This window comes from Ornithodoros turicata, chromosome 3 (assembly GCF_037126465.1).
Source record: "Ornithodoros turicata isolate Travis chromosome 3, ASM3712646v1, whole genome shotgun sequence".
Taxonomy (NCBI): Eukaryota; Metazoa; Arthropoda; class Arachnida; order Ixodida; family Argasidae; genus Ornithodoros; species Ornithodoros turicata.
The window spans coordinates 40,177,054-40,321,232 of NC_088203.1; the positions used below are offsets into that span (position 1 = coordinate 40,177,054).

Genomic DNA, 144,179 nt, shown 5'->3' on the forward strand with positions numbered 1-144,179 from the left:
TGGAAAGCTCGGAGACGTATGGTCGCAACAAAGGTGTTTCATGGCGGCGTTTACCATGTTGAGGAGGTAGCAGAACGTATTCTGGCGGACGTGATCGTTGTACTTTGGTTAATGTTCGGTAGTCGGTTGTGGTTGCGTATATAACTGCAGTGGTCATCGTTTGTTGTGCGGCCTGTGCCGTCACCTGCAATAATGAAGGTGGTACATCTCTCGATCGTTGGGGCATTCCAGCAACGTGTCTTATACATGTTCGAGCCAGGTACCGTGTCGGTGTCCGCAACTTGTGTGCAAGCGCTTCATCACGGTAGGCAATACAAACAAAAAGGAAATTGGTGCAAGAGCTGCCGTTATTCTGCATCGGACTCTCACATGCATCAATTACTGTTGTGGTGTTATGGTTTGATGTTCTTTGCAGTGTGTCACAAACTTGCAACGCCTAACAGCACCTCTTCGCTTGCTGTGTTTCTAAAGCCGCACGCCTCATATGCAGAAGTACAGAAGTTGCAGAAGCCCAGCAATGTGTCTTACATGTTTACAAGTGTAGTGCAGTGTTCACAATGACTTGCGTGCAACGGCTTTGTCACGATGCGTGAAATAGACAAGACAGAAACAACTTGTTTCAAGACCCTGTCACACGCATACGGTGGTTTGTGGTGGTGAATGTGGTGTTTGTGTGTTGCCGTATGCCATTCTTAATGTGAAGGAAGGCGGTAACCTGAGAAAGTGAGTGCGTGCACTGTGATACGTTGAGACAGCACCCTTGTGCCTTTGTGTGTGAGTGTTTGGTACAAGAGCTGTTGTTGTTATCGTCCCCTGTGGTAGTGTAATAGTGCGTACAGCACATACCTGCATGTCTACACACAATGTACCTGACTTCTTGTAGAAATCATCATGCACTGAATAGGTTGCTCTGTTTAGCTCATGAAGATTCATTTTTTTCACGATGATTGTCTCTTGCAAAGAGTGAACTACTTCACATTAGGGTGTAGTGAGTACAAAACTCACTGCACCCTAATCTGTATACTCCTCACATATCACACTAGATACTCTATACGATATCTCAACATTGCTAAAATAAAAGGCTGCGCTAATGCCCTTGCAATAAATCAGAATCCAGAATGAAACGAATCAGATTAAATAATTTATTCAGACAAGATTAACTTAAATACAAATTAGGTTCTCCTTAACTACAGGCACCAAATATATTGTAAGGCAAGCCTTACATATACTTTCATCAGTAATACTATGCTAGTCGTTCCGACGGATTTCATATTTACGCCTATATGGTGTTATGACCTGTTACAGTGCCAAGTACAGGACTTACACATAGGCATGTAAAATATGGGAAAGATTTATCACAGTACGTTAGAGAGCAATCTCAGTGTAATATTATGTGGCGAATAGGAGCTCTAAGGTGTCTTCGTTGAAGTTTTCTTCTGGGGTACCTTTCTATGAAAATAAAATCTTGAGCTGGAGCACAATAACGCTCAACAAGCAAGACCTAACATACACGAGGTCCGTGCGACCTCGTGCATGTTAGGCCTGAGCTTTGGTGCAACAACACTCAACAACCAGTTCATGTATCTAGATGATGAGTGTTGTGCCGAAGCTCATGCTTTCTTCGTCATGGATCTAGTCTACCAGCCTGCCTACTGGATTTGCTATTTTATCTGTAACCATACCTTTCTTCTTATGTGCAATTTTCATTGTATCATGTGGTCATGGTTATATTTGCTTCTGATATTCTGACTCATTCTCCTGCATACGAAAATTGTTTGGCCTGCATTATATGTAAACAAGTGAACAGAAAATATAAGTGATAAGATGATAAAAAGAACGACTTTCTCAAATCTTTTCTTCAGCGAGACTTAAATGTTGAATGAGTGACTGATTTAGAAGAAAAATAAAATTGAGATTTTGGCAGAACTACTTCAACTAACATTCTATTGTTCAGTGAGTTGTTTATTACCAAAGGTGGGGTAGCTTTTATTTGGTGTAGTTGAAGGAGGCAGTCTTTTTTTTCTGATATTTTGGCCTCTGTTATGTGTAATATTACTGTGGAACATTGTGACATTACCCTCTTTTTTTCCTCTTTCTCAAAGCATGGACCTTTTTGTATTTGTATGCATTGCAAAAAATATGCACAGCTTAAAACATTATCAGATGACACGCACAGATGTTAGAGTTGTTCCGCACGCTTGTCAGGATATATTATTACACAGAATAATATTATGACACTGTACATATGGTGGCTGGCGTGTAATGTCCCTCGATCGTAATTTTTGCTACTTCAATGGTGTTCATTCAGTGTTACAGCTAGCACACATATACAATTATTGACTTAAACCAGCCGCCCTGATGCACACAAGTAGACCCCCACAAGCCGCTAGCTTTTGGTAGCATTTACGAGTCATGCACAGAAATGACCATAAACGTTTCACCAGCTTTGGGAACCCATATGTACTGTCTCCACATTACGCACACAGAATGACTATTTTGCAGAGAACAAAGCATAAGTACAGCTATCTATACACCATACAGGTAAATGAGTAAATGACAGAATCAGTAAAGTACAAGGTAAATGACTGTGCGAGAAAGCAGCAGCATCCCCCATATGACAGCGTCCTCTCAAACAATGTGCCAGGAATAAGACTCTTTCCCATTACATGCAAGTGGGGTGCATTTGCAAGCTGGCATTGTGAACAACTTGGCTTCCATTGTCATTGCACAACTAAATGCTAAACCATCATAATCATCATTACTTTCAACAGCTTGAATAGCCTCGCCTTTAATATTCCTGCTGCAAACAGCACATCATGCATTACAATTCTGTGAAATCACTTCGTCAGGCATGGTGTTTCACCCATTGACATAATTAAGAACAGCAGTGAAAGTACATGTCATTTAGTAAAGAGCATATGACAGAAATAGTGGAACATAGGCTTACAAAAAGTTTCCTTTGGATAGGGGTAGTACTTCTCTGTAAAAAAATATTTCTGATGTAATCTTGCAAGCACTATTGCCCATATCATGGTGACACAAAATTGGTACACAAGGTCACATTCTTATAGCCTTATCTTTGATGACTACCTAGTATACTTAGCCAGGGGCATGGGCATACCGAGAGGGGGGCAAAGGGGTCGTGGCCCTCCCAGAACTCCAAGGTCGCTTGTGCAAATAATGCACTCTTTAGTCATAGGTCATGATGATTATTATCAGGTGTCATGATGGGAACCTCTGAACACCCACACAGTACACAATGTCTGGCTCCAAAACAAGATGTGGTGGGGGTGGGCGTTTGCACACTAGGTATGAGTGTTTATATGTGGATATACACTATTTATTAGCAAATTGTACACATATAGCGGATGTAAATATTAGTTGAATACAACAATAAAGAATGTGGACTACAAATGTTAATACACTTTGTGATTCTAACTATTTCTGATTGTAAGTGTGTCTTACCATTGTACGCATGCCTCAGTATTAGATGCTTGCTCTACAGGCGAAAACAAAACTTCGTATAGCCATCACTGGCTGCTGTGGTGTACTTGAGGTTAAAATTAGGTGAGCTTCACTTTTCACGTTGCAGCCTCAGCGGTAGTATGCAAGAAAGCATACATACACTGATACTGTTAAAGCAGGTCAGTAAATGACATTGACACTATCACCATGATGCACTAATATATATAATGTCAACGTAACTTCTACATCCTCACTGAACGCATGAGCGTAGAAATAAATTATGTGACCACTTGGCAGCTGTCGATTATGTAAAAGACAGACAGGTGACGTTAACATGGGTATATCTCTGTCCTGCTATTGCAGCAGTCTACATCCTCACTGAACACATGAGCGTAGAAATAGATTATGTGGCCATTTGGCAGCTGTCGATTATGTAATAGACAGACAGGTGACGTTAACATGGGTATATCTCTGTCCTGCTATTGCAGCAGTCTACATCAACACTGAACACATGAGCGTAGAAATACATTATGTGACCACTTGGCAGCTGTCGATTATGTAATAGACAGACAGGTGACGTTAACATGGGTATATATAAATCAGACTTAGATGCACAATGCCATGTTTGTAAGTCAGCACAGCTGCTAGCCTTTGACAAGTACCATAAAAATTCCTAAGTGCAGTCGTCGTGGGATACTAGTCTGGCCTTCTCTTTCCAATATCTAGCCTTTTCTTTGGCCACTTCCAGCTCGTACGTGTGTAACAGTTCAAGGTGGCGGGCGATTTTTCTTTCATTCTCCAACTGCTTTTGTAGGATTTCCATTTGTAGGGTATGTTGTTCATAATCATACCGCTGCTGACGTTCCAGTTTTCGTTTGTATGCAGTCCCTGGAGTTGTGGCCGACCCTACATTGTCTCTGCTACGTCTTCTCCTCCTCCTAGCAATATGATCAGTGGTCAAATGAAATTTTGTGTAGTTGCCACACTATACACTGTGTTTGTGTTTCATTCAATGTATGATATCTATTGTGCTGATTTGCTGATATACATATGAATGTGCTCCTCTGGTTCATGTGTGATGTTAGCCAGAGTACCAGCATAACACTGTAATTCTGCTTCATAATGGCAAACCTGAGAGGGACAAAATTTGGATGGAGTAATTAATCCACCAGTCTGCTGTGGCTATGCAATTTTATATGTGCACTCTGCAGTATTGTGCAGTATTGTTTGTTGTTGAGTTTTATCATTAATAATTTTTAGGTGAAACTTTTGTCACATTCAGCAAATGGCTCTTGAGAAACAACTGGGCTGGGGGTAGGAGTGCAGACAAGAGCTGGGTGGGACGACTGCTAAATCATGTACCATATGCCTCACATATGCATGACATGAAAAATTCAGTTTTGTATGTTAACCTTCTTTCAGTTATTCCCCTTACAACATGCTTATGAGGCATTTTTTACTGCAGTAGCTCACAGAAACGGGCACGGCATCATCCAACGCAGTTGATGTACACACCTCAGCCTCATAATAATCTAAGCTTGACTGACTGAGAACTTGAGAGCCACTGAGAACCACTTTACCATGATGCCTACCTGCACTGCTGTGTTCCACGTTGTGATGGTGTCAGGGTACTGTCAATGGCCAATGGTGTAGGGGGCTGGGTCTCGGTGTTGGTGTTCGGTACAGACAGGGTGGGGCTGCTGAATGGAATGGATGTTTATGTTGACGAAGCATGTCATGCATAGTGTCTCTGGCAGAAATTCGAGCTGAATCCTAAGTAGGTCCACTTGAAGACCAAAATTGTTCCATTTTAATTTTCAAGTGGGTCCAGTAAGGATTCCAGCTAAAATTTTTGCCTGGGGTGGTAAAGTAAAAAATAGAAACCTGGGAGCTCCTGGGTTTCCCACTACTACTTCTGAGGTCTGGCTGCACGAAACGGATAATATTATTAGCAAATAAATGTTGCACTTGAATATTATCTTACGGTTCAGGATCTGCCGCAGCGACTGCGTCGTCGTCGAACTCGTTTGTGTCCTTCGAGAATTCCTGCGGTAGAGCCTCCCAAATGGCTTTGTCGATCGCCGACAACTGAAATTCGGGGCCTCCGCCAGTACCGCGGTGTTCTCTCTGGCACTTTCGGACGCTTTCTTTCGCGGCCAGTTTCAGGCGCTTCCACTGTCCTTTTATTGCATCTTGTGATCGCGGCCCGAACGCAGTCATTGCATTGAAACGTTCCGTTATGGCGTGCCATGCTTCCTTTTTTTTTGCTTACAGTCCGTCCGTCCGCAGATTTGTCTTCTACGACGGTAACATACTCTAAAACAAGTTCTGCGACGTAGAGCTTTTCGGAAAAGTCCCAATTCTCTGATCTTACCCGCTTCGCTGCCATTTCGCGCTCACGTGTTCGTCTGCTATAATGTGTCGTCTGCTATCTAACGATCGGGTCACGTAACGAATTATGAAACTGAAAGGCAAAGTATTGAAACGCAACATATGTGAGAGTGTATCCAAAGTATGTGTTCCTATGAAAAATACGGATTTCACTCCAAAAACTTGTATAATGTTGCGCTCACGCAACGCGCGACGCTGTCGTCTGCTAAAAGTGAGGATTCATGCGAGACAATGAACGAACTTCGGGAACTCGATGAAATTCAACAACTCCAGGATTTCGAGCCAAACCCTATGACAAGGTCCATAAGGGACCGCTTAGACCCCTTTAGAACCTGGAGTGATAGGGGTTTTAGGCGCCGGTACCGTTTCTCGAAGGATACTGTACGATTCATCATTGAGGTGGTGCGTCCTGATTTGCAAGCGAGTGAGTTCAACAATGCGATACCACCAGACTTGCAGGTGCTGAGTGCATTGCGATTTTTCGCCAAAGGCTCCTACCAAGACGACGCCTCCGATATTCACGGCTTTAGTCAGCCTACGCAATCGCGGATAGTGCGTAGAATTTCAGTAGCCCTGGCCAGCAGGCGAGCTCAGTTTATCAAGTTTCCCGTGCTCCCAGCTGAGCAAGAAGACGCAAAGACACAGTTCCTGAGGAAGTTTGGCTTCCCGTTCACCGTTGGCGTGATAGATTGCACGCATATTCGCATTAAAAGCCCCGGTGGACAAGCTGCACAAATGTACATAAACAGAAAGGGGTACTACTCCCTGAACGTGCAGGTACGTTACTAAAATGAGTACAATAGAGCGCAGAGATGAGTGTTACCTTAAAATCCCCCCTGCCTGCAATCTTCTCCCTAGAACACACACCACATATGTTGAAGCTGTACATTGTAAATTACTGTTCCAAGAAAATTTGTGAACATTTTGTAGTCACAGGGCGGCGTGGTCATGCCCAGAAAATGTTAGATTTCAGGTAGAATGTTGCAGAGAAATCGACATGTAATTACTCATTATTGGCTGTTATATATCCATTTTACAATGAGCCGACCTTTGGTGATAGCAAATGTGGTCAAAATTTTAATTTTTTTTACTTGAAGAGACAAAGTCCACAAGATGATGTCAACCGTCTCTCTAGTTCTGTTCATCACTTTCAGCTAGTGTGTGATGCAAAAGAAGCTATCACAAACGTCGTTGCGCGGTGGCGAGGAAGCGCTCACGACTCAAGGATATGGCAGGAGTCTGAGCTCCACAGGACATTTTCCTCAGGTGTAAGGCACTTCTTTATTGCTATCTCAGGGAGGTATTTTAGGAAGTGACTGAATGTAAATGTTCTGGCTGTCAACAGGCAATACATGGAGTTCTTCTTGGGGACAACGGTTATGCAACAACAGAGCACCTGCTGACACCACTCCTGAGACCTCGAACTGAACGAGAAGAGCGATTCAACGCCGCACACCGCAAAACTAGGCAGCTGATTGAACGTGTCATCGGGCAACTGAAGAACAAGTTCCGTTGCCTCATAAGAAAACTTGAAGTCAGGCTGGAAACAGCAAAGGGTGTCATAGTCGCTGTGTGTGTTCTCCACAACATTGCAAAAACACACTATGGTTGGTCACGCAAAACATGCATTCACCAGACAGTTTCATCTAAGAGGCACACTTTTTCAGATGAGGAAGACGATACCTCGAGCAGCGATGATGACGGCAGTGACGATGACAGCAGCGGTGAAATCTACTCCCTCGCTGATACATCTGACACTGAAGAATACCAAATTCCTCCCCAAGGAAGCGGATCATCATTCCGTTCCAATTTCATCGCAACCTATTTTACCCACTGAGCACGGTGTGGCAGTGTTTATTTATCTTGAGACGTGCAGTCTGACTGCTAAAGCAGAATCATTAGCATGACATCTGTCGCATGACAGTATAATTTATGTGTGTACAAATGTAAGTGTCCGTACCTCATGCTCTATTCTTTGTTGTATTGCAAAATGTTTGTCTATTATCCTACAACTGACAACAGCATCGTTCACACATACATAGATACAGTGAATGTGTGCGTATACATGTAAGCCTAGTGCTTTAATCTCTTTTGCACATAATCGACAGCTGCCAAATGGCCACATAATTTATTTCTACGCTCATGTGTTCAGTGTTTATGTAGACTGCTGCAATAGCAGGACAGAGATATACCCATGTTAACGTCACCTGTCTGTCTTTTACATAATCGACAGCTGCCAAGTGGTCACATAATTTATTCCTACGCTCATGTGTTCAGTGTGGATGTAGACTGCTGCAATAGCAGGACAGAGATATACCCATGTTAACGTCACCTGTCTGTCTTTTACATAATCGACAGCTGCCAAGTGGTCACATAATTTATTCCTACGCTCATGTGTTCAGTGTGGATGTAGACTGCTGCAATAGCAGGACAGAGATATACCCATGTTAACGTCACCTGTCTGTCTTTTACATAATCGACAGCTGCCAAGTGGTCACATAATTTATTCCTACGCTCATGTGTTCAGTGTGGATGTAGACTGCTGCAATAGCAGGACAGAGATATACCCATGTTAACGTCACCTGTCTGTCTTTTACATAATCGACAGCTGCCAAGTGGTCACATAATTTATTCCTACGCTCATGTGTTCAGTGTGGATGTAGACTGCTGCAATAGCAGGACAGAGATATACCCATGTTAACGTCACCTGTCTGTCTTTTACATAATCGACAGCTGCCAAGTGGTCACATAATTTATTCCTACGCTCATGTGTTCAGTGTGGATGTAGACTGCTGCAATAGCAGGACAGAAATATACCCATGTTAACGTCACCTGTCTGTCTTTTACATAATCGACAGCTGCCAAGTGGTCACATAATTTATTCCTACGCTCATGTGTTCAGTGTGGATGTAGACTGCTGCAATAGCAGGACAGAGATATACCCATGTTAACGTCACCTGTCTGTCTTTTACATAATCGACAGCTGCCAAGTGGTCACATAATTTATTCCTACGCTCATGTGTTCAGTGTGGATGTTGACTGCTGCAATAGCAGGACAGAGATATACCCATGTTAACGTCACCTGTCTGTCTTTTACATAATCGACAGCTGCCAAGTGGTCACATAATTTATTCCTACGCCCATGTGTTCAGTGTGGATGTAGACTGCTGCAATAGCAGGACAGAGATATACCCATGTTAACGTCACCTGTCTGTCTTTTACATAATCGACAGCTGCCAAGTGGTCACATAATTTATTCCTACGCTCATGTGTTCAGTGTGGATGTAGACTGCTGCAATAGCAGGACAGAGATATACCCATGTTAACGTCACCTGTCTGTCTTTTACATAATCGACAGCTGCCAAGTGGTCACATAATTTATTCCTACGCTCATGTGTTCAGTGTGGATGTAGACTGCTGCAATAGCAGGACAGAGATATACCCATGTTAACGTCACCTGTCTGTCTTTTACATAATCGACAGCTGCCAAGTGGTCACATAATTTATTCCTACGCTCATGTGTTCAGTGTGGATGTAGACTGCTGCAATAGCAGGACAGAGATATACCCATGTTAACGTCACCTGTCTGTCTTTTACATAATCGACAGCTGCCAAGTGGTCACATAATTTATTCCTACGCTCATGTGTTCAGTGTGGATGTAGACTGCTGCAATAGCAGGACAGAGATATACCCATGTTAACGTCACCTGTCTGTCTTTTACATAATCGACAGCTGCCAAGTGGTCACATAATTTATTCCTACGCTCATGTGTTCAGTGTGGATGTAGACTGCTGCAATAGCAGGACAGAGATATACCCATGTTAACGTCACCTGTCTGTCTTTTACATAATCGACAGCTGCCAAGTGGTCACATAATTTATTCCTACGCTCATGTGTTCAGTGTGGATGTAGACTGCTGCAATAGCAGGACAGAGATATACCCATGTTAACGTCACCTGTCTGTCTTTTACATAATCGACAGCTGCCAAGTGGTCACATAATTTATTTCTACGCTCATGTGTTCAGTGTGGATATAGACTGCTGCAATAGCAGGACAAACATATGTACAGCTTAGGACAACAGTTTACGCAACACCTTGGTGTCACATTTCTCCATTGGGGTGACACCCTAGCTGTAAACACGAGCCGACACACGTACTATGAGATGGATAGAATAGCTGGGCACCCATTTCTTATTCAATCTCTTCCTAATAGCTAGCATGAGGCTGCTTCAAAGAAGACATCAGCCAGTGCCGTGTTCCGTAAGCCTTTGTCTCAAGAAGTATCCATATTTTATACCACCAGTATATCAGAAGTGCATGCTTGTATGACAGAGGTCATTCTTGCAGAATTGTGCAACAACTTTTATTCACTGGAAGAAAGAGTTCACACAGAAAGTTGTTGTGATGAGATGTGTCCATAAGATAACTGGAAAGCAATAAAATAATTCCAGAATAACTGTGCTTACACAATGCAGGAAAACTGCGTGTATTTCGCATCGGTCTGTCTTAGCAACCGTCGCACCCCGAGGTAATGAATATGTTTCCAGATTCCTTTAGCACAATCAGTGACGTAGTGACTTTTGCAGAAGGATACCTACAAATGAATATAGTTAAGTACCAGATGATGGATATATTGAAATGAATGCAGGGGCCCTATTCTCGTCAGAGTAATCGACCTCAATTGAATATCTCGCCCGTCACACCTTCTTCCCGTATAGACCAATGATAGGCAAAGACACAAGTAATCAAGGTCGACGACTTTGAACAGAACAGGGCCCAGCTGTCTACTTGAATATGTTATAATATCATGGTAGTAAAACACACCTGTAGACGTAGATCATTGGCATTTTCGACCTCTTCTAGTGGGGTGTGCTAAAAACAGTAAAAAGACATATTTCAACCTTGTTAGGCGCTTGCATATATGCTTCCAGAAAAACAGGGACCTCCTGTACTTCTGTTGTGGTATTTCCAATAATATTGGAACATGTAACCTGCTCAGATTTCAGTGTTCCGTGTGACTGCAACGGCATGCATTATCTCCATACTATATGCTATATATCAATATATCAATCTATGTATCAATCTATCAATCAATCTATGTATCAATACTATACACAAAAATACAAAATACTATACACTATCTCCGTCACGGAAGAAGAGGCAGCAACAACTTTATTTTATGATTATAAATGAGGAGCCGAAGAGGAAAATGCGCTTTATGATCGGTTTCATTGCACCGTTAACGCAACTCTGGAAACTATACTGACTGCCGAGAGAACACACCGTGCTGGTTGATATCAATTAATCATTTATAACTGGTTCGTAGGGATAAACTATGATCATAAGCGACGCAGGTTGGTATCCTCCCATATTGCATGAGAGCCCATTTCTCCGCTTTTCCGAATTCCTCCGCTAGCAACGACAATTTAACGTGTTATTGCTCTTGCTGTGCAATGACGGGTGCACTTGCCGTGTGTATTACAGAAAGCGACATTCATAATAAGCGCTGTCATTACCTACTCCGTATTCCAAGGTGCACTATGATGTCGCGCCAACAAAAATATCTCCCTGCCTTGGATTGGTATACGGATTTTATCCAACGGTACATGTCGATGTCATTCCCTTCAACAATGTTTTCTGCACGTTTGAGTTCATAATAACGAGCGCCGCATTTTTCGTGTCGTTCGCCACACGTTATTTCCGTTTACTTTACTCATGATGCAATTACAACGCTAATTTTGCTTCCTTTTACCAGTTCGACTTCAAATCGGTGCAACAACACCGACCGCAACTACTCTACTAGGTTTGCCTCATGCTTTTTCACAACATACGCTCACAGCTGCAACGTAAATAAACCGACGTTAAACTACCCCCTCCCCTAGTTCAAATTCGTCCCATTCAAATGCATGGGACTTAAACCAGCGGTTTTAGGTCGGTCTAAGTTGCATGAGCCGGTCATCGAAATCGAACATTCGAGGCAAACACTGGTCCCATTGTGAAACAATCCACCTACTGATAGTTCCTAATAGCTATATCAATCAAAACTTACCCAGTATTTGATGAAAAATTCTCCATGAACCGGAGATTAGGCCTACCGTCCATCGTCGCTTCTGGCAGACTCTAGTAAAATGCGCATGCGCCGTACATGGAGGTCGCCATGGGCTTCACGACAGCGGCCTTCGGCGCACTGGGCGGTGTGCCAGGATTGGAGAGCGAAGGTCACACGTGATCGATTTAAACCCGACGTCACTAAACCGATGATTTAAGTCGCTTGGTGAATACGGGTACCTGTGTTCAGGGATGCCGCAGTTTCGGCTCATTTGCGTAGTTCGGGGATGGATATTTTAATGCACATGCGTGTTTAAGGAGTTGTTAAACGTGAAATCGCTCGCAACTGGGATAGTTTCTCAATCTGCTATCTCGCTTTTGCCCGAAATCCCCTAATTAAATGAAATCATGAATTCTAGTTAATTAGTTGGGCCTGGCCGTAGAACTCAAGAGCTAAAACGACACCGATGATGTGCTCACCGCTTTATTGATGAAAATTCAGTAAAGGCTAAAAAAGAAGAAGAAGAAAAAAAAACACCCTGTGTAACATACATAATGTAACGTTGATATGCCGAGACAATTATCCCTCTTGTCGGTTCCTAAGGAAGTGAGGCTCCTTTCCTTCACAGATGCCGATAGATCTTGAGATATTGAGTTCTCCTCTGTGTGTCGTGTTTCTTTGCTGGCCAAGCACATGATCTGCTCATCGTGGAGATCTATGGAGGATTACAGGAAGAATTCGAGCACCTATATTTAAGGTTATGATCCCGTATGCCACAGAATCAAACCTCAAGGGCAGCGGTTCCCCTGCCTGAAAAACAACAACGTCTGCGGTTCCTTGCAAACTTCCTGTTTGAACAACACGCCTCTTCCAATGTGTTGCCGACGACGCTTTTCAATGACGGCTCAACTTGCGTGACACAAAAGACGCTGTACCAACAGAAAACCGGCACCTGAGCCTCCCAGTAACGATACATAGACACGCAACACGCTGGTTCGAACTTTCGACGTCCTTGGTAGATCGTATAAAAGGGCTAGGTCAGCGTAATACGACAAACTAGTCAAGACGTATCCGTATTCCTAAGGCGAACTGTAGCATAATGCCATCCTGCGTACTTCTCCTGGCGTTTATCTGTTTCGGAGTTCAGCTTGTCTTCTCGCATGAAAATGAGGCCTTGCTGGAAGAAATATGTGAGTTTTGAGGGATATATATATTATCGATAAGGCTTTTGCCCCTTTTGTTCGTTTTGTTCGGTTTCGAACCCGAGCGAGAACGTCAACTTGCACAAGGACGGTTTGCTGCGCTGGTAAGGTAGGGCTTCCCTAGACAAGCTGTGACGTATGCAAAGATTTTAGTACGCTTAGGGATGTGAGGCAAGATTGTTGTCCATTGATACTTTACTGTGTCATCGCTGGTGACAGCAGTTGTCCCGGGACGCAGACGAAAAACCCTAGAATGTTTGTTCGGCAGGGTTCATTCGCAGTGTGTTAGGGCCTTGACGCATTCCATGTGCCCCGTTAACATATCGTACGTCGCGTTTATGTATATATTTTGTTTTGGCCTTTTGAGACGAGTGTCCCTATACTTTGCTACGAAATCTGCCTTTTAAATGCAACTTCATCCCTCGAACAATTTTACGTCCTCAACCGACAGAAAAAAGAAAAACGCTTCCCGTTCAACAAGATATGGTACTCAAGCGTCATGAGGTCCCAATTACATTGAAAGTCGTCGCTGCGCGTGCGCAGAATGCGATCCGTGTTTTGGGCTCCGGCGATTGAAGCTGTATTTCGAAGAGGGCGTTAATACATAAATTATCCTCAAAGTAAACTTGCGCCCCCCTCGCACGGCTGGAGACGTCGCGAAACCCGCGAAAAAAGAAGTAGAGGGAACGCACATTAGTTCAGATTCAACACAGAAATTCAATCATATTTGAACAAAATTGTATTTTCCGATATTAGATAAATCTCGTATAAATGAGTTATGGATCTGGTACAGAACATCGTTATTACGGTCACCGCTTGGTGGGGCTCGCGCTTGGGTTCCAATGTGGAAGCCCCCATTCTGGACGTCTCCCCCGTTGCGTTAATTTGCATCTGCTGTATGCCCATATTAGGCTCGTTTAAGTTGCTAAGTATAATAAAGCTCCCCAGAGCGCCCTATACTAAAGCTCCGTAATACTACGGTGATCTGCAAAGATCATAACATTCTAGTGCACAATACCGTGTATTCCGATTGTCCAGTGGCTGTTGCTCTTTTTTCAGCTACGGAGTGCATGACGAATGCCAGCCAGAAGACGTCTTTGTCGATGCTAGACAGAAACAATGTAATGTTACTTCTTACGTTATTTCTGTTCATAACTTAAAACTAGAGAAGGATCTTATCGTATTGCTCATATCGTGTCGCTCATATCGTAAGTTGCCATGTTGGGATGACGCCGAAATAAATCATTTAAAAATAAATCGTCGGAAAAACATGTCAAAATCAACTTCAAACCGCGTTTCAAAAATCCACTTGTAGAAATACGCTTCACGAAATCAACTGTTCAAAATACATCCTCTCTGATTGGTGGACGGCCGAAGCTCCCTACGTCCGCCTCGCAAAATAGTACAGCTGTCGTACACGGTGTATGCCTGGTGGGCAGTCGTCTGAGGAGGACACTACTTTGCTGTACCGGGTGTGGTCGCCCACTAGTGAGTTTTAGTATACCGTTGATGAGGTTATCGTGCCTATCGGAACAAATCGCAGTGGTGCGTGACTCAAAATCTTGTCCACTGATTGGTTCCGGTTGATACGGTTCGACGCTAGCCACCCTATGAACGGTCTGCTAAAACTCTGTATTGTCTTCAGCGAGAAGCCACCGGAAGTACGTCTTCGCAGTTAGTATCGCCCACAGCTCAACCCTGCTCAAGGGTCCGTGTGCCGTGGCTGCTTGCTGTTTCTGTATTCATACCCGCGTTGTCTTCCGCACTTTTATGCTGGATATTTCAATTCTTCCAGCTTTTATTAGAAGGTACGTTGATAATAATGGTAGAAATATTCATAAAGAACGGTCGAATAGGTGCGTTTCAGTGAAAACAACGTCGTGTCGAGATTGAGTTAAAGGTGCTGTAAAGCAGTAGACAAGGATGATATGCTGGTGATGTGACTAGAGACTTTGTTGCTTCTAAATACCATATGCGGAACCATACGACCGACAACGCGCTATAAATATTTTTAATTAAGATTAAAAGATGCGGCGTAGTGGAGCGATGCGACGCCTGGTGTCAAACAACCCCCTGTACAGCGGGCAACACTGAAAATTGGTATTACACACTATTACATCGGAACTTCATTATTTCAGTACCCATATTATTAGTTTTTCTGTTTACTTATGCATTCTGCAACCCCTGTTAACAGTTTAACCCGTTAACCCCTGTTTTTGCCAAGTAACCCAGCGCTGACCGCTGTTCGATGGAGGCTCTCCCTACTTCTCTGCTGCGCCTGCGCGCTCCTTCTATTCGCGGCCTCTTTCGAACGAACAAACTCTCTCTCTGAACCTCTGTCAACAAACAAGACCCGACGCTGTCTGGCTTCCTGAACGTCTGACACATTTTTTTCAACGGCTCAGCATTTCATTTCAGTTCGCTTATCCGTTTATCCTCAGATGTGGATCGTTGTGTGGATTGCAGGGGCGGATTTTATGGTGGATTGTGGTGGATTGTTATGTCGGGCCCAGTGTTATACGCATGCAATGTGGTTGCCACCGTATGTGTCAGGAGTACGGATTTATTTCGAATACCTAGTACAGTGTTGCCCGTAATCTTTAATTGTAATTTTCTAATTAATTGCACCGTCGATTGGAATGAAACTTGCGCAGTTTTTGTCCTGGTGGCTTGGACTATCGAATAGCCACACTAAATGACATTTGATCGATGCTGCTTTACAGTACCTTTAATATATGGCACATTCCCTCCCTAAGCCTGCCTCTGACTTATTTTGGCCAGGGGCACATTTCATTTGGATTTGAAAGGGGGCGGGACCGCCCCCTCATACGGCTATGTTCCCTATGTAAAAACCCTATCTCCTGGAAAATGCTGTACCACAAAGCACACAATTTGCTTAAGACCCTCCCCCATGACAGACCCTTAAATCCGCCCCTGAGTTTGGCAGTATATTTTTAGCGATTTATTTCGAAAAGTGGATTTCCACGGATGTACTATTAAGCAGGGATTTGTTAGTGTTTTATTTTTAAGAATTTATTTCGGCGTACACCCGCCATAAGGAACGTGCGACACCTAAAGTGTGTGTGTGGGGGGGGGGGGGCTGCTCTGTCGCGACAGCGCCGTCAGCGGCGGTCTTGGGAGTATTCGCGCGTGACACCATGCCGCCAGTTCTATTGTTTCTCAGTGGAACCGCACGTTTGCGTAACGACCGCTGTAATTAGAGGGGCTGGTTTTAGAAGTGCGAATAATGTGGAAGCTTTCAGGGACGCGAACACAGAGAGAGGGGAGACAAACTGTACAGAAGCAACCACCATATTTTCAGTCAAACCTCGTTTTATGAACCCTCATTTTACGAATTCCCTCGGTTTATGAATGCCACCACAAAGGCACTTTCTTACTAAGAAATATTCATAAAAACCGAAAACGAAGTTTTCCCATGTATTTTCCCCTCGTTTTACGAACCCGCGATATCCGAACTATGAATGGATTATCAGGGAACCGGCCCCAAGTACTAAAGCCTTTCTGACCTCAATTTAAGGACGGGGCCAGCAGAGCCCCCCCGGTCGCATCGCAATCTGTCGACTTCCAGCTCGTCCCAGTTGTGCGGATTATTTGTGAGGGGGAGGTCAACCCCTTTTGTCAAGCTGGGAAAGGATAGAGGAGCTATTCGGCGAGTTGGGTAATGGCTGAAAATGACCTAAATAGAAAAGGGGAGAGAGCGGGCATCTTGCAAGGTGCAGGAATGCCCAATCGCTCCTGCTGTATCATTTACATGGCATGTATCACGGCATGTATCATGTACAGGGCATACGCCCTGTGCGAACACTGTAGGGGCGCTGCGAGCGGTCCCCCTCGCGGGAGACCGGCGCACTTCTCCCGGGGACCTTGAAGCGGGCTGCGTTTACGATGAATGACGATGAAGGACCACGCCATGCTTACTGTCGCGAATTTTGAGATTCCGCACGTTCAATTTAAAACAAACTTCATCCGTGGGAGCAGCTTTATCTTGGCTTGAAGCTTTATCGGAGTGGACATGTGAGTGCTGTGATTGTGCAGTGGAGCGGCACTTGGCATATACGGGGAAAATGCCTCCGCCAGACATCTGTCACAAAGGCGCCTTATGATGTTTCCATTGAAGTAGGTTGAGCTTCGGTAAATACGTATTTCTGAATGATGGCTGTGTGAATCTTTCGAACATTAGACGATCGTGTCATGACACACTTATTTCTAGTTAGAGAGCACGAATTACGTCGTCGAAGTTTCAACGTGTAGCTGCCGCGCGGGGCAGGCAGGAAGATGCAAGCACGTCACGGCGATTGTGCATTACTTGAACAACAAGAAGCCACAGTCGTGCACATCTCACGAGAAAAGATGGGGCAAGCCGTCAGCGAGAAGCATGGGACTGTATAACAAGGGCTGCAGGCTGGAAAACTTCCCAGGAAAGGCAGTAGAAAACGTGGATCTTTATGCAGCGCCGTGCGTTCCGCCGGGGAATGACTTACCAACTCTGACCAAAGAAATGGGGTGCTTACTGCGTGCGGACTGTGCATTGGCCCAGGTAATAAATATCGAACTAACAGCCTCCAAGACGCCAGAAGAGGCACCAGTGCAAGCGCATGAGCAAAGTGTGCATATTGAGCTCCTGCTCATGCGTCATGGTGATTTGTTTTATTACTATATTTCTAAAGTATCAGAGGCGGGTGCCTTAACACTCACAAGATACAACTTTGTGAATAGCTTAGAAGAAGAAGTGAAGTTTTTCTACTTAACAAGCATTCTATGTCTATTCAACGAAGCAGCAGGTGTGTGTAGTCGTTCTAAGGGATGACAGTTTCGTTTCAGAAGCAGTGCCCCACGTTGAACAGTTTTATTTTACATATTTTTTTGCCAGCACTTTGCAAAGCCAGGATGTAACTAGGGAGAGTCGACAATATTGTACATATATCTTCACTATAAAATGCACTTTTTAATGGCTTTGCTGTTTGTTTTATTTTTTCTGTGAAGCGAAGAACAGAAGCGCAGCACAGGACGTGATACATAAGCATGCATGACAGTTTGTGGAACCTCTATAGCGGAATTCTTTTTGTTTTTGATGATAGGCTTTTGTAAGCTGGCGAGCAACGCACACATGTCAATAACCTTTCCTATTTTGGGAAGAATGCCAGCACTGATCTTTTCTGACAAAATTTTATACAGCTTAATCCTCTGTATGCACCGTTCCACATGAATGCGTGCGCTTGATATACAGTAGTTGTCGTCAACCTCTTTGGGTGTGAACGGTTCATTAGGTCTTGCAAATGTTGGCATTTCAAACTGAACACCACGTGCCCTCAGCTCATTTCGTATCTGAGGGAATCCCTTGTCGGCTAGTACAGTGTCCCCTGGGCTAAGCAATTGCAAAATTCCACTGTCAATGGTGATGTACGAGTCTGTAGATCTGCCACCATATGGTTTAGATACAAAGCTTATCAGGCCACTGGGTGTAACCCCGACGAGGAATTTTACAGTGAATCCACTCTTATAAGCAGAATAGAACCCTTTCATGAACAGAAGGAGGAGCTGCACAATACACTTCGGTGCAGTTCAAAATGACACGACAGTCCTTATACATTGGCCGGAAGCAGTCTGGCATTGTCCTTTCAACACTTTCTTTTGTCGGCCATTATATAAGCATCCTTGTCTTGGAGTGGAGTATGTCCAACACTTCCGTTAAATACCTTGAACATGTTGTCCTATGGACGCTGAACAGTACAGCCAATGCTGAATATGACAGGTTGAGCCGAAGCTTCATCAGAAATATAAGCAGCTTGTTTGAATAAAGCATTTCTGCTTCGGAACCTTTGTTAGCACTTGCAAGAAGGATTGCTTGAAACCTGCTGAATGTTGCTACAGACACCCCAGCAATGCTTTTAAGAGTATCTTCTGCTCTATCAGCATCAGATTCCTTTATATTCTTGTAACCATGGAATCCTTCCTAGTTCTCCTGCAGCGTGATGCACACTGGGTCACAAGCAGCATCAGATTTGCCATAAGATGTGCCGCAGCTCCGATCACAATGTGTCCTTGGGAGGCATAGGTTTGCCTGCGAGGGCATACAGACGTGTAGATATTAGCCCTGTGTAATATGAATCACGTGATGGCTGCTGCTACATCACAAATAAATAATAGAATGATGTACTGCAAACGTGACGTTTTGATAATTGCATCAAAAGATGTTCGCAAAACAAGTGCATATTAAACAGAGCATATTAGAGTGCTTCGGATGCCACGAGCCAAATAGTATGGCCCATCTTGTTGGTCTTATTACCCGTCAATTTGTATAATGTAGAAAATGTAAACGAGACATCGGCTATCTGCGTTTCTGTGTTTCCTCCACTTAAAAAGCAGGTGAATATGTTGAAGGAAGGGAGTTGCTTCAGGACAGAAGCCGCCGATATTTCGAACACAGACTGTTCTTCTTCTGGACCCAGAACAAGAGCAGTCTCTGTTCGAAATATCGGCGGCTTCTGTCCTGAGGCAACTCCCTTCCTACATCTCTACCGGTTCGCTGGATTTCTACCCATCTACGTGAATATGTTGAGTTGCTTGATGTGGTGAGCTGATTCTTCTGATTCTTGACTGTCTGTTTGAATAGATATCTGAAAATAAAAGGAAAGTAAAGTATCCTAGCATGTTGATTTTTGGCCGATACACTCAGAAATGCTTGACATTTCTAGATAGGAACACTCCACTCTTTCTCCATTTTTTTGCTCTTACAAAACAAACAAACACTCACAGTGCATGTCTGAGTTTCGCTATTAGGCAAGTCGCTGTCATGCGCACTCTCCTCTTCCATCGCGGCATCTTCGTTTCCATCATCAAGACACCTCATGCCAATGTGACTGTGCGCCCTCTTCAAGAACCTGAGATTCGGATTAATCGAAAGTCAACAAAAATGCCTCCGGAATTTAAAACCGATTTTACAACATTATGTTATCATAAGTCACTGAATTCTTTACACAAACCTTCTGTAGCGTGAGCTTGAAGGAGCAGTGGCGCCTTTGTACACGCAAGGAAAAATTGAGGGGTTGTAGGAGGGACTTCTCGGGTCATTTGACTTGGTGCCGTCCACAAAATGGTGGTTGCAGATTACACTGTGTTGAGAAGGCATCCACGGTGAGCCATCTTTCCTGAAAAAGGAAAAGAAAGAAAGACGGGCGTTTATCTCAAATGCACAAGTTTTCTGCACGCACGAGGCACTTACTGCACACATCTGACCGCAGAAATCCACTTGAGCCTTTTCTCTTTTTCGTGTGGCTTACCTGGGAATGAGTAAAACAACTGTTCCCGGCGGTGCATTTTGATAAGTGAACGTACACCCCACCACACTACAGTTGTTCTTCGACTTCCTTCGGTGCGGCGACATTTCGGACGGATACACGTCCAGCACTGTGCAACACGAGCGGCGTGGATGGCGGGGAGCCCCGCAACAACTTGCCGCGGCTCCCGCATGGGCGCGCGACAGGCGCTCAGCACAAGGCGTATAGCCGGAGAAACAGGGCACAGCACATCTAGCTGGCTATGAAACGATGCAACAATGTATTGGCGTTGTATATGCAGTAAATTACAATATCTATGACGAAACCCGCCGCCTGAGACTGAGAAACGTAGCGAGAACACGCGCAGACATGATCTGAATTACTGTTTAATAAGACAAATTTATCCACAGCAACAGTAACAAACCAAAAAAGCGGTCGTCTCCGTATCAAACTTCTCAGGTGTGTTTCTTGTTTGTGTGAAATATGTTTACGTTTCCTGGTTTTTTCGTACTGCAATCTTGCAACCAGCCCGGATGTTGTCTTACCCATACATTTCTTGATTTAACAATATGTGTGCTGTTTTGCAATTCGATCATTTAGAGTAAGAAAAAATCTATTTCTGTGTGCACATTATTGCGACACCCTTCAGTCGATTCATGTTTAGGTGTTATTTTTTAAATAAGATATTTTATTGCGGCTCCAGCTGTTGTATGCACTTAGAAGCAGTGAGCTATGCATCACTATCGTGAAAGGTCCTATCGCGACGTTGTGGCTAGCTATGAGGATGATTTCAATGTTTCTATATAATCGCTTATTAGCAAATTATAGCGAAAGCGTATTATGGCTTATCAAGGTAATGAAAGCACTCCACGTGAGAGGAACGTAGGTGGTGGCGGTGGTACTGGCGGAACTGCTTGCCGTAGTCGCCCATGATTAGACGGGAAACGATATAACTACCGCAGGGGGATTATGCGTCCTGGGATGACTTCACGGGGAACTGTGCCTACATTTGTCTTAAAGCGTCTGAGAATACCACAGGCTAAACACCCAGACAGCACAGACGGCGACCGTATTCGAATACGGGCCACATCCCAGCCTCGGCGTGAAACGCCATCATCGTATAGGAAGGGCACAACGTCCCACAAACAAGCGAAAAGGCGAATTGCTTGGTCGGTGGCGCGCTACCACCGAGCCATCTGCCTGTCGGTGCCGCGGGAGGCACGTTGCCCTGGGCCAACTTCGTAGGGAACCTTACCAACTGCTGTGGGGAAACCTGAGAAAATACCCAAGGCAGCCGGGTCACATCCCAGTTTCGATGTGGAAGGCGGTAATCCTAGTCACTTAGCCACGGTAACGAGGTAAATTCGGGGAACAGGGAATGGACGTGCCGGACATTCGGCCTGTTGGTACAGCACGTTTCGGGGTCACAGGATTAAGGCTGTTCCCCGGACTTCAATGCATTCGTCGAGTTGGGATTCTGCAGATTGGGACGACACACAGCAGGTCTATCCAGGGGATAGGCTAACGGACGAGAAGATAATGGGAGTGCGTCAACAAAGATTACCAAAGAATGCAGGTCAAACATGCAGTGTCCCGCAGCCACCACATTACAAGAGGACGATTAGTCATTTCCTGGGAAGGATGATTCGGGCTTCGACAGCCGACCGGTTGTCAGTTTGAACCATGTCTCCGAGATAGAAACATCTTGCGGTTCCAGGAGAAAGCGGCCAGCCCTGACAGCCGGTGACAAACGCGATATTTGCCGTTCAAAACAGTCTCACCCCTCGGCGAACATGAACGCCATACTGGATTGGCTCCACCGTGAGAGGGGACTACGGATTACCTAGTGAACGCCGTATGTTATTCACAAATACTCCAACTTGTGGCTTCGAGTTTCTTTAGAGGACAGTTCACCACTGAAGAAAAGGTTGCCGGCACTGGAAGCGCTTAAGCAGCCTTTGATGCTTTGGGTAGAAAGTATGACAGAGCGTAGAGCCGTGATCAGCGACGAGATGCTCATAGAAACGGCACGTCTGCTCGGTTCACTCCAAGGTAAGCCTTCTGTGACTATTTTTTATCGAATGCATCTTTGTTTCTGCAGTCAACCTTGATCTCTGTGCTCATGTAGCTTTTCTGATGATTTAGGCGTGCCTTCTGAGTTACGTTATTCACATGGTTGGCTGATGCGATTTAAAGGTCGTCGTACGACTCCGTTGCGAGACCGGCGGAGTTGAACTACAGTAGCTGAGGGGTGACAAAGGCTTCAGACAATTCTCCAAGAGTACAGTCTTGATGACATCTACAACTTCGACGAAACTGCGTTGTTTCATAAGCTAGGCCCCAGTAGGGCATTAGCTGCCAACCCAGTTTGTGGCACCGAGCGCACCAAAGAGAGGCTACGGTTGGTTTTTGTGCAACGCTTCTTTTTTTTTTTTATTGCGTGTTAGCGCCGCGAAGCAACTGTGGCTATGAGCGGCGTACAGATGTGGACAGATGGAGAGAGGACAGCAGGAAGGAGTGGGGGACATGGGGATTAGTATGCGTCCTGGGATGACTTCAAGGGGAACTGTGCCGACTTTCGTCTGGAAAGTCTTCGGAAAACCCAGGGAAAACCTCAGATAGCACAGCCGGCGGCAGGATTCGAACCCACCACCTCCCAGTCTTCAACACGACCTTGGTTACCACCAACGAGCGGACGCCTTAGCCCACTCGGCCATGCCGATGGTGTGCAACGCTTCCTGGACAGACAAGTGCAATGCTGTGATCATTTGAAAATCGTAGCAGCCACGGGAGTTCGGAAAAAAGTTTTCGCCAGACATAAACTGTCAGTAGCACGCAAACGGAAGAACTTGGATGACGTATGGGATTTTCACGTTACGTCGATTCAACTGCAGACTGAAGCTAGAAAACAGACAGGCGGTACTTCTGATCGACAACGCAGCGTGCCACAAGCTTCACTTTGAGCCGTTCACCAATGTTCGAGCGGAGTACCTTCCAGCCAACACACTATCCCAGATTCAGCCTCTAGATGGCGGCACAATCAGACCAGCAAAGGCTGGTTACCAGACGGAACTAGTGCGACGGTACATAACTCTTGCCGAGGCTGGAGAAGAGCAAACAGTAGGTATATCCGCTGGTGCATAAGGCCTAAGGAGCCAAGCTTGGGCTTCTGTCTCGGAATCGACAACGGTTGACGACGTTGACGTCGCTCTGATCAGCCGCACACTCGAAGCGGTCCGCTCAAGAGGTATAGTGTCGATATCGGCAGCGGCCTTTCCGAAGTCACTGTCGGACTTTCCTCCGTTAACTCTCCAGGATGTGCCCTTGGCCACTGCGGCGATGGAAGGTGAGGCTGCGGCCCTTCCGAAGTCACCGTCAGGCTTTCCTCCGTTAGCCCCCCATGATGAGTCCATGGCCCCTGCCCTGACGGAGGGTGAGGCTTGTGACGGCGAAAAAAGCTGGTCGGTAAACGCTGTCAAGTCTACAGAAGTGGAAGTGGAATCTGCGAGAGTTGTTTTCGAGAATGAAGGGAACTCTGAGGCTTCACTTATTGAGGACCCGCCTTGTCTCTCTCCTCATCCCAGTGGCTCTTCTACATCGGTTTACTCTCCGCCGCGCTCGAGCTCTGATGGAGCGCCTCCTGGAATTGGTTCGGAAAAGCATCCTCGTGGCTCGTCATCTGGTGGTGCTGAAGTACCCCACGGGCAATCGAGGCGCTCTCGGAAAACGGTCCGCGTAGATTCTCCTGCGACATCTCCCAAGGGAACGTCTGATGAAGACTCATGCAGTTAAGTCTCCGTGCTTTTTTTTTTTTTTTTTTTGCTTCATGGCTTATGGCTCTTCACATCATGACCCTCAATGTCCAAGGATTCGGGTCTTCAAGCAAGCAGGTGGCAGTTGTGCAGTTTGCGCGTTCTGTTGGCTGCAATTTGCTTTTTGTTCAAGAAACTCATTTCACACGGTACGCAGATGTGATTGGCTTTACGCAGAGATGCAATGTTCGTGCCTTCGTCAGCTTTGGTACTGTTCGTCAGCGCGTCGTCGGGGTTGTTGTATTCAATAGAGCCCTATTGCCTCACAGTTTCGCGCGGTATGACGCGGAGGGGCGAGCGTTACGCTTCGACCTCTTTGTCGGCCGGAAGAAAATGACATTTGTGACTGTTTATGCCCCGGCTCGCGCTGGTGAGACCAACACTTTCTTCCGTAATCTTCATGCCGGCTTTGTTCCGCATGGTGGTGTCGTGCTGTGTGGCGACTTCAATTTTGTCATATATTCTGACCGAGATGTCCGTGGTCCTGGGCATGGGCGGCCAACGTGGAATGCCCGTGAACTTCTTCGGATATTGGATCAACGCCGTTTAGCCGATACTTGGACACTTTTGCACGGCACATCTTTGGCGGCTACGTGGTCAAGGGATCAGTCTTCGAGTCGTCTGGATCGGTTTTACGTTCCCGATGCTCTTCAACCGCATGTCATTGACTGCAGAATTGTTATTATGGGGCACATCGGGTTCCACGTGAGCGACCATGCCGCTGTTGTCTTGTGCCTGAACGTGTCACAGTTTCAAGGCGATCGTGTTGCCCGGTGGAGGTTGAATATGTCGCCACTCCATGATGATGGGGTTGTTGCTGATATCAAGGAAAAGATTCAAGTGTACCTTTCGGAGCGCTCGCCGTCTGCCGTAGAGTGGGACTCTTTCAAGGACTAGGTGCGGGGGCTATTTGTGTCGTGGGGGCGTCAACGTACTCATGAACGGACGGCCCTTCTGAAGTCGTTAGCCGCGAAGATACGCATTGTGAAAAGAGGTGAGCCATTGACGGCATTCATGCAAGAATACCCGGCGGCGTTACAAGAACGCTACAGACTTCTCCTTCAATGTACTTCGGGAAGGACACGCCGTAACCACATCAGAGCCCAGGAACTGACGGGTCCTGGCGTGGCGCATTATCGTCACTCCGCTCGCAACACCGTTGATCGTCCGCTCAATAGCTTTCGCAGACAGGATGGCAGTCTCACTAAAGAGAATAATGACGTGTTAAATGGCTTTGAGGAGTTCTTCCGTAATTCATATACGCACTAGCCTGGCAGCTCCGAGCCCGCTACCTTTCTAGATGGTCTACCAGTGCTTCCAAAGACTGATCGGGGAATCTTGGAACGCCCTTTCTGTATTGAAGAGCTTGATGGTGCAGTGCGTCGACCATCCTCTGGGAAGAGTGCCCGCCCGGATGGCCTTCCCTCTGAGTTCTACATAACGTTCTGAGCCTCTGTTCGACGGTTTTTTAGTGTCGTCGTTTGCTCCAGCCTGAACGGTGGGCAGTTCCCGGATTCATTTGGGTATGTGCACATTATTTTGCTGCCCAATGGCTCTGGTGACCTGGCCAGTCCCGAAAATTGGAGGCCAATAACCCTCCTGAACTGTGATTATAAGATTGTGACGTCTGCGCTAGCCAGCAGAATGCAAAGTGTGCTGCTGTCGGTGATACACCACTCTCAGACCTGTTCTGTGCCCGGGCGTACGACGTATGGCACATTGTCAGGCCTAAGGGATGTTTTGTACTATGTGAGCCCATCTGCTTCAGATGGCTCCGTGCTCTCGCTGGATCAGAAGAAGGCATTTGACCGCGTTGCCCATTCATATGTTTACTCTGCTTAAGATGTATGGCTTCCCGGAACGGTTCCGCAGTGCTGTTCAAAAGCTGTATCATAATCACCGCAGCAGCTTGTACGTCATGCAACGCTTCTCCCGGCCGTTTCGTGTGACCAGGGGTGTGCGTCAAGGTTGTCCTCTCTCGCCAGCGTTATTTGTTCCAGTCATCGATCCGTTCCTCTGGAATATAGACACTAGTGCTCGTATACGAGGACTCTCCCTTCCTCGTTCCGGTGAATGGAAGGTTGCTGCCTATGCAGATGACGTGACTGTTCTTTTACGTGATGGGAGTTCGGTCGCCGAAGTGCTGCGCGTCTGCGACACTAACGCGGCGTTATCTCGTGGGCAACTAAACTACCAAAAGTCTACGCTCATGCCTCTTGGGAGCTTGGCGCCATACATGGATTTCCCTCTACAATTCACTGCATCACTGAATATCTTAGGTGTACTATTTGACAACCGTGGCCCAACAGCTGAAAACTGGACGAGAGCTCTTGACAAAATGACGACGAAGTGTGACCACGCGAAGTCTTACGATCTTTCGTATCGCGAGCGGGCATATCTTGTCCGTAGTGTCCTGTCAGGTCGCCTGTGGCATCTCAGCCATGTATGCATCGCTCCCCATTCAGTTGTGGCCAGGATACAAACGTGCATTCTGTCCTTCTTCTGGAGGAAGCGGAGGGGTCCTGTTTCCCACTCAGTGTTCGCCTTGCCCGAGTCTCAAGGCGAGGTTAAGCTGCCGGACTTCGGCCTTATGAACCGCGGTAGCGCACTCAGCGCCATGTTGCGGACCCTCCATTGCGAAGAAGACACACCGGCGAAAACTTTATTGCAGTATTGGACAAACCCCGTTGCGAGCCGTCCTACTGTGGCTTCCACGCGCCGGTGGCCAGCAACGCCTCGGTGTTTCCATGCAGCTGTTCACGCGTATCACCGGCGACTGATAGCTCTTGTTCCGGCCTCCACCATCGCATCCTATACGCCTTCTATGATGGCGAAAGTGCTTCTGCAGAGCGCAACGGGTGACAGCTACCGAAGGCGGGTTGATCAAGCTTCGGCCGTCTCGTGGACGACAACTGTAGGTGTCTGGCTACCAGGACCACTCCGTGATGTTCTGTGGCACCCAGCCTACGCGTGAACGCCTCAGATCGTGGGGCATCACCTCTCCTGACTCGTCTCCTTACTGCAGCCAACGTGGGTCTAACCTGCACGTTCTCTTCGGCTGTCACGTTGCGCGTACGTTCTGGCATCTGGTCAGGCGTTCGACAAATATATCTTGCCCAATGCAGTTTCACCAAAGGCGCGCACATTGTCTGAGTGTTTTGCTAACGGCATGTGGGGCGATCGGCCTCTGACGGGCTCGTTGCAGAGCTGTAGCGCGTCGTCAACGCAGCACCCGCATTTTCTATTGGTGAGGACCGTGCGTGTTCTTCTGGCGAGCGAACTCCAACGATAACTTTTCGCTATTGGAGAAGCCTAGTTCTCGCGCAGGTGGCGAAATCATCCTTCCCTTACTGTGAGGCAAGGAGCTGTGAGCATCGTTGGTTTCCCTCCATGAATTTCATTTGTCCCACAACCACCTTCGTCATATTTCTTCATCTTTCTTTCATATGTAAATACTTACGGGAGTGAATGTACGTAATACTGACTGTACACTGTTAACTCAGTACCGTTTATTGTAACTTTTAGCAATGTGTAACCTTTATATAGGCATAGATTTCCAAATATCGTAGAGGTTACACGTCCGATACCTCTATTTAGAGGTTAAACACGATTGTAACGTGACACTGGAGGAGCAATAGAGGTTACTTCAGAGTTCGACCGGAAATATACAGTCGTCGTAACTTTTAAATGTATCCTTTATAGGAACGTTGTGACTTCTAAACGAATTGCGAGTTTGAATTTCCTTCGTTTGTTTTTCTTGTGTCTTTGCAAGGTAACCTGTATAAAAGTACTGCTCAAAAGTCACTGTGTTCTCGTTCAATCATTCAGTACGAGAGTTTCTGATCAGTGTGCATTGCGTTATTGTGTCTCCGCGTCTGTACACAGTAAATCGAAAAGCACCCTTTTGGGTGTAAATGAGTTTACACCCCTTGTCCTATAACTGACTCCCTTTTTTACACCCCAAATTTTCAAATACCCTTTTTCAGAAGGTGTATTCTGCACGAAACACCTTTGCAAAGGGTGCTTTTAGCATAGAAGACCTATGTGAAGAGTGTATTACACGCAAAACACCTTTTTTGACATTCCCTCAAACACCATTTAATGGAGGTGTATTGCAGCTTTTATGCCCTTCAAAAGGGTGTGACAGAATGCTATGAAGCATGTGATGCACCTCCACATTCCAGGTTTACATGCCCTGTACAAGGGGCACATGAGCCTTGGTGTTGTACTCAAAGCACTCTTCCAAAAAGAAGTCACCTGACTTATCATAAGGCTAAAAATTTGACACGGGAATGTAAGCTGTTGGATACAGGAACATGTTTATTTCTTCAAGTTGCTGCTCAAACAACTAAGTTCTTGACATCAGAGCCACAGAGGCTACACAAGGCTTTCTGCCCTAGATTCGAACTCCTTTTTGTAGCGATTAAAAAACTTAACCACGGGGGGCCTGGCATGCGAATCGGAAAGTTTAAGGCAAAGTCTTTCAAGGGCACACAATACATTGCATGACTCTTTGTGGTAAACAATCTGGAAAATCCAGTACGCTGCCATTATTGCTGCGAGCCCCTCCTCTAGGTCAATGACCCGAAAGAGAGAGACCTTATCTACATGGAGGAACAAGTGCTCCGCCTCTTCGACGTTATTCCCTGTGAACACAACTGAGGGCCAGCCCTCCAGAGGCTTGCCCTAAAGGAAGAACGCAAAACGAGAGATTACTTAGAACGACGGGGTCACTGAGTGAATAAGTGGAGAAAAGAAACTGCTGTAAATGATCGTTTTAAATAAAGTCACCAACGTCTGAGATGGCATTAAACATACTTACATCTTTGACAAACAAGTGCGCTGGTGACTTGCGCTGCTTCACACAAGCACTGATGATCTCCAGGGTATGAACAGCTAGCAAATCTGAAATGGAAAAGGAGATCAAGGCACTGAGGCAGTGTTACCGAGAGTGTCTACCAATCTTGAAAACCAGAGCATCAAACCCGAATGAAACCGAAAATAACCGGTATTTCCGCCGGAACCGAACTGAAAAGGCCGCGGCCATCTTGGAACAGAAACCGAACTGAACCAATTTCAAAATTTTGGTTTTTGGTTCAAAACCGGTTTCAAAGCATCGAGTGCAAGACTGATTTTCTTGTTGCTTTCTTTTTCTCGCTCTGCACGATTTTCATGTTTCCCTCCGACTTTAATGTTATATACCTCCATTGAGTAACTTAAATTGACCGACGGATACCACATTTCTTGCGACGAGAGTGTCAAATCTATCTGGACGCCCGCGGTGATGAAGACAATGTCGAGCAGCTGTGTACTAGTTTTATTATTATGTTTTGCTGCGGATGGGCGTTCTTGTCACAGGTTTTCTGCTAACATGTTGGAATGTTGAGAAAACTGTTTTTATTAATGCAGTTCCTTGCCGTCCCTGCTTCACAAATGAGCGTAGCACAGTGCTGGACACAAGTCTACGGAACGTGCAATTCCAGAATTTATTTTTTCCCAGCCACTGCAGCAGCCTGACTTGTTGAACTTGTCACCTAGAACCTTGAACCTAGAGCTTGTCAGTTATAAGGTTCAGTTCACTAAATGTTCACGAAAAGCAGCTGCCGTAGCTAGAAAAAAAGTAGGTGCACAAATCACACATTCCCTAAACTTGTTTCCAGCACTGTACTAGCTTTTGCGGACTTGGACCATATAAGTCTTGGACACACTGTCTCCTCAAAGGGGTCTCTGGCTCTGGTCAGTTGTAATCTGCTGCTGAGCTCGTTAAGCAGTCTCGTTAAGGACCATTTAGCGAAATGACAAGCTTGGTACTAATATAAAATGGCTGGTTAGTTGTACTGCTACCCTACACTGTAAACTGAAAAACACCCTTATGGGTGTAAATCGCTTGTCCTATAATTGACTCCTCTTTTTACACCGTATGGTCTGGAACACCCTTTTTAGAGGGTGTATCCCGTGTAAAACGCCCTTTGGAAGGGTGCCTTTCCTTGAAAGTGCCGTATTTTGCACCCTTTATACACCTTTTTATGAGGGTGTTTAACGATCTTACACCCTCCTAAAAGGGTGTTTAAAGGGTGCAAAAGAGGGCATTTTCAAAGAAAAGCGCCCTTTCCAGGGGTGATTTACACGGAATACACCCTCTAAAAAGGGTGTTCCAGACCATGTACGGTATAAAAAGAGGTGTCAATTATAGGACAAGCCATTTACACCCATAAGGGTGTTTTCCAGGTTACAGTGTACGAACTGCGGATCGTATTCAGAATTGTGAAGAAAGCACAAGGTTGAGGCGATGGAACTTTATCAGGGTATTTCTACGGTATGTTCACTACAAAGTTTACGTAGTTACATTTTTGTTGGACAGTCTAGGAACACTAACCGCACCACAGTCTGTCTCTTCAACACGGTTCAATGGTTCAACACAGTGTGTTCGTGTGTGTGTATGTGTGTGTTACGTCCGTTATTTGCTTAGTCCTTTGTCATCCCTGTATTTTACTTCTGCGTGTCCTTCTGATTAACCATAGCCGCGTCGCTGATATGTCATTCTGACATATCAGAAATGAATATAAATGTTTTCGGCGTACTGGAGAGGAAATTGCAACAGCGTGAGGACTGTAAAGAGTATGCCTCCTTGAAGCTGCATGAATGTCGTTCACCGCAGCTGAAGTGTTGGTATTGTGACGTCCTCGTGCTCTTGCCTCAGCTGTAGTTCCAGGTTTGCCAATTAAATAATACATATCCTCCAGTTGCAATAATTTCTTTCTTTCATTTGTTGTGCATGTGAATCTGTACATGTAGTGATCACTCGGCTTTCGCCACTGGATGCCTTTAGATGAATTACGTATATTACAGCTATATGTTGCGAATGACAGTATGCGTTCTGCACTGATGAGAGCTCATTTTGAGCACCATTTGTTCTGTAGCGTCTGTGAAGAGGCGAGCGTCTTAGAGACAGCCATGCCTGGCGAAACTGACTTTTTAGTCGGTGTGGCGGTTAAGAGACAGTAACATCTATTTCTAGGTGACCTGTGTAACGTTTAATGACGGTACTGCCCATAGGTTACGGGGTAACTTCTTAACTGGAAGGTACCAGATTTAGAGTGTAGATATAACCTGTACATATTGTAACAATTGTCACTGCCTCACCACAAGTTGACTCCCATGTTTTTAGGGTGTGTTGTTGTGTGTAAATATTTTCTGAAACGAATGTACTACATACTATTGTCTTTAGTTGTAACTGCATGCTATATGGTAGTGCTCCTTGTTGCTCCATGTTGTATGGTAGAGCCACCTCAGCGGCGGCCGGCACAGTTTCCTCCTACTGCTTGCGACATACTTGTCTGAAATCGACAGCTCGCGGTCTATCTGGTCTCGAATTTCCAGGTGTTGCGCGATTGTTTCTTCCTTCAAATAGACTCGTATGTTGCTCACCCTCAAATAAAATAATGGTACAGCCGATAGGGGTTGTGGCAAATATTTGGGGATAGCCTATAAGGGGAAAGAAGGGAGAGGGTGCAGGCAAGCTGGTGTAGACTCATGGTAGGGGACCGAGAGACACGGAACAAGAAGGACGGACGACAAATTCTCAGACTCAGCAAAAAGTTTATTACAGATACGTTTTGCTGAGTCTGAGAATCTGTCGTCCGTCCTTCTTGTTCGGTGCCTCTCGGTCCCCTACCATGAGCCTATAAGGGGGTCTGAATAAATCACTGTACCCTGTAATACAGCTATAGTCGACAGGTGAGCCAGATTATACCTTATTTAGTAGTGATAGTGACCGCAGGATACCCTAGAAGCGCTTGTTGACATCAGAGCCGTTTACGGGGAAAGTTTGGCTACTCTGGGATCTTTTGTCGCTCGGAGATGGGGACCAACCGTGACGTTAGAGGAGCTGTCGTTCTACTTGGAGGAATGACAGGAGAACCGCGTCAGCACGAGGAGATTTCAAGATTGCACCTCCGCTCCAAAATGGCGGAATGGGGTATTTCAAGGCGGTAGCTCTGATACAAAATGGTGCCACTGGCCTTTGCGCGGCAGCGCGTGTGACGGGCTCCTCCCGATGGCTGAACTCTCCTAACAAACGGCTCTGATTGACATTATCGCGAAAAGGACATGACGTGTGCATTATCATCATCATGGCTGCTGCCATTCGTCTGCTGCATGGTCTTCTGCTTGCTATGCATATGACAAGCTGATGTTGCACTACAGTCTGAGGCCTGCTATGCATGTGCAACCCTTTTCATGGTCTGTCATGCCTTGTCATGGCTGGGTTCACACGGTGCAACTTTTCCCATCAACTCGGACAAGCTCGAACCAATATCTTATATTAACCATATATACTCCACCTCCATCTTATGACCAACTCCGAGACGGTGCACTATCCGTGTTCCCAGTACAGCGACTCAGTTGCTCTTCTCACAATCCACCTTACGGCTGATAATACCTTTTCTTCAACTGCCGTTATTGAACCTAAGTCTGTCTATTTCGCCAAAAAAATCATCATTATTGTGAGCAAGAGAACGGTTTGGTCTTCTATGCAGGAAACTGTTTATTGTGCACCGAGCGAATCAAGCAGGCGCATCACCCAGGGAGAGCGTGGCAATGGACGCGGGTCTGTCTCACATTATCTTAAAAAAAATGGCTATTGGTCTGTTTTTGTGGCGCTTCTTAAAAAGGGTCATGCCTCAGATACGCCTGCAGGATTTGAACCCATGCCAGGGAGGACGGCAGCAACGAAATCATATAGCGCCATTGGGAGTCACGTAGCAATGCTCACCTTGCTTACTGACCGGTGCACGAGCAACTTCTGAGGATTTCGCTCGGCGAGAAATTCCAAACCAGTAACTCCAAAATTGCTGATAGTTGTGGAAAAACTTGCCCCGAGTGAACGCAAAGTCCTACGATAATTAGCTATTAGCCCCCGTCAAAGTTAACGCGCTTTGCGTATGCCCAGGACTGTAACATATTAGTTGGTCGTAGTGTTCAGGCTGGTCACGATAGGCAGTGTTCGTCGTTCCTGTCACTTGGTGGAAGCGCGTTCAGTTATTGTGCTTGGCTGGAAGAAGGAATTCTTCACTCCTGACGTCACGTTGCATGATCCGTGGACTGCGCTTCGAAAAATATTCGGAGTGCGGTACTCGAGCACACTCCGCATCGCGCACACTCTGATATGCTCCTCCCGTTAAGAGCATGGAGCACGCACTTCCGCTCTCCGGAGCACCTACTTAACCCACCCAAAGCCTGATCGCTTGAGCGACGTGACGAAACAATTAGGAGTCCGTCAGTTACGACGTTGCTTTCAGCGGCCGTTGCAATGGGAAACGAGCCGCGTATTCATGTGTATCTCCTGTATGTAGGTGGCGTCGACACCACTCCTGTCACAGAGCCGTTTATGTATCTAAGAGTTGGGACGTCTATTGTTGCTGCGAGTGATAATGAGGTGGAAAGGATACAATGAGGGTGGAGGAAACTGACCGGAAATTCCAGGACGAGTACAGCCTTTTATTCGCTGCTTCAGCCTTGGAAACAACTTCGTCCCTGTTGCTATAGAGAGGACGCTGGACTCCCGAGCGTCGACCCGCGTAGGAATGGCGTCGTCCATTCTTTTGCACGCCACGTGGGGGTACACAACATTGCACAGCCGCATTGGTGACTCCCAAATATGGGATACAACAGAGTAATGATAACGCGGCATTCCGTGCAAGGTTGCCAAAGTCGGGGATAAGAAGAAGATGCAAACGTAGATTGAAGTACCAAGTCGAATGCACCTGAAATTTATGTATGGTTCCTTCATTTGATTAATAATAGCTCGTACTTTGCCGTGAATTCAAGATATGAACTTTCGAAAATGCATGGGGGAAAAATTACACAAAATGATACATATAAAAATGCTCAGGTGCTTCACAACTTATTTTGCTACCGAGGAATACTTACAATATTTCGTTCGAATAATTCCTGAAATGAACATTATGTAGCATACAGTAAAATATCAATATCAAGGTAGCACACGAACAGAAATAATAATGTCCTGTGCCGCCTTCACTGAAATGTGTTGGGTTATTCGCGTCCCGTAATGTGGTTATTTCACTTCTGCTGCTTGTGAACTCGCACCTTTGCATACAAATGAGTATTTTAAAGTAAAACAAAGCAAGGAATCAGTCTCCTAAACGTCTAATGAAAATAACGATAGAAATAAAATGGGTACGTGCCGATGATGCCCCATGCAAGTGTGTAAACACATGTGGCGCCGACAACCTCCGACGACCGTGTAAAGACGGCAGCCAGCGCAGGAGAAGGCGACAGCGGAGTGATGCGTTTTGCGCCGTGTATATAAGGCTCCTCCCAGTCACCGAACTCTTGGAAACACAAACGGCTTTATCCTGTCACTAGTTTATCCAGAACCGCAAGCTCGCTGTGGCGTTGCAAAAAAGAAAAAAGAAAAAGAAAAAATGGGGGTTCAATTACATTGTACCAGTGATACAGGGGAAAAGATTAGGGGGGGTGCTGCCAAACACTTGGGGGGTTCGGGGGGTCAGGATAAATCACTGAAGCCAGTACTGGCTTCTGTACCCTCGAATAAAGACATCAGACAAGTAAGTCGCAAGCAGTACATGTAATGTCGCCCGCACATAGGCAACGCGTGAAGGCATCGGTTCTTGCCTTTGCGATTAGTATAATAGAAAGTCTGGATATGGACCCTATGGACCTTATAACAGGACACTACGTCTAGTGTCTTATTCTCTGCAATACCTCCCGGCAGAGGAATATTTTCTAACAAAGCTCCGATATATTCATGCATTACTTGCTCAAATATGTCATTCAATGAATGTTGTGAGTATGTCGTTAAATGTGCAATTCGCACCCTGGATTCTTACAGACGATGCAGGTGATCGTTGGAGCCCAAATCGAGGTAAGATGCTATACGCACTACCATGGCACACCTCTTGATGTCAGTGCACTTGACGAAAAAAAAAAGTCGCACCTTGTATTCCAAAGCGCACGCGATTGTTCTTCGTGCGAATGAAATGAAGAACCAATCAGAAGTACTATCCTCGTCACTTCGAACCTCCAGTTTCCGTGACCTGGTTCCGATAAGCGCTTGGCGGGAGGGCAAGGAGGGAAGCAGCAGTGGACTTAAAACAAATGGCCGAGGCAGACCACACAATTAGGGACGACACAGACATGTAAGCCTCAAACGCCTAGAAAGTAACAAATTCAACCAACTTAGGGAAAAGAGGTGCTCACGCCAGGAATCGAACCTGGGTTAGCGTGAGCACCTCTTTTACCAGAGTTGTTTGAATTTGCGAATCTCTGGGCGATTGAGGCTCACGTGTCTGTGCCGTCCCTAATTGTGTGGTCTGCCTCGGCCATTTTTCCTTACATCGTTTACAAACCGCCCTGCCTCGTGTCTGAATGAGAGAGTGAGTGAGAAAGACCTAAGAGAGAATCGGAATAGTGTGGTTGGTTATCCATCTCCCTTGTACTGGAGGCACTCTAGCTCGAGGGAAACGCGGTGCTGGTGTGGTGTAGCGGTTAGCATATCTAACCGGAGATCAGAAGACCCAGGTTGGATTCTTGGCGTCAGCACCTCTTTTCCCTGAGTTGTTTGAACTCAGCAGTGGGCTCGTCGAAGGATGGCAGGGTGCTTGTCGCATTGAACGCAACAAAAATGTAACAAGAAAAGTGGCGTGGCATCGACACTGTTTCGTACGTTCATATTTCGCTGTTGTCTCGCGACGTAAAGTCTCGTATTATTACCACATTTCGCTGTGTAAAGCCCATTCCAAGGTGGCATGATTTAAATCATTTCGATTTGAAGCACTCGGATGAATCGCAATTAAAATCACATATTCGTCATGATTCAACTCGAAAGAGTTCTCCTGAGAAAGAAAAGAGAAAGATTCAAAATTCAAAAGGGAGCTCCGAAACTTGGCCAAAAGGCGCAAATACTTGGTTAGCAATAATTCAGGCAACGCTCACACTAATAATTCATCGTTAATGGGGCCGCCTACGTATACCCAATGCGCACACAGCATCCCTTTCGATCACAAATTGTAACGCAAACAAGTACGGGCAATGCTGCACTAGACTTGCACATAACTCCACGCAAGTTTCTCCATCTCAAATACGTTTGGATATAACTTGGTATCTTACTACTATTGTTTGAAATATTCTTGAATTGTCAGCATTTAGTATCTAACGTAAATGCCTTTTATGTTGATTGATCGATTTTAAACTATAAAATATGGAACTGTGAGTCCTGACAAAAGTCGGGACAGGCTATTCCAGAACACGTGGACAGAAATGTAAGTAGTTTCTTTGATCATTTCATTAAACTGTCACTCAGAACAGCCAAGGCGTCGTCTATCCTTGGAAGCGGGTACACGTCGTTCTCGGTCAGTGCGTTGAGCTTGCGGTAATCAACGCACATTCTGGTGGTGCCATCTTTCTTCTTTACAAGGACAAGAGGTGATGCCCAAGGACTTCTAGAAGGCTTAATAATGTTGGCATCCAATAAGTCCTGGATCACGGCCTGAACAAGATCTCGCTGGGCCGGCGACAACCTCCTAGGACACTGGGAAACTAGATGGATGTCCCCTGTCGGCACGTAGTGATGTCCGAGCTTGCAATGCCCCAAATCTGAAGGATGGGTTGCAATGGCGGCTGCATTATCGAGTAACAGCGACCTGACCGTTTCCAGATCCCCAGTTGAGAGGGATGTCCCGACATTGTAGATCATGTCTGACTTTGATCTCCTGGTGAGACGGATGAACAATTGGCTGGCGGTCTGAATCTTCCGAAGATTCCAGATTGCGAGATCTGTCAATCAACTCTCTATCCTCTTTGCTCAGTTCAATTTCTTCGGTGCACAGAACTCTGTCAGCCAGGCCCAGGGAGCCTCCTTCCTCTATCGGAGCTGGTCGAAGCGTTGCGTTAGTACAAAGGACTTTAAACGTGCCTTCCGTGGCCTGGACGCATGAGGGCTCCATGTGAAGAAGGAAGCTCTCGTGGAGTGTCGCAGAGCCGATGACTTCGTAGAAGTCTTGCTCAAAGGATCCCCGTAGGTTATCGAAGCGAACTTCGACGAACTTCCGAGTCGAAGGCGGAACTACTTGAGCGCACCGCGCGAACTTTCTCTGATCTGGTACACTGTACGGCGAACGAGTTTGTAGCTTAATTTATGACTGCCTTGGAAGATTTCAAGAAGTCATCGCCAAGAATCAGCCTATCGTCTTCGAGATGAGGGACGACGATGAACCTCTGTTGAAACTCTTCTCCATCTACTTCAATTTGAGCCAAGACTTCCCCTAAATTGACGAGGTCAATGCCGTTTGCGCCAACTAAACGGACTTGAGAAGGTTGAGGTTGAGAAGTCCAATGTCCGACGCCAACTTGCAGTTCATTAGGCTCTTTGTAGATCCCGAGTCGAGGACTGCTGTGAGATGCTGTTGCAAAATTTGTACATCTACATTTTTGGTACCCGCTCATTCTTTACAGCTAACACGCTGAGCTACTGATGACTCCCCGCAGGTATAGGAGGCATCAGTCTTCAGTTTCCCTGACGTTTCGATGACAATACAGGAGACACCAGGAAGCTCTCCTGCCAGTCGAGAAATTGCCGAGACAACGGTTCCGGGAACCTGGTGACGAAGTGTCCCTGCTTCTTGCAGTTGAAACAAATCTTCAATACGTTGGACTGGTTTCTTGACGGGGACGCCTCCGAACTGGAAACAGAGCGAGTTTTCTGGCGAAAACACTTGGTAGAAGCGGCTCGGCTCTGTTTGCTTTGCGGCCCAGGTTTGTGCACGGGAGAATCCAGCTTTGACGTCTCCGATGTACGCGGTGCGGCGGCGGCGGTCGAAGAAGTTTCCGTGAGTCGGCGAACGGTAGCTGGAGTTACGTTCTGCAACTTGTCCTTTGACGTCTCCTGGACCGTACTAGCCCTGTCGTACAGCAGGAACGAGTTAAATAAGTCGTCGAGAGAGGTGAACGACCGGTCGAAATAACGACGCTTGGTCTGGCTGGATACAGAAGCGAGAACGACGTCGCATTTCTCCTGTTCGCTTCCTGAGTACTCGCATTCGTCCATAAGCTCGAGCTTCTGTATTGCGTAATCCACGCAGGATTCACCTTGACGCTGAGCTCTCGAGAACATCTTCAGTGCAGTTTCCACGGGCTTGTCTAGATGATAGCGTATTCTAACAGGTCATTTCAACTCGTTCCACGTGGACAGCTTTTTGGCTGCCAGCTCATATCGCATCCATGCGTAGTCTCTGGATGGCATCTTTGGGATAATTCATGGTACAGCAACGTCGTTCGGAACGCGGTATATCTTCAACCAGTACTCTGTCTGGTGTATTCAAGTGAGGATATCCTTCGAGAACGTCGGTAGAGCGCTCACCGCCCCCGAAGAAAGATGCGTGTATGCCGATGTTTCTTCGCCGTCGTTCTTGCTTTTCATCAGCGTCAGAGTCAAGGACCCGCAAGCCGGCCGGACTCCTCCTGGAATAATTTCCGATTACTTATCTGGTCTTTCTCGGCTGGACAGCGTGGATTCCAGTTTATCCATGGGCTCGATGATGGGTGGCAAGAGCCCGCAGATGAGATCGTGAGTAGCTTGTTGCACCTTTTGCGCATCGGGGGCGTCATCAGGTACACGAGCTGAGTCCACCGAAGGCTGTGGTTGCTCCACACAAGGACTGTCGGGTCTCTCAGCAAGCCGCTGTTCAAGAGCGTTGATTCTGTTGGTCAACTGGGAAATAGTGTCCAGAGCTGTCCGATAAGCCTCGGCCTTCGCTTCGTCATCCATGTCGCTGAAGGCTCCAATGGAACCCCCGTCTCGTTCCATGGCACGTGCAGAAGAACGAAGTGTCCGGGCAGCAGAAGCAGATGATAATCGATGACGCAAGGACCGACGACCCCACATGCAAGGTAACGACTAAGACGGCTTGAAGTAATCCCCGTTCGGGCGCCAAGATGTAACGTAGTCAAAGTTACCAGTAGTTTATTCAGACCACTTAAACCGTCCAGTGCTGGCCACAGACTGTCCTGATGTCCTTCTCCTCCTCTTCCTCTTCACCTCGGTGCCACTTCTTTCTTTTCCGCCACCTGACCGGTACGCCGCAACACACTTCCGCCAGAATGCTGCAGTTTGATCTTGTGTTTTAGTTTGAGTTCTTAGTTAATTTTAGTTCGCTTCGTTTAGCTTTATTTAATAAAATTATATTAATCATACGGAAAAGGATCCTAATAATTCGAGCCCTGCAGTACGCGAATTATTACCGTAAATTATTTTCGGTTCCCTTCCCGTTCCATGCATTGTGAGTGTGTGATATCCGTTTCAGTTACCGTTACCGGTTATGTTTGCGGTATAGTACCGTTCCTGTTACTGTTAACGCTTCTGTTAGCTTTCCCCGCTTTTCTGTCCGGGGTTCCTGTAACTGAGCTTAAATACCCTTCGAGTGCCATGTACTTGCTTGTCATAGATGAACGAAGGTAAAAACAAAAAAGTCAATGGATTGAGCTGGGGCGGGGTAGAGTTTGAAAGCGTTGCTAGCACAGACTTACTGCCACTAAGTGTCGCATATGAGTAAAACGAAACTGGAGCCCTCATGATCATGGTCATCGCAATTCACGACTGTGGAGAAACAGCAACCGGTTACCAAGGCTGTTAAAAGCAGGGAAGTGTAATGGGCACCTTCTTGATACTTTTTCCTTTTCCGTTACTACAATACTTTCGTTTCCGTTATCTGTCTGTGATATTAGCCTTCCAATTTCGTTTGCGTTACATTCCTGATACTGTTTCTCGTCATAGAACGGCTGGCTGCGGAAGGACAGCCTTTTCAGCATCCTGTTTCGCCTAAGAGCAGGTTCACACGTGTCACTCGTACGCACCACGCAGAGCCGTCGCGAGGCGAGTTTGCGCCCAGGGCAGTGCCAGAGCCTATATTAAAAGGGAGTCTAGCCATGAATAAGTCATGCCTATACCAGAGGCTCCGCCCACTTTTTCAGCTTTCTGACCAATGGCGTCTTGAAATACGGGGCACTACCAACCAACCTATCCTCATTATTTGTCCCCCCCCCCCCCATCCAACATGGGCAGTGCCATTTTGGGTCACAAGTGGATTGGATGGAATTTAAATAGATGCCTCTCGCGATCTGTAAAGCTTAGGATTTTTGGTGCAAATTCGATAAACGCCACCTAGGCTGCGCAAGGCACATCCGGAAGTGTCGTCTACTTTTGTCGTTGCGCCGCTGCCAGCAGAACCTCCTGCTGGTACACATCCTATCGTCGGTACGATTTATTAACTTATCTACATTTATAGTTGGGTTATAGTTGGAATAAAGAGGGCAAGAATATTGATATTCATAAGATTCGGCAATTAAATTCGAAACTGTACAGCAGAGTGCAGTGTTTGTTATGATTTCGGTGTGATTGCTGTGTTCACTAAGCCTAGCACAGACGACAAAACGTATTATTTTCTATTAGATTGCGAAGCATCAGTTGAAACTGAATTTCGAGAAACGTATATGAGGTTGTACATCTGCGGCGTAAAATCAGAGTAATGAAATTTGTGGAATGAAAGTAGTGAAATTTTTTGTCACGAAATTCTCGCTTCAATGTGTTTGTTCTCGTCGCCATTTTGGGCGGCAGTAAGGTGTCATCGTGACCCCCGTAAAAAAAAGCTAACCAATCAGAGGCCCGAACCTCTTTTGGGGCTCCTCCCAATGGCCAGACTCCGTCTGAATATATGGCTCTGGGCAGGGCAAATCTGAAGCACCCCCACTACCTTCTTCTGTTGCCATCCGGAACCCTGTAAACAAAGAAGAGATAACGCTTATTTGTACTGCCGAGATCGTAAATTCAAATTCTCTACATTCCCACTTGATACTGTACAAATAACCTACCAGGGTCTGCCGCTCGGCGCCTTCTCTGGCCGGGGCGCATGGGGCGGCTGCCCCTCTCGCACCCCCGTCGCCATGCGTTGACACCACGCAAGTAATATCGCATCGATGGGATTCGTACATCTGACGGGATTTTTTTTTATCTACAGAAACATGCCATCATCCCGTAGAGCGTCTTGCTCAAATTTTCAGTTCAGCAACTCAAGTTGGGCGTGTCCAGACCTCCTTCAAATTTATTTTATTATACATTACCCTCAGGGCCATTACACAGGACATTACAGAGGAGGCTGGGCATTGGTACATATGAAACGTACAATACATAACGATATGACACAATATGTAATACATAATGCATAGAAATAATATAGGTCAACATGTACAATATACAAGATGTTAGAATATGATAATAATGAGGCACGAACGCAACAAAATAAAAAGAAAAGACAGACAGAGAGGAAAAACGGCAGAAAACCTTAGCTAACAAATGAGGTAGTTAGTAACGGCAGTCATTACGGCATCGGTAATGTCTTTGATTGTCGATGGCAGGTCATTCAAATCCCTGATGGTAGAAAGGAGAAATGCATGATGATGGGCTGTCGTTTTACCGGGACGTTGGATTTTGTGTTGATGATCAATGCGTGAGGACACATAGCATGGTGATTATAGAAGTGAGGACCTGAGTGAATGTTTGAATGATACATTTCATGGAGTATGGTTATGCGTTATATTTTCCGGCGAACTGAGAGGTCAGGCAAGGATATGGAGGTTTTGACGGTCGCCAATGCTTGATAAACGTGAATAGTGTGATGTGACTAAGCGAACAGCGCGGTTTTGAAAATATTCAATTTAATAAGGGTCACCCTGACATGAATCCTACACATTTGAAGCATATACTAATCAAGGTTGTACCAATGTGGTATGCAGTGTCTTCTTAACGTTAGAGCGAGCTAGTTTGTAATTCCTTCTGATATAGCCAAATTTACGATTCGCCGAACGTAGAACGCTGTTAATACGGTTAGACCATAAGAAGTTGTGTGTTAGGTGCACACCCAGGTATTCATAAGACTGTGCTTTTGTGCAAGAGGGACCCATTAATGAAATACTGAGACGATAATGAACGAGAGAAGCACGTGCATTTACATTTGTTAGTATTGAGAGACATACCCCAAGTGGTACACCAACTGCAGATTTTTTTAAATGTCGTCCTGCACGGTTAATGAGTCGACTGGCGTTGTTATTTTGCGGTAGATAGCGCAATCACCAGCGAATAAAGGAATTGAAGAAGAAACTGATTCAGAAAGATCATTTATGAATATGAGGAAGAGCAGAGGGCCCGGAACGGAATCTTGGGGTACACCTCATGTTACTGTAGATAATGGTGATGAAGCGTTATTTGCGTAGACAAACTGTAAAACATGTGTGATAAAGGATTCGATCCATTGGACGACAAGGAGATCAAGGTTTAATGCTGATAGTTTTACCATGAGTAGATTATGTCGCACCTTGTCAAGGGCTCTCGCGAAGGCGATGAAAATAGCGTCAGTCGTGTAGCCAGATGCCGTATTAAGAAAACTCTCATTAGTAAAGTTGTGGTTCGCAAGAGAATGTTTGTACATTCGCATACTAACGACAGATGCTCGTATACTAACGACAGGCAGACGCTCTCAATAGCAAACATTACAGCCATAGCCACGGTGAAATGAAAAGAAATTAAAAAAAAACAGGCTCGTGCTATGGTCGTAGAATCTGTTGTGTAGGTCACATGTGTTGACGTTATGACTTACGCGGGCTCTGGCGACTAAGCGACGGATGCGTTGTTGAGACGCTTCTCGTGCTCTTTGCGTGGTATTCAGATCATATAGTACTGGGAACAGAGAAAAATAAATAAAAATAAAAATAAAATGAAGTCACTCATGTCACTCATCACTCATGTGCACTCATGTGCAACAGGAATAACCATTACCTGCACTCAATACCTGACGATCATTTTCGTTTCTGTTTCTGTTTCCTGTCATGGAGTATCGTGGGGTACCCGTTTAGTTACCATCTTTCACTTCGGTAATATACCGATTCTGTTCCCGTTCCCATTACCGTTACCGTTCCCTGACTTAAAAGTCAGAGTAAGGTCAAATAAATCCGATTTTAACAAAAATTAGTCAGATTTGATTTTAAAAAATCACGATTTTTTCCCAATCCGCCGCTGATAGTACGCTTATTCCCGATCAGGTAAACAGTCGAATACGAGCACACTTGTAAATCGGACTGAATATTTATCGGCGAAGGATTGGTCACGTGATTTTGTAAGATAACAGTCAGAATTTGCATGGTGAAAAGCGCCAGTTCGTTCATGTGAATGCGACAAACGCCACTGTTTACGACGACAACACACCCATTTAACTCTCGGCGTGTACTGCTCGCGACACGGTTGTCTGAAAATCTCCAGCCGGTGGCTGAGCGGTGCCCTATTGGTGGTGTCGCAGACTAAGGAACTATACCAATACAGTCTCTTAGGAAAGGCCGCCATCCCTCTCTCTCACTCTCTTACTAGCAGACGTCAGGAGGCTCTCGTCCCTTTTACAAGCGCCTTTTGTAGTCGCAGAGTACTGTTTTACACGTGTACACTCATCTTTAACTAGTCATCGCGTGTACTCTTAAATAACAATAACATCACCACTGTCTCAATCATACCTCAGTTTGTGGCGCATTATGGTCTTTGTTGTCAATGCGCCATTAAACTCCCAATCGTCATCATCATCTTCCTAGCAGACGACACCCAGATATCCGAGAGTTACCTCTCCCGACAGGTGGCGACTGAGCGCGGCCTGCCCTCAGAGTCGGTATTGGTATAGCCCCTTGAGTGCGACACCGCCGACACGGGACTGCTCCGCCACAGGCTGGAGATTTCAGACAACGGTGTCGCGAGCAGTACAACTACACTATTGCTCCCCTCGTAACAGATGGCTTTTTTGCCGTACGTTACGACGCTTTGAGTGAGAAATAAATTTGTCTATCTAATTTTATCTATCTACCTCGTTGGCCGCGAGTCGAACGCTTGCTGGAGCCAGGCAACGCAAGCGGGAGATTGGTTGGAAGGGACAAGGAAGTACTGCGACCAAGCACTCAGATAGAAATGCCCGGAACAAAACCCTCTGTGGCACGGGGTTGGTCCTGGGAACTCAAAACAACCCAACAAAAGGACGCCGACGGCAGGACTCGAACCTAATCCCTTCGGGGTCTCCATCAAGGATTCGTCATGGTCGCTGTTACTCTGAATGCTTGGCAGTGAATCAAAGGCGAACGGTACCTGAAAGAGACCTGCGAAGACAGCATGTTCGTTTCGCCATTGATAGAAGCGAAGAAATGACGTCTCAAAGAACAATGCCATAATGATGGCGAAAACTTGCTTGCGATAAACACTTTCTCTATGAACGTTGTCTGCTCTGACTCTTTGGATTGGTGAACTTACAGATGTCAAAGTCTGGTAAGAAGCCTTCTTTGAAGACCGTGGCGGAGTACAGGAAGAAACTCTGGGAAAAGATCGTAAGATGTTGTAATTATGAATGTCGTTGAGTACGTAGTACACTCTTAAAAATGAACTTCACCACACAGCACGCTCCTAGTCAACCGTCATCTAGAATGACAACGTTCTCGCCCTAGATTTGTTGAAAACGGGAGGCGGAGCCTATTTTGTGCCATTATGCACGGCACAGAATACGCTCCGCCTCCCGTTTTCAACAAATCAGGGGCGAGAACGTTGTCATTCGGGATGATGGTTGGCTAGGAGCGTGCTATGTGGTGAAGTTCATTTTTAAGAGTGTAGGGTCATACTCTGATATCGCTGCTATGTGTTATTAAAGTAAATAATGAATTGTTCAGGTTTGAAATTTCTCTTTAGGAAGGAGACTCCAGCATCACAAACAAGGAACAAGCGAAAACATTCGCCCAGGATTTTGAAGTGAGAACGTTAAGACTATCCGTTTTATCGAAACGCTTCTCTCTCTCTCTCCTTCTTTCTAGTGCGTTCGTTCTTACACGTCACGACTGCGGCTATCCCGATGTCGCCGTGTTTGTGGACAAAGTAATAAGCGGCGTTCACATGAATGCGACAGAAGCGCAACATATCGAGCTTTCGCACTTCCTCGCGCTTACCCTGATGTGGTCCTGGCTGAGAGGGTTTGTTGCGATAAATCGATACAATACGCGACGACAAAGGTGTATCGTATCGACTTCTGGCAACAAACCCTCTCAGACAGGACCACGTCAACCAATTCACCGGTCGGGATAATTGCGATGAGGTGGGCAGTAATGTACTATAATGCACGTAGACCCATTTAAAATATGGAAGATAAAGGATGAATACAGTCGTCGAGTTTTTATCCAATCTGAAACTACCGTGCGAGACAACAACTGAAGTCGCTGTCGGGAGCTCTGTATATTATATTCCTATATATTATATAGGAATAGGATAATATAGGATAGTATAATATATACTCCTATATATTCCTTCTATTACTCGCTATTGTATTTTTTGCTGAACCGAGGATATATATGCATTCCGTATCCTATGCTTCTTCTTATATTTCCCTACTTCGGCTCTACTTCAACTTTCTCAACTTCGAATTCGTTAACGTTACGTTTCGCGTATCTAATGTACAAAGGCGGATTCACCTTGAAATACCACTATACTGTAACGGGTGATCGCGCGCCTTGACTGTCATTCTTCGCTATAATATGTGTTTTTATTTTTTACCAGAGCTGCGCAATGCAGGCTTTCGTCAGAACCGCGGGTGAGTATGTTGCAAGCGAACTCGAGAACAGTTCGCGACGTTTTATGGTAGGAGGGGTCACAAGGACCTAGCCTGTGTTGGTCCGTGAGGTACAACGATCTCACAAACAATATTGTAATGACAATCGCAACGTCCGATTTTTTTATCATGATGTTGCATCCAATGTATTTTGCAAAAAAAAAAAAAAAAAAGAATGTGACTCCAGGATTTTCACAAAACATCGATGCCACGCCGGCAGGTCGAAGCGAAAGTACAAAAGTCAGTATCCTATAGGTTAGTTAAAAAAACTAGAAACACACAGAGTGAAGGCAGGGATGTCATTGTACCCAAATATGTACAACTCTATGTGCACCCCAAGCGTTTATTTACAAAGGCCCCTTCCTCCCTCTAACGCTTCAGTAAAACGTCATATGGAGCTGACGTATCAGAACTCTGTATTTCCCGGCTCGACCACGCATGCCGTTTGGCGTCGGCAGCCAATCCCAGACATGTACAGGGTGTGAGAACATTTCCGGACACATTTCAAAACGTTGTTAAGAATTGTACATGCCAACAATCACAATGCAAATTGGCACTTGGCACAGCGCTGTAGCTCCGGGAATAGTTTTATTTGAGCTGCCCCTTAATTTTCTGCCTATCAAAATTCCTATCAACATGATAGGAATTACAAGCTCCAGAAAATCCAGTATGGCCTATACCGCCGCCGTTTGACTTAGGTCCTCTCCGTTTCACGCTCCATCGAGTGTTGGAACGCCATGTCCATAGGCGTAACTGATAGGAGGTCCGGTCTGTGTGTGGCCTGTCTCTTCGCCACAGTGTTTTACGGGAACACGACTCTGGACTTTTTCCACAACGCTTCTGCGCATGCTCTGTGACCCTAACGGCGCCGAAGAAGTTCCCTACATATTCAATAGATGGCGCCAACATGGCGCCGGCTGTGCTTTGCCGCGCGCCGATCGTGTTTCGCTGGACAGCCGCTAGGATACGACGCAAGTGTCCTACACAATACGACGCAAGTTCAGATCCTGAAAGGACCTGAACTGTTATGACGGACAATACAGGAATAGTTATATGAAAATCAAGGACACTAAGGACAGCAGCTGATGTAATGGAGCGCGAAGCGCAGACAAATGTACGAAGCAGGCGACGGTGTCAATGTACATTGCGATTGTTATTATGTGCAATTCTTAATAACGTTTTCCAATATGTCCGGGAATCTTCTCACACCGTGTATAAATGCCACGGATTAAAAGCGCTAAAAACAGACGACAAGCCAAAGAAACGCACACAAGCAGCGCAATGGCAGCAAATTTGTTGAACACGAACAATTTGTTGTTAGTGCGCTGGTTTTGTATTCGTGTCCTCGTCTGTTTTTAACGCCAACAGGCCCAACTCGACGTCGCCGATACGTTGTGACATGACATATTTTCATGAACGTGGTTCTGTGGCTGTATAAAAACTCCTCTTACGAAGTACAGCAACGTATGTGGTGGCCTGCGTGAAACCTCAAAATGACGTCGACGTTATTGTTGTGAGAGTCCGTAGGGCAGAGCATGTGTGCGCGACGCCTTTTGTAACTACTGCTCTACTATGCCGTTGTCCGCATCGATACCTTCAGAAACCATTTCAGAACGATCATTTTGAAACTGGTACATGGTTGCTCTTATACAGGTAGAGCTCCCCTTCATGAACAGCGAGTACTCAACCGTAATGAACGGATATTTCAGCGGAAACTAGGATGTACAAAAGTCCGGTGTACGCGTACTGTAATTACGGAAAGCCACGAAAGATGAGCGAACGAAAATTGTATTCGACACCTATACGAAGCCACTACGGCATATAGTTCGCGCATGATTCTTTAGGCTTTCTCGTCTGTTTGTGCCCGCAGCAAAAGCTTGCCGGTCCGAAGTGGATGCAGCCAACGCGGGTGTGTTGTCTGAAGACGAGATGAAGCAGGTGAGATCACGACAGTTTTAATCTTAGTAGGGCCGATGTAATGCAAAAATTCCTTTTCGCAAAGTGAAAGGTGATGTTACTTTGACTATGACGCCAAAGGAACGAGAGTTACCCGTTGCGTGGCTCGTGATGTATGAGCGAAAGAACCTGCAGCCGACGCGGAGAGCGCTCCTATTGGTGTTCTCTGATGTTCTCCCGCCATGATTGGACAAATCGTTTGTGGAGAGGAGACCAATGAGTCTTGTCGGTCTGCTTGAGAAGGCGAGGAAAAGGGTACATTGGAGATTTGATTTTCGTTCATGAATCATGAACCACGCAACGAATGATTCCCGTTCCTTTACTGTTTGTGTCAAAGTAAGGGCGTGTTTCAGTCTTTCTAATCAACCCAGATCTTTGAAAAAGTTATCGAAATTCCTACCACTGACGGCATTTATAGACTGACACTGACGGCCGCTTTGACACTCTGTGTGATGCTATTATACGTAGAATACGAAATGCGACAAATAACAAATTTCTCTCTCTAGCGTGACCTCTCAGATTTGAACGCTCGCAATACGCATTCGAAATACAGTCATTGTCGACGCATTGCATAACAGTGAAAGGATTTGGTCTGTCCAACAAGTATGCCCCGTAACAATTGTGCGGTTACTATGCTATACTATGTGTAAAGATATATGTGCAAATGTGTAACACGCGGAACACCTAACAAATTTATAACAACACGAGTAACGCATGACGTATTTCAGTTGAAAAAGATCGGTATGGCAGCGTGGGACGATGCCAGACAGGTGAGGTACAACCCTTTATTGATGATGGTGTCTAGGAACCTGAACACATCGTTGATGTGTCATAGTTCCTCTTCGTAACTGCCCGCAGTCTGTAGGTATCCGGGTTTCGCTGAAAGATATTATAGTAATTTTGAGTGACCTTTCTTCAGAGTTTACGAAATATGGTTCACTGTGAAATTTGAGCAGTACCTTCTCATCAGGTCTATCAAAGACTGCGCTTCGGAGACAGAGCGTTCTCACGTATTTAACGATAAATATGTACTCGGAGAACAAGGAGCAGTCAAAAACAGGGACAACGACACAAGAAGACACACAAACAGAGGCATTGTGTCGTTGTCCCTGTTTTTGACTGCTCCTTGTTCTCCGAGTCATGTACCAACAAGCCCATCAAGCTACTCTAGTAAATATGTACTCAAAGATAAGGGAGAAAAAAAAGAATATGGGTACATATTTGGGTACTATTGGTACTGGTATTGGTATGGGTACTATTGAGTACATATTTACTAGAGTAGCTTGATGGGCTTGTTGGTACATGACCCGGAGAACAAGGAGCAGTCAAAAACAGGGACAACGACACAAGAAGACACACAAACAGAGGCATTGTGTCGTTGTCCCGGTTTTTGACTGCTCCTTGTTCTCCGAGTCATGTACCAACAAGCCCATCAAGCTACTCTAGTAAATATGTACTCAAAGATAAGGGAGAAAAAAAAAGAATATATCGGTAGCAGTTACACCTTCTAGTACGGAAACTAACAACTACACTACGTTTTTGTGTCCGCACGCTGAACTTCACTGTCCAGCAGTGAAAGTAGCACCTAAACTTCGCAGAAACCTCGATGTTTTTGGTCCTGAAAGGCACGAATAGCTGAGGCGAAAGCACTAAAATTACTCCTGTTTCCCTCTTGAGAGTAATATCGCATTGGAAATAAATCACGTAGTGTTGTGGGATATGCGCGTATTACTCAGGAGAACACGCAATGTGGGATGTCCAAATATCCATAGTACGATGGCTCACACCACTGCAGGAAAGCCAACCATACGGCATTAGCGTGCCCTATGCGTTCGCTGCGAAAATCCGTAAACCATGTATGTGATCAGAGGCGACGCAGTACAAGTTGCTCAGACACGTCATCATCCGCGACGGACGTTAAATACAGGGGTGGAGGTTCGAACGCAGGTTTAGGAATACAGGGACGACCCGGACCGACTATTTTTGTTACCCTATTCTGAAGAGGACGCCATCTTGTCCTGGTCATATGTCATAGGTAACATCATTCTGGGGGTCTTATGACTTCGTGTATGCTTAGGCTTAGCGCTGATTGAGATTTTCCTATCACCATAGAGATGAACGGATTCCGCTGCTGTAAATTATGACGTGCCTGAGTGAGTCCTACGGCAAGTGCCGTTATCCCATCTTGAGGCGTGGTCAAAAGTACGAGGATCCGATAAAAGTAATTACCTATGTCGAAAAAAAAGTTATAGACCTGCACAGAGAGACAGCAAACCTGTTGCTCTTCATAATCAGTTCACACGCTGAGCGTGGGTAAGCGGTCATTTTTTATGGTCATGTCAATGACGTCCGCAATGACGTGCGACCAGAACCTGTGTTGCATTCCCTTGGCATGATATCGTCTACGGAGCGATATGGGGAGCGAAAGAATGCGAAGTATGTACGCCATTCTATCTTTGCGGAGGGACACCTTTTTTGAGTCAAAAGTCCATCCAGCGACCCCTATGGGTTGTTCGCGATCATAGTTATTTTCGTGCGTAGATCCTTGAAGGATAATGCTACTTTCAGGGAAAAGAAATCGACGATAAGGAAATGGAGAAGAGGATGGTACGTAAGAGTATTCAGCTTTTGCTGAGTGAGTGGTCATACATTTCTTTTTTCTTTTTTTGCGTATTGTTCTTTGTCTTTTTAGTCCGCCGTCTTCAAAAACGAAAAGCTGGAAGCGGCCAAGAGGGTATCGAAAGCCTGTGAGGTGAGGCACTTAGTTGACTTTATCCGTGGAGAAACACTTCCTGGTTTTTGCAGCATTGTTTAGTGAAGTTCATGGAGAAGGTCGACACGCCGAAAGAATAGGCGTGCAATCTGCGCCAGCGTTAGTGTTACCACAACCACCGAAGCAAATATTCCGCTATTGTTTCACCCTTGATACGGGGTCCGCAAGGGCTGAATTGAAACTGAATAAATATATTTCTTCCAATGTTAGTGTCGGTTTTGCATGGGGGATAACTGCGCTCCGAATATTGACAAGAATACATTAATGCTTCCATTCTTTGTCGAAGCGGGAGAGTGCAAGAGCCATTGTCTTAGAAAAGAATAAAAAAGAAAAGGAGCTGCATCCTTCGCAACTCCGTGAAACGCGTTTAAAGGGATAATGAAGGTACCTCGAAGAAAAATATGCATTCTCCGTGGAGAATGTCTCCCAAGGAAGACTTTTATACGAATTATATCCGATATTTTGTCATATTGCATGAAACGTGGGCGCAGTTCACGCAAAATTAGAAGAAAAATAAGAAAGGAGTAGAGCGCCCCCCGCTACAAGTGTCCTGACGTCATTTCCATCATTTGTTCACTCCAAGCTTGCACCAAGCCAGTTCGCCAATAGGGAATGTCGACAGAAGTGAAAGACCGCTGAGACACGGAAGAGTAAAGAAGTTTTCTCCGTCACAGAGAAAATGTCTTTATTGTTCCGTGTCTCCGGTTCCAGCCCTCAATGTGGAAGGTCAGCTACTTGTGACGTTACATCCAGTTTCTCCGTCGCGTCGGCAGCGCTCGGATTGCAGCAGTTTCTTTTTTTAGTTACACTCTCCGCTATTCTATTCAATACCTCTTTCATACGCCACACGATGAATGTATTAGCACACGTTTTGAGGACCTTTTCATTGTGCTATTCACAGTGCTATATCCCCCCATCAGGTGAATAACGGCATATCAAACAAGTATACGTTCACATTCCTAAATGGAAAGCACTATGCAAATCAAATGGAACCAGCTTAGAACAACAGAACTAGATAGAACAATAATAGAATAACCAACAGAACATTACAACTTTTATACAGTACTCTTTCTTGATACTTATTCTTTATACAGTACAACCGACTTCAAGAAAGCGCCTCAAACACTTCAAGTGTATGTTAGTCACTTTGGAGTAATTATCCTCCTCGCCCACCTTGACACTATCTTGCCTCCTTTCTGCCGGTCACTCTTCGACTGCTTTTCTAGTTCATGGCCCGGCGTTTGTTGATGGAGCTTCAACTTCTCTGATGGAGGCTGCTGGTTTCTTCTCCTTGGTCTTCGTCTCTGCTGAATGCCACCAAGTGTTGACAATTCCGATCCAAGATCTCCTCTTTCGTTGCTGCAGCGTAAGATGGTGGTCGCTTCGCTACGCTCAGCACTGTGCCAGAGCACCCAGCATCTGTGATCCAGACATCTTCCCCGGGCCTGGAAGACAAGACTTGAAGATAGCTTGCTCGATGCCTGCGGTTGAAATTGCTTGCTTACTTCCTGTTCAGAGTCCGCTCTGTTTGTGCGATCATACGTTCTGACGGCCAACTTGGACGTAACTGCACAGCGGCTTTACGCACCCATGTCTGTGGGCGCCGTTCCATCAACAGCTAGGTACACAGTAAATCCGAAAACACCCTTCTAAGTGTAAATGACATGTTCCAGGGCGCACTCCTTTTTTTACACCTCTCGAATGAGAGTGTTCGAGTACACCTTTTTGAAATGGTGTTTTCTACGAGAAACACCTTTTCTAAATGGTGTATTCTGAAATAAACACCATTTCAAATGGTGTATAATGCTAAAAACACCTTTTTTAGCATCCATTTGTATCAGTGTTTTAACAGGAATACACCATCCGCGTGGTGCCCCTGACCAGAATGGCACGTGCACCATGCTTGCATGGTGTGTCCTTTTGCTGCAATAAAGCAAAAATTTCTATGTGAAGACTGTACAAACTTGAAACTTCTAGAACAATGTGTTACAGTTCCAGAAAAAAATATTTATTGGCAAGAAGATCTGAGGCTGAGAACGACCAGAACTCAACAGTGAAAATTGTTGATATATAGCTACATGAAGCAAACGAACATTGGCAACATAGATAGCATAAGCATATTGAGACACAGCAAACATCCATTTCAGCAGCCACGACTAGAGTAAAGTCCCAAACAAAATATTTTGGAACATGTTTGTTCTAAATGACTAGAACAGGTTAAAACATACTAGTAATAATAAAAGCAATGACAGTGAAGTACATGTATCACAGTTGAGTGTCTGAAACCACACAAGTCACAAACAATATTTAACATATGTTCTAGTTCTTTATCATTTAAGTTAAAGCGATGAAAAAATTGCCTTCAACTTTGGGGTTTACATGTCTGATGAGTGGCACTGGCGTACATAACTCAGAAAATGCTGTTACAAATGCAAGAATGGCTTGCGCTCTGGGAAGGAAAGGGTGGAGCTAAAGCACCGTAAGCATCCTTTTTTACTGTTAACAAAGAGAGGTGACGGAAGATAAATAACGAGGCAATGCCGTACCTTTGAAACCGAGTGAGAGGAGAGAAATGGAGAAGGCGCAACACAGCGTAACCTATTGCCGTGAAACAAGTCCCACGCTCATGCATGCCATCAGTGCGACTGGGCGCATGTTCAAATGTTGTCGTCTGCTAACACTCAGTTGGAAATTATTGGAATTGGAATGCAAGACTGAGCAGTGAGTTAACATCAGGCATTTTGTGAAGCTGAAGGGGTCTGTAGCAGAGGCTTTCGAACTGTTTACTGAAGCCTGGTGAGGAGTGCTTGCCTCCGTCACGTGCGTTTAACCAACACAAGCGATTTTCGGAGTGCAGGGAAACTGTGCAAGATGATGATCCGTCAGTGCACCACACACAGAAGTTAATGTAAATGTTGAGAGTTAGGATGTGATTTGAAAAGACCGAAGGTTAAGCATTCAAGAAATAATGGAGGCAGCTAATTTGGACAAGGAAACTATTCAACAGATTTTGCAGGCCAAATTTAACATCAAAGACAGAAGAATGGAACATCCCAAACTTTTCCAATGCTGACATTGTTATTTGTTGTGCGTAGGTACCCTGACCGACTGTCAGCTTGCACACTTTCTCTGCCCTCACCATAAGCTGCAGTCATAGTTGACAGTAACAAACGCAGAGTCGTTCGCTGTAACAAAAACTGGCAGATGGTAGCAGATGACGTTCTTTGACTGTGTGTCCAGTCGCACTGAGTGGGACCACAGAGCTGATACTTTCACGCCAATGCGTTAGATCATGCTCTGTGGTGCACTCTCCATTTCTCTCCTCTCACTCTCGGTTTCAAAGCTACGGCACCAGTCTCATTATCGTTCGGTCACACCTCTTAGGCTTCCCTGCATAATACAACGGTGCATTAAGTGTCCACACAGGTGAAAAAGGAGGAGCACAATGCTCCAACATTGCAAGCAATGTTGGTATAAAGTTGTTGGATGCTTGGGTCGAAAGTGAAAAACCCAGTAACTGGCAACTCCACGGAAATCTTTGCAAAATCTTTGCATTGGCTACAGTAGTTTCCAAATTATAGAATATAGAATATATAGATAGAATAGAGCATCTTGTGTACCTTCCACAGAAGCTTCAAAAACAGTGTACTTAACAATGCTTGAGTGATTTAATTACTGCGTGTAAAACAAGCTGACGCCAAATACCTAAAAGAAGCTCACTTGAAGCTGGACAGCCTGAAGATGCAGCAGTGAGAGGTTGAAGTCTAAGCGCAGCTGTCAAGAATGTTCCTGTGCCGGTTGAAAAACCGAATCACTGGCGATCGGGCACGCGACTCAGTCACCTTTAAACACAGCCTTTCCAGGGAGCACAGCATGTTGTATGGCTTTTTGTACACAATTTGAAAAAGCCAGTACGCTGAAAGAATAGCGGAGACAGCCTCCTCGATGTCGATGACACGAAACAACAATGTCTTGTCCACATAGACGTGCATGTGCTCAGCATCTTCAATTGTAGCTCCGGTGAAGGTTACGCATGGTGTTTTTGGAAGAGGCTTGCCCTAGAGAAGGAATACAGTATCTATATTACTAGTCATATAAAGAGACTTAATGTGACTCATGCTTTTGGGTGACATACTCTGAAGAAGCATGTGTCAGAGAAATATACAAAGTAATTCAGACAGACAGAGAGAGATAAAAGAAACACATATTGCTTTTGCACAGCTGCAAAGTCCATTTGATTGACTGGAGTGAACAATGAATTACATCTGCACTTGAAAAATCAGAAAGGTAGACACAGACACATTCGTCCTACGATGTAGATGAGCAATAAGTTGGGATTTTTGAAAATTCCTATCCACACATGTAATCATTATCAGGTCTTTGTTTCAAGAATAACAGCGTTCAATATACTTACTTCTTCGAAAAGCATGGCATCAATGGCGTCAGGTTCCCGGACACAGCCCCCAAGGATCCGCAATGCATGAATAGCCAGGAGATCTGGACGGTAGAAAAGAATATGGCAAAAGTTGAACTAACTGAAGAGCAAGGGCAAACACATCAAAGCATCCAGAAAACCCAGGTTTGCATTACAATTAAGGCAGCTCTTGGTGCCAGTGTGTCAAACTGGAAAGCTGAAAATGTAGGCTTGAATTGTGCCACTCGTAACGTTTTAAGAAAGTACAACAGTACGACAATATTCCAGAAAACACTGACTTGGCAACAACTAGGTAAAAAAATAATTGCACATTTCTACACCCATGTAGGCATTCATCACTGGCAGGAAATAAGACAACCTTTGCGGCCTAAAAAGGAAAGTGCTTTTGGCTCTCGTGGCAAGGGACCCATGTGTTACGCACGACAGTCAGTCTCGCTGATCAGTATGCGAGCAGAGGCATCAAAACACTTATTTTATTATCAAGCTGTTTTCAGGTCGATGTTTTCTGCAATGTGGGCATCATGACCCTGGGATTTGGTCCACTTGTAAATAAAACAGCCCAGCTGAGACAATGATGTAAGACTACATTTAAATTACATAATGTTGGAAACATAGCAGAAAATGACTGATTTCGTACTTGTAATGATGTGAAATGAAGGTTGCACAAGCAACAGGAATGGTATTTCCCTAGGACTACCCAACTAAATCAGAAGTTAAAATGATAATCATAAAAACTCACGTTTACGACGTCTCTCACAAATGCCAGTTCGTGCCTCATCAGCAAATATTAATTCTCGTAGTTCCTCCTTGCAGTTGATTCTGTTTCTGACTGCGAGCTCCCGTAGCCGCTGAAGAGCAGCTACCATTTGTTGATATGGGTGTTGCCCGTATCTTCTTTCACATTCCTTGAAGAACTGGAAAATGAACAAGAAGGTCATTGTGATGCTGCAATATCGCAAACACGGCCTACATACTCTTGCGGCATCCATTAAGTAGGGATATGTCTGTTTGACAGTGGGCACTGGCAATGTCACAAGAGCCGCTGTTCTTTGTTTCATTGTGAGCTGCATTCTGATACCGATAAGCTCTTCATTGGGTGCATCTTTCTTGTGCTCCTTTATGAGCCACTCCTGGTGGTCACGTGCACTGGCATCATCCTCTCCTTCTACGTGGGAAGTGCTAGCATGCTGTTTGTGATAAGGCCATTAAGCATACTGCAGCAAGCAACAAAAAGCAGACTTGTGAATAGCATACATATATCTCCACACACACACACACATTCCAAAGGTGCTGTGAAAACTGCCATTACTAAGACAAGTATGATATGCAACAGCTGGCAGAAGCGATGAACACGTCTGGACTCAGTGACAACCAATTTTTCGTTTCCATTCTCAGGCATGGCAAAACCAATTTTACAAAATTCTGCACTTCATTACTGAAAAGATATGGGTAGTTCCACCTGTAATCGACTGGGCTCTACAGGCGACATATTTCAGGCCTACAGGCCTGGTCAAATTATAAGTGAAAGTACCCAGATATCAACTTGTGCAGTGCCATGATGTTCGAAAATGAGTTACGTACGGCAGTGATGTCGCTATGTAACTTCCGACGCTTGAGCACTTCCTCGGAGGCATCAAAACTGTCACCTTCAGGCTTACGTTTCGTTTGTTTGCCATACTTGAGTCTGTTTGCTTCCACCCTCTCATCGTTTGGCATTTTCCTTCGTTCATTCTTGAATTTCATTGTGAGGGACGTTAGCCACGATTCCTAAAATTTGATGCCAAAAATGCCTTATCCAGTGTCAACTCTGAAGGAAAAATGCTAAAGTTACTAGAGCACTGCACGAGCCTCAATTTGTCAGCCCGGCCAGTAGATACATGTTGCTATACCGACCCGTGCCAAACCCAAACGGAAGACTGAGCCCAGTTTTTCATTTGGGTGTGGCACAGGAGGCCTTACCTGACTTGGGCCACAAGCCGGTAAGCCATTCCTGGCCTGACTAGCAGAAATGTGTCCAAATGCAGTATGTTTTTGCGAACACAGCTATACCTAAAGAATGTTCGGTCATTCCACGCGAAACAATCCAATGGCTCTGCTTGGCTTGTTACCTTTCCTGCTAAAAAAATCATGACAGTTCGTAGCCGCATGTTATGTCTCGTGATCGAATAGTTTGATGTTAATGTTAACCGTTTACACGCCAGGCGCCATTGAAGCACGTGTCGCACACACAAACCACCACTTGCCCAAATTCCTGCAGCTGTGCTTCTGGTGTACCTAGAAGCTTGCGACTTTTTCTAAATCATAGAAGAAGTCCGACTTTAGAACCTCGGTGAAATTCCTGTGTCCTTGCCCTGATCAGTCAGGGTGGCAAAAGGGCAAGGGTTCAGTCCAGCTGCTACATGGTGAAAAATTGGAACCCGAGAAACGGACAGAGGAGGGACGACACGACACGTTCTCGAAGACATTCTCGAGAACGTGTCGTGTCGTCCCTCCTCTGTCCCTTTCTCGGGTTCCCATTTTTCATCAATCAGGGTGCTCGGAAGCACTGCCAAATACGATTTTTCCATGAGTTTGCCATCTTATTGCGCACGGTAGGCAAAAAGAAATTGTGTGAATATTTTTTTGCACGATGTTTGCAAAAAAAAATTCACAGTGAGTAGGTCGGTTTTAAAACGCAGCATCGATGTTGTTTTGTAGAACACCCCTTCCCCTACAACATATAAAATCTCGAAGGTGTCTCTCCATAAACGTGAGAAAAAATTTTTCCCCCAACGGACATCACGTTAGTCACTGGTTCCGAACACACTGATTGGTCACGGTGGGGACATAAGAATTTCACCAAGGTTCTAAAGTCGGCCTTAAAAAAAAAAAAATCGCAACGTTCTTAGCACACCTGATGAGTCGCTACAGCCATTCAGGTAAGTTGTGGTTTGTGTGTGGGACGCCTACTTCAGTGATGTCTGGCACGTAAACGGTTAACATTAGCATCAAAATATTTGGTCAGTAGACATAACATGTGACTACGAACTGTTATGATTTTGTTCAGCCCGAAAGACAACAGGTCGAGCGCAGCCATTGGATCGTATCACGTGGAATGACCACGTTACAAGGAAACCGGATACTGTCTTTATGGTACTTGAGTTAAAAATATGTGCTATTCTTGAAGTAGCACCTGGCTGTAGCTCATATACTTCAAACAGCCTGTTTTCCTTTCATTGCTTGTTATGTGAAGTGCAGCTTCCAAAAACTAAAAAAAAGGAGAACACATGCAATGGACACAATGGAAATTTTGCTGTCATGTTGCAACTTGAATGCCGTGACAAGTTTTACAATGCAGAAGTTTTTTGCACCAAAGTCGGGTGCGGGTCATGTAAAGCTCATCGGCTTTGGGCTTTAGCCGGGTTCAGTTTCTTTTTTTTTTTTTGTGTGTGTGTGTGTTAGGTTTGGCTCCTTGTGAAACCCACAATTTTCCTGAAATAAGAAGCCCACTGTATTGGGGGTATTTCATATGCTCGCTGTGATTGTACGTGTCCCAACTCCTAGTCATTGCTTACAGTAATCACTCTCCAACACTCTCGTATCCTGCGATAATGAGGTGAGGGATAATGACTGGTAATCATCTGATGTAAAACTCAAGCACGGCCCGTTGCAGTGCTCTAACGAGAACCTCAATATGAAAGGTGGGGTGCCAAATGTTGCACAGCAGCCTTTGATACAATACAAAGGATGGTTTGAAAACAAATCAGGAAAAAGCATCCTGCTACCATGCCATGCAAGCACATGCAACTGAGCTCAGGGTGTTCGCAATCAATAACGATAGTAACATGCATGCAGGATTAGAACTAAGTACAGGAAAGCACAGGGCACACTACAGCATGCAAAAGTTCGCTCATTCCCATTTGAAGGGGAGCTCCAAAATGAAACAGTCCCAAAGAAATTAAAAGGTCACACCTGCACCTAGCTTCATTGCACGTTGCATATTGTTAATTCTTGTTCACTAATTATGCAGTGCTATAAACTCATGTATGTACTCACATGGCCTGCTCCTATTGCATCAGCTAGAAATGGGTAGCGAGCCAGGAGCATAGTTACAACTTTCGAATAGAATCTCCTACTGGGAGTTCTAGAATAAAATATGCCAACAAGGAATGGAAGGAATGTGATTTGTTGTGAACACACTGATACCCAAACTTAAAACACACAACAATAAGGAAAAGAAAAAGGAAGAAAGAGAAGTTGAAAATCTACAAATGAGCTAAGAACGAGCTGCATGGTGGTCACGTAAAAATAAGGTGGGGTTTCGTCTGCACATTAATGACATGGTAAAGCAACCTTCTCCTAGCGCCAGTTGACTACAAAGTAAAGAGTACTGCATAGCAGCACTTCAGCAAGACATTTATGAAAGGGATGCAACATCTAAAAGCCATGGAAAATGTATGGGAAAGCACATTAGTGAACTCCACCTTCATGCAACGTAGAAGAAGTACCTATTTTCCACACCCCAGGTAAGAGAAGGAGCCAAGCAGTACAGAGTGAAGCCCGATTCTAGTGAACCAACGCAGAAGGGATCGGTTTTGTTCGAGGAAAACATTTTTGCGCTTTGAAGGGCAGAGTCTGTTCACGGGCACTTAACTCGCGGGGATGGGGTCCAAGCAGTTTTTTGTACATAGTGAATTGACCGTTTTGCATGAACTTAAGTTCGCCTATTGCCCGGGAAATGCAAAAAACAGTTCCACACGAAAATAGCCATTTATACAGTAATGAATGCATCAGGAACGGTTATGACAATTTAGCTCAATTTAATGACTCAATTTATGACGAACTTCGGATGTAACGAACAGGTTGCATGTGACCTCCAAATTCGTTATAATTGGGATTCACTGTACAAGGGAAAGCAAGCATTAATTAGAGGCACTATGCTGGAAAACAACATGGCAATATGCAGGAGGGATGTTGCACAAACATTTTCTGCAAAAATGGGTGGCATCACTAGGTGGGTGCTAAACTAGGTGCACACCAGGGGTGCCAAACATCGGGCTGCATGCTGTCCCTGAGCACGACCTGCGGGATTTTGATCTTTGGGTATGTGTGTGACATACTACATGACTAAGGCAATAAGGTGACTCCTGAGGATATCCTGCACATTGGCATTTCATGTCACCAAGCAATGGCTTACATTTTAAGGAAGCCGTGTGGTGAGCTTTCATCGCACATTAAAGAACACTCAGGTGGGCAAAAGCAATCCACAGATCGACCGCTGTGGCGTCGCTCATGATCTCCGTTGTCTCGTGACATAAACCCCCAATTATTAAAATTATAATTACATTTTATGGAAGACGAATGCATCAAAAGCCCTTCAGGATCCATCTTGTGTGTATATGTGCAAAAGATCAAACAAAATAATACGGTGGATTCTCCAACACCAGATCAGTTGAAAGTTATGCTTAACTCATACACACCATAATGGACCAGGTATATTTACTCTGTTGTAATGTGCACTCAATAAGCCGAACTTGCACTTAACCTGAACAAACACTGCTGGATACTGGGTGTGATTGAGTTATTGAGAGTTTACTGTACTGGTTGCAAATGCCACTTAGGACAGCACAGGAACAACTTTAAATTGCAAAAAAATTCAATTTCCTTCGACTGGCCTCTAAAAATTTTGCAAGTAGTCGGTCCCATGCTTTCTGCGCACAGAAACAAAAAGTTATTTCATGAATTTGTCTAAGTGAACTGTAAACAATTCCCACATGGAAGTAACTGAAAAAATTAGCAGGAAAACTGTCTTCAGCAAACAACCCCGCAGAAAGTGTTAAGGATAAATTTGGGCAGATCTGCGACATACTCTCTCTCTCTGTTATAGAAATTCGTATACGAAGAGGGGTGTCAAGTCCTGTAGATCACATAAACAAAATACAGAGACTGACACTGAAGATTTTTGTTTAAGTTTAATTTGTACAAGCTTTCGTGTGGAGGTCCACGCTTCCTCAGGTACCCGAGGAAGCGTGGACCTCCACGCGAAAGCTTGTACAAATTAAACTTCAAAAATCGTCAGTGTCTGTCTCTGTATTTTGTTTATGTTATAGAAATTGTACAATTGAAAAAGTCAACACACAGCTCGGTCTTCGCAGTGCTTTTAATAACTCTGTTTTTGTTGTGAGGACACTGCTTTTACGAAATACCCGGCGTCTTTAGCCGCCACAGAGCACTTCACTAAGGCAGCGATAAAAGAAAACTGGATGCTATTTTTATGCTACTTGAGTACGAATCAGGTGTTACCAATTATGTAGCACCGGTTTCATACTCAGGTAGCAGAAAAATAGGTATAATTTTCCTTTTATCGGTCTCCTTATGTCACTCTGCGGTTGCAAAAAAAAAAAAAAGAAAACACCAGGTATATTTTGCATGGTGTTTCCCGCAGGGTTGCTTTGTTAATCGAGCAGGGTTTCAAGGCACGTTTCTCCTCCATTAGAGGAACCACACTAACAACTTTTGTGGCCGTCATATGCCAATTTCCTGGCATATTATCTGTTCCTGTTTCGAGCAAAGGGAGGAGTACTGTGGCACTCCATGATGTACCGTAACAGCAAATGCAGCCCGCAATTCAATTCGAGTTTGAGACCCTTGGTGCAGACCATTACATCTGGCACATACCATGTTGTGCGCATCGTACGTATTTCTACTTACATGCTGCACTTTATCATAGACTGGAAGAGGATGTTAATAATTTTCTTGTGCAGTGACGACGTCACAGGTGCGTCAGCCCTCAACAGTGTATGAATTGTTCCGAAGTCTGGGAAGAGATAGTCTCTCCCGTGATGATCGCTGCCATCGTTCCTGTACAATAGTAATGCAAGCAAATGAAGCAGCAAGGGGAATGGAATTCATTTGCATGGCTCTCACAAGCTGTTATACTGACGAGCAAGTGACCGTTGTGCAAATGTTTTCTGAAAGCCAGTGCCCGTGCTTTGCAAATAACATGTTACTCACATCTCCGTCAGACAGATGGTTTCTACTGAGCCACTAGGATGAGCTTGAGGTGTGGATTGCTCGGGCAAGGAAGATATAGGAACTTCGGCACGGCTCTGAAGCCAACAGCATCAATATGTTAGTCATGCATGCTAGAATGTGACCAAAATTCTGTGCTAAAGTCGTGCACTAATGAGAGCACTCCACTGACGAAAACCAGTGGTACGATACTAGGCTGCTGAGGAGGCCTGTGCAAATGTGTGAGAAACACAGCAGGTGCGGGAACATCTCAGCTCCACGCCAAAGTTTGCCCAGGGTCCACAACAACGCGAGATGCTAACATGAAGGACAGGTCCTCACATTCATCTTAGGAACTTGCATAGCAGCAAATCTAGGCACAGTTTTGTGTGGGTGCAAGACAGACAGATGTGTACTGTGATTGTCGAGCTATTTTTCTTCTGTTCTGTCTAAAATCACAAAGGACAACTCAGCCCAACACTATGGCCATCAACAGTCCTGTCCTGGGACCCCTGAAAAGCATTGGGTTCACCAGCCTGTGCTTACTTTGCTTATTTGGATACCTGACACTGCTACAAGCTTAACAGGAAGTGCTTTAGCATTGGACTTCCGGGTCAACAACCAGACCTACATTACTGGGGGTATGTTACAACTTAAAGGGATTGTTTGCTCCCCAAGCCCCATTTCGGATATTTTTCTGCAATGTCTTCATGTCAGCATGACAAACGATGTGACAGCTCTAATTTTCACTTACTTTGACGTTACAATTACAATACTGTCGCTTTTAGATGGATTGCTTTGAAACTCCTGCGTTAGAGAACTGCTCCCACGTGATTCTGACCATTTGTGGGCGCCTCAGAAGTGTCCAGTGTTCCACCATTACAAGTAAGACTGGCGGCCATCGTTATCAGGGGATGCATGACTGAAGGGCATGTCATGTGCACAGATAAAGCAATTCTGTCGGTGCTCCTCCCCAATGCCTGGCTACTCTGTCTCCAGCAACATAAACTTGCATGCGCCTTTGCAAACACTGAATTTCAATCAAAAGGAATGGAAGGGGATCTCTTTAGGAACGAATGAGCTTGCAAAGCGTGCTTTTTATGTACACGCAGATGAGTGAACCATCCCTTTAATCTACATTATTTGTAACGAAGTGGCAAATCAACCGTGACCTGGAGAGGTAATTTCTCTTGTATTCTCCCAAGTGAACGTACCACTGCATCGGTGTTGCCATTTGGGTGTAGTGCGCGGTTCTTCGTCCCGACGTCGGGTCTCGCGACTTCTTGCACAGGCCGACAATATTCAGCCCGTGCAGTGCTCTAGGATGCCCTGTGCTCGAATAACGGTAGTGGTTTCTTAATGTATGTATGTGACTTCATTGCTTTCTGAGAAAAAAATAGCTGCATTAGCTCTCCTTTCGCAGTGATTACTAGTTCCTTGCACGTGAGAATGTTACGTTCAGTTCTCAAAAAGCTTGCATGTATCATTGGTGTCCTGAACATGAACGAGTAGGATTTGTTTGACAGCTTGCATGCTTAGGTTAATCATGCAGCTGAGGGTCAAGTGGGGTGGCCCAATATGACCTGAAAACAATGCAAAGAAACACGAGATTCGTAATAAATTACTGACAACAGCCACTTAACCTCCCACAGAAAAAACCAAGCAAGAGATGGTTGTGAGCAATCTTCCAGATCCTGGAAGAGCAGCCACTGCGTAGTTTAGGTCACAGACAACGGAGCCAACCAGACCCAACTAAACATGCCAAATTACCAAGCCTGAACGAATTATTACGTAATTGCCTGACCACATTTCATTAATACATTACGACCCCTAAGCGAGCTGCCAGTATTTATTCCAGAAAAGGTGTGTGTGTGTGTGTGAGGGGGGGGGGGGGGGGGGTAGCGGGTTGTAATTTCAGTCCAAAGGTCCTTCCAACTACAGCACTGCACGGGCCGAATTTTTAGGTCTGAGCCCGGCTCTTCTGGCCCCGACAACTTTCAACACTGCGGCGCCATCCGGAGCCTGCAACACGTTCTTTTTGCCCTGGGATACCGAATGTTAAGCTACAGAATGATTTTTTTCATTTCTGGGCCCTGGGCCCGGCCCCGCAGAGTTAAGCCCAGACCCGGCCCGCTTAAAAATCCCTGGGCAGTACTCTACTTACAGATGCAATAATTTTCAATGTCATAGGGGCGACGCCCTCCACACTTCGCAGCGCCCATGTTCCAAACCAAACATGGTCGGCGCCAAAATAGTGGTCTAGGTTTAGGGACGCCGTGGTGTACACAGAAAAAAAAAAAAAACACTCGCTCCATTCCCTGTCCCAAATGCACTACCAAAGGTTCAGTTTCGTAGGGTGGTTCGAGCCCACTGAGCCAAGGTGATCCCATCTTTTTCATGTGCGACCAGCACCCGCCCTGCCAGCGTCTCGCTCTGGGTTCTGTGAGACTGGTTCATTGTACTCAAAGGTGTAGGAAAGTATAAGCGGAGAGAACACAGTCGTTACTCTCAGGTTACGAGTCAACCCGGCGAGACCTTTGCGCGTCTGCCAGCAATTACAACCCGTGACAAGCACAGGAGCGGAAAGTATCCGTGACGCCACTCTTTCGACAACAAGGCAGCGTGCGGTTGAACGTGAATGCCTCACGGTCCTCACTGCAGAAACAATGAACGGGCGTACACTACCTCATCTTCAAGCTGAGCTGATGTTGCGCGCACCGCGCGAATAGTCGACATATGCAATATCTCGTCACCGTCGTCCAGGTCCACGAAATCATTGAAGTCCTTGTCCAGTACCTGAAAGAACACAGTACATAAGACACTACAATGGGCTCGCAATAAAATATTGTGAACAGAAACAACGTACCTGAAACCTGTCATCCATTTTGACATGAGGCGCCAAAACGCTGGACGCCATGATGGCACGCTTAAGTGCAGAAACTGTTCCCTCGTCCAGATGACATTTGCGCCTGATCTCGGCGTGAGGGACGACTAACAAGCAGACTACCGCTGCCATTTCGACGTAGGACGCCTTCAGGTACAAAGAGCAAAAGCAAACAAAATCTACAGACGAAGCACCTACGGAGTTGCAACCGCCATTTGCATGATGTTGTATTGGATCGCATTGGATTGTCTTAGAACGGATTGTCTAAGCAATAGAAATGTCAGTTACCCTAAGTTACCCGATCTTAAAGCCCCCTGCCCTGGGCCTGACATCCTTGCAATTATATTTCGAGAAAATTGTTTATCGTTAGCGTTGTGAAACAATTCTTTGTAGTTGGCTTTTGTTCAATCAATCATCATCATCGGTTCCGGTTTTCGCTGCTGCCAGAAAGTCGGCTTCCATCGGTACATCAGCCCAAAGAAAAGAACTACTTGACGACTTGACGCTGGATATGCTCAATTTTCGACGCTTCAGGAGTCATTTTGATGTCCTAACTCATGCTCACACAGTCAGGATAAACGTCAGCGTTGCAACACTGTAAACTACAAATTTCGACTGAGCATCTCCGTGATGGCTTTGCAACGGCGTCGCAACTCCAGACTCAACAGCTAGATCTTGCTCGGCTGTGTGTACGCGTGGTATCGCCGGTGGAAGCTGTTCAGTGTAAGTAGAATAACAAGGCGCTGTTAACAAAAGTTGTTCTGACTTGACAAACTTGTGTTTGCACTCGTATTCACAAATCTTGGACGGCGCAGTTCAAGTATTGAATTGTGCAGCTGACGTATGGTATTAATAAAGTGCAATGCATACACCGTGGTTTTACGAGAGCCCTTTTATTTGCTGGTAGTGAGTACCCTAAACTGCCCCACCTATTTCCAATGCCATGTGGGCAAGCAGCGCAGCCACATTAAACCTTGCTTTGATTTCGAGAAGACGGTTCATGGGTTTAAATAAGATAGACGATTTAATAATAATAATAATTGGAGGTTTACGTCGCGAGACAACTGAGATCATGAGCGACGCCACAGCGGTCGGTCTGTGGATTGCTTTTTGCCCACCTGAGGGTTCTTTAACGTGCTCATCATGAAAGCTCATCACACGGCACCCCGTATTTAACGTCCCTCGCGGAAGACGGCGTGTCTAAGCAACTTGTACCCTGCCACCAAGTTGCTGGCGTCCTCGGCCGGGTTCGAACCCGCGATCTCGGGATCAGAAGGCGAACACGTTACCGACTGAGCCACCGAGGCCGGTGATAGACGATTTGTGGAGTGGTATTAATGCACTAGCTATCCGAAAGCAATACTTTATGAGCACTACAGCACTACCTTATCATAGACTGAATTCTTGAAATTGTTTTACAGATGCCAGGGGTCCGTCATTTTTGTTGCCCGAGGTGCCAATGGAGGGAATTTACGTTGAAATCTCTGTTCCGTCATCTGCATGTGGCCCATGGCAGCGAGTGCAATTGGACCTGCGGACTGAGCGGGTGCATGCGGTCTTTTCCACGTTTTCCTTCTTATCGAAAACATGTGTTCCACAAACACAGTGAGCTCCTTCAGGGAGAAGCAAGCAACACGCCCACTGATCTTGAAGATGCCCATAACCAGTCTTCCACCCAAAGTGATCTGAGTGTGCCTCACGGTGCTGGTACATCATCCGACGTGATAGCTGAAGACAGCCTTGGAATTTCCGAAAGTGAGGAGGATGCAACTACAGAGGAGCCAGATTACCTGAGGCAGCTTGCTATGTTACTTCTGAAATGGAAGGAAGGCAAGCGACTACCGGAAACAACCCTCAACGAAATTGCCGGTGACGTAATATGCTACATTCAGGGCATTGCTGATCGTGTATCAGAATCTGGGCAGCAGGTGGAACTTCTGTCTAGGATCAGGGACCAGATCGAAGTATTGACAACACATAATGGCAGAGATGACTACTGGAGATCTCACCTGCCATTTGTGGAACCTGTGTCCATTACATTGGGAACCAATGAACATGGGAAACGCTGCATATTTCACTATGTCCCCATATGCGAAGTGCTAAAAAAATTGCTTGATGTTCCGGAGGTGTACAGCAGCTTCTGGTACTCGGAAACAGAGGACGGCTACCTGTCAACACCCTTCGATGGAACAGCATTCCAGCAGCATTCATTCTTCAAGGGGGACCGGAAAAAGATATGTGTTCAGTTATATGCTGACGAGTTCGAAGTCTGCGATCCGTTGGGGAGTAAGAGAGGCAAGCACAAGCTACTGGGTGTGTACTTCTCCGTCCTCAATGTTCCCCAGCGATCAACGCTTTCACAGATCCACCTTGTGCTGCTGGTCAAAGACAAGGATGCGTCAGCATATGGCCTTCAGAAGGTTTTCCAACCTCTCATGCAAGATATCCTCAAACTGGAAGAGGAGGGGATTGTTGTAAATGGAGAAATTCACAAGGGAACTATTTTCGTGGTGACTGGAGATAACCTTTCAAGCCATCGCATTGGTGGATTCAAGTGTAGCTTTAGTGGTGGCAGGATTTGCCGTTTTTGCTTGGCACTGCGGAACGAGATCAGCCACAAACACTTGGAAAGTGACTTTGTTATTCGATCACCCGAAGGGCATCTTCATCACCTGCAAATGCTGAAGAACGGAATCCCTACCTTGTCCCTATATGGTGTACGTGAGTCGTGCCCGTTGAGCACGAGTGGCTTTCAGCCCACCGAACATTTTCCACCCGATGTCATGCATGACGTTTTAGAGGGTGTTATTCCGTTTGTGATGAAGCATATCATTGGTCACCTGATATCGAACAAGTTCTTCTCCCTCGACCACCTCAACCAGCGCATTGTAACATATGGCTATGGCATGTGTGACTCAAAAAATAAGCCTGAGAAGTTGTCACAGGAGTTCCTAAAAGGCAAAGGTTCGATGAAGGGAAGTGCGTCCCAGATACTTTGCTTTTTTAGGCACTTCACGTTGTATGTTGGTGACTCCATTCCCTCGGGAAACAGTGCCTGGGAACTCTACCTTCTCCTGCGAGAGATTGTGGACTTGGTTATGAGCCGGAAGCTGCCGACCCACTACGTCCCGTACTTACACCGGCTTATCCATTTTTTCTGCATAGACTTTCAAAACCTGTTCCCACAAACTGCTGTTCCCTGCAAACTGCATTTCTTGGTCCACTATCCATCCCTTACCTACAAGTACGGTCCCCTTGTTAACCTTTGGGCCATGCGTTTCGAGGGGAAACACCAGTATTTTAAAGATATGGCACGCAAGCTACACAGTTTCAAGAATGTCACGCGTACTTTAGCATACAGGCACCAGTACCTTCAGGCGTACATCTTGTCAGAAGCATTCAAGACTGACTCTCTTTCTGTTGCTGGAAGCCGACCAGTGGTACCCGAGCACGTTGCAGAGGTAGTGAGGTCTTACATTGAGCTCAGGAGCACTGAGGTGCCAAACATTTCCATTCTGAATTCAGTGAAGCTTGGAGGGATGCTCTTTGTTCCTGGTGCACCGCTGCTTTACAGAGTCAATGGCGATGATCTCCCAGACTTCATTCAGGTGTGCAATATCTACTCCATTAACAAGGAGATAATTTTTGAGGTCCGTGAACTCCTTACTGTAGAGTTTGATAGGCACTATCACGTTTATGTGGTCTGCTTAACAGACAATTGCTTTGTCGTAACTGACATTTCAGGCCTTAAAACTGATGTGTTATGCCTTGCACAAAAGGGTGACAAATACATAGTCAGTGCTCGCAGTGCTCTGCTGTAGAGGAAGGAGAGCAAATATCAAACGTCATTTGACATGCACATATGTGATGCCGTGCTGCTCTTTACTTCCTTCTCATGCTCTTTTCCCCTTTATGATATATTTTGTTGTGAAAACACAATTCTGATGTATAGTCACACGCGTTCACATGTGTTTGAACTGTTTCCTTTGACGGTGCCTGCAGCATTGTGCACACTTGCTCAAGGCACATTGGCTTCCTTTCCTTCCTGTTACTCTGTGCTCAAGCCAATTATTGAGATGGTCAGCATATTTTACAACAAATGTATATATATGTATGTATATATAATATATAAATATAATGTGTATTAGAAAGCATTCAGTATATATTAACCACTCTGAACTGATGGCTGTCTGTCGGCAGACTTCAGTGAACAATTCAAACAGCCAAATGGTGTAAGTGCCTTTGAAATGTCGCATGGGATCACACTGACACAATATTTCTTCCCTAACTTAACTCGCTTTCGAAAACACCCTTTCTGACATGCTTTCGGTTAAAATGGTGTAACAGGGGGCAACAGGGTGTGCAGAAGGGTGTAAATCACTTCAGCACCTTTTTTGATCCCAGCATCTGGAGTTAAAAAGGGTGCTGTTTTAAAAACTCTTTTTTAAACTCTGCCTGTTACACTCTTCATCATGGTCACTGGAGTAAAAAAAGGAGTATATCACTTAAAACACCCTTTTTGTGTAGAAAAGGGTGTTTTTGGATTTACTGTGTAGGGCTGGCTCCAGACGCTCCTGGAGTGTCACGAAATAGGTCTGTAACAGTCAGACGAAGAGGTCTTGACCAATAGGTCTTTAACAGTCCCAACCATGCGTTCTATCTCGCCATTTAATTGACGATACCGGGGACTGTGTGTGTAGTTGGAAGTTTAGTGGCGCGAGGGCAAGGTACCGGGGACTGCTGGTAACATGTTTGAGTCCATATACAGATGCAAATCGACGAAATTCATTCGACGCAAACTGAGGTTCGTTGTCACTTTGGATTTCCTCGGGAATGCCGTAACGAGCTTAGCCACTTTTACACGCCTTGATCACTGAAGTAGACGTAACATTCCTAAGCAATAACACTTCGAGAAACCGGTCAACTAGAACAAGCCGATTCGCAAGTTTCCAAGGCCTGTCTGATGTCGGAGTAGATATACACGGTTCTTTGGGAAGCACTCTTGTTGAAGCACGCACTTCGCAGTTAGATACATTAGTCTGGATATGTTTCTTCACGCCCTGCCACCAAACTGCATCTCTAGCTCTCGATGTGCATCTTGTAATGGCCTGATGACCCTCGTGTATTAAGCTCAACATAGTAGTATATGATCAGCTCAACTAGCCCACAACTCACACAGTGGACGCCATTAATTAGCAATTGGAACAATTTGGGACCCCCTACAGTCATTAGAATCATTCAGTGTGTCATCACACTAATTGGGGAGCATCTAAAACGTGTCCAGACCACTGTGTGAGTTGTGGGCTACTTGAGCTGATAAAAAATAAAAAATAGGTAGAAAATAAAATAAAAAGATAGAAATAGATCAGAGAGAAGGAATTTAGTTGAAGATCAACGACGCCATCTTGAAGAAAGCGGTCCGGAACCGCCACTGACCATCGCTGGCCGACGGAGCACAGAGGCAGGTTTGAAAGCATCTTCAGCTGCGACCACCAGTTCCGGACATCCTGTGACGGCAGCTGTAACGTCATCATGGCATGCCTGGGCAGGTTAGGACAGCTCTGGACATGCAAGGAGAAAAACACTCATAATACGGAGGCTGTGAAAGCAAGAGTAAATATGCTAACCATCAATAGCTAACAACAAAAAGAATCAGGCACAGAAGCAAAGCAGCCCACCACAACAGCAGTCACGGGGAGCGCAGACCGATTAGACTGCTCCATCCGACAGCCAGGCACAGAACTGAATCGTAATGCTTTTTTCTCCTCTATAAAGTCACGAATCAGCAGCCCCCCTAGGGGTTACTTTTTCAACTAATTTCATGGCAAAATTATTAAGAATCACGCCAGCACTACTCTCGTTCCCAAGGCAGAAGAAGATAGAAAATGGCGGGGATGCCCGGACAACAGCAACCAGCGCCCGACGTGCACGGGCATGAAAATCATAAAAAAGGGGGGACAAAGTTATCACATGCGAAAGAATTAGTTACACAACAACTGAGCCCACCACAACAGGAGTCACGGGGAGCGCAAAACGATGCGACTGCTCCATCCGACAGCCAGGCACAGAACTTACTCATAATGCTTTTTTCTCTTCTATAAAGTTACGTATCAGCAGCCCCCCTAGCGGTTACTTTCTCAACTAATTTCATGGCAAAATTATTAAGAATCACGACAGCGCTACTCTCGTTCCCAAGGCAGCTTTTGCGGAAGATAGAAAATGGCGGGGATGCCCTTACAGGTACAACAGCAACCAGCGGCCGACATGCACGGGCATGAAAATCGTCAAAAAGGGGCAAAGTTATTACGTGCGAAAGAATTGGTTACACAACAACTCATCCCACCAACACGGCAGTCACAGGAGTGCAGAACGATACGTCCTTTCTATGGCCTTTGTCGCTTTTGCGCCAAAAAAAAACCCAATCAATCTATCGTATCGTCCTTTCTATCCGAGAGCCAGGCACAGAACTGAATTGTAATGCTTTTTACTCCTGTATAAAGTCATGCATCTGTCCCTCTTGTGGTTACTTTCTGAACTAATTTAATCGCAAAATTATCAAGAATTGTTCTAGCACTATTCCCATTCAGGGCTACACTAGCGTCATCGTCAAGGCAAGAATGATCAACAAGAATTTTTCTTGTCAGAAAAGAAAAAATACAAAGCGTCAACAGAGGAAAGCATGCAGGTTGGGGCATGTCAGGAGCCCTGTTACACGAGGAAAAATCGCACGAGCGCTGGGCAACAGAGGAAAGCAAATTCTTGAACAGAGTGAAAAAGACACTCACCATCGTCGGACATGTACACTGCATTCCTTCATTGTAAATCCGCTCGTCACAAAATCCACCATTCACCAGTGATGAACCACACATCTGCACCCCATAGGAGGCAAACGGAACCCCACCGAAGCTACGCTCTTCCACTAACGACCAACGCAATTGCTAGGAACAGAATTAATGCGTCCACACCCGCCAGTGCCCAAGAGAGAAGTGATTCCTTGCGCCCTGTGCAGACCTTCCTCATTAGTCGTGACATCATCTTATTGTCTCAGGGCTACACTGTTTTTTTCCACTAATGTCCAACCCATCTCCTCTGGACAAGGTCCACCTGAAACAATAGAGTCGCGGTATGACCCAAGCATGCACCTGCGTGGCTCAAGGACGCGTACGCTCTAGACAGGGGATCTGTTATTTATTGAATCACTATCCCAAGATTATTTCCTTTATTCTACTATAACGATACGTCCGCATTTACGTCCGTTTTTAGAGCGTTTAGCGAGGTGGAGAACACGAATAATCAAAATGTGCCGGAAATCGAAAAATCAAGCTGAAAACGTCTTAGATCATGAAAACAGTGCTAAATAGCGTTTTTAGAGCGTTTGGCGACGTTTAAAATGGAAATAATCAAGCCTAGGAAACTATTGCAGAAAAACGCCATGCATGAAAACTCATTGTAGGAATTAAAGGAACTGTAAAGTGAAATTTGACCCCTCTGTTTCTGTGTGGGACCTGGTAGTGTTTGCCTGTGTGATGCCTCACATAGAGCCTAAGCACTCAAAACGGGTTAATTATTACACAACATAAATTAGAAAAATTAAATCGGACGGTAGGTTGCGCCCGGTAATAGCTAAAAAAGTCATGATGGGTGTACTCCTGTCACGTGATACCTAAGTAATACACAATGAACTTATGATGTTATAATGAAATCACAAGAATTACTGAGACAATTCTACAAAATATCGAAGAAACAGTATACACTATACAGCGGTCAGCGCCCTCTGTCTGCTCTCCTCCCAACCATATTGCATGGCGACGGCGTTTATTGTGGTCTTGCGAGGTTTGTGTACGCAAAAAAGTTCATTTTCTGCCAAAATTGAACAAAGCTTTACCTGACAGCGATGCCAGGTATCTACTGCAATGTTCGGGGATACACCACGTGTGCTCTTTCGACAAGGGACGTTGTGTACCACAAGATTCGAATGGAAAATGTACGGAAAAGAAAGTTGTTGCGAGCGCTTGGTCAAGACATTCGTGAGCCACCCTGTATTTGCTCAACCCATTTCTCTGACGAGTTGTACGAAATAGTAGCAGCGGACGGTCGAAAACTTCTCACACGGATGGCAGTCCCGACACCAGTGTTTCAACATGTGACGTCTGACGATGCGAACATCAGTGCAGACGAGGTATGTATTTACTGATACACAGGAATAATATATATAGGTGGTTCATTTGAAATTAAAATTGTTTTTTGTGATGCCTACGCTGCGTAATGTTCCAAACGCAATATGCCCCTTCCCCTGGGGAGCCCTGAGCTCTCGCAGGAGAATATAAGTGTCAAATAAATTATGCGCTATAGATACTGACCGCATTCTTCATCCATATCAGCGACACAGGCTTCCATCGTGACTGGCAAGAATGTGAAACTCAGAAGTAAAAGCGTGTCAACGCATGATTTACCATCAACACCTCTCAACCTTCATCCAGTGATGAATTCAACACCTATTGTCCATACACACTCATGCTCACAGGTGGTTGAAGCTCTTGTTTTGTTTAACATTTTAACTTCTGCATGCCTTGCAGGAGCATGATATGACAATATCTGCACCAGTGGTGGAACCAGCTGTTGAGTCATTCTGGAGATCTGAAGACAACAGTTTTGAATGGCCTGCTGATACAAGTTTGCAGATACCAAAAGCTCTTCTACTTTGCAGTGTTGCGCCCTCTGCTTCACTAGACCAAAAGAAGTACATCAAATGTGCATCATATTCAGAACTTCCGGTTCATCTCACAAAGTGGCCAGAGATGTTCGCGTCATGCTTCTCGCCACAAAAGCAGAGTGCCCAAGTGAACACAATTTATCTTGGAAACGTCGGCCAGAAGTGAACAAGATGGCTGCAGGGAACATCCTGCTGTCCTGCACAATCCTTTTCAGTGGGGACCAGTGCAGCCAAGGTGTGAATTCATAGCGCCTGATATTTTCACTGATTCAAATGACACCTTGTAGTATTTGCTGTTGACCAGGTTCTGTGGTTACTCGAGCTGATTAATATTAAAGTCATCTCAACAGACGTCACCTACGACACCTACCAGAAAGGTCGCAGGCTCCCTTTCGCGACACAGGTAGGATTATCAGAACTCACGGTCATGAGTGACTGAAACATCCAAATAATCTTACTGAAACAGAAGCTTTCGAATAGAGTCTGTCCTGCATTAGGCATGATACAGACAGACATGGTACAGATATTTATACTGATGTACATTATAGAAAGGGAACAAAGAAGGCAGTGGAGGAGGAAAACCAAATTCTTGTTAGAAAGTATTGAGGGCACGAAAAAATAATACAAAACAAGGCACACAGGCTTTTGCGTAGTTAAATTTTCTGTTACAATAATTCTATCTGCAACAATGACATAAAAGGTACATGTAGTAAAAGGTAAAAAGAACAAGCTTGTACAATTGCAAATGCCATGCAAATGCCACGCTCGGGAATGCTTAGTGGCCATGTAGTCTACAAGACGACCTTGTAACAGAGGGCTAAGATACCGACGGGTTAAGAAAAGGCTTGAATCTGCGGTCAAGTTCCATGCACGTGCTGAGCTAAACCCGTGGATGCAGCGTACTTGTGACCACCTTTACAGGTGTAGCTCCAATTCTGAGGGAAATGCAGAGCTTCTACTTAGCAGCACGAGCTTACGTATACAAATCAGCTGTCATTCAGGAAACAATGTATGCAAGCTTCGAGATAATGTGTCTAGGTTTGCCCTGGCACGCTTTCAACAGCCATTACAGCCATGAGGGGCCATGTTTCGATATAAAGAGCATAGGGAAGACACTTAGCCATGATCATATCTTATCTTCGCAGAGGATGTAGATCACCTCCTGAGTGAAACACGAACAACTTGCAAAGATGTGAGCTACAGTGAAATAGTAGCGGTCTGCAAAAGACCTGAGCCCGCACCAATGGCTGCAGTTGGACTGGTATGAGGTAAAAATGGGAAATTTATAATAAGAAATTGAGAAAGTGTTGCAAAGATGGGTGTGCACAGGCACAGAAAAGGTCTAAAATTTTTGTCCACGATAGGGATGCATTTGAGGAGAAGCCAGTAGTAATAGGGCATGCCGAGACTACGGCCGGTCCACTCAGCAACCTGGACCCCTGCCCTGAGCCCTGCGCGTATTTTTCCCCGCGCGGCGCGTGTGCGGAGGGTTGTCCGCGCGCTTATAACATGCAGAGACATGCAAAGAAAGGTCATACACAAAAAGTACAAGTGAATATCTATTTATTAATACCAATTGTAATGCCAATCAAGTTGAGACATATTTATTAAAGCAAATTGTGCTGGGAATTGTGCCAATTGTGATGCGAATCAGGTGAATGAGAAAAACCCAGCCGAAAAACCTTCACGACCTGTAACAGAAGAAACACAATCCACATAATAAAGAATATATACATTTATTATTCTCTAAATATGTCTCTGAATATCTCCACAATAACACTTTTAATTAATTCTTTCATTTCAGATCCTGAAAGAAAACATAAAATTAACGTCGTCACATTGCTTACCACACGATAACTCACGTTGGACACAACACTGACCTGAAAAAGCAGTTATTTTTATTATATGAAACCACACCAATAATACATACAATGTCGTGGCGGCGGACTCCAGTAATCTGTAAGTGAATCTAAATTAATATCAACTTATACATTTCAATAATACATACATTGCAGTGGCGCACTCCAATGATCTGAAAGAGAATCTCATTTATTATTGTAATCGTGTCCTGTAACTTTTACTCACATTCGGGCGTTGGCTGTGGTACAGGCGTGTAAGCTGAAAACGTTATTATCAATTAATAATACACAACTACACAACAACTATACACATACACAACTACACAACAACTATATACACAACTATACACGCCTATATTCCAATAATACATACATATTGGCGGAGGTGACTCCGGAGCTGAAACAGGAAATCAAATTTAAACAGTTTCTCCATGTCCATTATAATTCCTTACCATTTTCAAAATATGTTGGGCTTGAGCTAAATACTGAAAAAGACAATAGTCATGGGAAAAAAGAACCACATTGCAAATCAAAAAACTTACTGCTCTCGTCGGACACTGGCGTGTAAGCTGAAAATATATTATCAAATAATAATAACTAAACGTGCACAACTGCATTCCAATAATACACACAATTTGGTGGCGGCGAGTCTGGAGCTGAAACAAGAAATAAAATTTTAACACCTTTTTCCCCCATATTCATTATAATTCCTTACCATTTTCAAAATATATCGGGCTTGAGCTAGATACTGAAAAAGACAACAGTCACGAGAAAAAAGAACTATGTTGCGAATCAAAAACTTACCGCTTTCGTTGGACATTTTTTTTGAACATGTATCAGTCAAGTGAGGAAGACGCTTTTAAACGTGCGCATCCTCATTATCATACAACCTCCTCTCCACTGTTTCCCATTTATTACCTTTCGGACGAGCCCACCTCCTCATTTTCCCATTCGTTCCCCAGACCAGGCCTCATTTTCCCATTCGTTCCCAAAATAATTATGCGGACGCTCTTTCGTCGCTGTTTCGGAAAGAAATGTGAAGAGGAGGAGGAGGAAGTTGAGTCTCCCGAAGACAAGAAATGGCGTCTGAAACAAGAAATTCATGAAGCAGAAGCTGAAGCTATCAGTCGCGTTTTGTCTCACGAATGTCTCCTCAGGGCCAAACGAGAGTCTGCGAAAAGTCAATTTGATGAAATCGATGCACTGGATGGTAATAAATCTAGTTTTCAATACATCTTATTATCAGTTTCAGTTCTACCTCTGCGACACAATGTCCGACGTAAGACCGTTTTCTTTCATCCACCCCGCACGAATTATTATATGTGGACCTTTCATGTCTAGTTCGTAACATCCTTACAAATCTATCAGTATTCAGTGTAGTCCCAGAACAAATATTTTATGTTAGAAAATATGATGCTAGTTGGCAGAATGAATTCACTAAAATTACATTTGGTAAAGAATTACCAATGACATGGGATGAGAACATACCAACACTGATTATAGTTGATGATCTTATGACTGAAAAGAATGTTATGCAAGATATGGTTCATCTCTATACGAGAGCGTCCCATCACAAGAATGCATCAATTATTTTTCTTTGTCAATACTTATTCCATAACGATGTAAACTACCGCACTCTATCCCACAACAGCACATATACAGGGTGTCCCAGAAAGCGTGTCATTGAATTATAGTAAAAAAACTACACCACCTAGAGTCATGCGGTCAATGGCATTTGTTCTTACTGGATTTTTGCCACCTCCTCATGTGAATGTCGTGTAACATAAGTTTAATTATGTAAACTTTTGCGAGCTTAAGTCGGAAATTTGCCTAGTAAAGGTCACTTTTTTACCCCACCAATGTGAGAAGCGTGTCTAATTTAGTCAAATTAATGATAATTGACAGGGATATTCAGGGGCTATCCCATCGGAAAAAATAGCCGAATATCATGCTCTACGGAAGTCGCACAGAATAGCGCACGATGAATTTTTCAGCGCAATCTTTGTCAGTCCGACGAAAGGAGGTTGGAAACCCAGCCCTCCCCGACATCGCAGAAAGAGATAAAACAGGCACGGCTTATCACGTCCGACTTTCGCTGGGATAATGCTTTCCCTCTCCCAATTTTAGGAACTGTTACTTTTTCTACTATCACTCTGTGGGCTGGCTTCAGAACCTCCTTTCGTCGCACTGAGAGCGATTGCGCTCAAAAAGCCATCGCGCGCTATGGTTCGGTGCTCCGAAAAGCATGATATTCGGCTATTTTTTCCGATGGGATAGCTCGTGAATAGCACTGTGAATTATCATGAATTTGAGTGAATTCGGCACGCTCTTCATATTGGTGGGGTAAAAAAGTGACCTTTACTTGGCAAATTTCCGAGTTCAGTTCGCAAATATTTACATAATTAAACTTGGAGTACATGACATTCACATTAGGAGGTGGCAAAAACCTAATAAGAACAAATGCTGTTGACCGCATGATTCTAGGAGGCGTAGTTTTTTTATTATAATTCAATGACACGTTTTCTGGGACACCCTGTATAATATTATTCAATAATTTAAGATCTCGTGGGCAACTCGAACTTCTAGGACGACAAATCTACAGGAAATCACGGTTACCATACTTTCTGAATGCATTCGAACAAGCAACAGCGAAACCATTTGGTTATCTAGTGATTGACCTACACCCACTTACCCAGTCTGATAAAAGATTGCAAACAGGTATAACCAAGCTCGAGTCGCAATTTGTTTTCATACCAAACTGAAAAGTCTACGTCACCATTTAACTTTCCTTAAAGGAGCTCTGAAAGCCGTCTAAAAAAATTTCCGTTCCGAACGCGTTGTGGAAGTAGGTAACTTAACTTGATGATTAACATATACGTCGAAAAGGGGAAAAAATAAAACACTGTCAAGGAGCCCGCGAAGAGGGAATCACACACGTAACATGAAAAACGGTTAGGAGCAACTAATATTTATTCGAACAAGAACTTTCGTGCAAGAGACTGCACTTCTTCAGGTTACACAACTAAGTGCGACACGAGTATATATACCAAGTGAACAGATACAATAAAACAGGTCTCCAGAACTAAGTAAACACAAAACACGAAAACTATTTTCCAGCGCCATCTTAACATTCTACACAGTGACGAAAAATTGAAAGAACTATTTCCTTCTGCCCCCATTGTTACATTCCGCAGGTCAAGGAATATCCGGAATATCCTTAGTTCTTTCCGTTTGCGCCGTACTACAACACCTGGTTCGGGTCCCTGCAACGGCACACGCTGCCAAATTTGTAATCTTATTTCTACCTGCACATCGGTCTCCAGTACCATAAACAACTACACCTTTCAAATTAAACAATCTTTGCACTGTAACTCCTTTAACATTTGTTATCTAATAACATGTATGAAATGCAATGTTCAGTACATTGGTGAAACCTCCAACACCATGCGTCAGAGGTTTTACGGTCATAAATCCGACATTGTCAATAATCGCCCCACTCCCGTTGCTATACATTTTAATCTTCCCGGGCACGACATGGATACACACCTGTTCATTGCAATTCTGGAATCTGGCTACACCACCGATTGCAAACGCAAAAATCGCGAGTCCTTCTTCATTTCTAAATTTTCTTCTTTAAAACCACGGGGACTAAACGTTCATGGCGGTCCTCTGCAGTTGTTCAACCCATCATCCAGCTAAGCTACTCCATTCACCTTCTGTTCTTAGCATTCTTAGCTCCATTTTCCCTTCAGCCCATAAGGTCACTCGTACCTTCCCACGCAGTTCAACAAAAGCTGTGTTCCCCTCGTACACGGCTAGACATCCACCTGTGCCCCCGTTTTTTCACCACCAAATCTTTTGAACCCCAATTCTCCGAATGTCTCATTTACCCGTACACCTTCTCTTTCCTGATTCTTATGTGACGGTTGCTCACGTGATGCATTGTATTACTGTCTGGTTGTTTTGTGTTTACTTAGTTCTGGAAACCTGTTTTATTGTATCTGTTCACTTGGTATATATACTCGTGTCGCACTTAGTTGTGTAACCTGAAGAAGTGCAGTCTCTTGCACGAAAGTTCTTGTTCGAATAAATATTAGTTGCTCCTAACCGTTTTTCATGTTACGTTGATGATTAACACGAAAATTTTCTTCGTACGCGATGTTTTTCGTAGAAAAAATGACACTTGAACACCGCCGCGCTCGCTCCCACTCGACTCGCTCCTCCGGGTCAAACGAGGAGGAGAATGTAAAAAACGTCATTGGTGACGTAATAAAAGTGGAAGGCGGCGACCGCGCTTCTATCCGTGTCAGTGATAACTGGTTTTCTTTTCTTTCTTTCCGTTTTCTTTCCCCCTGCTTTCTCCCTGTCAAGCCATGAATAAGGGAGGACCTCAATAGTCCTGGTCGTGAAACCCCCGTTCTTGAAATTCATGTTCTGGAAACAAGGAAAACCAGGGAAAATGTTGCTTCGTAAGATGATATGCCGCGATTAAGAACATAACATCACTATTTAACCACTCAAATTCTGGGGTTTTCGATATGTGTCCAAGCCGTCTTAGCGAACGAAAGGCACATTTTAGCAGTCATTTGGCTCAGCAGGGCGGCATGTTGGTTAGTTACTTGTGTGCTTGCAATATTATGGCTGGGTTAGTCACAGTTTGCAGTTGGCAGTTTCCCGCGCGCGACATGTGCATTTTATACTCACCTAAAATTTACGCTAGTCACATGTTGTTTCAGTGCGCGCTGACATGTCGGCGGACTCAAACTTAACCAGCGTTGTCAGTCACTAGATGGTGGATAAAACTGATGCACTATATGGTGACAAAACAAAAGGCGCCGAGCACGGATGAACTCATACTTGCGTGTCTGCGTCGTCCACATTTGTAGTCTGCGTCGGCCAATTCTCGTATAGCTCGATGATTGCTAAGTTGACCATAAATTGTGGTGGTCTTATGACACTGTTTGGCTGTGTTTGTGTGTAACTCGGGCAATGAATGTTCAACGGCTGATGCCATGACGTGCCGGCGAAGGCATATTGCGATAGATTTCACTGGATTGTATCTGACAACGTATGGGCAAGAACACTCCTCCAGCTGAATAAGGAATTAACTGAATGGCTAGCAAAGTTGCTACTCGAAGTGACGGTGATCATAGCGATGCAGCGATCATTTTGAGGCGTGAAATGAAGCAGCGCTTAGTGCTGCACTGTGTTTATACTTATTGCCGCCAACAACACAACAACAAACAGTCACCACGATAACAAACACACAAAACACAGACATGAACAGAACAGCGTTCAACTGGCACCTGAAGTTTACTTTCATAATCCACCTACTCCGGAAGGTCGCTTTAGGGAAAGCAAGGTCGAGCGGGGAGAGGTTGACCGATTTTTGGTTGACTTTGCCCGGGGAGTTCAATGAGGATGGCCTCCACAATCTCACGGCCTAACCTTGAATAGTGTATGTAGACCATAGCAGACGACGGTCCTCGGAACCAATCAGCCGCGCCACTTTTCCGACGTCAAAATGACGCAAGTGGCTCGACGGTTCGTTCCGGGCATTGCCACCGTTGCGCACGGTCGCAATTTTCAAAATCGAATTCTGCGATATTTGTGCACCTGTTGATAGAATTGCTTCGCATGGCACGTTTTAATAAGCATACGAACCGCTTGGTTAAAAAAAATGGTAGTGTTTAAAGTGCTTTCCGAGCTCCTTTAAAGTGCTTGCAACCTGCACTCCAAAAGAACGGGAAAACATATTGAAGGAGGCTCCTCCACACAGCATTGAAGCTCTTTCCGAAGTTTGCAAGAATATATTGAATGGTAATGTTAAACTGTCACCAACACTATACAAAGATTTAAAGAAATATAAAGCTACAATTCGATACATCGCATATAAAACATTGCACAAATCACCAAAGAAGCTACAAAAGTTTTTATATCGTCAACGAGCAGGTTTGGTCCCATTACTCCCACTATTACTGAGAGGTTTGACTAGTACATTAGGTGGTGTAGCAGGGCGGGCTCTAGCTAAGGTAGCCGGTGTTTGAAAATGGCAACAAAAATCGAGGTATTAAATCCAGTGGACACTATTTTGGAATCTAATGAAAGCGAAGACAAAAAGGTGAAACGTATGCTAACAGCTATGTACTACATCATAAAAAATCAATTGAAACTGGCAATAGAATCAGATCCGCCAATAAAAAAACCATTACAAATTGAGGAAAGTATTAGCAGAAAATTCAATTATGATGCTCTACCAAGATAATATAAATATTAAAAAAGTTAGACGCATAGTGTCAGCGATACCGAGGAGTTTGTCATGGAACGAAAAAGGAGAAATCATTCATAACAACAAAACCATTCACGGCTCTAGTATAATGGAATTGGTCATAAACGAGTGAGGCCCGCTTGGTTTCTAAACGTGTCAAAACTCCTACCATCACACAAAATCAGACAGAAAATAAAATCAAAGAAGAAAATGTTGTGGGAGACCTACAAGTCGCCGCAAAGAACAAAGTTGATTTCATCTTCGAACAAAGAATATTTCTCAGAAGAAGAATGAGTTACAGGTCACCTGACGGTGGGCTCGGAGGGGTCAAACGCTATCAAAAGGCACGGAAAATCACAAGGAAAGAAGCCCTACAAGAATTACAACACGACGACGTCTATACTCTCCACAAAGATGCAAGACGAAGATTTAAAGGAACTGTAAACTGTAAATTCTAACCCAGGGAAATCTTATGATCTTTTGAAAGTTTAGGAACTGCACATCTCAGTTCCGAAATATTTCTTTTGGAATCGCTGTTTTCTTTGAGTAATCGAATTTCAAAGATTGCATTCGAACGAAAGGCTGAGTACTCCCTCGCAACAACACTGGGTCGGCTCGTGTCGGCTAGCTAGCCTGTGGCTGCTTTCGGCTTAGTCATCCGCGTCCGGGTTTGCGGCAAAACCGAAAGTGTTTTGGGAGACGCGCCCTGCGATGTCCAGCTTACCAAACCTGAGTGCCCTCGAGCTTCGGATACTCGAACGGTCACGCCGGCAAAACTTCTGTTCGTATGACAGCACGCCGGAGAGTCAACACGACACGATGCCATCCGCGGAGTCGTCGACGGAGGACGGATTGCCTCCATCGCCGTCGCCTGACCGCGTTGGGAACAGTCTTTGGTTAGTTACATGTGCAATGAAACCGTTGAGAGGGTCACAGTGGAAAGTCGGTACTGCTTCTTCATGTTCAGGTGTACTTGCGGCAAATGTGTACCGATGCCGACAGCAGAGGAATGCCTTTGTTGCCGCGAAGTGAACGAGGCGGTACAGAAGTAACGCAGCGGTTGCATAACAAGAAATGAGTATTTTGAGATACTGTGCCTGGACACTGAGGTGTCTCCAGGTGTCCTACTGCTATGTGAGAGAAAGCGACGACTACGCCGTTATCCGGAACAGCGAAGTAAACAAGTGAGTTCATTCACGTGCGCGTTCAGTTTCTGTTATCAGAAACTTACATGTCATAATTTATACCTGCCTATGGAACATGCAGGAAGTTTAGGTACGTCTCCTACAGGCAGTTGACCAGGTGGCTCTGGGGACCGTTAGGAAAGCACTGCAGGAAGGTCCTCCCAGCATGTGCTGTACATGCCATAAGGGACAATTTTCCTTCCGAACTGTACAAAGGCTTTCGCCTTCCTGATGTGTGATGCAGTAGGTGTTCTCTGACAATGTGTATGTTCATTCCCTTTCACTGAGGTGAAACTTTCATTTTTCTTTCAGGTGTTTGTGGACAGTATTCAATGTGTGCACCGTAGACAGGTACACAGGATGGTTTGGTCGTGAAAACTGCAAAATCACAACACTATCCCTTTGACACAGAATACTGGGCCAGGCACATACCCTACTGTAGTAACCCAACAGCCACTACACAGTAAAATACAGTCTACAAACAACGAAGAATGTAAACATTGCTTTATTGAAAGAACACATGAACGATAACAGGAAACAGATACAAGATGTATATCAATTTGCTATAGTTTCACTTCCCACCGATCAGTAACAAATGAATGCATGATGTTTTCCTTTTCAGTACATAGATGTGTGCTACAAACGTGTCCTAGTCCATAAGCTCTACAGGAGTACCCATGTAAGTCCATGACTTCTTTATTAGTATAAGAAGAGCCTCAGGTTGGGACATGCCAGTGACATCAACATAGGCTTTTCTTCAGACGCATCCCTGTCATCATTGGCTCCACAAGCATGTAAGGAAAAATTGTACACCTCCTTTGCACATTTCCCCAGGGCGTCAGTCGTGACGTTGCCCACATACGTGAGGCCGACAACGGCAAGCCCTTTCACCATCACCACCACCACCACCACCGTAACCTCCTTTGTGCACATTCATCTTTGCAACCCTTTCTCTATTTCTAATTATAAATTTTTTATGGTTTCCTTAATAGCTGCCCAATTCCTATGTAGATTTGTACAGCTACAAAGGCAGAATAAATACGACTTTCAACAGCTGCATCTGCATATTACTTCTGCACTCATGAATGCCCTGCCAAAAAGAAAGAGAAGTATGTTAGGAAATGCACGTTTGCCATGTGACACACCTGTTCGCAGCCGTGTGGCCATGCCATAGGCCACGGACTTCATATAGGCTACTTATCCTTCGCTTTTGTCATCCTATCCCGTTGCATACAGTGTATGGCGTGGTTGTTGGCACACCATGCTGGAACCTGGCCACCAGAAAAATTGCCAAGGCAAATGTATCTCAGCTGTTCCAAGGACAGTAGCATCCTCAATCAGAGAGTTAGATATCGAGCAGTGCAAAGTAACCAGGATACCTCAAATGAAGAGCCTACAAGGATGGCCAAACACTCCCTGATGGCCAGTGTCACATCCCATCCTGTAAAACTTCCGTGATGGAGACTAGGTCTGCATGCAGGCTGAAATGACACAGGGCTTCATTACTGGTTCACATTTTATGGAGCTTTTGGGGCTATGAATACAGCGTAAAGCTTTCGGGAATTTTTTTCTAGGTTTGTGGAGCACAAAGAGAATAAACAAACATGTGCTCTGAATTTATGCAAATTTGAGTGGAAGGACTTCCAGTACGGTAAATTCAGGGAGAAATCAGGCTCAGTCACTCAAACTAACAAGTACTAACTAAACTAACAGGTTGTACCTGTTCGGTACAAACAACTGCATCTACATGTGACTGCATCTGCCGCCAAACAAATTACTTAACAAGGCATGTTAGAATGTACACATCCATATACAGTATGAGCCTACTGCACTGTGTGTGTAGTTATTGGTACTTCACTCTTATATTTGAAACGAAGGCAGGTCATTGTGGGCAATCAAGTATTTGCAAGTAGGCTTCATTTCACTGCTAAAGCTTGCGTCATGGGAGTGGTCAGCTGAAAGATCACACGAATGATATTGCTAGAGAACACGTACATGAAGTGATGAATGAACATTACCTCATTCTCATGGTTGGAGGGCTTTTTGTCTCACTCAGGCTAAGTTCCAGTTAGAGGCACATGCCACGGCAGCAGTCAGCTAAAAATAAAAAAATTATACTGCTACGAGAACCCATGAAGTGATGAAAGAACAGTACCTCATTCTCATGGATGGAGGGGCTTCTTGTCTCACTCAGGCTAAGTTCCAGTTAGAGGCACATGTCATGGCAGCAGTCAGCTAGAAAATCACAAAGTTATACTGCTACGAGAACCCATGAAGTGATGAAAAAACACTACCTCGTTCTCATGGATGGAGGGGCTTTTTTTCTCAATCAGGCTAAGTTCCAGTTAGAGGCACATGTCATGGCAGCAGTCAGCTAGAAAATCACAAAGTTATACTGCTACGAGAACCCATGAAGTGATGAGAGAACAGTACCTCATTCTCATGGATGGAGGGAGTAGTGCTAGAACTCTACATTGGGAGCTATGACGTAACTACATCGACACGCGACACTATACTTGGAGCTCTACAGACACTGGGAGCAGTACGTAGTTAGCACTGAGATACCTAGCTAGACGCTGGGAGCAATCACGTAATTCTAGCAACACGTTGCTCTACACTGGGAGCAGTGCGTAGTTAGCAATGACATACCTAGCCAGACGTTGTTAGCAGGACGCTGGGAGCATGCAGTACGTAGTTAGCACTGAGATACCCAGCCGGACGCTGGGAGCAATCACGTAATTCTAGCAACACGTTGCTCTACGCTGGGGTGGCGGGCACGGTAGCCACAGTACGTAGTTAGCAAATGACATAGCTAGCCGGACGTTATTAGCAGGACGCTGGGAGCTCTCCAGACGTTGCCTGGGAGCAGTGCGTATTTAGCAGTGACATAACTAGCCAGGCGCTGTTAGCAGTACGCTGAGAGCAAGATAGCCCAGACCAATCTCGCGCCGGCCCGGCTCATGCAAGTGATTGATAACCAAACATATGTCTAGTTTTTTATATTTTATTTTCATTGTAAGACGATTGCATGAAGCACAGCAGTTTGAAGCATGGACACGACATTTTGAATGGACATGGGGATGATCCTAGAAAAATTATGCTCAGGTGAGTAAATTATTTGAATTGTTCTACAAAGACACATACCCGTGGAAGACTACATGGTTGCCTGATGCACACAAACTCGAAGCATGGGCACAACAATTTGACGAAAAATGGACCTGGATGGTGATCCTAGAAAAAGTGTGTACGCTCCACTGAGTCGAGGGAGCTTTGCAAAGACCACACCTACCCTTAGGGGACTGCATGGATGTCTGAAGCATAACTGCACAGCAACTCAAAATCATGGACATGACTATTTGGACCGGAGGGATACTCCTAGAAAGTGCGCGTTCCAGTGGGTTGAAAAAACTTTTTGGAAAGGTCCTACAAAACACCTACTCATAGAGGACTACATGGATGCATGAAGCACAGCAACTCCGAGCAAGTCACAGACCTCAAAGATATGTCTTTCCTAGAAAGTGGAACCCTCTTTCAGTCATTTTTTCGAAAAAGCTTCCCAAATATATTATTCGATATATCATACTTCTCGTGCTATATATATAAGTGATTTTCTCTTATGCTAACAAGTCATAGTGACCCGAAAAGGCGGCACTAGTACGTAAGGAAGAATACTTACGAGACATGCCGGCGGTCACTGAAGACGTACACTGACACACGGCATGTGGCTATCAAGTAATCTTATATAGTCAAATATGTCTGACTAATCTCTCTCGTTCTTTCGTTGTTCTTTGTAGCAATTAAGCATATCGCCTTTTCCTTACACTCTTGATCGTGTAACCCATATGAATTAGTTCCTCTTTGCATGTTTTCGTACAAAGTATTTTGTTGAGGATGTAGATAACAACCCCCGTGGCGACTTGATCAACGAATAACCTCTTTTTCTCCTTGATCGCTATCTCGAATGCGTGTCTGGCATTGGTTTTTCCTCATACGACTGTACCTGGCTGCTTTGCATCTTTTATAAATTACATTCACTTGACAGTTTTTTTTTTCTTGACTTGCGAAGATGTACGTGTAGATAATGGAGTCTTATTTAGTCTTTCTTAAGTAGTGAATAGTTTCTTTTCGCCAAACGTGACTCCAGTATTGGTGTTCCTCATACTTGCAATGCAACTCATGTAAATTAGCTTCTCTTTGTTTTTCTCCAGAATCCCTCTTACGCATTTCACAAGCGATTCCTACCTGATTGCTAACCAGCCTTGAGACTTGTTATCCGTTGGGAGGGGGAAGGCGCACGAATCACACCATCTTTCTCTTTTTTCCGGAGAGCCGATACTAATCGATCCTCGCGTGGTTACATAAGAAGAAATTCCTGGGGAGGAAAAATGAAAATCCCTCCCAGCTGACGCTGTGAGGATTACGAACATGGTAAGCTTTAGAGACATACTTTTTCAAGACATAACACTTTTATTATTCAGATATAAGGACAGTGAAGTGATGGCTTTTTTCGACAGGGAAATTCCATAGCCGGAAGGTCGTCTGCCAACCATTCGACTCAGAGAGTACATGTTGCCAGGACACCGACGGAGTGTCAACGTGCGTTCATCACATAGACAACACACTTGCAAACACTCATGCTGGTAATGAAATGTTTCATTAACATTGATTCGATGGAGACATTCATCCAACTGACGCGTCTCGTTTTGTGTCAGTGTAACACCATAGCGCTTCGCTCGACCATCTTTATCCCACATTCTAATGGAGAGCAAGTCCGAGGGGCACCTGTGCACATAAACGTATTCCTCCAGTTCTACCTCCAGGGTACAGTTGCCTTGTTGAAGTACAGTGGAAAATTGTGGCTTTTTAAACTGTAATATCAGTACTATTGCTAGACATATATGGAATCCAAGAGAAGTGACAAACCACCCGCACTTATCCATGTCACACAGTGAAATGACAAGAACGAGGCTTTAAAGGGAATTTTTGTTTCGCTTTTGCTACATGGAATTTTTTTTAGGCAACAGTCTATTTTTAAGAAGGTCAATGGTCATCATACTAATGTAGCCTGCCACAAAATGAAGTTTTGAGCGGACAGCATACTCCATGAAACATAGACTCTCTTCAGCAATTTGTATAGCACCCACTTCATCCACGTAAAGCAACAGACTGTCAATTGTGCATGCCCAGTCTTGGATTACTTTCAAACCTCCTGGGGACGACCTCAGTGAACAGCCACTGTGGACTCCAGCATAGATTTTCTTTGCAATCTTCCAAACATCCCTACTTGGAGGGGGATCTGACATCGTTTGAAATAGCACCATGTCTGTGACTACCTTAAAGGCTTCCACTATCACTGGGTCGGATCCCTCTGTCAAACTGCAGTCCATCATTTCTTTCCATGTTGCATGAGGCTTTCCACACAGATCTTGCAGTCGAAAATCGAGGTATTCGATAGTCCTGCGTCCCTCGGGTACATCCGAAGTCTGTGAACAGTCCATATTCAACCAGTCAATCAAAAAGATAATTTCCCGGTGCCCACTTCGAGCTGTCATCAGAGTGAATCAAGTACTGAAGCTCGCCATTCTTGACTCGTCTTTTTATAATCTTTTCTACTGTTGGAATTTGTCGCACTCGTACAAGTTCGCTCTCATAAAAACCACCAATGATATCCTCATTGTTCAGGTCACGTAATAGGTAGGTATTGGGATAACCCAGTTTGATAGCACGCACAATAAACAATTCTGTTGTTGCAGAACTTAAGTACTTCTTTACCAACTGATGTCTGTATTTAGCAATTCGCACGATATTTCCAACGTTGTATCGTGGTTTCTTTGGTGGTCCAGCTGGGGTGGGGTAGAGGCTCGCTCGAAAAATGTGTTCATTTCCTTTGTTTACATCCACGGGTCTAGCAGAAAGAGATCTATGTATTCGATTGTTGTATGCTTTTACTATGAGAGGTAGGATGTCTAGATATCGTTTGTGGCCCTGATATGTAAAGATACGATATAGTGTAGACATTATAGTTCTTTGAATCCTCTCGCAGTGCGCTGCTTTGTACTGGCTATGTGAGCTATACCAATGAATACCCTTTTTCTTTAAAAACGTTTGCACTAAACTGTTGACGAACTCGCCCCCGCGATCCGTATGCAGAAGACAGGGTGTTCCGATTCGTCTGAAGGCAAGCTTTAAAGCACGTACTATCTCAGGAGGTCTTTTATTACGAATGGGCTCAACTGCAAGAAGGCGAGAAAAAACGTCAATGCAGAATAGCAAATAGCGAAAGCCGCTGTTATGATGTTTAACTTTCTGTACATCCTTCAGGTCGCTTTGGAAGGTTTCCTTCACACCAAGAGCTACTATTTTACGGAACACCGAAGGTCTCTTGAACTCTTTGTGCAGACTGTAAGGGTCACTCGTCTCCAGAAACTTGACAACTTTGCTCTTCTTTACACGAATGCCTTGCGCAAGTCTCTGTATTCCGCCAAAACTGGCAACATGTTGTGGATCGTAGTAGGCAGCCATCAACACTTTCGCTTCCTGCCGTGCACTCGAAGAGCGTCGAGAGTCAGATATGCATTAATCGTAGCTGAAACGTCACCTCTCATCCAAGCAGGCTGCTTATTGTGAAGTTCGTACTGCAATAACTCCACAATAGACGATTGGGGAATCACTCTGCCGTGACAGATAACTCTTCCACTCTCGTCGTACGCCAGTACAGTTGTTATTAGTTGAAGCATTGCCAATACCTTTTTATGATGTCTTGAGGGGAAGTGAGACAGTATCTTTGCATCTTCAAAGTAACTCTTTTCATCTTGAGCTAGAAGAGAATCCATTGTTGATGGCGAGCGCGTTTTGCAGCACGTGTAAGCGGTGGCGATGTTTCAGTAGCGAGAGTTGGTGAGCGTCTGCTTGAAGTCGATACTGTGACACCCTTTTGAAGACGTGATGAGGGTACAATGAGTGACGGCAAATTCAATTTCTCCAGGAGTAATGAAGCGGTACGATTCAACCTCGGTCATCTTTTTTTTCACAGTGAAATACTATACAGTATGATGTTATGTGAAGTTTCAGAAACTCGCAGCGCATGTAGGAGAGAGACACCGCTCCAATCTACTTGCTAGAGGCAACTGAGAAAGTTTTTTCATAGAATCTGAATTTATTTGACAGTTGCTATACATTAGTTTTCAAGTCGACAATTGAGAAAGTCAATCACGAACAGCATGATGAACTTTGCTGTTGAGTGGTATCCCAACTTCACAGCGATTTCGATAAAACATAGGCTTTCTGTTGAAAGCAACAGAGGATCGATTTGTTGTTTGTAGTCCATCAAATCATCGATTTTGTGTGACCAGTTGGTTAACAAACCGAATGGTGTGTCGTATGAAACGAAACACTCTCTATTGAGACTCGCATACATGGTTTTGGCAGTCTCCCAGACGCCAATGTTTGGAAGACTTTTGGGGAGTTCTTGAAAGAGGACTATATTGGTGACAATCTTGAAAGCCTCCACCAAAGACATTCGTTTCGTCTCCATTAGACCACACCTGGAAAGTTCTTTCCACGATCTGTGCTGCTGGCGACATGGTGCTAGCATACGAAAGACACTTTTGTTCGATTTGTCGCACTCATCTCCGTCTGGTGTTTCTTCATCACCGTCTGATGAGGACCACGAATCACCGGGTTGTGTTTCAATATCGGACCACCTTGAGCTCTCCTTTGCCATGGCACTCTGGTGTCACCGTCAAGAGCTACTGCACATTTTACTATTTCAAACTCGCTTTTATAACTGTCTCTTTCGTAACTTCATAAATATATTTCTTTTAAAGACTTCACATAATAAAAAAAAAGAAAACGTGTTGCAGCAACTGCTTAAGAGAAAATAATATAAGAAATGTGGAGATTACGTTCGGGTTTGCAGACGACTATACAAGGTCTTAAAGATCTGGCAAGACATAACATGTCTATGCAGGTTAGAAAAAAAAGATGCAGACAGTAGGTTCAAGGCTGTAGCACATGTCCATGCAAGATGCTTCAAGAACTAACAAGATATAACAAGTCTACACAAGTTCGTTCACCACGTGGTGTGAGGAGGATGCAGACTTTCAAAAGGCCTGACAAGATATAACGTGACTATATGCATGTTTGTTCACTGTTCAGACATTCAAGGTCATGATTTGCGAAAAAAATGTTGAGTTGTCTTTCGTATGTAAACCGTCACGCACATTGGGTTTTCTTCAGTGAGAATCTGAGTGTGAAGAGGTATGCCGCCCTCTGAGTACATGTTGAGCCAACTAACTTTTCCCCCATGCGTTTTTTCAGTTTTCCGAGGAAAGCATGTCATCGATTTTGAAGAAACTCAACAAACTGAAAAAGTCGGGAGATGGAGAAATTCAAAAGATGAGTATGTTATCGAAGAATCAAAAATTTGATGTTCTGGATATTCGCAGAATTGAGACAATGTATGGAGACACTGTCTACGTAGAATTACTGACAGACAATGAGACCAAGGTGAAAGTCTACCTTCCGAATAGATTCAAGCGACTTTCGGACGAAGACCTGGAAGAGATGAGACAGTTACCAAACCTCCAAATGGAGAAGAAGGATGGATACCGCAATGGCAAGAAGTTGGCGTATCCAGACATCATTTTCACTAATGGCAAGAAAAAGTAGCTTCAGAAATCATGGTCACCTGTCACTTGTGTGCTCCACATGAGCGACAGTTCTACGCAACACCGGTAGGACTCCAAATTCATCTGGCAAACGTACACCAACTGGAGATACCATGCATCCCATTCTGTGAGACTTTATGCACACTTCGAAATTACACAAGACGCTTCGAGCTGCACTTGCATGACAGAGACGAGGCTGGTCATGATGTGACAACGTTCTTTCATCTATACGGGCAGTATATTGGTAGTGTGTTGCGATACTTTGGTTTCCCATTACGTTTTTACATCCTTCTCAAAGCAGAACTTGGACGACATACAGTGGATGATGATGAGATACGACTTGATACACGATTCGTGCCTTCCAAGGTGAGGACAGTATGGTCAGAAGTTGACATAGAACCCGCTATTATTCAGTCAGGCAGCGAAATTGCCCACAACTTGGAAAGTCTCGAAATCGAAGGCTCTGGTTTTTTCCTCTTTCGTATTCTCACATGCATTATCAATGTTGGACGTCTACTGCCTGAACTAATCGGTTGTAGGGACTTTGAGCTGCCTGCAGAGTTGAAACGAAGGAATAGGTCTCTACTGAATGTGGATTACGGTCTGCGCGAGGGTGAGCAAAATATGTGTTTTGCATTTTCCGTGATAGCAGGATTGCATCCTGCTGATCGATTTCGAAGACATAGAGCATCCTCGTATCGGTCATACTTATCTCAGTATGTGCTCCCAGAGTCATTTCCCATCGCGTATCCCAAAGATGTAGAAATGTTTGAAAAGCAAAATGGCATCACCATTAATGTCTATGCATATGAAAGGGAAGAGAAATTTGTCTACCCTATAAAAGTTGTGAACGAGGAATGCGAAAAACATGTGGATCTACTCATGATTGACTCTCATTTTGTGGTCATCACAAATTTCAATGGTTTGTTTCAAAAACGTGGACGTTTCCATTGCAAGCGATGTACCATGGGTTTCACTACACAAGCTGTCCTGAGTAATCATATAAACATGTGCAAACTTCAGAAAGTAGGCAAGACAGTTTATCCAAAGAAAGGAGACACTTTAGAGTTCGCTGGTGAGCGTCTTTTGGCTGAAGTACCTTTCTACTGTGTGTATGACTTTGAGAGTGTCCTGTCACCGTGTCTTGATGGAGGAAATGTGTATGAAGATCATATCCCCTCCTCCTTCTGCCTCTTAGTTATACGAGCGTCAGATTCAAATGTTCTCCAGAAACACCTTTTTCGTGGACCAAATTGTGTTGCTGTGTTCATGAGTCTACTGCACAGATTACATGACGAAATTTTGGAGTGGATACAGCAGATTGCACCTCTGGAAATGAGCGAAGAGAACGAACGCCAGCACGCCGCCGCCACCCACTGTAGCTTTTGCAAAGAGTCGTTTGCAAAGAAACCAAAAGTGCGCGACCATGACCATGTAAGTGGAACGTTTCGACAATCCTTGTGTCAATCGTGCAACCTCAATTTCAGAACACCTCAGATGATTCCAATCATTGCTCACAATGCTAACTATGATATGAGTTTCCTTGTGTCTCATTTGCATTTGCTCAAAAAATCGAAAATAAGAGTGATTGCCAGCAGCTGTCAAAAATTCAAATCTATTGACGTTGGGTCCTTTAGATTCATGGACAGTTTGAGTTTCCTAAATGCAAGTCTTGAAATGTTGGTGAAAAATCTGCGTGAGAAGGGGGTGGAAAACTTTCATTGTCTGCGACAGTTTTTCTCAAACGAAGAACACTTTGGACTTGTCGTTCGCAAGGGAGTCTTTTGCTACAGCCATATCACTGACTTCGATGTCTATGATGAGCCTTGTTTACCACCTCGTGAGAAATTCTTCAATACACTCAATGGAGTGGAAGTAAGTGAAGAAGACTACAATCATGTGCAGAATGTCTTCGAAAAATTCCAAATGACAAGTCTAGGCGAATATTCAGATTTGTACCTGCTCACTGACACACTGCTTTTAGCAGACGTGTTTCAAAACTTTCGCAAATGGACACTTGATGTGCACAAAATTGAGCCCCTGCATTTCGTATCTCTCCCAGGGTTAAGCATGTCCTGCGCACTAAAAATAAGTGAGATACAACTAGAACTCATTCACGACCCTGAACCGTACCTGCTAATTGAGAATGGCTTGCGAGGAGGTGTAACACAATGCTCTCTTCGAAAAGCGACCGCAAATATTCCAGGAACAGAGCAGTTTGATCCAACACAACCGACAAGAATAATTAACTACATTGACGTTAACGGTCTGTATGGATCAGTAATGCGAGAGTCGCTACCCTATGGAGGGTTTCAGTGGTTGACAAAGGAAGAAATTGAGAACCTAGACGTAACTCGCATTCCACATGATGCATGTATTGGTTACTTTCTCGAAGTGGATCTGTTGTATGATCAAGAAATTCATGATCGTCATAGTGATCTTCCAGTTGCACCAGAGAAAATGTCCATTCCCTACGACCTATTGTCAGACTACCAGAAACAGTTGATGGAAAAGTTTGGGCTTCCATCGAAAGCTATCGAGCCAAAGCTGCTGCTAACATTGTTCAACAAAGAGAAGTACTTTCTTCACTATCACAATTTGCAGTTGTACATGCAATTGGGGTTGCAAGTCACAAAGGTTCACAGAGTTCTAAAATTCAACCAGAAACCTTTTCTTCGTGACTATATGTGGATTTCAATCATGAACTGCGAAAAAATGCCACTAATACATTCGAGCGTCAGAAAAGTAAGTATATGATAAATGCTGTTTTCGGCAGATTTTGTATGCAAGTGAGGAAATTTGTAGACTGTCGCCTCACAGTGACGGACGAACAAGTTTTGAAACTCTTGCGTAAGCCAAACCTCAAACAGTTTCGAGCATTAAGTGCTCATGTAATCCTGTTTCAGTTCTCCCAGGCAGTGCTTCAGATGAAACAACCACTATACTTGGGTTTCACAATACTGGAACTCTCAAAGCTTAAGATGTTTGACTTCTATCACAATCATCTGATGCGTGTAGCTCCCGATACTAGACTGTTGTACATGGACACAGATTCCTATATAATATTGCTGAGCGATGAAAAGACACTGCTTGAACTAGCTGATGATCACTTGGACAACTCAGCCTATGAGCAAGACAATCCTTTGTATTCGACGAAAAACAAAATGGTACTGGGCAAGTTTAAGAATGAGATGCCTCATGATCATATACTTGGTTTTTGTTGCTTAGAACCCAAGCTATATGCACTAGATCTCTGTAGCAAGAAACAGTACAACCGTGCCAAAGGTGTAAAGCTGTGTGAAGCACGAAAACTTCACTTTTCCATGTACACAGATGCTCTTGAACATGGCACAATACACAGGGTTAAACAGAACCTCATCGTGCAGAAGGACAACATAAACAAAAGCGTGACCGTGAGAAAAATAGCTCTCAACCCTCTGGACACAAAGCGATATATTTGCTCGGATGGAGTAGAGACATTACCTTTTGGTATGACAGTCTTGTGATTAGCTACTGTAATGAAAGAGTGGTGACTGTATTGTAGACTTTGTTATGGAGTTCACATGTTGAATAATAAAAAGGGAAGTCAATGCTTTTCTCAAGCAACACAATTGACGAACCTTTTTTTTTTGTATCCCACAGGTACTTGTAATTGTAATTAAAAGTCCAGTGTCTCACAAATGGTTGTAGTTGTGTTATCCCTATTCTAATAATTGTATGCTTGATTTAGAGAGCGATGACTATAAGCAGCACCATCTTGTATTAACATTCCCGAAAAAAAATGCTTTTTGGAGTAATGCTCTCAACGTCCTTGTACTCGCACAAAAGTTTTGTATGTAGCTTATCTTGTAATATTGTTATAATGTTGTGCACGCATCTCAGAGTCTCAAAATGAAATTGTATACTTGATTAGGCAGCAGATGCCTGTAAGCAGCATGTCTTGTATTATTCTGAAAAAAGTAACTTTTGGAGTGATACTCTCAATGTTCTTGTACTCACACAAAACTTTTTACGTAGCTTATCTTGTAATATTGTTACAATGTTGTGTATCTCAGAGTCTGAATAATGCTTTATTGTATACCCTTTTGTTGGCATAAGTAAATAAAATCAGTTTGTTTGGAAAACAACAAACATGTTTTTTATTGATCTCTTAGAGCACACTGCAGCATGACAACATCTTCCCTTTCTGGAATTGTTTACGCACAAGAGTTGGTATAAGTCTGTCGTTGAGCTTGAAATTTGTTGGTGAGAACCTTCGAGTACACTCTTGTAGTGGAAATCCACAACAGAGAAGTGCACCTACATAGAGACAGTAGAGTCCACAGGTTGCAGATTCATATCCCTGGAGTCGTTTTCGATTATAGTGAAACGATTTCGTGTGATCAATGAATGTGTAAAATTCCTTGTACACTGGAGGGGTACCATAACTGTCGAAATAAGAGATGCTTCCATTCCAGGCAATATGACATAGTGTCCAGTGTTCTCCATGTGAAGATCTGGGAGCGGTGTTCACCACGTAAAGACCAGGCTCGGCTTTTTGCTGCGCAGTTTCGTCACATGCAAATGTCCCACGGAAGCAAGACCTTGTGCAATGGTTGCGGGAAAACGTTGCATAGAACTCCCACTCTTCCATCTTCTCTAGACGAATTTCACTCGCCGGTCTTTGTTGATTTCCAGAACACGAGAAGTCTCCGAAATAAAAAGTACAGTCACAGCTTCCGTAAGGTTTGCAGCAAATGTCAGTGTAAGGCGAACGTTGGCTTGCACTATTGCACCTATGCACTATGCACTATTGCACTATGAGTGAGTGCACCTCCACGTCTGGTGTGAGGTGGTAATAGAGCATAAATTTTTCGTTTTGATAGGCCTCTGGAGGTAGGGGGACGTCTTTGCGCTTCAGTTTGTGAAGCAAGTTCATGTAACCCTTTGTGTAAATATCCCGTGGAAAGTCAAAGTCATCCGTGTACTGTTGACCACCAACATCGAGCACTGCTCTCTTTAGTTTAAAATGCTCCAGTTTGAAAGGGTTTCGCTGCAAGTTGCCCTGGTATGCAACACTCTTGACCATCAACACCGTCAATTTTGATGGAACTCTTTCACTGTAGAGGTCGTCGAATATCGCCTGAGACTGGTTTGGTGCAATCGTTCTGTACTTAATTTCCAAACCTCGGAGGAGATACGAGGCAGGTGTCGTTTGAAGTCTTCGCTCAATGCCGACAAGTACGCTGGGTGATACCTGCACTCGTCGAAGGTAGAGGACAATGCGTGCAAACTCCACTGTATGTTTTTCATTCTCAGCGGGGCCAGAGAGAAGTCTAAATTCGTCAGTCGTTTGCCTCAGCACAACCCTGAGATCGGTTCCATTAAGCAAAAATTTTTCCTGCTGGCAGATGTCACTGAAGATTGGTGCATAAAGATCACAGAGTGCAGATCCTTTAGTACGTTTGTAACGAGCAAACATCCCTTTTGCTTCAGCAGGCACGGCAAAATTTTCTGACTCTCCCACTGGATCTGGTTCGTATAACATTGCGGACAGTGTGTGAGTTTGAGTAACATTGTTTGCATTGGTAATGATATCCAGGTAGGAGCGATATGCATAGTGCTCGAAATTAGAAACCAGTGTCGAATTTAGATAAATATGCACATGTTGAAAGAGGGAAGAGGCAAAACTCTGAACGGGGATCACGTTGTCTGGTGTCACAGTCGTGCCTACCGTGGCGGATGCCACGTCCCCATTTTTGCGAACAATCTTGCATTGAATGTGTAAGATACTCGACTGTAGATCGAAGAAGGCACCTCCAAGACCGGGAACATTATACTCAATCACACCACTCGATGTTGGTGCTGAAACAGGAAAGAACTCCACGTATTCTGACTTCTCCAAGGAAAAGTTGGTTGGAGGCAATGAAAAGAGCTCCAGTTGATTTGTTGTGCAGAGGCAGGAATTCTTGTATACAATAGCAATGCTAGACATGTTTCTCAGGTGAAAAAGTCAACCTTTCTTCGTTTCTTCACCACTTTCACTGACCGGCCAACCCTCTTGCGTTTGCTTTTATTGTTTTTTCTTCCTTTTCCTTTAAGTTTGCGAAGCAAATCGTCATGGGTTGAGTGGATCGTGCGGCCAACACCTCTCTTTACAGCCTCTCCAAATGTTGTTCCTTGTTGAACTTCTTCAGCTGTATGACGTCCCGTGTCGAGGAGTTTTCGTCCCACATATGGTGCCACTTGTTTAGTTAGTATAGGCATGAACTGCTGCACCAGGTCTGAGAAAAAGCCTGATCCAACTTGATAAAGCGGTCCCGAATAATGTGGAAGATCACGCTTACCGCCACCAAAATGTGCGACGCAACAAGGTGGCTGCAATATATGCATTTTTTTCTTAGACTTTCCTAAAGTGTAATGTGACCCCGACACGTCCTGAGCCTGCAATGAATGGAATGAAATCACCTATCTCGTTTGCCAACTCGATTTGAATGGTAGTTAATTCCTTTGCTACTACATATTTATAGTACAGGTTTGTAAAAGAATAAGAAATGACTTCGTTACGATTCTGTACCCTGAATGGAAGTAGACGTAAAAGTGGTGCAGTTACATCTCCTACAGCTTCGCTCCCGATGATGTCTGTGTAAACGAAGATGTAATTTTGTGCTGGGAAAAGACATATATCACGCTCTGCCACAGCAAAGTTGGAGAAAGTTGTTCTCGCTCCAAATCCCAACATTAGAGCTAAATATGGATGAAAGGTGGTGTAGCCATCGTTATGACGTTCCAGCTGGCAGACGTTGTTGTAGGAATTGTAGAATAAAAGACGAGCGTCCTGAGGTAGCTGTAACTGTGTCCGATATGCATGATTTATTGCATCTACGAGATCCTGTCCTGAGCTGTAGTAGCCTTCTGGAATTTCATATTTTTTGTGCGCGACTGATAAACAATTAGGGTGATTTCCTCTTCGGTATCCACTTGATACTTGAGTACCTTCACAGACCGACCTTTATCAATCTCCGAGCGACCAATAATCTTCTGAGTAAAGCCAAGTTTAGCTGCCAGCGTGGAACTGAATTCCAAGCCAGCATTCAGCGGAAGCTGTATTTCATAATGACCAGTTGCACGACGATTCGTGCCTGTGTCCTGTAATGCTTTGCGAGCAACTGTTTGATGGGTGGGAGAATGTTTTCTCCCGCCTGTAACTTGATCTTCTCCTTTGTAGTTGTAGCACCGAACATGCTTGTCTCTGTTATCTCATTAACATCATCTGTGACATTCTTGATTGCAAAAGGAATATTTACCTCTGTCAGGGCAACTTCCCACATACCATCTAGACTTATGGGTTGAGAGAGCTTAACACGAAACTTGCTCATCGTGTTATTGGGAAATTCATTAGTGGAAGCATTCGAGAGCAGATTTACATAAAACTGGCTCGCCATTTTCCTCCTTTCTGGTAAACGTTAAGTTGCACGCACTACTTTTATATGCAACTGGTGTGCCACTTGTTTTCTAAGTCGAGGAAAATCTCGAGAGATGTGGTTCGAGATAGTCACCCTGAAAGAGCTTCACTTTTCCACTTCAGACGTTACACACACACCTTACAACAACAAAAAAATCACCAGATCCTCGCTGAAGATAATGTTATGCGAGAAAAGAAAAGCTGTTTGTTGCTCAAGTCGCAACAGAGAGATACACGAGTCAAGATAATTGATCCGAAAACTTGTTTTGCGAAAGGGGTACTTAAGCGAAGTTTTTTCCCGGCGACCACAATGTGGTATGCTTTTCCTCAAGATTGGCAGGAGTTCTGAGGAGAACACTTTGACGGCAAAGTGGTGCGTCCTACTGTCGTCTTCAAATCTTGTTACAGTCTCTATTCTTTTCAGTGATGTTGTGTGGATTGTGTCGTATATGCATGGATGCATGAGGCACAGCATATCGGAGGACTACATGGATGTATGAAGCACAGCCGTTCAGAGGACTACATTGATGCATGAAGCACAGCAGTTCAGAGTCCTTCATCACTAAAGGTCAGTCCGTTATAACTCTATATACTATATGGTTGCGCGTGAGCATACATTGTGTGCCCTCCCGTAAAAGTTCTTAACAATCTTTGTGTAAGGTGTGTTCTTAGAAATATCATTATGTGACAGTTTGTGTGCTGCATTGTGTAGCAGATGTGACGCATCCTTACGTATGTGTCACCATGTAGTAATTGCAATACTTTGTGTGTTGCAGGTGATGCAGTTCAAATTGATTCAAATAAAATATAAAAACGAGACATATGTTTGGTTATCAATCACTTGCATGAGCCGGGGCGGGGCCGGCGCGAGATTGGTCTGGGCTATCTTGCTCTCAGCGTACTGCTAACAGCGCCTGGCTAGTTATGTCACTGCTAAATACGCACTGCTCCCAGGCAACGTCTGGAGAGCTCCCAGCGTCCTGCTAACAACGTCTGGCTAGCTATGTCATTTGCTAACTACGTACTGTGGCTACCGTGCCCGCCACCCCAGCGTAGAGCAACGTGTTGCTAGAATTACGTGATTGCTCCCAGCGTCTACTGCTCCCAGCGTCTGGCTGGGTATCTCAGTGCTAACTACGTACTGCATGCTCCCAGCGTCCTGATAACAACGTCTGGCTAGGTATGTCATTGCTAACTACGCACTGCTCCCAGTGTAGAGCAACGTGTTGCTAGAATTACGTGATTGCTCCCAGCGTCTAGCTAGGTATCTCAGTGCTAACTACGTACTGCTCCCAGTGTCTGTAGAGCTCCAAGTGTAGTGTCGCGTGTCGATATAGTTACGTCATAGCTCCCAATGTAGAGTTCTAGCACTACTGGAGGGGCTTCTTGTCTCACTCAGGCTAAGTTCCAGTTAGAGGCACATGTCATGGCAGCAGTCAGCTAGAAAATCACAAAGTTATACTGCTACGAGAACCCATGAAGTGATGAAAAAACAGTACCTCGTTCTCATGGATGGAGGGGCTTTTTTTCTCAATCAGGCTAAGTTCCAGTTAGAGGCACATGTCATGGCAGCAGTCAGCTAGAAAATCGCAAAGTTATACTGCTACGAGAACCCATGAAGTGATGAAAAAACAGTACCTCGTTCTCATGGATGGAGGGGCTTTTTTTCTCAATCAGGCTAAGTTCCAGTTAGAGGCACATGTCATGGCAGCAGTCAGCTAGAAAATCGCAAAGTTATACTGCTACGAGAACCCATGGAGTGATGAAAAAACAGTACCTCATTCTCATGGATGGAGGGGCTTTTTTTCTCAATCAGGCTAAGTTCCAGTTAGAGGCACGTCATGGCAGCAGTCAGCTAGAAAATCACAAAGTTATACTGCTACGAGAACCCATGAAGTGATGAAAAAACAGTACCTCATTCTCATGGATGGAGGGGCTTTTTTTCTCAATCAGGCTAAGTTCCAGTTACAGGCACACGTCATGGCAGCAATCAGCTAGAAAATCACAAAGTTATGCTGCTACGAGAACCCATGAAGTGATGAATGGACATTACCTCACTCTGTTGGGAACCGCAGCATTCTTCTAGCTATCAGGACCTCCTTTGGTTGCCGTTCGTACTGTGCAGTCATTGGTGCAGGCTCAGGGCTTTTGCAGGCTGCTACCATTTCACTGTAGCTCACATCTTGGCAAGTTGTCATTGCTTCCCTCAAAAGATGGTCTACATACCCTGCCAAGAAAAGGAAATATGGTGATGCCTAAATCTCTTCCCTACACTATATGTATACTAAAACGAAACCCACTATGTGTTGCTTTTGTCTTCATGGTAGAAACTACTTCCGTGCCCTTTTTCGTCTTAACTAGCTTTCTCCTGTACATCAGACCACCATCCTTTCGACGTGCAAGTGGGCGGTCAGCATTTTCATTAAAATGCAGGATAGCGATTTGCGTCCTAGGTTCATGCACAGACACAGGGAAAAAATGGCACTATCAGTAACAGTGAAACAAGTATCCTATGTGCCAAAGTTTGCGGTACCTGTCTGAATCATGATAATAACATTAATAATATACAGTTCAAGTGATGCTTGAAATAAATAAAAAAAAACAAAAATCATGTACACTGAGTGTTACACACCTTGCACGCATAACTTTTGGAGTGTATGCCGTTGATTTGGGAGCAAATTTCAGAAGCAAGGAGTGGAAGGATTCCAGGCCTGATGTTTGCCCCACTGTAGAGAGCTGTTCAATATCCTTCAGTAGCCTTTTGTCTAACACTATCTTGCACAGTTTTATGTAAACAACAGTGCCTGCATGTTTGATGTATAAAGTGAGAACACCATGCACACATTAGTCAATATGGGCTAGAAAGCAAATGTACTCTCACGCCCTCCAATTACCAGGCTGCAGCCAGGGTCTCCGGTCGCCAAGGTCACCGTGGAGGCAACGGTTGTATGGTCCGTCATGGCTGTCATGGATGTTGATAACATGCCGGGTCAAACCTAGATGCATTATCTCTTAGTTAATATACACTGTCTCCTGAATGACGATACAGTTCATTAGAGTACGTAAGCTCATACTTCTCCACATGCTAAGCAGAAACTCTGTATTCCCCTCAGAGTTGCCACTACACCAGTAAAGGTGGTTACAAATATGCTGCACCCATGGTTTTAGGGCAGCACATGCACGGGAATTGGCTGCAGCTTCAAGCTTTTTCTTCATCCCTGCATTACAAGATCTTCTTGTGAGCTACATCGCCCATAAGCATTTTGAAGCTTGGCAATTGTATGACGCAACTGGTTATCATAAGCAATTATAATCTAGTTCTTGTTACCTTTTACAACATGCCAGATGCCAGATTACAACATGCCAGACTTTCAGTGTGATCGTCTGCGGCTCGCAGGCTATTCTAATGCAATGCTGTTTAGCGCTCTTGAGTCTGTTTTTAGCAGATTAATTTCCCCTTGTGTCCCACTTGTCACTGATAATGAGATTCGTGTTGCGATCCCTTATTTTCACAATGTCTCACATAACATCCTTGCTGTAGCAAAAAAAGTTTGGTGCCCGGGATGTTTTTAAAAACTGCTTTAGACTTGATGCTCTCTGTCCTTTCCAGAAGCGTGACAAAGTTTGTAAATCGCATAAAAATAGTTATGTACAATGCCAGTCAAATGTGGTGTATCAGATACCTCTTGCTTGCGGTTTTTTCTATATCGGCCAAACGAAACGTTGCTTGAATGACAGGCTCCGGGAGCACGCTTCGAAGGTGAAAAATGAGGACCAGTCGTCGGAATTGGCAAAGCATCTCAAAGTTTGCTTTAATTGTTCTCCCATATGGGAAGAGACCTTTGTCAAGGCCAGGGAGACCGACCTCAGTCGGAGGCTTTTGAGTGAAACGTTGTCAATTTTGGGGGCTGGGAACTGTGTCAGCAAAGCGTCTGTGACCTTCGGCCCTGCTTTGGCGAGCCTTTCGCACTGTCCCTCCTCCCCCACCTGATGTGTTAAAAGTGTGCGGTTGTCGATTAAACTTTAGCTGTGTTTGAGACTTTGTGTTGTGTCGTCTGTTTTTCGTCTTTTTCCCAGTCTCGGGTTTTCGTCATAAATAAATAAATAAATTTTAAATGAAACAAATGCATGCCCTACTTCTGGGCATGATGATGTACGGACAATAGGTGTTGAAACCATCACTGGAGACATGTTGACAGGTGTCGACAGTGAATGATCCGTTTGTGTGCTTTCACTTCTGACTTCCACTTTCTCGTCCGCTATGATGGAAACCTGTGTCGCTGATATAAATGAAGTATACAGTCAGTGTTTACCACACAATTTATTTCATACTTACATTCTGAAAACACTGTAGATCTACAGTATGTGTGATCGCACTCTGGGAGACTAGCTTCATTTGCAGTAACACGCTGTGAAATTGAGATAACTATATTTCCCTTTGTTCTTCACCAGCCACTGTTCTCTACTCATAGACACCTACGTTAGAATTGCTACCAGCCGATGTAGTGGCCAATGTGCAGTCATCTGCCGTGGGTACTGCTACAATCATGCACAGATTGCTAAAATCACTGTTATCAGCCTGCAATCATAGGAACACAGCAACGTCAAATTTTCACTGGTCAGTCACGAGTCAAAGCTCCAGCTCTACAGCAAAACCTACCAGAAACCACTCCTGCGACAGGTCAGGGCCAGGGCCACTGCTGCAGGGAACAGGTCAGGGCCACTGCTCGTCTGTTCAAGGAGGAATGCTTTGAATACAACTGTAGTCAATGATTCCGTTTGGTAAATAACGCAGCGTACGCATCACAAGTCAGTTTCAATTTAGTCAACCAATTATTCCTATGTATCAGTAAATACATACCTCGTGTGCACTGATGTTCGCGTCGTCACACGTCCGCGCAAGGAGAAACACTGGTGTTGGGACTGCGGTCGGTTTGAGACGGCTTCGACCGTCCGCTGTTACCACTTCGTACGACTCGTCAGAGAAATGCGTTGAACAGATACGACCCGAATCACGAATGTCCTGGCCAAGCGCTTCGAACCACTTTCGTTTTCTCACATTATCCCTTAGAATCTTGTGGTACACAACATCCCTTGTCGAAAGAGCACGGTTGGTGCATCCCCGAACATTACAGTAGATACCTGGCATTGCTGTCAGGTGAAGTTCTGCTCAATTTCGGCTGGAAAAAAACTTTTTTCACGCACAAACCTCGCCAGACACAATTTACGCTGCGCGATATGGTTGGGAGGAGAGCAAATAGAGGGCGCCGACAGTATTTTTGGATACTGCTTCTTCGATATTTTGAAGAATTGTCCCGGTAATTCTTGTGATTCTCGAAATAGTGCTTACTAGTAATTAGTAACCGGTCATAAGTTCATCGTATAATAATTAAGTACCACGTGACTGGAGTACTCCCATCATGACTTTTTTAGCTGTTGTGGTGCGCGACCTACCGTCCAATTTAACTTTTCTAACTTATTTTGTGTAATAATTAACGCGCTTTCAACGCTTAGGCTCTGTGTGGAGCATCACACGGGCAAACACTACCAGGTCGCACACAGAAACAGGGGGGGCAAATTTCACTTTACAGTTCCTTTAAGAGAAGGAAAGTCATCTCACTCCACCTGAGCGATCTCTACCAAGCAGACCTGATTTCATTAATTCAATACAAGAAATACAATAAAGGATTCTCCTACATACTGCTTGTGATAGACTGTTTGTCGAGGCAAATCATGGCCACACCTCTCAAGACCAAGCGAGGTGAAGACGTGAAGAAAGGATTTATGAAGCTATATCGAAATAGGGGAAAAAAAACCCGGCTAATCCATGTAGATCAGGGGTGTGAGTTCTTCAACAAAGTTGTGCAGGCTTGGTGTAAGCATCATGGCATCCATATGTATGTGACTAGAACTGGCCAAAAAGCGTTTTTAGCAGAACGCGCAATTAGGACAATTAAAGGTCGCCAGTTCCAATATTTCCGTAGTAAAGGACATCACAAATACCTTAAAATTCTTTGAAAGATTATGGAGGATTATGACAATTCTTATCATAGAACTATTAAAATGGCACCAAATGAAGTGAATGAAAGTAACGAGGTTGAACTCTTCAATAGACTCAATAGTAAAAACGATGATGACATCACAATACCATTCGAAATTGGCCAGCAAGTTCGTGTTCTATTGAATCGATCAATCTTTGACAAGGACACTGGTCTCACGTTATCTATACAATTTCGAGGTATAGGAAAACAGATCACCCAGTCTTTTACATTGCAGACCCAGATGGTGTAGAAGAAGAGGGCACATATTATGCAAACGAATTGCAACGCGTTATCAAAGAGGCTGATGACCCATACCCAATTGAAAAAATTATATCCAGTAAGAAAATTGATGGAGTCACTCATTATAAAGTGAAGTGGGCTGGTTATGACGATTCATTTAATTCCTGGGTTCCAGTGCAAGATGTTGCCAGGCTCTGAGTTTTATATGTACAACCTATCCAATGACTGTACCGAATTATATCCAACAAATCCACTGGGAAACTATACAGTTGCTTTGAATGCACCCCTACAATTGAGTGGAAAGTATGAAGTTGGATTACAAGAACTATCCATCTGTAATCTACTCTACAATATACCGCGGAGTGATGACGGTGTCATGCAGGTTGATTACAAAGACTTTGCAGAGGTTCGCAAGACTATCGTCGTTAAAAAAACCCTAGAAATGGCCCTTCTAGAGCTTTTTGAAGACTTGAAGAGTTCTTTCAATTATATTGACAGGAGATATGTATTCCGTTTGCCACATTCTATTCGGTCAATTAAATTTATAGATGAAAACTTACAAGACGCTTTTGGAGTGTCATCCATTCAAGGCAATACTATAATAGATTCTAAGGTGCCTCGTCAGGACACATTCCTTCAAGAGAAATTCGCTTCGCAGCTATGCATACTAGAAGAAATTTCTATTCTTACTTCAACTGGCTTGATCGCGTTCATTCCAGGTTGTTCTATCAAGACAACATTAAATCGTTTTTTTAGAACACACAAAACTGAAGCAAGTGTAACATTCCGAGAGAATAGTTATAGATTGTCACAGTCATTACACAGTGTCTTTACTATTCCAGAACAGCTCAAGAATCTTCTCAGATTAAATAATTTTAATATAAAAGATGATACAGCCTACTACTATGGAGACCCGTTTGAACGCACTTATGACTTGATTATAGAGAAAGAAGTACATGTTACAAAAAGAACAACTATTCCTCCAGATCATTATGGAACTCCAAAATTACTGCTACATGCAATCAACAATCAATTAGAGGGCAAAGCTCTACTCACATATAGTAATGACAGAAAGCTCTGCACTATCAACCCAATTGACGGTGTTACCATTCATCTATCAGAATACCTCTCTAATATGTTGGGTTTTGCACCACTTACAACTTTTGCAAGCAGTACAAGTGGAAGCACACACCTCAGACTTACACCATTATTTCATAATTTTTTAGTATATTGCGACATTACGGAATCATCACACTTGTGTGCAAAGAAGTTTCCAATATTAAAATTAGTTCCATACTCTGCAAAGGAAGACAATATCATTCATCACACTTTCCAAAACATGCAATATTTTAAGCTATTGCATAATGAAATAAATTTCATTTCAATTAAGTTGTGTGACGACTCTGGTCGACCTCTCCACTTCAAAGGACCAGGCAAAACAGGTCTAGCTCTACATTTTAGGCGTGTATCTTAAAGAAATCCCGGAAATCCACTACAGTCATGGACTTGGCAACCTTCCACCATACTCGGGACCAATGTTTCAGAGGGGCAGTGGATTCTTTAAATTATTGCACAAGTTTGCATTACCTCTCCTGCGACGAGCACATCCATACGTTACTAAGACCGCAATGAATGCAGCAAAAAATCTGGCACGAAAACTATCAGATGGTCAACATTTGAAAGAAGCCATTAGAAACAGTGCATCCAAGTCTGCAGTGCGCAAGTCTTACAAGATTTCGCTGGCGGCGGTGGCAGACGGAGGAAAAGAAGAAAAAAAGACGTCTTTGACAAGCAACCCAATTGGAGTGAGGAATAAATATTTTCGTCAATGCTGGCGTCCGTTTGTCTGACTAGATAGTAAAAATGAGCAGTCCAAGATAGGGCAAAACAGGAAATAAGGCAAGATAACTGATTGCAGTGGGGATAAGTCAAGGTGACACAGGACCGTCCACTTACAAAAGCCATTAGAACTGGCGCATCGACACGGGAGGTCGCGACACGGTGTTGTCCAATTTGAAAGAAAACCATTAGAAGCGGTGCGTCGACGCCGGAGGTCTCGACACGGGGTCGGATTTTGTACTCGTTGCCATAGGTCATGGGAAGATGCAATAAAAAATTGCTTAGGAAGAGCCACGAAATGATTCCACTTCTACTTAGAAGCGGTGCATCGACGTCAGATGTCGCGACAGACTGTCTTCCACCCTGAAAGGAGTGCCGGAGGGGAAAAGCGGAAATAAGTGGTGACAGATAAACGGCCTGTCAAGTACTAAAAATAAAACAAGGGAGAGGGTGATAGTTGTTGATGATGACGATGATTAGGATTTTAATGGCGCAAAGGCAACTTTGGCCATAGAGCGCCACGACACTGGTATGAATCAAAGCTAGTTAAAAATAATCGATTTCATTTAAAGTCAAAATAGGAAAGGTAAAAAGTAGTGAAAATATTTGCATGTTCACAGGTCGTTTAGGTAACCTATGTCTCTAAAAAAGTTGTACACATGGTTAAAACTGATGAGAGGTTCGTCCCCCAGCAAAAGCGCTGGGTGAAGAGGAATCCTATACTTGTAAAACAGTGAGAAGTGTTGTTGACGATGGTGTTCGTGATGAGCGCAAACTATGAGTATATGCATAACGGACAAGGCTGTCCCGCAATGCTCGCACTGTGGTATCTGCTCGCCTCGGAGAAGATACCCGTGTGTTAAGAAGGTGTGTCCAGCTCTCAGACGGCTGAACAGAACTTCATTTAATCGGTTTTCGAAGTGTTGTGCACACTGTCTTATCCGTGGTTTGATAGTGTGCAATTTGTTCACAGTTTGCATGTCCCAAGAGCTTTGCCATTCTTTGTTGATAACATGTCTGAGGTCTCTCAGGAGATCACTGAGAGGAATCTCAAATGCCGTAATGTCGGTATCCTGAGCAGCAGCGGCAGCACGATCCGCGCTCTCATTTCCCTTTATGCCTACATGGCTGGGCACCCAACAAATGCGTAAATTGTGGCCCTTTCCTTGTATAAGACTCGCAAGATACTGTGCTCGTCTTACCAGCAGGTTTTTGTGCATGTGGAGACCACATATGGCATGAACTGCACTAAGAGAGTCTGCCCATACAACCAGGAACGTCCGAAGGACGTCCCATATTGGTCGTATGTCTGCGTCTTAGGCGGATGTCGAATGGACGTCTACGGGATATCCGCTTAGGATATTTTTAATGTCCTGGCACAGTCAGGGTGGGACAAATGTTATGGACGTCCGCAGGATCTCTTTGTTATGTTCGCTTGGGATTTCAAAATTTCATCGGAAATAAGAAAGAACAGGCATATTGTCCAAGAGAGGCCCTCGTTCTAGAACAGTCCTATACGGGCCTAAATGTTCGCGTTAAATATTGTCGACAAAAAAGAAGAGAAATCTTGCTTCCATCCTAAGCACGCGACAAAGCAACATCCCCACTGTTTGGCTTTTTTTTTTTTTTTGCAGAAGGTCGCGCAACAGCTTCTTTCTAAAAAGAACGACAATGCGAGAACTATATATATCATATCAACCACCTAGAACGCGCGCTTGCCGCAAGTGCTGTATGGCTCCGGCCGCCTTTAAAAAATCAAACCTTTCTATTGCGTGTCCATTTATCATTACTTTAGATTTTAAAACATTATTTGAGGATTTGCTTGCAATAAGTAGTTGAACCCCAATGTATGCTTAAATATCATATAATAACGCGCAAGCGGCGGAAGCTGAAGGCCCGATGTCACATATGTTTCGGTTTCGCTTTGTGACGTGTTAATAAGGATATCATCATCGCTATCGCTATTACCACTGGCTAGCATGGCGTTCTGTCATGTCGTCTGTTTATGTTCGCCCAGCTCTTGTCATCCCGTTAATCTTGCTGATCTTGTGCCCATCCTGTGCAATCGATGATTTCTATCCTAGCCGGAGTGCGTAAGTAATCTCGTTAAGCAAGGCGTTACGCTTTAAACCGTAGCTTTTCGTCTGAATATTGTACATATGCTGTAGCGTGCAGGGCTGCCTATGTACAGTTGTGAGCAATGCCTAAAGTCAGTGACAAGCGACACATTTACCACAAGGCGTATAGGCAGTCAGATAGGACATTGGCTGCTTGTCATGTAGAAAGGGAGCCGACGGGCGCTGGTCCTTCGACCGCAGCCAGCCCTTTAAGTGAATCGTACGTAGGTCGTAGTGAAAGTGACATACCCAGCGACGCTTCACCAGTTTCATCAGATAGCACAAGCCTCCCTGAAGAGTCTGATGAGGAGCTACAGCCCACTCTAGTGCACGTCAGTAGAACGGAACCGAATACTTTGTCCGACATTGCACATAGTGTAAATGTACTTTCCGTTGGATCTATAGACAGGGACTTGGTAACGACATCAGAAGTATCTACAGATCTCTCGATCCTGGATAGAATACGAGTTTGGGCTGTGAACCACAATGTAACTCATGCAGCAGTGACGGCTTTGCTGAAGGTGCTCAGAACTCATCCTGCCCACGCTGATTTTCCCTCTGATGCCCGTACGTTACTAGGAACACCACGTAACACAGGAGCGAAGATTTCTCCCCTATGCAATGGCAAGTACTGCCACTTTGGGGTAGCAGCAGGTCTTCAGTCACTCTTCAACATCTCGGACTGTTTGCCTTCAGTTTTGCAGCTTATCATAAGCATCGATGGCCTCCCCATCAGCAAAAGCTCGAAACTTCAGCTGTGGCCCATTCAGTGTACAGTCAAGCACTCTTGTAAGAGTGCAGTATTCCTGGTTGGTGTCTACGCAGGGACAGAAAAACCTGCTTCCGCAAATGAGTTTTTGAGTCCATTAGTTAGCGATCTCAAACAGTTGTGTTCGGACGGGATAACGATTAATGATCAAACCAGCCGTGTCGTAATTGAGAGCTTTGTATGCGATTCCCCAGCTCGTGCATTTGTGCTTTCTACGAAGGGACACAATGCACGTTCAGGGTGCCCCAAGTGCACTGTGTAAGGTGAATACAAAGTAAACCGGATGTGCTTTGTGGACATGAACGCACCACTGAGAACAGATGAGAGTTTCCGCGAACAGCAGGATTCAGACTACCATAAGGGCACATCTGTTCTAACTGAACTCGAAATTGACTGTATTTCTGCTGTGCCCCTTGATTACATGCATTTGATATGCTTGGGGGTTATGAGGAAGCTGCTATTGTTGTGGACCAGCAACCCTATGACAGCAGTTGGGCCAGGTGATAGGCAAACCATATCCGAATTGAATAGCTCTCTTGCAGCGCACATGCCAGTAGAATTTTGTAGAAAACCGAGGTCTCTGCAGGAGCTAGACCGCTGGAAGGCGACAGAGTTCAGGATGGTACTCCTTTACACTGGACCTTGCATTTTGAAAGGCAATTTGCCAAGTGACATGTACACGAACTTTGTTGTCCTTCATTGCGCAATATCCATACTTGCCAAGGAAGGACTCAGTCAAGATCATTGTAGCTATGCTGACTCTCTCCTGCGCTTGTTTGTTGCACGGTTTGCGCAACTATATGGTGATCATCACGTGTCACTAAATGTCCACTGCTGCGTACATCTGGCTAAAGACGTGCAAAACCATGGGGCGTTAGACACTTTCAGTGCATTCCCATTTGAAAATAACATGAAGTTTTTGAAGCGACATCTGCGGAAGTACGAAACACCTCTAGAGCAGCTCTACAACAGGTTTGCTGAAAGACAGAACACGTTGGCAGTATGTAGACAATTGTCAGCAGGTGTTGAACTTCGCCACCCACATTCGTCTGGACCATTGCTGCCAGAATGCACAGGCCCACAATTCAGCACTGTAAAACTTCGTGGTTGTACCTTGAAAGTTACTGAAGGTGACAACTGCTGTGCAGTAGGGCAACATATAATTCAGATAGAGAACTTTGCTACTTTACGGTCCACACGGGAGGTCTGCATTTTAGGTCGTGAATTCCGTGTCAAAGAAGACTTGTATGTGAAACCATTTGCATCATCACGTATTGGAGCCCATGTAGTATCTCACCTATCTCAGCTAAAATGTTGGCCACTCACTGGGGTGAAAAAAATGGTGAAGCTTCCGTTCAGGGGACATCACGTAGTCATGCCATTGCTACATGGATTATTTCAGTGAGTGGTGTAACAGTTGACTGCCGTTACCTGAACCCAGATTATGGTGCATTGATTTATTATTATTGTCCTAGAGCTTTTGTATTTGTTTGCATCGGTACTGTTGTTGTACATTTCTCGATCTATCTCACATGTATTTGTCTTTTTTGTTAAGTGCTCTTGAGATTCTTTAAAAGGCCCCTGTGACAACATCTCTCAACGTGTGGGAATGTTTGCAATTGCGCACTTCGTTGAACGCAATGAGATTGAAGTCGTTCCTGCCACTTGGATTAGTGGAACCCTGTGTAAGTGGCCTCAGGGTTCTACCGATAGGGCTAAGCGACTCATCTTGAAAGCATGTCCTCCTGAAGACACCTGGGTCAGCTACAAAGTCATCGTCCGGGGTATTTACTGTGAGTAGCCTAGTCCGATCATCTGTGAACACGTGTACACAATTGAGATGTTTTGAATATTTTTGCTTAGTGGACTCATTTTCATCCTAAGAAAGAAGCCACCTGACATTGTTGTTTACCCTACAACTGACATGGGATTTCACATTTTTGTTATTGTTATTTTCAGCTACGTATGCAGAAGCTCGAAGAAAGTTAAACGATCTGCAGTACCATTCGGATGTCAACTCTGAAGCTGAAATGAACACAAGAAAACGAAATCGTCTTCCGCCTAAACGTTTTTGCGAGGAATCGTCCGAAGAATCTGATGGGGGTGCGTATACTTTGCTAACTTAGTACGGTTGGTGTACTAAGAAAGTGGTGGTGAAACAGTTACTTGCTTTATAGACAAAAACCAAAATGTACCCCCCTTCCCTCCTGAAAAGTCTGGAGAAAAGGGACGCCATGGTAGTCTATCACAAAGGAACTCCGCAGAGCATGTAGGAAAATGTAAGTTAATTATTACGGATATGTTTGATTAACAAAGTAAGGTGATGCAGCAAGGTATTTTTTGAATTATATCTTTTGATCCTCATTCAGTGAAGCGACTCCTGTGCAATTTTGTGCTAAGTGGCATTTCTTGCCCTATTTTATACAGATATGTAGTTTTGTGCCAAAGTGCTCGAAACAGAGAATCGTCTGACATTGATGTCTGCACACTTATCACTGCCACTGGATGCAGTCACTGGAGAGAGGTTGATATTTTCTCCTTTCATCATCACGTTCGTCGCTTGAAAGATCTCGCACGCCTGCTCACTCCTGTTGTTGTCAAATCAAGCCTTTTGTTATCCTGAAACAACTGTCAAAGCCCATGTGTTGGGCATAGTTTCAGATGGACGTCTATTGCATACTTCTCGTTCATTTAAGTTTTTACTAGTTTCCAGCAGCTGTGACTGCGTGGGCTCGGCACAAGTGGGTCGAGTTCAGTGTCAAATAGGTATGAACTCAACCCAGTTACCCTTAAAGGGAATACTGTGGGTGTGGATCGCGGGAGCAACATGTCCTGATTAGTGTTTTCGATCTTGGTTGCAAACACGGCAGGCACAAAATGACCACACTTGAGCCTGGCCTCAAAATATTAATAGGTTAACAGCAGTGACAGAAACCCTTCAAAAGCATTGAGGCAAAATCTGTGCATGTGACCCAACAAATTACTTGGAAGTTTGCGACCTTTTGTTGTTCAATTATTGCTACTGCTTTGCTTATTGCTCCGACCACTTCAATCAGTGTGTCAGTATGTACAACCGCCACTATAAGGTAGTGTTGTGTGTGTTTTCAGTTCTGGTAGGGAGTATGTTTGTTATGACCATGTTCTAACATTCCTTAGCGAAAAAAAGGAGGCCACCTCCTTTGCTGGAAGAAACTGACGAGGAAGACCTTTTGCTAGATGTGCCACCTGACTTTCCATCGCAGTGTCCATCTTCCTCTAACCTGCAGTACTCAGGAGGTGAATATTGGTTTCTCTAAAAGTAACGTTTATCACTATTACACACTGCAGCGTGCAGCAACAAAAATCTGAGGCATTTCACTTTTATCACCTACTCCCTTATAAAGATAGGTGATATGCAGAATCTTGTTACGCTTTTATATATTAAGGTCTGGACGTATCATTTGGTTTGTAGAGCAAAGCCAGTGCCCACCTTCTTTGCCAAATGAAAATCCCGAGGAGAACAATGGACCTGGTATCACAGCTTCACAGGGAGTGTTCACAGAGCATGTAGCAAGATGTAAGTTAAAAACTACTAAATATTTGTTTTGCAAGACGAGCTTTTTAAGACTAGACGTAGTGGACTGATGCAGTAGAGGCTGTCCAGTAAGTTGTAATACTTATACACATGCTTCAAAGAGAGCTGACACCTAGCATTTTGGGCCACAGCATCTCAAGTCAGTCACTGTAGATGAGTTGGTCAGATTCTGTACAGGACAGTCACTGTGAGATGTACGTTAAACATTTTCTGTGTAGGGAGGAGCGCTAATGAATGGTGAGAAACGTGAGCAAGTAAGCGCAATAATGCTGTTTGACGGGTCATGTAACTGTCTCGCTTATGCAGCCTTTTTTGGGTTCTTTAAATTTTCCAACAGAATATAAAAGGTTGTACGTGTCGGGGGGGGGGGGAAACTTTTTGTGCTGCTAAGGAATAAGTGCCATATCGTGATTACGTGATAATATTCTGCAGCAAAAAAAAAGGAAGTCACCTGCTCTACGAAACAAAGAGGATGACATTTTGTTTGATGTACCTCCTGCTCAGCGTAACACCTCACACCTGACTTCCAGCAACTCTCAATGCCCTGGTGACTCTACGATAAGTGCGTTATACTTATTTATTTTTCTCTGTGTTCATTTAACTGTAACACTAGAGTCAAATATTGCTAATGCTCTCGTTACAAAGCGGAAAAATGGGAAATGAGGAGTACAGGGCATATAAGGGCATCCACAATGCAGGGCCTATAAACGTTCGGACTATTTATAAAGGTCCAGTACCATTATTATACCCAGACTACGTACAGACATACACCTTCCCTGTTGTATTTTTCTGGCTAGTAATGTTTCTTCAATACAGGAGCACACATTGTACAGTTTCACTTTGTATTCCCTTTTTATGTGTTCTTGCAGATTTTGACACTTCTCCAAAATGTGACTTTTTTCTTTCGTAACAATTCTTAAAATACCATTTTGGGATAGTTATGGGGTTTACTATAGTGAAATCGCCTGGTAACATGCGGGACTGACTACGTATGAATTTTGAATCAAATTTGAAATTCAGTATGATGCACTTTACGAGCATGCAGAAAATGAAAGTAACCCAGTCATTCATGTGTTGTAATTTAAAGGTGATGTATGTGTTCCAATTTTTTTTTTTTTTTTTGCTTTGTGTGCATGATTGAAATTTTTAAATAATACTCATATCAGTAATGGATGCAGCATGCATGTAACTACTTTGCCTTTCGTTCGATATCTGCTTTTGTTACACATGAAAAATGGCAGATGTCATAGTTAAGAGAGGTTGCAACAGTTTGAAATTGTTTCTGTAGCAGTTCGCAAATGTGGATCGCGTATATGTGCATATCTTCTTCATCACTCATCTTCTGTTTCGCTTCTACAGTGTCTGAAATAATGCCTACCGAGATACACAGGATCCCGCCCTTCGAGCAACGGACGTCTCAAGAAGGTATCGCTATATTAGGATTTAAGTCTCCATTAGTTTCCTACTGTATTGCCAACTTTGGTGTGCAGTGCTGTCACCTTTCCATTTCATGACTTTAAATCTCTTTTACTGACTGGTGTTTACCTGCCTGTTCATGTCATCAGAGTGCAACAAGCAGATTTTACGGCTACTTCATGTGCTGCGACTCACACAACAGCAGCACGGGGAGATTCTCCAGGAGCTCTGCAAACAACGTGTCGTCATTAATGAGGCTACAGAGATGCCCCTGCTTGTCGAGTCGCCATTCACCCTTGTTGAGACTTTGGAAGCGTTTAACACCTCGTTGGATGAAATCAAAGAAAGACGCCTAGTAAGTGTTTTCATTCTTCCACGTTTATGGACATGTATACAGAGGCGAAAGCATATACTAATTGTGTTTATCTTTCGCTATCAATTTTTGTATTTTTGCTGGTACGTGCCTTCTCAGACCATTTCAGGGTCGCCTGACCTGTCCAGTGCTAGTGTCTCGTATAACCTTAAGAACAGTATCCTGGTGATTGTTTTTTTGAGCTAATTGATATTTATAGTTCTGCTGTTCGCTTCTACTGTTCTCTTCAACTCTTACAGTTTCTCAAAAGGTAGTCTAGCCCCATGCACCTACACCCATTTCAGTTAAACTTCAACACTAGTGTAAATTCGTGTGCCTAGTTTCATATGAATGCTTTGAAGTATGGAATTAAAATGACTAAATACAAAGCTTAGGGATGAAATTATGGGTGTCATTAGCACAGGCTTGCCATTATATAATTCCTTTCAGGTGAAGGAGTTGGCCCAACTTGGGGGAAATGACGTAAGAGTTGCCACACGAAGAATGCTGGGATACCTGATGAAAGATGAAACCGCAGCAGAGTACAGCTGGCTTGGCAAGAAAGGGAAAAGGAAGTTTGCATTTTTGAAGTTCCCACAAGTGATCGTCAGTAAGTATGAAATGTGGTTATAAGTCCCCTATACTATTTCGGTGTAGTGTGGAATTCAATGCCTTGCTGTATGCTGGGGAACGACATTTGAAATAAAGCCCCGCGATCAAATTCCTGTTCCTACTACAGCATATATGGGTTTTGGTTCAATTAGACGAGGTTTAAATTAATTCGTACCAAAAAACCAATTAGTCTCATGCTGGGTTGTCAGGAATTTAGGGGCCGGAAATAGCACAGGGAACATCATGGGTAGGATACAACTTCTCAATTATCTGACTTATATGTGCTGCATATTCTCGCAAACTCTCGCAGGTGATAAATTCATTTCTTGTCTGATCAAGCTACAGGGATCGCAAGCACGTTCTGCAAACAGTTCTGCTCTTATGAAATAATAAGAATTTATGGCTACTTTGCTAATGTCATGGTTCCTTCACTTACAAGTGGAACTTCACTTTTCAGAGGCGATTAGGATGAACAAGAACATGAGCATGGCAACACAGGATGAAGTAGAAAGCACAATCAAGACTTGGTTACGTCACGCAAAGGAGAGATGTGGTAACAAGTCAGCCCCGGATGATTAATGGTTCCTGTCGCAACAGCAAGTAACTGGACAGTTGTGTTTTTGCCAGTGAGCGAGTAGCCTGGTGTCTCCCACATGCACCGTATCATCACCACGTGAAGCACCATACTTGAAATTGCAATTTTAATGTACATTTGCTTTTGGCGTAAGCTAAGCTTTTATATATTCTTGCACTTAACAATTTTTCCACTTTTGTATTTTGTAGAGGGTTTAGCAGCAACAGGTGTTCCTGCTAGAGTGTTATTTAACTGCCTTTAAGACATTCAGTCAAAAGTTGTCATTGCTCTTTCAACAAGTAAGTTGGTGGTGTGCACGTTGGTGCGAGTGACGTATGGCTTGATATTGTATCAACTTTTATGGGAAGAAAAGCTTTACATTTCAGTGTCATTCACGAGCTGTGATATTTTTATGCCACTGTTGCCTTTCCTTTTACTGACAAAGAACATGTTATAAACATTCTGATAACCATATCATTGTGTCTGTGATACAGGCTGTGCCTGTGGGATTTCGGTCACTAGTTAAAAGTATTTTTGTATTCTTAAAGCTGGTTGTTGCAATGTACAGCATAACCTGCTGTTCCTACTGCTTTCTGTACCTTAGGCAGAGTATGCCAAATATGTGATGTTTTGTTTTTACCTCTCTTTTGTAGTGCAATTTTGTAATGTTGTCAGTATGTTTAATGCAGGCCCAGTCCAAAATATCCTGCTTGTTCAGCTGGACCTCTGTGTGTTGAGGCTCAGCTAGTTCACTTTTTTTGGAACATTGCATTCACTATACAGATATATTCATTGCTATCCTTACTATGTTACTACGAGGTAGTGTACGTTTGTGTCACGGTTAAACCAGAAATGCTTAGTACTTGTAGTGTATTGAAGTATATATGTTCATGCTCTCCGAATGCTAGTCTGTGAAGCTACAGTGTTTTCTATGCTGCATTTTTAAGTGCCAACCTGCGTTGAAGTGAAAATTTAAGTGTGTTCTGGAGCACAAATTTCCTGAAACCTTTGTATTGAGCATTGTCGTTTTCATGCTATATTTTTTTACGGAATGACCAGAAAAAATTTTACACTGGTATCAGCGCCAAAGTGCTTCCCAAGGAGAGGGCTCTCACATATCTCAGTTTGAAAAAAATCGGAGAGGTCGACGGGACCAACCTGCCTGATCTGACGTGGAATCACCCAATTATGCAAATGCATGTTCCATGAAACAAACGTGCATCACATATAGTTTTCTACCCTTGATGTGTATAATTGTCTGTTTGATTTGGCAGTGTTCTGAAATAAATTTTGAACCATAGCAACGTAGGTATGTCACTCCTTCTGGATGGTGGAACAAACCACATGATGTGGCTTGTCCCCCAATTACACCCAGAGCACACTGGGCCAAAAGGGGAGGGGTACGACCCCAAAGATACGTCCTGTAATTGTCCGGAAAATGTCATGTCGGACGTTCTCGGGATTAAAAATAGAACGTCCGATGATGTTGCAATGAACGACCTAGGGACAGCCGAATGATGGTCTCTTGGACAAAACAGGATGTCACTGGGATATCCTGAAGTCCAGAGCATGATGTTATGTGGATGTCACAGGGATGTCTTTGTGTTGTCTGGGTGTGTATATAACAGATGATGATGTGTGCGTTTGCAAGATATGGTTGAGCGCAACAATGATGCCATAAACCTCAGCACTAAAAACTGACAAAATATTGCTTAAACGGTGTGGCTTAGTGCATACGCCAGATACCATGGCACATGATACTCCTGTATTTGTTTTCGAAGCATCAGTGTATATTTCCACATGGTCGCCAAAGTTTTGCTTGAGGGCTTCAAATTCTTGTTGTATCTGCAAGGCTGGGCATTTCTGTTTGTCAAATTTCAGAAGAGTTGTATCATGTTGTACAGGCGGATACCAAGGAGATACCAGCTTACTGCACAACAAGGGCGGTAGATTATAGCTCGTAAAATTGTAACGTTCTACATCCCGCTGGACACGAATACTAAATGGAGCCACAGCATTTGGCTTATTAATAAAGAGCCGTTGGAAACAAGTGCTGGTTACAGTGGAGTGTGCAGGATGCTGTGGATAGCTCCTTACTCTCAGCCCATAAGACACTGCAAGGTAAAAGCGTCGCCTTTCCAAGGACCACTCGTTTGACTCAACATATAAGCTTTGAACCGGTGTGGTTCTAAAAGCCCCAAGTACCAGCCGCAAGCCAAGGTGGTGCAGTGGGTCGAGAGCTTTCAGGACTGATAAGCGTGCTGATCCATATGCAACACATCCATAATCTAGTTTAGAACGAACAACAGAACTGTATATGCGGCGAAGTGTCTCTCTGTCTGCACCCCAGGAACGGTGTGAGATGGTTTTAAGAATATTTAAAGATTTCAAGCATTTTGCTTTCAAGATCTTGACGTGCGGCACGAAAGTGAGTTTTTTATCAAAGATGACGCCAAGGAATTTGTGTTCCTCATGTACAGCAAGAGCGTGACCATCAATAGTCAGTGTGGGGTCTGGGTACAGTCCCCTTCTCCTGGAAAACAGGACACAAACAGTTTTTTCTGAAGAGAATTTAAAACCATTTTGATTGGCCCATTTCAGCAGTTTGTTAATTGCGAGTTGCAGCTGCCTCTCACAAGTACTCAAATTTCTGGACGAATAAGAAATCTGTACATCGTCCACATACAAAGAGTATGAAATAGAAGGGGGAATAACGCTTGCTACTGAGTTCATTTTAACTATAAAAAGTGTTACGCTTAGTACTGAACCTTGTGGAACTCCGTTTTCTTGAATAAAAGGTCGCGACAGCGTTGTTCCCAGTTGAACTCTGAAGGTCCTACCTTGTAAAAAGTTGGTTATGCAACTGAGAAGTCGGCCCCGTACTCCTAATGAGTAAAGGTCTCGGACGATACCATACCGCGAAGCAGTATCATAGGCCTTTTCTAAGTCAAAGAAAACAGATGCACAGTGATTTCCTCTGACAAAGGCCTCTCGAATAGTGGATTCCAACCGGATGAGGTGGTCTGCTGTCGACCGTGCATTTCGGAAACCACACTGGTTATTATTAAGACAGTTATTAACCTCAAGATAGTACATCAGTCGGTTGTTAACTATCCTCTCGAAAGTTTTTCCCAGACAGCTTGTCAGTGCGACAGGTCGGTAACTAGTTGGGTTTGAAGCATCCTTCCCAGGCTTCAGGAAGGGGATGACCGTTGCTACCTTCCATGTTGATGGCATTTGGCCCTTTTCCCAGACATTATTAAAAAACTTAAGCAAACATTCTTTAGATTCACTTGACAGGTGAGTGAGCATAGAATATGCAATGCGGTCTGGCCCCGGGGCACTGACCTTTACTGAAGACAGTGCTCTCAGGAGCTCTACCATGGTAAAGGGCTTGTTATATAGAAGGTTCTCACCACCTGTGACTGGAATGGCTTGTTTTTCAGCTTGTTGCTTTGTAGAGAGGAAATCCTTGTTGTAATGAGAAGAACTCGATATGTTATGAAAATGCTGACCGAGGAGGTCAGCCTGCTCGCCCAAGTTCTGATATGGGGCCCCATTTACCTGAAGTAAGGGGATAGAAAAGCCTGTATAATCTCCTTTAATTTTCCGAAGTCTATCCCAAACCACCTTTGATGGAGTGTTGTGTGTCAAGGAAGAGATAAAACTGCACCACGAAGAGCGCTTGGCCTGCTTTCTCGTCCATTTGGCTTTCGCCCGTGCTCTTTTAAATGCAAGGAGGTTCTCTGGAGTGGGGTATCTGCGAAAGATACCCCAAGCTGTTCTGTTCTTTGCGTGTTTTCCCACAATCGTTTGTCCACCAAGGTTTGGGACGCTTGGGGAGACGACCAGATGTCTGTGGCACATATTTCAAAGCAGCATTTATTATTGCATTTGTTATAACATTATTAGCTTCTTCAATGCTAGTATCCTCAAAAGATAATGATACGAGGTTGGCTTCTTTCTGAAACAAGTTCCAGTCTGCCTCAGAAAGTTTCCATCGTGGAGGTCGTGACCTTAAAGAATTTGTTGGACCACGAAATTTTATAATGATAGGAAAGTGGTCACTACCACGAGGGTTTTGTTCAACTGACCACTCCAGACGTGAAAAAAGTGCAGGACTGCACAGCGAAATGTCTAAAGAAGAGAAACTTTGCGTTGAAGAATTTACGTATGTTGGTACCCTGAATTTAGGAGACATAATGGCCTTGAGAGAAGAACCCTCTCCAACATTTTCCCCCGTCTATCTAGTTTTGAGCTGCCCCACAAGGGATTGTGAGCATTAAAGTCGCCTGAGATGATGTAGGGCTGAGGAAGTTGATCGCATAGCTTTTCAAGTTCTCTTTGTTCTATCAATGATGATGGTGGCAAGTATAATGAACACACAGTCAAGACAGTGTCAAGGCAGACTTGAACGGCAACTGCCTCCAAGTCTGTGACAAGCGGAAGTTGTCTTGCAGCTATACTCTGTGGGAGGACCACAGCCACTCCGCCAGATGCACGAGCCCCAGTTGTACGGTCCTTCCTAAAAATATTATGTCTACGGAAAGGATTATAATTTTCTTCGTGTAAGTATGTTTCTTGTAAGCAGAAGCAGACGGCACTGTACTTTTCAAACAGGTCATGTATATCATCTATGTTAGTGTGAAGGCCTCGACAGTTCCACTGAAGGAATACTTGCCCCATGATGAAAGTGTGAATTAACAAGAACAAAGGGAGACTGGCCATTGTGTGTATTAAGGAGGTACAACCCTTGGTGGGGGTAATTTCTGTTTATCTTGGGACTTGCCCCTACCTCGGCCTCCTTGTTTCTCTTTTTGCTCCTTCTTTTGGGAAGGAGCACGTGGGTTAGATGAACTGGGGAGACTTGACGATGATTTCTGCGACATGCAGTCATCATCATCGAGCTCCATGTTGTGTGTGTCTGTCTGGACTGAACTCCCAGTGAGCCCATCCCAGACTGAAAGTACACCATCAACCTCTGCAGAGGCTGTGGTCACGATTTCCTGGCTGCCCATTTGAGCAGCCGGAGCCAACGGAGGGAAACTCTCCGCAGGCTGTTGTTGTGTTTGAGGAGCTTGGAGTAAAGACCCAGACGTCTGGGTCTCTACGGATTTCGTCGGTGGCGTCGCTCCCCTACGCACCACCGCCGCATAACCGCCTCTTTTGGCAAACTCAAATTTTGTTTTTGCTTCTTTGTATGTGATGTTTTCAGTTGCTTTAATCCTCAAGATGTCTTTTTCTTGTTGCCACTGAGGGCAGGACCGTGAATAGACTGGGTGATTGCCACTGCAGTTTGCACACTTAATCTTATTCTGACAGGTTTCTGCTGTATGATTTTGGTCTGTATCGGCACACTTTGGGCAGGTAGTGCGTCCCCGGCAGACCTGCGATCCGTGCCCAAAACGTTGGCACTTAAAGCAACAACGTGGGTTAGGAACGTAAGGTCGCACGGGGCAGTTGATATATCCTGCTTTGATGTCTGTCGGAAGTTTGTGCAGCTGAAAGGAAAGTACGATATGTTTGGTCGGGATTTCTTTGCCGTCTTGGCGCATTACAATCCGCTGGGCTTTTACTACACCCTGATCTTTCAGGCCTTCCTCGACCTCAGAGTTAGAACAGTCGAGAAGCTCATGTTGTGATATTACGCCCTTTATGATGTTGAGTGTCCTATGTTCGGAAATCGTAACTGACACATCGCTAATTCTATTGATGGAGAGTAGTGTGGTGCTTTGCAGTTTCGTTTGTACTTCGATTTGTATATCTCCTGTCGGCAGTTTCTTTGCTGTGTAGGATTTCCCAATGATTTTCTCAAGCTCCCTAGCAACGACAAACGGTGATATTTTGGTCAAAGGCTTCGTATTGTCTTCTCCGTGGATAATAAGAAACTTGGCAAACCAAGGTTCTGGAGTGAAGTCTAGTATCTGGGTTGGCTGTGCATCGGTGCGGTGCCGCTTGCGGCGCCGATCTTGATGTTTATAATTCTCAGTATCCATAAAAGGAAAGTACTGTTTCAGTGTAGCAGGCGTGTCACCCACCATCGAGCCCAACACGAGGGCACGCCCGGCGCGCCAACACTTACCTCTACACTGTACCCGAGTGCAGCTTCTGGAGAGTGAATGGACTGCCTTAGGTTGACCCTTGCCGCCAAAGAAGGTGAAAAGGAGGAAAGATAGAAGGAGAGAAGAAGAAAGAAAAAGTGACGAAAAGCGAGATGGCGACTAGCTGAATAGTCCTGGCCGGGCCTTCCAGGACCACCCGTCTATGGGAAGCAGGGGCCAAAGCGGTGAGTTGCTTTCCCAGAGGGGCCCCGAAGGGTCCAAAACAACCTCTGGGTCCACTCAACCACCAGGATCCCCCTTTCCCCAGACACGGGACAGCCACGCACAGTTATACGTGGGGGTCTCCCTCCTGCGGCGACCCAACCGTGAGTGCAGGAGGGGGCTACTGCGGCTGCTGCCGGGCGATGGGGGCTCCACTATCCCGACGCCGGGGGTGATAGTTGTATTCGGTCGCAAACATGTCACTGGTCAACGAAGTCCACGCCCAGTCCGAATTGGTTTTGAAGGGCTTGTGAAGGGCTTTTTGGGTTTGTGAGCTTTTTCAAATCCCGCCCACTCAAATTTCTATAGAATCATGCGAGAATCAATTGTTCAACCCTGTATCAGCAATTACAGGCGGCGAATCTACGATTGAATGGAATATAAGCAACTAATCCAATCTCTATCTCGATGTTTCTAGTATGTACATTAAACTAACTATGCAGATGTTGAGAAGCGATGGGAGTGATCCGTATACAAGAACGGCGGATGGTGTAGTCAACGATGTTGTATTCCCTGTGAATAAGTTGGGAGCTGCAGTGTTTAAGTATATTAATGTGTATATCAATCAGCAATTAGTATCATCAAATTGTTTGAATTCCTACCGATGTATGCTTGATACTTTGCTCCACACCAACACGCATCTTCAGAAAACAGTAGATGATTGTGGTATGTATATTTATGATTCAGGTGAACATGCCACAAACAATCCAAATTCGAATGTTGCTAAAGCACTCATTTCTAGAACAAGGGGTGGCAAACTATTTGAAGTTGTCATGCGTGTTAATACGGATTTGACAGATCAAATTAAGCTATTATTACCGGGATTGGATGTTAGAGTGTCTGTTGTGCACGCCAGCGACATGCATCGCTTATAGTCAGGTCCAGGAGAAACGCATCAACATCAAATCAAGATACACAATGCAGTATTGTCATTATGCAAAGTCAGTAACTCAACTTTCCTCTCTCACCAGTCTATACTGAAGAAACATCCAGCGCGTTATACTATGCGAGGTTTAGAGAGCAAAATTAAGACATTAACTGCTGGCTCAGTGGATGGAATTTTCGACAATCTATACACGCATTCCAGATCGGATCTCAATGGTTATGACACGGACCGACGCCTATCAGGGTGACTTCAAACTGAGTCCTTTCAATTTTGAGCATTTCAATGTGAGTTCAGTAACACTAACAATTGACGAACATCAAAAACAACTCTCATACGATTGGGACAATGACCTATGCAGAGGAAGCTATTATGATTTCCTATCTGAACTGAATGATAGAAGCGTCGAGCTGCGTTATCAGAATTATAAAACTAATTCGTTCATATTGCATTGGAACCTCAGTGCAGACGAGTCCGTTGGCGGCTACTTTAATCCGATACGTAAGGGAAATTGTAGAATTGAACTTAAATTCGCAAAACCATTGCCTCACGCCGTGTCGGTTATACTTATAAGTGAGAGCCCCAAGATATTGACAGTCAATGCTGACCTTGCAGTTCATTTGGATTAAATCATGGACGTTCTAGATCTTGAATTATTGTTTTCAATGAACCCTCAAACTGTGAGAATGTATCGAGGAACCTACGCTGTCGACAGAGTTTCGCCACTTCAATAAGAAGGCTTCATTGTCATTAATACGCATCCACACGATGGCCCGAGAGAGCATTGGTTGTTGTACATGATAGATCGAAATGATAGATTCATCTATGTGGACAGCTTTGGTCTACCACCAATTGAAGAGGAACTGCTAGATCTACCTGTTGACGAATATTGTACAAGTGTATACAGAGTCTCTACAGCTCCCATTGCGGTCTCTTTGTTTCCGTATTTGCTTCTCGTCTTTGTAAGAATTATCAACTCAAAAGCATTATGTCATTATTTCACAGTAACCTTGTACACAATGATCTCAAGGTGATAAAAATGACTGAAGAGGAATACCTCATTTAAAAAAATTATCTCATTTATTCAATGTACACGCACATTGAAGACAATCCTCCAGACTCACTATCTTGCGAGAGCCGTCTTGTTTTCGCTAGACGATGTAGTGCGAATGCTGAATGTAATAATTCTGAAGGATTGGTCATCTGAAACCGGCATTGATAAGGGTCGGTGAAATCTGTGCACCATCGTGATAACGTCTTAACAGGTCACATTTCACAGCGACAAACTTTTGTAGTCTCTTCCTTAGGTGTCCGAGTCTTGTTTTGAGTTGATACGGTAAACTTCGCAAGATGAGTGTGAAGTCACTCTCAGGTCCGTTGCAATTCAAGTACGAGTTTAATTTCATCAGGTCCTTGTACATCATCCACTGTATTGTCAAGTGAAATCTCTCAGCCGAGTTCATATTCAATCCGATTTGGGATGACATCCGAGATATGGCCCGATGTTATGATCTAGCCAGTCTGACGATTTCGTTGAAATCAATCCCCTGCAGCGACATTGTCTCAGATGGTCGCCATTTTGTATAAAGAAACTTCTGGGTGGTGTCTTCAATGTTTGCACAATGGGCAAGTCGTCTGTCAGAAGACACTCGTAATCTAAAACAAAAATCTCCTTAAAGTTACTGGAAAGAGATGAGAAAAGCTGTAAAACTCACAGTCCTCCAGGGAGAGTGAATGGCAGTCGTCTGTTTTCATCGCCGAATTGGGAGAGAATGAGATGGCAAGGATGCCTATTGGTTTTCTTAGTATGCCATTGGTTAACGATTTTCTATATACAATTTTCGGGTCCGCCCACATTTACTATAAAATAGTGACCCATGGGTTGTTTTTTCCACCAAGTTATGTTGCCCTGGTTGCAGTGCTTGTTTCCTTTGCCAAAAATCTGTTTTGGTGTGCTGCCGAGATCTTTGAAGAGTAAGTCTGCTTTTTTGATTATTGTTCTTATTTTAATTTACGGGATGTGTGTTTCTAGTGCCTCACTGTGGAATCTGTGGGTACGATTGCATTGAGGAGGTAATTCGTCGTATGGAGGAGGAAGCTAACGTTCCAAATTTAGATCCTGCTTTGTTTGATGAAGAGTGGGGTTTAGAATTTGATCAGGTTTTGATGGATGGAGTTTTTTATGATAATAGGCCAGCAGATGCCGTGCAAAATCCAGATAGCCCAGAGCCTGTTGTGAACGATCTCGCGGAACATGTTTCGGTGGCTCATCCTGGTGTTAGCGTACCATACTTTCCATTCTTTGAAACCGCTGCGGCCTTTGAAGCGTACCTTGGACGTTACGTCCTGTTGGCGTCACCGTATGACGACTTTGTCGAGGATCCGTTCGAATACCTGGTACATTACCAGCACGATATAGTTTCCATATTACAACAGCACCCCATACCTTTTAAATTTTATATGCGTGTGAAAATACTGATGGTGAAGCAGGTTTGCGATTCGATGAGTAGCCATTTTGCTTCTGTAAGTGCCGTGTCGCGAGAAATTCATAGTCTCGCGGATATAATGGTTGCGCTAAACGAAATGGTTAGCGAGTTAGCGGGCAACCTAGAAAGTTATCAGGATGAAGGTAGCGGTTACGTCTCCCGGGACATATCCGAAATCGAATTGAACATAAGCACGATTGAAAAAAAGAAGATTGGTTGTGACACTGTAATTGCTGCCGAATTTAAAAAAAGAAAGAAAACACTCACAAATGTAAAATGCCACAACAACGAGTGTTTCGAATACAATATTTTAGCGCCATTGCATCCTCAAAAAGCGCGTGGAAATGATTGGAAAACATATCGCAAATATCTCGTTGATCTTGAATTGAATCCCGCGGCTAGAGTCAAATGGTGTCCCGACGGTCCGGTATCGTATTCGGAGATTGCAGAATTTGAAAAACGGAATCAAATTGAAGTGTATGTGTACTCATATCAGGATGGGAGTATCCACACTTCTCGTGTTCCACGTCTCACATTTAACGATAAAGTGCAGTTATTGGAATTTGATAATCACTTTTTTGGGATAAGGAATTTCAGTACCTTGTTTGGTTACAAAAATAGATTTTTTGTGAAAAGTGTACGAGGGGATATACAACACAGGAAAACCTAGTGTCACATAAGGAGAGTGTGCAGGAATTTCGAGGAGCTTTTGTTGGAGTTCCCTGAGCCAGGTAAGAATGTTCTAAAGTTTGGTCACATGTTTGCATTTCCATATATTATCGGACTCGATACAGAGTCTGTCCTCGACCCTAATACGAACGTGAAGAGTGCCGTACAGAAGCATGTTATGAGTTCCTTCTGCTGCATTCTAATCAGAACGTACGATTCGAAAATACTTGCAAATGAAAAATATTTAGGCCCTGATGCCGCTTCCAGATGCGTCGACTGCCTGTTACGTTTTCATAACAATGTGGTCGATATCAGTCGTTGCCCTGCCCCCATTAAACTCACAGATGAAGAAACTCGTAAACATATCGCTGCAACGCACTGTGAGTATTGTGGTGTGTTATTTAGTGTTGATAGGAAAAAGGTTCGCCATCACGATCACAGTCGCGAAAGCAATGTCAGCAACTTTTTGGCTACCATTTGTAATGAATGAAACATCAGTTGCAGCAATCACGACAAAATTCCAGTGCTCATCCTCAACCTTCAGTACGACATCAGCTCCTTGTTGCATTGCTTCCAGGCTTTGAAGTGGAAGCGATCACCAAAGCTCATCGCGACGAGTTCGGAGAAGATTCGGAATTTTGAATATGGGAATCTCATATTCAGGGACACCACACAATTTTTAAATAGTTCCCTTTCTTGCTTGGTGGATAGTTTGAAGGTGTCGGAAGGAATTGAGGCATTTAAGTGCCTACAGCAAGTGTAGGGTAATGACTTTGCACGTTCAACCAGGAAAGGTGTGTAGCCTTATTCCTGGATCAAAAGCTTTCAAGTCTACAATGAAGAATGCCTGCCAGCCAAGGATGGTTTTTATGATGATTTGAATAGAACACACATCAGCGATGATGACTATGCTTTTGTTCTGGAGACATATGATCATTTTGATTGCAAATCGCTGAAAGATTATACTTTGATCTATTTGGAATGTGATGTTCTGCTCCTGTTAGATGTTATGCAGCATTTTAGCAGCTTTCTATGAAGACATATGGCTTGGAAGTGCTGCACTTTGTCAGTCTACCCGGATTCAGTTGGCAGGCTGCACTCAAGTATACAAAGGCCGAGATCGAGCTGCTTACAGGTGAAGATATGTATCCAGTAATCGAGGTTTCTATTAGAGGTGGTATTTGCCAACAAGGATTGAGGTATGCTGCTGCCAATAACAAATATTGTGCAAACTTTGACCCGGAGAAACCACAAAGTTACATCTCCTATTGGGATGCAAACAGTGTGTATGCCAATTGCCAAACATTGCCATTGCCTATTGGAAGATTCGAGAGGGTGCCCGAATCCGAATTTCCGAGTTTGGACATCATTAACCATCCTCAGGATGCAGAGTATGGCTACATATACGTATGCGACCTCGTCTACCCGCCGGAGCTATACCAGAAGACCAGGTATTTCCCACGAGCTCCAATGAGGCAAAAGGTTGACGAGAGTTCGTTGTCAGAGTATCAGTTGGCTTAAAAGACCAATTGAATTACAAATCTGCAGCACAGGGTAAGTTACTTCTCACTTGTAATGATAAAACAGAGTATGTTGTACATTATCGTTTGTTGAGTCTATATTGCAAGTTAGGTATGCAGTTGAGCAAAATTCATGAAGGGTTGAAATTTCGTCAGGGTACGGTCCTTGGCCCGTACATTCAAATGAACATTAAGCGACGCATTGCAGCGCAAACGGACTTTGAGAAGCAGATACTGAAGTAAGCTGTAATGCCCTTTGCGGTAGGACACTCCTTTCCCCCAGGCGATTTAGATCAATTAAGATAGCATTCACCAAAGAAGAGGCCCAAAGATATAGCTCCTCAAACGACTGCATTCGATTTGAAATTTTGTCAGAGAATTGTGTGTTGTATGAGATGTAGAAAAGGAAGGCAATGTGTAGCTTTCCATTACAGATTGGTTTTTGTATTTTAGATTATAGTACGTTGCTAATGTACAAATTTGTCTATTGCACTCTCTTGGAAAAATTGAATTGTCCCATCACCATCATGTATTCGGATACCGATTCTATCATTGGTGTGTTTCATACGTCAGAGTATGAAGAGGAAATCAAAAAGATTGCAGATGATCACCTCTATCTTTCATCCTGTCCCACTGGTCATCCACTCTATAGCAATAAAAATAAAGGGGCATTGTTTCGCTTCAAGGATCAGACTGGAAGTGGGATAATTGAAGAGGTGGTTGCTCTGAAAGCAGAAATGTATTCTATCCGATTGAGTGACGATAGTCAAATTGCTAGAGCAAAAGGTGTTAAGAAAAGTATTGCTCGTAAGGAATTGCATCACGATGTATATAAAGATGTTTTGTTTAATAGCGTGAAGGTAAGTCATTCACAAAGGACCATATGTAGTAAGCGCCAATGCATGTATACAGTGGAAACAACTAAGCTTGCACTCATGCCCTGTGATGATAAGAGATACCTCTTTAATGCTATTGAGTCATACCCATATGGAAGCTGTGAAAATGGTAATGAGTAAGTATATTCTTTATTATGTGTATTGTGTTTCTTATGTTACAGGTCGTGAAGGTTTTTCGGCTGGGCTTTTCTCCTTCACCTGATTGGCATCACAATTCCCAGCACAATTGGCTTTAATAAATATATCTCAACTTGATTGGCATTACAATTGGTATTAATAAATATATTTTCACTTGTACTTTTGTGTATGACCCTTCTTTGCATGTCTCTGCATGTTATAAGCGCGCGGACAACCCTCCGCACACGCGCCGCGCGGGGAAAAATACGCGAACGAACCAGACGCGATGGTGGCGCTGCCCTGGTGGAAATGTTGTAGTTTCGCCATGTTGTAGTCTCGGCATGACTGACTACTACTGGTGTACATTTTCCTTCTTCCGGAGAAGTAGGAGACAAGACTATGTATTTCGACAGAAAAAATTGTGCATTGGATTTCGAGACTTCGGTCAGGGGCGTTTGTCGCCCCCGATCGCAGGGGAAGAGAAATGTTTAACTATACAGGTTTCATTGCTAGGCATTCCACAAGGTCTCCCACACTTTATGCCTATACATGTGGGAAGGTCCCGGAGTTTTCAGAAAAACTCGTTGGCCAGGGCCTGACCAAGACCCTGACTGCCCACCGTTCAAGGTTTCTACCCTTCACCTCACATCCCCTCGGCACAGAACGGATAACACCTTAGGACTGGGGGCTTGGGTCCATGGTGGCGCCACTCACCAAACACCAGCCGAAGCCGGTGCCTCCTGCGGGGTAACCTAATTCTGAATCCTAATTCTGAATCCTGTGTTAGACATATTCATTCTGAACCTAAAAACCTTCTTGCTAAATGAGTATTTTATTAAGATCCGACTGTGAAAGTTTCGGCAGCAGCAGCGTGCATGAATCCATCTCTACTGTTTCCACGTGTTAACAGGTTCTACAGTTCCACAGCGGAAGATAAAGAGTTGCTCGGCTAGGCGCACGCCTCTGGAGCGACATCTTCTACTACGCACAGCTCTGCGATTGGACTATCACTGGCTGACACTATCATAACAGTCATCGAGACCTTCACCGGACGATTTAAAAAGGCAGCGCTCCTGGCTACAGCTTATTTCGGCAGCAGCAGCGTGCATGAATCCATCTCTTACTACTGTTTCCACGTGTTAACAGGTTCTACAGTTCCACAGCGGAAGATAAAGAGTTGCTCGGCTAGGCGCACGCCTCTGGAGCGACATCTTCTACTACGCACAGCTCTGCGATTGGACTATCACTGGCTGACACTATCATAACAGTCATCGAGACCTTCACCGGACGATTTAAAAAGGCAGCGCTCCTGGCTACAGCTTATTTCGGCAGCAGCAGCGTGCATGAATCCATCTCTTACTACTGTTTCCACGTGTTAACAGGTTCTACAGTTCCACAGCGGAAGATAAAGAGTTGCTCGGCTAGGCGCACGCCTCTGGAGCGACATCTTCTACTACGCACAGCTCTGCGATTGGACTATCACTGGCTGACACTATCATAACAGTCATCGAGACCTTCACCGGACGATTTAAAAAGGCAGCGCTCCTGGCTACAGCTTATTTCGGCAGCAGCAGCGTGCATGAATCCATCTCTTACTACTGTTTCCACGTGTTAACAGGTTCTACAGTTCCACAGCGGAAGATAAAGAGTTGCTCGGCTAGGCGCACGCCTCTGGAGCGACATCTTCTACTACGCACAGCTCTGCGATTGGACTATCACTGGCTGACACTATCATAACAGTCATCGAGACCTTCACCGGACGATTTAAAAAGGCAGCGCTCCTGGCTACAGCTTATTTCGGCAGCAGCAGCGTGCATGAATCCATCTCTTACTACTGTTTCCACGTGTTAACAGGTTCTACAGTTCCACAGCGGAAGATAAAGAGTTGCTCGGCTAGGCGCACGCCTCTGGAGCGACATGTTCTGCTACGCACAGCTCTGCGATTGGAGTATCACTGGCTGACACTATCATAGCAGTCATCGAGACCTTCACCGGACGATTTAAAAAGGCAGCGCTCCTGGCTACAGCTTATTTCGGCAGCAGCAGCGTGCATGAATCCATCTCTTACTACTGTTTCCACGTGTTAACAGGTTCTACAGTTCCACAGCGGAAGATAAAGAGTTGCTCGGCTAGGCGCACGCCTCTGGAGCGACATCTTCTACTACGCACAGCTCTGCGATTGGACTATCACTGGCTGACACTATCATAACAGTCATCGAGACCTTCACCGGACGATTTAAAAAGGCAGCGCTCCTGGCTACAGCTTATTTCGGCAGCAGCAGCGTGCATGAATCCATCTCTTACTACTGTTTCCACGTGTTAACAGGTTCTACAGTTCCACAGCGGAAGATAAAGAGTTGCTCGGCTAGGCGCACGCCTCTGGAGCGACATCTTCTACTACGCACAGCTCTGCGATTGGACTATCACTGGCTGACACTATCATAACAGTCATCGAGACCTTCACCGGACGATTTAAAAAGGCAGCGCTCCTGGCTACAGCTTATTTCGGCAGCAGCAGCGTGCATGAATCCATCTCTTACTACTGTTTCCACGTGTTAACAGGTTCTACAGTTCCACAGCGGAAGATAAAGAGTTGCTCGGCTAGGCGCACGCCTCTGGAGCGACATCTTCTACTACGCACAGCTCTGCGATTGGACTATCACTGGCTGACACTATCATAACAGTCATCGAGACCTTCACCGGACGATTTAAAAAGGCAGCGCTCCTGGCTACAGCTTATTTCGGCAGCAGCAGCGTGCATGAATCCATCTCTTACTACTGTTTCCACGTGTTAACAGGTTCTACAGTTCCACAGCGGAAGATAAAGAGTTGCTCGGCTAGGCGCACGCCTCTGGAGCGACATCTTCTACTACGCACAGCTCTGCGATTGGACTATCACTGGCTGACACTATCATAACAGTCATCGAGACCTTCACCGGACTATTTAAAAAGGCAGCGCTCCTGGCTACAGCTTATTTCGGCAGCAGCAGCGTGCATGAATCCATCTCTTACTACTGTTTCCATGTGTTAACAGGTTCTACAGTTCCACAGCGGAAGATAAAGAGATGCTCGGCTAGGCGCACGCCTCTGGAGCGACATCTTCTACTACGCACAGCTCTGCGATTGGACTATCACTGGCTGACACTATCATAACAGTCATCGAGACCTTCACCGGACGATTTAAAAAGGCAGCGCTCCTGGCTACAGCTTATTTCGGCAGCAGCAGCGTGCATGAATCCATCTCTTACTACTGTTTCCACGTGTTAACAGGTTCTACAGTTCCACAGCGGAAGATAAAGAGTTGCTCGGCTAGGCGCACGCCTCTGGAGCGACATCTTCTACTACGCACAGCTCTGCGATTGGACTATCACTGGCTGACACTATCATAACAGTCATCGAGACCTTCACCGGACGATTTAAAAAGGCAGCGCTCCTGGCTACAGCTTATTTCGGCAGCAGCAGCGTGCATGAATCCATCTCTTACTACTGTTTCCACGTGTTAACAGGTTCTACAGTTCCACAGCGGAAGATAAAGAGTTGCTCGGCTAGGCGCACGCCTCTGGAGCGACATCTACTACGCACAGCTCTGCGATTGGACTATCACTGGCTGACACTATCATAACAGTCATCGAGACCTTCACCGGACGATTTAAAAAGGCAGCGCTCCTGGCTACAGCTTATTTCGGCAGCAGCAGCGTGCATGAATCCATCTCTTACTACTGTTTCCACGTGTTAACAGGTTCTACAGTTCCACAGCGGAAGATAAAGAGTTGCTCGGCTAGGCGCACGCCTCTGGAGCGACATCTACTACGCACAGCTCTGCGATTGGACTATCACTGGCTGACACTATCATAACAGTCATCGAGACCTTCACCGGACGATTTAAAAAGGCAGCGCTCCTGGCTACAGCTTATTTCGGCAGCAGCAGCGTGCATGAATCCATCTCTTACTACTGTTTCCACGTGTTAACAGGTTCTACAGTTCCACAGCGGAAGATAAAGAGTTGCTCGGCTAGGCGCACGCCTCTGGAGCGACATCTTCTACTACGCACAGCTCTGCGATTGGACTATCACTGGCTGACACTATCATAACAGTCATCGAGACCTTCACCGGACGATTTAAAAAGGCAGCGCTCCTGGCTACAGCTTATTTCGGCAGCAGCAGCGTGCATGAATCCATCTCTTACTACTGTTTCCACGTGTTAACAGGTTCGTGAATTCTCTGTACCAGGATAGTGCCTAATGGCACTATCCTGGTACAGAGAATTCACGCCTGCTGCTGCCGCTGCATATATTCGCTTTACTGCTATTCTCGTTGATTATAGTGTTTGCAGTGTCTTATAATACCATGTCATCTAAAGAGATACTAAAAATGCTCGAAGATTTCAAGAAAGAGATGAAGCAAGAACTAAAGGAAATGAAAGAATCTGTCGTACGTGATGTTAGGAAGGATATAAGAGAAATGAAACAGTCATTGGACTTTTTCAGTGCAAAGTACGATGAGCTGAACATCAAAATTAGCGACCTCCAGAAAGAGAACTCTGACTTGAAATCGAAAGTCAAACAGTTAGAGCAAAAGTTTGAAAAAGCAGAACAGGACGCGTCGGTTATTAGTAACCGAATGACACAACTAGAGCAATACTCAAGAAACCGCAACGTAGAAATTAAAGGCTTTCCTAGGACAGAGGGCATGAATGCACAAGAGGTAGTGATGAAGCTTGCCAATGTACTTAATGTTGACGTCATCGCATCAGATATTGAAGCCTGCCACCCAGTCCCAACGTTCAAAGGTAGTGAAAATATTGTTGTACAGTTTGCAAGTAGAGCGAAAAGGGACCTGTTTCTGTCAAAGGGGAAGAGTGCCCGTCTCACTTGTACAGACCTTGGATTTCAGCACAAAGATAGTATTTACATTAATGAGCATCTCTGCCACGCCCTTAAGAAACTTCTTGGTATGACTATAGGGAGAAAGAAAGAACAAAAATGGCTGTCAGCCTGGAGCAACAATGGAAAAATATTTGTTCGTGTAAACGAAGCTAGTCAGCCAGTTCAGATAAGAAACGAAAGAGATCTTGCAGCTCTGTGCAGGCAGAACTAATCCTGATACAATGTCTTTTGTCTATGACGGTCTTTTATGTAACACTAACACGCAATTATGAGTGAACGAACATCGTTTCATCTTGTATTGCCACGTCAATTGCTTTGTCAGCCATGCATATCTGACAGCATGATGTCCTTTTTTCACCTAAATGTACGATCGATTAGAAACAAATATGATCAGCTGAATATCTTGCTGAGCGACTTTAATCATGAATTTGATGTAATCATGTTATGCGAAACATGGGCTAAACACGAAAGCGAAGTTTTCTGTATTTCTGGGTACAACTCTTTCTACTTAAATAGGATAAATAAGTCAGGCGGTGGTGTTTGCATGCTTGTCAAAGCCGGCGGGTACGAACTGGTTCCAGAAATAACTACATTAACTAATGAGTGTGAGGTCATTACTGTGACAAACGGAAAATTTATGTTCTGCACTGTTTATCGCCCTCCTGGTGGTAATGTTGGAGCGTTCCTACGCAAATCGAGAGATGTTTGGCTTTTGCAAATGATCGTAATCTTGACGCCATTATTGGTGGAGACCTTAACATTGATGTGTCAGATGAAAATTCAAACACTACACGTGACCTCAGTAACTTACTGCTCGCATTTGGCTTTACTAATGTCATAAATAACTTTACAAGAATAACGCCTACATCGACCAGTACGATTGATCTCTTCATTACAAACAACTCCCAACGTAATATAGTATCATGTACGATATCATCAGATATCAGCGACCATCTTCCAATTTGTTTATTCATTGATACCCATGTCCAAAGTGTGGGATGTTCGAAGACTATACTGTACCAGAACATTTAGTCATGTTCTGGTATCAGTCATGCTTTAGAGAAAAAATCGAAAAGGTAGACTGGAATCGAGTTTACGGTCTCAGAAACGTTGATTTGGCATATAGTATGTTTCATAATCTAGTAAAAGAATGCTATGACGTGTGCTTTCCTCTAACCAAATTTACTTCATCTAAAAGGTGTCGAAAGCCATGGATGACTTCACAGCTGCTGAGGATGATAGCAAAAAGAAATAAGTTGTATCAACAGTTTCTTAAAACTAGAGACGTAGAAAAATTGAAAACATATAAATCATACCGGAACATGGTTACTCGTGACCTAAGAAGCGCAAAATCTTGTTATTATAATAAGTTATTCGAGAATGCGCTAGCGAAATCACAACGGGAAGTATGGAGATCAATAAATGAAATCATTAAGCCTTCTCCGCAGAGCTCTATTAAAGAGCTATGTATAGGCGGGAACTCTATATCAGGACGAGAACTTGCAGATAAATTTAATGAGCATTTTATATCGGTGGGTGCCATATCACAACCGTCGGAAATGCCACACATAAATATCGCCAGAAATGTACATTCCATATTTTTGACGCCTAGTAGTGAAGCCGAGATAATAAATATATTTGCCGGTTTAAGAAATAATAGGAGTAGAGACCTTAATGATATGAATGTAAAGCCAATTAAATTTGTGATTGATCTCCTCGCTCCATGCCTAGATTTTATTTTCAATATGTCACTCTCACAGGGAAAATTTCCGGAACTGATGAAGTGTACTAAGGTGTCAGTTATCTTTAAAGGGGGAGATATGAATAAAATGACGAATTATAGACCAATATCAGTACTGCCAGTGTTCTCGAAGGGCCTAGAAAAGATTATAGAAACTAGACTAATGAGCTTTTTGTCTATGCATAATATAATTACATCTGCACAACATGGCTTCTGCAAAGGGAAGTCGACGGAAAGTGCGCTGCTTGTACAAAAGGAAACAATTCTGCGTAATTTTGAAAACAGAATACTCACACTTGCAGTGTACGTAGATTTTTCCAAGGCTTTCGATACCTTATGCCATGACATTCTTCTGTACAAATTGGACCACTATGGATTCAGGGGCGTTTGTAAATCTCTTATAACATCATATCTTTTGAACCGGACACAGTCAGTAATCATTGATGGCCACTTGTCTCTCCCACTGCAATTAATTTCCGGTGTACCACAAGGTAGTATTTTAGGTCCTCTACTATTTAACGTTTACATCAACGATATAACGACTATTAGCATGGAACCAACATATGTTATTTATGCTGATGACACAACTCTGCTCTTCAGCTCCACGGACGCAGATGAACTGATCTCTGTAGCTAACTCAGTTTTAAATAACCTTGCGAACTGGACAACCGCAAACAAGTTAACAATAAATTGCTCCAAGACTAAGGCAGTTCTGTTTCATCCCAAAAATAAAAACGTGAATACGACCATAGAGCTGACGCTATGTGGTACGGTCATTGCCATTGTCCCATCGTTCAAAACGCTCGGAGTTCATTTCTCAGAAAATATGACATGGAACGCACATGTCGACCACCTCGCGTCACAGTTATCAAAAATCGTTGGTATTGTCGCAAGAACTCGCTCGTTCCTGCCGACTCACATTAAAAAACAAATATACTACGCCTTATTTCACTCACATCTGACATATTGCGTACTAGTCTGGAGAACCACAACTAAAAGTAACCTAGGAAAGATTTTACTTTTGCAAAAGAAAATAGTTCGCCATATCATGAACATACCGTACTTACACACAACTGAAGGTGTTTTTGAGGAACTTGGTATATTCAAAGCGCACAATGTTTTCCCTTACATGTTACTTTGCGCATACAAATTTAGAAATGACACATACAAGAAGTTCCTCGAAACTCTATCAGAGATCCAACAAAACTGTTCTAGTGGCCTCATCTGCCTCCGTGATGCTAATCAATGGAAAGTCCCCTTTTGCCGTACAAACTACGGCAAGCAAACACTCCGTTTCAATCTGCCATCTGTTCTCAACGCATACTTAAACGATCAGAACGCAACAACAAACATACTAAACAAAAGCTATCTTCGAACCTTCTTCGTCAATCATTAGTGCACTGATATGGTTAATTCTCTTCTTTATTATTTCACATTTAGTGTCAGCCACTAAAGGTTTTTAAGTACCTGCTAGTAGCACCATTCTATTGTGGTTTAGTATTATACAAGGACGTTTGTGGGTCTTTAATTATTTCAAGTGTTGGTAGTTTGTTGAACAATGTCTGTATAAACACATGCTGCTGGTGCTGAAATTAGGGCGTCGGGGCCTTGTCAAGTTGCTTAAGCAACTTTGTGCCCTGCCGCCTTCCATGTACATAATAGCTCATGGTAAATAAAATTCAATTCAATTCAATTCAAAGTGTTTCAGTAGAGCAAGGGTGCTGGAGCATGCTGCTGCTGCTCGCGTCTTGGGACGTAACCGATTTCGGAACTTATTTTATGTTGACCTCTACAATGCTAGTTCTCCTATCTCCCTTTCTCCTATCTGTGGTTTATAAGGTCAGAATAATGTGCACGCAAAACATCATGGCATTTTTGTTTGTGTGGAATTTGTGGAGACGGTGATGCAGTGTCTGACATATATGTTACATAAAAAAACTGAAATTGTGATGATGATGATTCGTGTATTATTGGCGCAGCGGCAGCTACGATCATAATGCGCCAAGACGAAAAAAAACCTTAGAGATTTTGTTGTGTTTGCATGTACATATTATGTGCCGCTATTTTAGGCCATGGCTGTTGGCATGCATGGTTAAATACATTAAAAAACAGACAAAATCATCTGAGTAGTATACAGTCTGGTCCAGTACGTTCCTAGCAACGGCCCCCCAGGCCCCTAGCAATGGCCGAGCGCGTCTGCGCCGATTTTTTTCGCGATTTTTTCCGGCGACCGGCGGGTGGCGCTCGGGTGGAGGCTCTTACCGGTGGGCGGAGCGTGGCCGGAGGGTTGTGTGCGCGCTTATCCGTTCACATTTTTCAGCCTGGGCCGACTTCTTTCGTCATTTTTCAATCTGTGTCGAATTCAATCGCAATTTTTTTCAGCTACAACAGGTGTGCAGTAGGCTGTTTACATGCAAAGGATAACCATACACAAAAGTTCAAGTGAAAATATATTTATTAAAGTCATTAGTGTCAGAAATTATGTTATGACTCTGTGTGAAGGAGAAAAACACAGCCAAAAAACCTGATGCAGAAAAAACACAATACACGTAACAACGATTATACTTATTACAGGCATGATGCAATAGCTTTGAAGGGGTATCACAATATTTTTATTAGTGGTAATCACGCGTTTTCAATTAAGTGGAAGGGATAGCACATTTAATCAAAGAAGATATTTTTAATCAATATGATTGCAATGGAAATTACAAGTTTTATTATAAAAAATTTCACATTACTATACGTGAGCACCATAGTGGAGTTTTAATTACAAAGTTTTGATATGTAACTTCAAGAACAATAGCTGGGCCGACTTCTCTAGCGATTTTTTTAGTATTTTTTTCGAGCACGCGGTGGGTGACGCGCAGGTGAGGGGCTGTCCACGTGCTTACCAGCAGGCCGACGGACTCGGTGCGCCCAGGGCGGACTTCTTTGGCGATTTTTCCATCTGGGCCGACTTCTCTAGCGATTTTTTTTTCAGCGTGCGGTGGGTGGTGCGCAGGTGAGGGGCTGTCCGTGTGCTTACCAGCGGGCTGAAGAGTTGAGCGTACACTAATGATTGTACACCCTGGGCTGCCTTGTTTGGCTATTTTTCAGTCAAAAGTCTAACATGACCACATTAGCGGAGTTTTAATTACAAAGTTCTGACAGGATGTACGTAACTTCATGCACAACAGCTAATATTCCATTATGACACATTTAATCAAAGAAGATATTTTTAATCAATACAATCAATTTAAAAGTTTTATTATAAAAAGTGTGACATTATTATATGTGACCACCATAGTGGAGCTTTAATTACGAGTGCCAATAGATGTATGTAATTAATTGTGTACAGCAGAGAACCTGGAAGACCATGGAACACGAATGACACGAACACAAGATGAAATAAAATCTATAACACTACATTGGTTAATCAGGAGAATAATCTATCATTTTAACTATTATAAAATCATCCTAGTGACTTAATCTAGTCGAACCCCATACAATTTTCATTCTAAGAGACACTACAAACCGTACTTTGTTTTATGAATCCAACGCAGAAAATATATTAAAAAAATGAACTTCACCGCATAGCACGCTCCTAGCCAACAGCTCTAATAATATCTGCCCTGATTTGTTGAAGACGGGAGGCGTACGTCTGTTTTGTGACAGTTATGAAAATTTTCGAGCGCAATAGGGAAGATAAGTTGATTACTCCAACATTACACAATTAATCAATTTCTTATTAAGTAAACAGCATAGACATACCGAAATAATGAGAAACGAAATGATCAACAGCTAATAGAGAACCAAAACCCATCACGTAAACAAGAGGTACACAAAGGATTAATAATTGAAAAAGAATCTATCAAAACGAGAAACATGCACGGATGAATAGCAGAGAAACACTTTGAAAGGCACATGATGAATAATTTAATACAGCACAGAGCTAACGCTGAATAGCAGAGAAACACTCTAAACGGCGCATCTGTCAACGTGTAAACAACAGACAGGAAAATATTATTGAAACAAGATCAACAGCTAATAGAGAACCAAAACCCATCACATAAACAAGACGTACACAAAGGATAAATAACTGAAAAACAATCTATCAAAACGAGAAACATGCACGGATGAACAGCAGAGAAACACTCTAAAAAGCGCATTTGCCAACGTGTAAACAACAGACAGGGAAATATTATTGAAACAAGATCGTCAGCTAATAAAGAGCCAAAATCTAACACATAAACAAGAGGTACACAAAGGATAAATAGTTGAAGAACAATCTATCAAAACGAGAAACATGCACGGATGAATAGCAGAGAAACACTCTAAACGGCGCACCTGCCAACGTGTAAACAACAGACAGGAAAATAATTGAAAAAGAATCTATCAAAACGAGAAACATGCATGGATGAATAGCAGAGAAACACTTTGAACGGCACACCATCCACACGTAGCAATGAAATAATGAGAAATATAATCAACAGCTAATAGAGAACCAAACAAATGCACCAAAGCAAACAAGAGGTACAGAAAAGAAAATAATTGAAAAACAATCTATCAAAACGATGAACATGCACGGATGAATACCAGAGAAACGCTTTGTACGATGCCTCTGCCAGCATGTAAACAACACACAAGAAAACAGTAGCGAAACAAACTATCAAACATTAATGAATTGAAATGGAAATAATATATCCTTTGAACTATCATAAAATCAACCTTTCAACCTAACAATATAGAATTTTCATCCTACTCGGGCACTATAAACATTACCTTGACAGAGGTATCCAAACACGCAGCACAGCTAAGCTTTACACAGTACAACCAGACTGGAGCCCGGCGGGGTCACTCTCTCCCTCTATACAGCCCAAAGCGAAGAATCCGCACATCCCTGTCAATCTATGGAGTGGGGAATCCCTCTCTCTTTTCCATATTCTTTCCTCCAAAAGGAAATATTCTTAGGACTGGTGTACAGAGACGAATTTTTTTATTCATTGCAAATAGACATTGGAATTATTCGACTCTCAAGAACACAATAAGAATTCTATCAAAAACAATAGTACGCAAAAAATCTAAGAATAGACTTTTATGTCAGTGCAAACTGGTTTTAGAGAAACAATATCTAAGCAAACGAGAAATATTATCGGCGCAAACAATACTCAACCAAAACGAGAAACGTTGCATTTAATGTATTTCAGATCAGACACAACTATTATGCATTCATTATTCTCAACTCACAAAATATCAATCGAGTGAAAGTCAAGTTTATTCAGTGATAGAAACAATACTAATTCGAAAACGAGAAACAAATTTAATTACATAATTTTTTATGAGAACTTTGCAACAGTAATTTCTACACACAGAAGCCACAAACAACTCATCTGAAATGCAAATTATTGTGTTTGCTACAGTGAAAATCAATGCACACAACTTAAAACTACATTCCCAACTAGTAGAATATTTTTATTAATATCAATCGAGTGGTCATCTGAAAGGAAGTCAAAACCAGTAATTAATTTAGGCAAACATTTTCTCGTAACCACGCAGCGCAAATATACATCACAGAAACATGTCTTTTTCATTCAGGACCCACTAGTGGAAACGAAGTGAGAGAGGGAAGCTGAGTTCCCGTACACTTTCGTTAAGGTTACGCCCGCAGGGAGTAGGGGAATCCAACAATGGTCTTGGTATACAATGTATAGTTGAAAGCCATAAACTGACTCCTGCAAGTCAAGTTAGGGAAGGAGGGTCTCTAGCGCTGTCTTGTACTTAGAATCATTGAAAGCACACGTTTTTTCCTTACGCATCACATCTTCTTGTAAATTAATTTTCATAATTCTCACGGCAGGTGGAACGTTCTAAACCTAATAACATAATAAATTTTTAATAAATAAAATTAGCACCGATATGATTTAATTAAGTGTCGAGGCACACTACAAAACAGAACAGACAATTGCTATACATTGAAGAGGTGGACGGATTTTGTACTGGTTACCATAGGTCATGGGAGGACCTGATAAAAAGCTGCTTCGAAAAGGAGGAGCCCCGAAACGATTCAATTATCGCTGCATTTCGATACGTCCTAGACATGGTCGTATTCGGAGATATGGTGCAAATTATCAAATTCAAGATGCGAGAACTTGTATGCCGAATCTACAATAGTTGCACGTCAACATCGGAAGGACCACTGGGATTGGTGGAGTTTTTGAGGTTTGCTAACGAAGAATTGAAATGCACTAAACCAAACGTAATTGTAATCATTGCAATGGGTATTGCATGAATCAAGAAAGTAATCAGATCAAATTATCATATACAAGCAGTCTATATCGCACGATTCATTATGGATTTGTTGAAATTACACCTAACGGTTGAAATGGAAAGTACATAAAAATCTTATCACGTGATATATTCCACTAGAGCCTCTACACATTTATTTTATTCTACCAGTCAATGATGTCGAATGAACAGAAGTTCAGTATTGTCGTGCAAGGTCTGATGTATCATCACTTATTCAAACTCAACAAACATATCAATTGCGGTGGACCACCGGACGATTTTCATCTAATACTCTCTTGTACGCCATTCAAGAATCTTCATACACAGAAAGGAAACATCAATAAGAGACTGTGCAAGTTCATCGTGACAAAGTGTAAGTTGTTGAAGCAATACAAACACGGCGACAACATATCGCCTGCGTTAATCAACGCCGGATTCAAGCGCACAATATTCAGAATAAACTACTTGATGTCTTCGGAATTCATCAATCAAGACAACGAACGGAAACTTCAGAGTTTGGAATAGAACTCTAATTTATCAAAATAAACAAGTGTATAACTGAAATAATAAATGTATTCTTTGTCATCATTGTAATGTATTCTACACATCGCAACGAAAACAGCTTATGATTAGATTGAAGATTGCTAAGGAGACGTTTATTCCACACTATGTACAAGGATCTTCGCATGGAATCAGCGCTGGCAATCAAAGAGATTTTACACGACCACATTCTATACAACACCGACACCCGAAGGAAAGAATTGTAGAAGAATCGCTAATAGAAATTTAGAGGCATGGTTACATCAATCTTTGTTTACAAAAGAGGATCACTAATATTTTGCGAAAGCTTATTTTATGAATCACGTACGTATAAATTGCACAGTGTATATATTTTCTCAGACGGCTGGACAGTTGACAATACTAAATTGAAAGGAATCTATTATCAAATGACGCGCAGTCTACAATTCTAATCATCATAACATGCGGCACACACTTCCAATAAGATTTTGGGAGAATCGAATCACACAAATGTCATCAGAAATGTTTAAACAATGAGGATGAGCATTATGCATAAGATATGTAATTATAATAAGTAAATATTCCTTTTGAAAACTTAACCAAAGCAGCACACATAAACGTAGCTCCAATTCACAGAATATACCTGAGGTTTTTCATTAGCCATACTGAAAAAAACTATGAGTCTATTCATTATGTCACGGCATATGAGACGCTATAAATGGGAAGGGCATACTTTAATTTTAGAAGATTTTAACTCATAATGAAACAAAACGCAAATTCCAACACCAAAGGTTCTTGTTTAAATTTTCAAAATCAAAACTGTACACTCTTTCTAACAATTTTTTAATATATAGATTAAAAAGCTGTCTATATAGTCACATAGTGTATACAAGATATTTGTTTGTACATTAATTGCTAAAATTTATCAGATCACATTCCGGAGCAGTGGTGACCAGAGGTGGGCAAAACTCCTCACGGTCTTTGCCCTCACCTCGATTTTCCTGGACGGAGCTTTGTCCTCACCTCAACTACTTTTCGGAGAAGTTCCCTCACCTCACCTCACCTAAAAAAAATTCAGAGAATTTTCCTCGTCTGCCCTCACCTCAAATAATTTTTCAGAAAATTTTCCTCGCCTCACCTCACCTCAAAACATTATCAGAAAAATTTTCTCACCTCACCTCAGCCTTTCCTGAAAAAATATTTCCTCACCTCACCTCACCTCAAAACCATTTCAGAGAAT

The 144,179-nt window shown here is 44.0% G+C and overlaps 5 protein-coding genes and 3 long non-coding RNA genes across 13 annotated transcripts; 4 read left to right on the forward strand and 4 right to left on the reverse strand.

Moving 5' to 3' along the window:
- The first annotated feature begins 6,087 nt into the window (after positions 1–6,087).
- LOC135389359 (putative nuclease HARBI1) lies at positions 6,088–7,693 on the forward strand. The gene is made up of 3 exons (XM_064619417.1): positions 6,088–6,633; positions 7,202–7,463; positions 7,524–7,693. Exons 1-3 carry the CDS (start codon positions 6,088–6,090, stop codon positions 7,691–7,693), a joined length of 978 nt encoding a protein of 325 aa, XP_064475487.1.
- Positions 7,694–12,986: 5,293 nt separating this feature from the next.
- Positions 12,987–50,831, forward strand: LOC135388431 (uncharacterized). The gene is made up of 11 exons (XM_064617993.1): positions 12,987–13,097; positions 14,169–14,230; positions 35,093–35,125; positions 44,590–44,661; positions 45,017–45,076; positions 45,875–45,908; positions 47,797–47,864; positions 48,611–48,652; positions 50,451–50,489; positions 50,575–50,634; positions 50,688–50,831. The coding sequence occupies exons 1-11, from the start codon at positions 13,007–13,009 to the stop codon at positions 50,733–50,735; spliced, it is 609 nt and encodes a 202-aa protein (XP_064474063.1). The 5' UTR covers positions 12,987–13,006; the 3' UTR covers positions 50,736–50,831.
- A 1,816-nt stretch (positions 50,832–52,647) lies between these two features.
- On the reverse strand, positions 52,648–65,603 carry LOC135388429 (uncharacterized). Of its 5 annotated transcripts, XM_064617988.1 has the most exons (10): positions 64,947–65,601; positions 64,766–64,876; positions 62,084–62,178; positions 61,781–61,930; positions 59,126–59,213; positions 56,672–56,857; positions 56,065–56,277; positions 55,830–56,004; positions 55,070–55,152; positions 52,648–54,713 (listed from the first exon to the last, which is right to left on the reverse strand). In XM_064617988.1, exons 1-10 carry the CDS (start codon positions 65,094–65,096, stop codon positions 54,420–54,422), a joined length of 1,545 nt encoding a protein of 514 aa, XP_064474058.1. In that variant the 5' UTR covers positions 65,097–65,601; the 3' UTR covers positions 52,648–54,419. The 5 variants fall into 5 exon arrangements, with proteins under 5 accessions (XP_064474058.1, XP_064474057.1, XP_064474060.1 ...); XM_064617987.1 differs by having other exon boundaries at positions 55,830–56,277; positions 64,947–65,603; XM_064617990.1 differs by lacking the exon at positions 56,065–56,277 and having other exon boundaries at positions 64,947–65,602.
- Positions 65,409–69,118, forward strand: LOC135388428 (uncharacterized). Its single transcript, XM_064617986.1, has 2 exons — positions 65,409–65,687; positions 66,386–69,118. The coding sequence occupies exon 2, from the start codon at positions 66,386–66,388 to the stop codon at positions 68,783–68,785; it is 2,400 nt and encodes a 799-aa protein (XP_064474056.1). The 5' UTR covers positions 65,409–65,687; the 3' UTR covers positions 68,786–69,118.
- A 14,751-nt stretch (positions 69,119–83,869) lies between these two features.
- Positions 83,870–85,225, reverse strand: LOC135386897 (uncharacterized). Its single transcript, XR_010420697.1, has 4 exons — positions 85,144–85,225; positions 85,007–85,085; positions 84,368–84,943; positions 83,870–84,259 (listed from the first exon to the last, which is right to left on the reverse strand). It is a non-coding gene; the product is annotated as an uncharacterized LOC135386897 (long non-coding RNA).
- A 782-nt stretch (positions 85,226–86,007) lies between these two features.
- On the reverse strand, positions 86,008–86,307 carry LOC135386898 (uncharacterized). The gene is made up of 3 exons (XR_010420698.1): positions 86,278–86,307; positions 86,133–86,219; positions 86,008–86,074 (listed from the first exon to the last, which is right to left on the reverse strand). It is a non-coding gene; the product is annotated as an uncharacterized LOC135386898 (long non-coding RNA).
- A 14,432-nt stretch (positions 86,308–100,739) lies between these two features.
- LOC135386900 (uncharacterized) lies at positions 100,740–101,083 on the reverse strand. Its single transcript, XR_010420699.1, has 3 exons — positions 101,016–101,083; positions 100,879–100,956; positions 100,740–100,819 (listed from the first exon to the last, which is right to left on the reverse strand). It is a non-coding gene; the product is annotated as an uncharacterized LOC135386900 (long non-coding RNA).
- An 8,121-nt stretch (positions 101,084–109,204) lies between these two features.
- LOC135386901 (uncharacterized) lies at positions 109,205–118,081 on the forward strand. Of its 2 annotated transcripts, XM_064616399.1 has the most exons (11): positions 109,205–109,314; positions 111,663–111,900; positions 112,067–112,210; positions 112,285–112,386; positions 113,264–113,383; positions 113,559–113,663; positions 114,114–114,243; positions 115,041–115,106; positions 115,247–115,452; positions 115,900–116,059; positions 116,519–118,081. In XM_064616399.1, the coding sequence occupies exons 2-7, from the start codon at positions 111,717–111,719 to the stop codon at positions 114,155–114,157; spliced, it is 699 nt and encodes a 232-aa protein (XP_064472469.1). In that variant the 5' UTR covers positions 109,205–109,314; positions 111,663–111,716; the 3' UTR covers positions 114,158–114,243; positions 115,041–115,106; positions 115,247–115,452; positions 115,900–116,059; positions 116,519–118,081. The 2 variants fall into 2 exon arrangements, with proteins under 2 accessions (XP_064472469.1, XP_064472468.1); XM_064616398.1 differs by lacking the exons at positions 114,114–114,243; positions 115,041–115,106; positions 115,247–115,452; positions 115,900–116,059; positions 116,519–118,081 and having other exon boundaries at positions 109,205–111,900.
- The last annotated feature ends 26,098 nt before the right edge of the window (positions 118,082–144,179 follow it).

Excerpts from the sequence above, each read along its gene's own strand:
- LOC135389359 (XM_064619417.1), top strand. The coding sequence starts at position 6,088 with ATGAACGAACTTCGGGAACTCGATGAAATTCAACAACTCCAGGATTTC. Across the intron at positions 6,634-7,201 it reads ACTACTCCCTGAACGTGCAG|GCAATACATGGAGTTCTTCT; the intron begins GTACGTTACTAA and ends GGCTGTCAACAG. Across the intron at positions 7,464-7,523 it reads CATTGCAAAAACACACTATG|ATGAGGAAGACGATACCTCG; the intron begins GTTGGTCACGCA and ends ACACTTTTTCAG.
- LOC135388431 (XM_064617993.1), top strand. The coding sequence starts at position 13,007 with ATGCCATCCTGCGTACTTCTCCTGGCGTTTATCTGTTTCGGAGTTCAG. Across the intron at positions 47,865-48,610 it reads CTGAAGACGAGATGAAGCAG|TTGAAAAAGATCGGTATGGC; the intron begins GTGAGATCACGA and ends GACGTATTTCAG. Across the intron at positions 50,490-50,574 it reads AGGAAATGGAGAAGAGGATG|TCCGCCGTCTTCAAAAACGA; the intron begins GTACGTAAGAGT and ends TTGTCTTTTTAG.
- LOC135388429 (XM_064617987.1), bottom strand. The coding sequence starts at position 65,096 with ATGGCAGCGGTAGTCTGCTTGTTAGTCGTCCCTCACGCCGAGATCAGG. Across the intron at positions 61,931-62,083 it reads ACCATCTGTCTGACGGAGAT|GAACGATGGCAGCGATCATC; the intron begins GTGAGTAACATG and ends ACTATTGTACAG. Across the intron at positions 56,858-59,125 it reads ATGCAATAGGAGCAGGCCAT|GAATCGTGGCTAACGTCCCT; the intron begins GTGAGTACATAC and ends ATCAAATTTTAG.
- LOC135388428 (XM_064617986.1), top strand. The coding sequence starts at position 66,386 with ATGCCAGGGGTCCGTCATTTTTGTTGCCCGAGGTGCCAATGGAGGGAA.
- LOC135386901 (XM_064616398.1), top strand. The coding sequence starts at position 109,422 with ATGCCTAAAGTCAGTGACAAGCGACACATTTACCACAAGGCGTATAGG.